This window comes from Phoxinus phoxinus (genome assembly GCF_949152265.1).
Source record: "Phoxinus phoxinus genome assembly, chromosome: 5".
Lineage (NCBI taxonomy): Eukaryota > Metazoa > Chordata > Actinopteri > Cypriniformes > Leuciscidae > Phoxinus > Phoxinus phoxinus.
In genome coordinates this window covers 1,730,571-1,845,570 of record NC_136880.1, presented here as the reverse complement: position 1 = coordinate 1,845,570, position 115,000 = coordinate 1,730,571, and the positions used below count along the sequence as shown (strand labels likewise).

General features: G+C 41.6%; 3 protein-coding genes across 11 annotated transcripts in view; 1 reads left to right on the top strand and 2 right to left on the bottom strand.

The window, feature by feature from the left end:
• ssx2ipa (synovial sarcoma, X breakpoint 2 interacting protein a) overlaps positions 1-19,510 on the top strand; it is a 34,393-nt gene extending 14,883 nt beyond the window's left edge. For 3 of the 8 annotated variants that reach the window (XM_079611743.1, XM_079611744.1, XM_079611748.1), the window contains 10 exons: positions 4,829-4,939; positions 5,960-6,095; positions 7,502-7,577; positions 7,673-7,844; positions 11,867-12,014; positions 14,326-14,462; positions 16,245-16,415; positions 16,972-17,089; positions 17,258-17,408; positions 18,809-19,472. In XM_079611743.1, the coding sequence (XP_079467869.1) occupies positions 4,829-4,939; positions 5,960-6,095; positions 7,502-7,577; positions 7,673-7,844; positions 11,867-12,014; positions 14,326-14,462; positions 16,245-16,415; positions 16,972-17,089; positions 17,258-17,408; positions 18,809-18,908 (1,320 nt within the window). In that variant the 3' untranslated portion in view covers positions 18,909-19,472. Of the gene's footprint in view, positions 1-4,828; positions 4,940-5,959; positions 6,096-7,501; positions 7,578-7,672; positions 7,845-11,866; positions 12,015-14,325; positions 14,463-16,241; positions 16,416-16,971; positions 17,409-18,808 lie in introns of those variants that run through there. The other 5 variants (XM_079611741.1, XM_079611742.1, XM_079611747.1 and 2 more) reach the window with 3 other exon arrangements.
• Positions 19,511-22,011: 2,501 nt separating this feature from the next.
• Positions 22,012-32,392, bottom strand: tubb2 (tubulin, beta 2A class IIa). Its single transcript, XM_079614406.1, has 7 exons — positions 32,330-32,392; positions 31,096-31,305; positions 30,760-30,985; positions 29,813-30,117; positions 29,268-29,376; positions 28,650-28,760; positions 22,012-23,553 (listed from the first exon to the last, which is right to left on the bottom strand). The coding sequence occupies exons 4-7, from the start codon at positions 29,867-29,869 to the stop codon at positions 22,481-22,483; spliced, it is 1,350 nt and encodes a 449-aa protein (XP_079470532.1). The 5' UTR covers positions 29,870-30,117; positions 30,760-30,985; positions 31,096-31,305; positions 32,330-32,392; the 3' UTR covers positions 22,012-22,480.
• Positions 32,393-33,893: 1,501 nt separating this feature from the next.
• Positions 33,894-95,543, bottom strand: LOC306998021 (solute carrier family 22 member 23). Of its 2 annotated transcripts, XM_079611739.1 has the most exons (11): positions 95,394-95,543; positions 94,601-95,214; positions 70,447-70,550; positions 67,677-67,831; positions 49,145-49,313; positions 48,127-48,254; positions 44,485-44,587; positions 43,667-43,905; positions 41,794-41,826; positions 40,857-40,980; positions 33,894-38,614 (listed from the first exon to the last, which is right to left on the bottom strand). In XM_079611739.1, exons 2-11 carry the CDS (start codon positions 95,030-95,032, stop codon positions 37,285-37,287), a joined length of 2,817 nt encoding a protein of 938 aa, XP_079467865.1. In that variant the 5' UTR covers positions 95,033-95,214; positions 95,394-95,543; the 3' UTR covers positions 33,894-37,284. The 2 variants fall into 2 exon arrangements, with proteins under 2 accessions (XP_079467865.1, XP_079467864.1); XM_079611738.1 differs by lacking the exon at positions 95,394-95,543 and having other exon boundaries at positions 94,601-95,382.
• Between the last annotated feature and the right edge of the window lie 19,457 nt (positions 95,544-115,000).

Here is a 115,000-nt window from a genome sequence, read left to right as displayed (position 1 = left end):
TTTTAGAATTTCAAAACAGTAAAAAAATAAAAATGAAAGGACAAATTAAATATAGCATTTTTTGTGTAAATCTATGTGTATATTTTTTGTTTTTATTAGTGCCCTTTATAAAAAATAACAATATATGACATTTTAATGTGTTTCTTTGTATACAGTCCTTGAAAATGTCATAAGGTAAAACAAAGTGATTTTTAGAAATAAATTAAATTTGATATTCATGACACAGTTAAATACAACCATGAATGTAATAGTTGATCTGTAAGTATTCTATAACAAGTTGCAAAATGTAAACACCTACACCACAAATACTAAATATTTTGTTTTTTTAACAACTTCAGCATGTCATCTATGGACATTTGTTCTATTTTTTTAAAAGAAATTAGTCAAAAATGCCTTGATGTTATATATATATGTATATCATACTAGCTCTCCTCCATTATTTTCATGAACCATGTAAACAAACAAAGTATTTATTTTTATTTATTTTAAAATGCAATGTTTTACCATATGACATATTTTGTTTTACCGTATGACATAGTACAATTTCAATGTTTCATTGCATTTTTAATGTAATAAATACATGTAGGCCAATTCAAAATGATTCCAAAGAAACACAAGGCATCTCAAGTGAACCTTTTATTAACAGTAGAATATATTTACCAACACATGAATATTTCTTTTAGTCAACTCAACTCTCTTTCAGTACAAGGAACACATAGGACGTGCTATATGTAATACATGACAATATCATTCAGATTTACAACAGTGAGATAACTTGTGAAAAAATCTGTTTTTAACATTTAGTTTAAAAAGAACAGTAAGGGTTCATGGAGTTTGCCCAGCCAATCCACATGTGCTTTGTGGATTTGGAGAAGGCATTCGACTGTGTCCCTCGAGGCGGCCTGTGGAGGGTGCTCCGGGAGTATGGGGTCCGGGGTCCTTTGCTAAGGGCTGTCCAGTCCCTGTACGACCGAAGCAGGAGCTTGGTTCGCATTGCCGGCAGTAAGTCAGACTTCTTCCCGGTGCATGTTGGACTCCGGCAGGGCTGCCCTATGTCGCCGGTTCTGTTCATAATATTTATGGACAGAGTTTCTAGGCGCAGCCAGGGGCCGGAGGGTGTCGGGTTCGGGGACCACACAATGTCGTCTCTGCTCTTTGCGGATGATGTTGACGTGTTGGCCCCATCAGACCAGGAACTCCAGCATGCACTGGGACGGTGTGCAGCCGAGTGTGAAGCGGCTGGGGTGAAAATCAGCACCTCCAAATCCGAGGCCATGGTCCTCAGTCGGAAAAAGGTGGCTTGCCTACTTCAGGTTGGTGGAGAGTTCCTGCCTCAAGTGGAGGAGTTCAAGTATCTTGGGTTATTGTTCACGAGTGAGGGAAGGATGGAACGGGAGATTGACAGACGGATCGGTGCAGCTTCTGCAGTAATGCGGTCGGTGTACCGGTCTGTCGTCTCGATTTACCGGTCAATCTACGTTCCTACTCTCACCTATGGTCATGAGCTGTGGGTCATGACCGAAAGGACAAGATCCCGGACACAGGCGGCCGAAATGAGCTTTCTCCACAGGTTGGCTGGGCGATCCCTCAGAGATCGGGTGAGGAGCTCGGTCACTCGGGAGAAGCTCAGAGTAGAGCCGCTGCTCCTCCACATCGAGAGGGGTCAGCTGAGGTGGCTCGAGGATCTGTTCCCACCGGGAGGAGACCCCGGGGAAGACCTAGGACACGCTGGAGAGACTATGTCATCATATACTCTCACAGTTATACCTTTCCCTCCTCTTGGCTAGGTTCTCCTCTCTAGATGCAGGATCTGCCCTTAGCTTTGCACGGAAATGTGCACCCCTCTCCTTACTAGAAAGAGACATCTGTAATAATGTGAAAAAATGCTTAAAATAGGCAGAAATATATTATATATGTTCATATTAATTCATATTAGTTGTACAAACTATATATGTGATATAACAATTAAGAAATAACTAAATAATTCAGTTAAATGCTCTGTGTCATATGGTATAACAACATGTCATACGGTAAAATCGTTTGTCTGTATGACATTTTTTGTTTGCCCTTATGACAGTTTCATGCTTTGTCATTTATAACAGGCAGTTGCTTGGCCACCTCCTTCCACCTTTACCATTAACCTTGACTTTTAAACTTTATATTTCACCTGTAAATCAATATTTTTTCACATTTTAAATGTATTAAACCCTTTTTTGACGTTTGACCATATGACACCCAAATCTGTGACACATGGCAACACTTGGAAAAGGTGAAATTACCTCAAATGTAGGAGCAAAATCTTAAACTTACCTTCAACTTGGCTGGTCTTCAGGGGGTCCTCTGAGTGATGTCATCCAATGTCACATGACTTAAGTCATTAATATTCAGTTCCAAAATGGCTTCTAAACTTTGTTTTACCGTATGACATAGAGAAAATGTGTCTTTGCGGAACAATTTGTTTTAGATACTAATGACATTTCTTAAAGGTCTATCTTACTGATACTTTAATATGCTTTTCTTAAGACTTGAAAAAATATGCCAAATGAAAAATTGTATCATTTTGAATTTTTTTAAATAATTTTAAATGCAATTGTCTTAAATAACTTTAAGTGAATTCCGTTTGACCGTATGACATTTGACCACATTAATAGTCTAAAAGTTACCTATTTTCGAAATGTTCACACAATTATGAACAGTGAGGAGGACAAATGATGTGAGATTAAAACATATATATAATTTTAAACCTATTTTATATAAATATACAATATTTATTGCTCCTGGAAGTGTAAATCAGTGCGGCACGTCACTGACCCACACACACACTCCAGTGACCTCGAGCACCTGCAGCACAGCCACTGCCGCCTCAAAGTACTGCGCTTACTGACACACACTCACACACACACACACACACTCATGCACACACACACTCCAGTGACCTCGAGCACCTGCAGCACAGCCACTGCCGCCTCAAAGTACTGCGCTTACTCACACACACACACACACTCTCACACACACACATACTCACTCGCTCACACTCACTCGCTCACTGACTCACTCGCTCGTGTACTCGCTCACACTCACTCGCACACGCTCGCTCGCGTTCACTCTCACTCACTCGCACACTCACTCACTCACTGACGCACACACTCGCACGCTCGCTCGCGTTCACTCTCACTCACTCGCTCACTCACTCGCTCACTGACTCACTCGCTCGCGTACTCGCTCACACTCACTCGCACACAGTCGCTCGCGTTCACTCTCACTCACTCGCACACTTACTCGCACACTCACTCGCTCACTGACTCGCTCGCGTACTCGCTCGCGTACTCGCTCACACTCACTCGCACACGCTCGCTCGCGTTCACTCACTCACTCGCTCGCACGCTCGCACACTCACTCGCACACTCACTCGCACACTCACTCGCACACTCACTCGCACACTCACTCGCTCACTCACTCGCTCGCGTGCTCGCTCGCGTACTCGCTCACTCACTCGCACACGCTCACTCGCGTTCACTCTCACTCACTCGCACGCACACTCGCTCACTCACTCGCTCACTGACTCGCTCGCGTACTCGCTCACACTCACTCTCACACGCTCGTTAGCGTTCACTCTCACTCACTCGCACACTCACTCGCACACTCACTCGCACACTCTCGCACACTCACTCGCACACTCACTCGCACACTCACTCGCTCGCGTACTCGCTCACACTCACTCACACTCACTCGCACACGCTCGCTCGCGTTCATTCTCACTCACTCACTCACGCTCGCTCACTCACTCGCTCACTGACTCACTCGCTCGCGTACTCGCTCACACTCACTCGCACACGCTCGCTCGCGTTCACTCTCACTCACTCGCACACTCACTCGCACACTCACTCGCACTCACTCACTCACGCTCGCTCACTCACTCGCTCACTGACTCACTCGCTCGCGTACTCGCTCACACTCACTCGCACACGCTCGCTCGCGTTCACTCACTCACTCGCACACTCACTCGCACTCACTCACGCTCGCTCACTCACTCGCTCACTGACTCACTCGCTCGCGTACTCGCTCACACTCACTCGCGTTCACTCTCACTCACTCGCACACTCACTCGCTCACGCTTGCTCACTCGCTCACTGACTCGCTCGCGTACTCGCTCACACTCACTCGCACACTCACTCGCTCGCTCGCGTTCACACTCACTCACTCACTCACTCACTCTCTCACACACACACGCTCCCTCACACACACGCTCCCACACACACACACACTATTGCTGTGCTTTACAGGCCTGGAGAAGTCACTTCACTCAGATCTTTTGTTTCTATTGTTTCATTCATTTTTATGATATTGCTGCTCTTTAAAATATTTAATATGCAAGATATTGTGAAGTTTTATCAATATTTTGAATTGGCTTTTATTTGTATTAGTTTATTTAAATATTGCTAGTTTTGTTTTCAGTTAATAATTGTAATGCTTCAACTTAAACTAAATGAAAATTAGAAATGGTGCCTTGGCAATAAACAGTTTTTCAAATAATATTTGTATTATATTTCAACTATTTAAATCAACACAAATGTTTTCATAGTCTGAGTTGTAGTTTTTTTATTTATTTTTTGCAGTAGCTGAACACATTTACATGTACACATTTGATATCTGAGATGTAGTGCTGAGTTTAATGATTTACTCATCCAGCATAGGAGAGTTCAGAGTGAAGGAGGAGGGAACGGTTGTGATGTACAATCCTTAATGGTTCTTAAACGCGAGGAGCCTGCTCCTAATATCTGCTGTGTGTGTGTGTGTGTGTGTGTGTGTGTGTGTGTGTGTGTGTCAGGATCAGCTGGAGCACACGAGGAGAGAGAACTCCGGCCTGCATGAGGGTGAGCGACAGCTGCAGTTGAAGATCAAAACCCTGCAGAACTGCCTGAAGTCTGAGAAGGAGGAAGTAAGACATGCTCATGCTCACACACGACTGACCATCACGTTCACCGTTTTTTCCACAACGTTCCCAGAACTCATTTGTTTGACCTTCCTAAGGCTGACAAAGTTAGAGTGGATAAAGTGTGTTTTAAACACTGTTCCTGAACATGAAGACCCCAGTGTGTATGCACACATGTGGAGAACGGCTCGTTTTCTGTTGCTTTTGTTAGACCTGCTTAGGAAAATTAGCCATGGTTTGTGATCGATTACTGTTTGTATTAAATGGAAAATGGACTGCATTTATATAGCGCTTTCACAGACCCAATGGCCACCAAAGCGCTTTACAATATTGCCTCACATTCACCCATTCACTCACTCATACACCGATGGCGGTGTCAGCCATGCAAGGCGATCCAGCTCGTCGGGAGCAGCTGGGGTTAGGTGTCTTGCTCATGGACACCTCGACACTTGGTCCAGTGGAACCGGGGATTGAACCACCAACCTTCTGGTTTGTAGACAATCTACATGAACCACTGAGCCACTGTCGCCCCCATTAGTATTACCTTTGCTATCCACCATTTAATGACAAAAACTCGTCCTGTGAAATCCGTGCTTGGAGTCCGTCCTGGACGATCCTCTTGTTCGCTAACATTGTCAGGGTCTGAATCAGGCTTGCACTGGTTTGAAATCGAAGCCATCATTAATATCTACACTAGGACGAACTTGCTGTTATGAAGGGGCGGGGCATGTCATGCGAAGCGCTGCCAATCACAGCACCTTTCATATTTCAGGAGGAGGGGCTTCAAACGACTGGGAGAGAAGAGCTGTAATCATGTCAAACGTGTTGTAGTTAAAGAGACCTCTGTAAATGCTGGCATTGCTTAACCGGTGTTAGTTGGGGTGTATTCTAGTCTTTTGTTTATAAAGTATGTTTTTTGCTGCTGTTTGTTTTTTTGTCTGTTCATTCGTTTGAAAACTCTTAGACTTACTGTGTGCATCACAATCATGCCTCAGTGCTAGTGTGTGTGTGTGATAATGTGTGCAGGTGCAGAAACTGCAGAGCATCATCTCTAGTCGAGCCACACAGTACAACCACGATGCCAAGCGTAAAGAGCGGGAGAGCTCCAAACTGAAGGAGCGCCTCAACCAGCTGCTCGTGGACAAGAGGGACAAGAAACTCGGTGAGCACCAGGCTTTCTCTTATGTGGAAAAGAAAAAATGTAATGCAAGTAAGTAGTTAAAACTTTACAATAACATGGGAGATACAGTATAGACAGATTTGGGACAAAAAGAGATATTTTCAACAGAAAATAATTTTATTTGAAAATTGCCTATTTTTAGAACAAACCTTGTCTTATATTCGGGTATATACGGTACCTGGCATCGTGGACTGCAATTATGTTGGACTCTGTTTTTCTGGATAAAGCATCTGTAGTGTGGGCTCCAGACTAACATGCACTGTGTGAATTAATTATTTTTCAAAGGCGTTCTAAATAGAACTCTAGGGTTCTTGAGTCAATTTTAAAGAACCCTTTATGTGTAAAAGGTGCTATATAAAGAGGAACAGGAGTGTGTGTGAACAGAAGTGCCTGAGCTTGTGTTTTGGGTTCAGCTGCGTTGCTGTGACATTGTGGAAAATAGAATAATAGAAACAAAATGTATTATCCTTTTTACCCGTTATCAATCTAAATTAATCGACTGTGAAATATAAGAGACTTTGAGATGTTACTGGAACGTTACAAATTTAGTTTTTATTTCAATTTTGTTTTTCTTTATTTAAATTTTGTTTTTATTTAAATCTACCCTACTTTGTCAGTGAGACAAATATTATTAGACTACCTTATTAAAAATATAGTGAACAGGTATGTGTGCGTGAGTGTGTGTTCTCACTAGTGCAGTGTCCGTTCTCAGAACATATAAGCTCTGCTCGCGTGAGGCGCGCCGCTTCCCGCTCGCGCTGTTCTGTAGTTTATTAAAAGTTTATTTATTCTGAACGTGTCGCGTCTCACGTGTCTATATTGCACCAAATACCACACTGCACTCCCTTGTGAAGTCGTTTGGATGAACGGTTCTCGAAGTAATCAAAATGCAAACGGACAGACAGACACATAGAGATTCCTGCCTTTATTAGAGAGAAGGATGTGTTCAGCCTCCTCTCTCAGAAGCTTCGAATACTCGATGTTCATTACTACCGAAGCTTCGAATACTCGATGTTCATTACTACCGAAGCTTCGAAGCTCAACAAATGGCATTCGGACCAGCCCTTATATGAACACACCGTTGACCTTCCCTGTTAACCAGCCTTAGATCATGCCACCGAACCGGCCCTACATCTGCCTGGGTCCTCCTCAACAGCAGCACAAGTGATGTGGTGATAATATCAGCACACTAACTACGCTGTTCCACACTATTTATGCAAGTACATCATAAAGGCGCCTAATATAAAGTGTGACACAGATTTAAAAACAATAATACTAATAATAATTGACAGCCAAAAAAAAAAAGTAAATAATCCACAATATCCAGGAGGAGTTGAACCGTGCATGCAAGGTTATAACATCGGTCTTCTCTGTCCTCATGTGTTCAGCCATTGAAGTGTCCAACTATGTGGGAAGGTCCGATGGCAGGAGAGGCCTTTGGAAGACGGGCAAGATGGAGGCCAGGTAACCCGTGTGTGTGTGTGTGTGTGTGTGTGTGTGTGTGTGTGTGTGTGGTCTCTTCCACTGCATGCGTGTGACGCGTGTGCTGTCGTCCTCAGGCACGAGGGCGAGATGTACCGGGCTCTGCTGAGTGATTACGAGGCGCGGCAGAGGTCCCTGATGCTGGAGAACGCGGAGCTGAAGAAGGTGCTGCAGCTCATGAAGAAGGACATGATGGCCATCCTCAGTCCCCAGAGGCTCTGCGTGGAGGCGGAGGACAGCCTGGAGCAGGTCTGCGCTCCGCTCCTCATCTCTATATGAGCAGTCTGCTGCTTACGCCTGCAAGTGACATGTCTCCGCAGCAAGCAGTCTGGACTTTACAAATATCAGCCATCATATCGTTATAGACCATTTTGCAAGATGTAAACACTGGTCCAGAAACACTTCCTGTTTCAGTTTGTAACTGGTTTCTTTATTTCACATGCAAAGAAAACATCTTAAAGTTGTTTGTTTAACTTTTTGATTCAGTTTTATATGTTCTGTTGGTTGTATTTTATCCCAACGTTTATGTAGTGTTAAAAAAATGAAACGGGAAGTTATTCTGGACCAGTGTTGTTTACATCTTGCAAAATGATCTATACTCAAGGTTTCTTCCACAACTGAACAACCTCTTGGCTTTTTAAGCATTGGTTTTAGACTATTGTACATTAAACAACTGTCAACTATTGACAAGATAAAAGTAAATAATGCATTCAAGTATTTCTGAGTTAAATATATTTAAAGGGACACTAAGTATCTTTTTAGGTATTTTATTATCTAAAATCAATATTTTTATTCATAAATATGTCCTCAATGGTGTACAAATACATCGGCCAATTATCTGACTTATCCTTATAAATGAAGAATTAATTATCTTTATATACATGGCACGGGTAGGTCCACGGAGGCTTCCATGTAGTTCCGCCATCTTGCTAAACTATAATAGCAGAGAGGGACCAAAAGTACTAAGCCAACGCGTTTTCGTTCAGAGCCAGCCGAAACCAGCAGAAGCGCAGGTGCAGAGCAGCGAGAGGCGCTTGAAACTGCACCGGCAAGTTTAAAAGTCTGGATTGCATTGTTATTATGGACCATACATATGCCGCGCCACAGGAGAAGAAAACATCGTCGCCAAAAAAGTCAAAAATAGAACGTAAAATGCGTGTGATTTCCCCCTTTCTGGTCAATGTTTCCCTGCCTCTGCTTATTATCCTCCCCTCAAAGTGATCATAGAGCTACTACATAGTGGCGAGGCGGATCACAAAACTTATCACGGATCCGTGGTTTGATTAAAGTCAATTTTATTTTAAATGATTACTCACTCACTCTTGAGCGTCTGGCGCGAGTGATTTCAATGTAAAGACGCGTTTATGCGCGTCTAGAGGTCCTGCGGCGCGGTGTTTAGCGCGGCGCGGTCGACGCGAGCCTCATTCTACTCCAGTTTGCGCGAATGAGGCGAATTGCTCTCACAGATAATGTCTTTTCTATCATTTCACTGTAGCTCAGCATCGCGATGTAAAGTTAACGTTATTGCATGATCACAGTTCATATGTGTGGGGAAAGATAAGCTATTAGAGTAAAAATATTTCGTTAGGCTACTTCAGTTAATAAGAAAAAAGATTTTACAATTCCTGCACATGCAGTGATGAAGTTCATGTTCTCATGATTTATTTTTATGAATAACAATGTTTCAAAACACCCCCCCTCGACGAAGTGCTATTAGAAGACATCCTGTCAAAGCTTTTTGGTACATATCGCCTGCCGTAGATGCAATGCGCATTTGAAAAAGCGAGGCGTTGGAAAGCAAAATTAGTTTGGATGCAAAATATTAATTCACCACTAGATGGGAGTAATTCCTACTTAGTGTCCCTTTAAAGGGTTAGTTCACCCAAAAATGAAAATAATGTCATTAATGACTCCCCCTCATGTCGCTCTAAGCCCGTAAGACCTCCGTTCATCTTCGGAACACAGTTTGAGATATTTTAGATTTAGTCCGAGAGCTTTCTGTCCGTCCATTGAAGCTGTATATACAGTATACTGTCCATGTCCATAAAGGTAATAAAAACATCATCAAAGTAGTCCATGTGACATCAGTGGGTTAGTTAGAAGTTTTTGAAGCATCGAAAATACTTTTTGGTCCAAAAATAACACAAAATAAGACTTTATTCAGCATTATATTCTCTCCCGAGTCTGTTGTGAATCTGCGTTCAGGACTCCGCAGTGACGCTGCTGACGTAAGACGCTGATGACGTGTTATCTGGTGCGCCCGAGCTTTGTTTACAGTCTGAGGGAGACGCACGCTATATTCAAGCTATTCTACATTGTTTGCGTGGATATCATTTTTTTTAATGGTGCGTAAATGTGCATGTCGCGGATGAGACACTTTTACAGCGTGCGTTTCCCTCAGTCTATAAACGAAGCTTGGGCGCACCAGATAACACGTCATCAGCGTCTTACGCCATCAGCGTAACTGTGAAGGATTGACAACAGACCTGGGATCTTTGATCACCAAGTTCAAATTTTTCCTTGAAAAAATGTCTTCATGTCTTAAATATCTTGAATGTAACTCGACACCCTTGCCTCATCTAGTATGTGCGGTTCTATGAATATGCAAATGAGCCCCGCCTCCACTCACTCACTCAGAGATCCACTGGTTGATGACCACACGTTGATCTGATTGGTTACAAGGTAGTGTGTGACGTCAAAAACACCAGCGATTTCACACCGTGTGTTTGAGACTGTCTTTGGTTCACTGCAGTTTTAAGCAGAAAATACTCAGCAATGCTGTCCACTTATGAACTTACACATGGTGTGTGTTAAAGCAGATTAATAACACCACATAAACTACATTAAAAGCTGGATTTACACCACAGGGGGACTTACATGTATATATATATATATACATATATATATATATATATATATATATATATATATATATATATATATATATATATATATATATATACATGTGTGTGTGTGTATAGGTGGGAAACAATGTTCTCACTCCAAACCCATACGCTTTGATTCATCTTCAATACACAACAATATTTTTTATGAAATCAGAGTTTTCTGTCCCTCCATTAAAAGTCGGTTACCCACAAACCATTGGCACTTAAAAACACATTGAATATGGTAATTAGAAGCTCAAGTGTTTGTGTGTGTGAACCAACGAGGTTTGCTCTGGCGTTTCACACAGTCACGTTTGAGCTTCTCCAAGAACCAATGATGTTCATTCTCAAGTCTAGACAATCACAGTTGAGCTTTCTTTTCCATAGTTAATGTGCTCTGTGCCTGTGGTGAACATTAAAATAAAAAAAACCCTGAATTCTTTTCATTATACAAATGCAAATGTGTCTTTATGACTTGAATCAGGGCTATTATTGTCCTCTTAAACTGTTAAAAACATTTGTTAAATGAAACAAAGCGGAGTTAAAATAAAAATGTTGAAAAAAATAAATGTAACTAATATAAAATATAAGTGTGTGTGTATATATATATATATTTGCAGTAAAATGAATTACAATAAGGTTTTATTTGTTAACATTAGTTAATCTTCGTTAATAAAAATCCAGCTGTTCATTGTAGTTCACAGTGCATTAACTAATGTTAACAAATGCCGCTTTTGATTTAAATTAGTAAATGTTGATTTGTTAACATTAGTTAATGCACTGTGAACTACAATGAACAGCTGGATTTTTATTAACGAAGATTAACTAATACAGTAATAAATGTATTTGACTAGTTAATGGATGTACTGTCATGAACTAACAATGTTAACAAATCAACATTTACTATTATTTAAATCAAAAGTTGTAAGTTATCATTAACTAAGATTAATAAATGCTGTAGAATTATCGTTCATTCTTAGTTCATGTTAACCAATGAAGCCTTATTGTAAAGTGTTGAAATAAGTTAGTTGAAGCCCTGAAATTAAAATTGACATGAAAATTAAACCTAAAATGGCAATATTGCAAAGCAAAAACTAATAAAATGACAAAATCACATAAGGCAATTAGTAAACTTAACATGAAAACTAGAAATATAAAAATAAAAGCTAAAATTAATAAAACTATAATGAAAGAAAGAACGCTGATTGGATTAAACGGCTCGATTCATACCGTATGGATCAGTTTGTACTTCATGAACTTTTTGTTTTGGTTTCCTGGACTTCAATGGAGGCACAAGAGCTTTCCAGGTGTGGTGAAGATGAAGCTGAACGCAGGTCTGGAAGGGCATGTGTGTGAGTGATGGCCTGTGTGTGTGTGTGTCCTCAGGCTGTGTCTGAGGGCGAGGAGGACGCCGCTGACTCGAGTCGAGAGACGCTGGAGCAGTCGTGTGAGCAGGCGCGCGAGCAGCTCACCAACAGCATCCGCCTGCAGTGGAGGAAGCTCAAGAGCCACATGGAGAGACTCGACAGCCAAGGTACCGTCGGCCTCAGCCGTCCTGTGGAGCCGTTCTCACGAAGCGGTTCCGCATCCAAAAAGTTCAGATGTTTGTAAAAAAGTGTATCGTTATATATATATAAGCAATACTTATATTTAAGTGTAATCCAGCATTCACCGGTGTGCAGTGCAGCTTGGGACAGGCTCGGCTGCGAGTGATTCGCTCTTCGTGTCCCAGGGAAAGAGTGATGCCGTTTTAGGAGCCTTCGTCGTGCCGCGATCGGCCTTCAAAGCATGCGGCGTCTGAGTTTAGGACCCGCAATACACTCATGTATATTTGAGCCGGAGTCAAATCAACATTTGCAACCACAGCGATGCCTCTGAGGACAAATACTGGGCACTGGCGTAGTCTGTGAAAGGAGATTAACACACAGAGTTCTTGGTCAATTGCTCGGGCACGTTATTGGAAATGAAACCATTAGAAATGCATGGCTGAAGTTTATCTTTGGGAAGCGTATTCCCAGTTTTCCGAGGTGCAGTTTGTCCACATCCAGGGACAGATCATCTTCAGGACAGCAGTGGCACTCTTGTGATTGGTGTTGTAGAGCACACCTCCTTGATCTACACACACACACACACACACACACACACACACACACGTGTAGAGGAACGTCACGACGCCACGGACGGGGAGATTTCAAATCCTGGCCCTTCAGAAGGGTGGAGGGCAACTTGTGTTAGCAGTGTTCATATTGTTACCTATTAAAAGCATTTCTGGAAAACAATAAAACATAAATATTAGTTGAAAAGCTTAGCGTACTGTACCTTCTGGCCCTCTAGCGCAGTGTTCAAGTGGCGGGCGGCTTGGTTCCATCCGGACATGATTGCGCCATTTTACGGTTTATGGTAATGATCTTTCAGAGCCATATCTATAATATTTGTTCTAGAGCTAAAAGTGTTTGGTTCAAGCCCTGTACTTTCTCCTGATAAAGGTTAACGCGCCGCATTAAGAGCTGCAGACGGCACGGGTATATTAAAGCGGACTCACGGCGAGATGCTTTCACTAAACACGGCACCAGAGTGCAGCCGATACTATATTTGATCTGTCATACAGATGACAAGTTAATGTGTGGCGTCTTTAGATGTTTGTTTTTTCAAAACATGTTTGTTAGATGTTTGCAAGGCCTTCTATATGCCAAACACAAGTGTGTCTAAATAAAAAATATTTCCTTGAAGTTTTGGTAAAGATTCTTAGACATCACTGTTTTAGCCCAAGACTCTCGTCTTTAATGACTATTCTGTTTAGGGCTTTTTTCTTGTACGAAGTGCTACGGCTGCCTCGATGGAGATGTTAGACCGGACCTCCTGAAGCTGTAATGATACCCCTGCTCTAGTGTGTAAAGCTGCAGGCGATTCTGGCTGTGCTGCGGCTCGGTGACTGCGGAGGAATATAGTTCTCTTGCTGCTCATAAATCATTCACTTCTGGAGAGATATAAGCGGTTTAGATGAAAGGATCTCGAGCTGACGAGCTGAAGACGTTACTGTAGCTTTACACATTAACAGACTCGACACTTCCTTGAGAATAACTCCAGCTCAACAGCCATACTGACCTGACCTTCAGAACAGATCCTGCTTTACAGTGACTCTGTTAGAGACACACATCTGTTCAGTAACACACACTCTCCTGTTGAGTAATACACACCATCATCTCCACGTCACTTTACAACACTTCAAACCCTCAGTTCTCCATCTCCTGAAGACAAGCTGACGTGGAGCACACACACACACACACACACCAGACACGCGTCAAAGCACCCGCAGCAACTTTACTGTATTTGTGGATATGACGAGACACGCGCAAGACAGACATATTCTATGTACGCAAGTGACCCATGTACACAATTTCCCGCCAAAACCGTCCTGAAATATAAACGCTTGTAATAGACTTACTATAGTGAATCCTGACACACACATTGTGGAAGAAGGATTGATGACTTTTGAACAGTTACGTAGTATACGGACTCCATCTCTCTGAGGTCAAATGATAGGTGTGTGTGAGAGTAGTTTAAGAACTACTGTGCTTTTCTCTTTACTCGTGTGAGCCGAAGACTGCGGTTGGGTGGATCACAGAAGACTGTGTGCTTTTCTAGTGTCAGGAGAGCGCATTATAGACTCACAGACATGGATTATTCACCTAACAATCTTCGTTTGTGTGTACCTGAAGAAAGCAGGTTTTACACATGTGGGACGGCATGACGGAGTAGATGAGATGTTTTGGGTGTTTAAAAACTGGTGAATCTGAGAACATGTTCCTCAGTAATGAGTGAGCACACGTGTGCTTGTGCTGCAGCGTCACTGGTGGCGTGTCCGGAGCGTGAGGCCGAGGAGCTGGTGTCCAGGAAGGCTCATGAGGAGGAGGTGCAGAGGATCCGACTGGAGCTGCAGCAGTGCAAAGAGTTCATCCACATACAGCAGCAGCTTCTGCAGGTGAGCGGTGTCTGCACCTCTAACACTAGTGCAAGTGCTTACCTGAGCTAAACCTTTCTTCACCGCTGTTATTAAACAGAACGTGCGCAGAACATATTAACATCATCTAAACGTCGATCGTACGGCGTCAGGATGGTAATTGAGCTGTTTAGATTTGAGTTTTGGATCGGCAAACTACGCGACTGCTCTCGATCTGCTTTATAGTGGAGCGTAGCATGAGTCCACACTTCAGCTCTGTGGCGTGAGCCGTTTAATTCTCTCTTCTTTTATTGGAGGTAACGAGTGCGCAGAGTTTGCGATTGCTAACATTAGTCGTGTGCACCCTCGCCCAACGATAAAGTTAGACCCAAAGGCTTTTTTTTTCTCGAACCCGGCTAGACCCGATTGTTAATTAAACGCCTGAAACAATGTAAAGTTGGCATATTTTAAAGGGCACCTATTATGACATTTAAAATGTTCCTAATGTTGTTCAGGGAGTCCCCAACAACAGTTTTACATGCATGCAATGACAAAAAACACTTTTGTTGTCGTATAATATGCATTTATTTTTACCTGATTTGCTCACCGACTCCCAAATGAATCGTTCAACGACTCGTTTTTCCAAACCCCTCCTTTGCGCGACGCTAATCTGCGATTGGTCAGATGACCCAGCAGTGTTTACAGAGATAATACTTATTGTTTAACACGGAGTACAATGATGCTTTTATCAATTAAATCGTGTTATAATAATGATTATAGTCCACTGCTTTGTAGTTTGTAGTAAAAAACTAAAAATAAGATAAATAATTTAATGTTATGTTAGCGAGCATAGCCCAGAGTTCATATTGTAAAAGCACAATCAGTCTTTGTTTGCGTTAGCCCGATGCATAAACATAACGTTTTTACAAATAAAAAAATGCAGTTACGTTACTACGAGGTATTACTCTATCATATAAGACAACTCCGAAAACAACGACCAACACTTCACATATCTCAATTATTGTCATTGAAGACCTAGAAGCTAAACGGTGCTTACACAACAAACAAAATAATTATTAAGCATGCTACATAAAAGCAACAATTATTAATAACACTTACAGGTTGTGATACGGAGGAGGAAGCTGATGCAAATACACTTGGAACTGAACCTTCCTTCAATATCAGCCAGCTCGCGAATCCAAGTTTGATTGCATTTAAGTTGGTAAAGCAATCGTCTTCAAAATGGCGCGAACAAAGCACAAGGCTCGGACTACACTTCTGTGGTATAGTTGTATATATGAATTGTAGCCACTTAGTCTTCAAATGCTGACTTCACTTGAGCCGCACTTCAGAACACAGCGTCTCGTCGCCATGATGTTTTCCCTGCTGGCCTTGGAGCGCAATAAGTGGGCGTATCGTATTCAAATAACTTGACAAGTTGACGTCATCTAGTCAGAGAAAAAGCTTCGGTCTTCTAACGATTCATAAAAATGACTCCGAGTCGACTCTTACTTTTGAAAGACAATAACTTTATATACGGTGCACTTTCATATTTCAAACTTTGCCGGATGTTTTTGTTCACTTAGATCTATGTTACACACTACATGAAAGGTAAATTTCAAAATTCCATAATAGGTGCCCTTTAAAATAATCCGGGTCTCCTCAGGTCATGCGCTAAAAGCACTGTTATTTTAAATGACTTGAGGTTACTAATATCAGACCCGACCTGACCATAAGCTGGGCTAAAACCTGGATCCCAGTGTGTGTTTGCTCTTGCCTGAGATGTGTGGTTGTGATGGCGGTGTGTGTGTGTGTGTACAGCAGCAGCTGAGCGTGCCATGTGACGAGGAGACCGCCGCTCTGCTGAACGACTGCTACACGCTGGAGGAGAAGGAGCGGCTCAAAGAGGAATGGAGGCTCTTCAGCGAGCAGAAAAGAAACTTCGAGCGAGAGAGGAGGAATTTCACTGAAGCTGCTATTCGCCTGGGACACGAGGTACTGAAGAAAGAGTTAACTTAATACAGTTAAACATTAAAGAGATGAATTTTCCTTTATCTTTTGACAGATCAGAGGTCATTGTGCTATTAAAAACATACTGTGTTTCAGAACTCAAGAGTTATTTAATGCAGAAAATGACTTGTATTGAAACCATTTTCCATTGGCTTCTATTGTGTAATAGTGATAAACCATATATTTCCTCATATTCTCCATTGTTGCGGCTCCTCTCTTCCCAGTCTGTCAGTAACGCTCTGTTCACTTCCTGTCTCTGAAGCCCCTCCTTCCGAAAAGCACACTGTGCTCTGATTGGTCGGCTGGAGCAGTGTGTTGTGATTGCTCGAGCGCTTTGTGTGTGTTTGGGAAATGTCCCGCAGCTTACCATAACCGCCAGTTTAACACACTACTAACTAACTCAACCAGGCCCCGCCCCTTTATTCTGCATATTAATTATTATAATGAGGTTGAAGCAGAGTAGGTCCTCTGATTAAATTGCACTTCTAGCTGTTTTTAGTCAAAGCAGGGTTAACCTTCTTGCTGTGTGTTCCCTCTGTAGAGGAAATGCTTTGAGGAGGATCGAGCTGGGTGGCTGAAGACCCAGTTTCTGAACATGACTCCATTTGTAGACCGTAAGAGACCAGCGTTGCCTGAGCCTCACAGTGCTTCATCAGTCAGTGAGTATCTCCCGACAGAGTCTTCTGTGTCCTCTGCGCTGATGAACAACTGATGGATTGTGGGAATGACCTACGGCTTCACATGCGCTGCTTTTCTGCTTGTGAAGCTCCTCATATACTTTGTAGTCAGTTCCTCGAGTTCCTTCATTTGAATCCACGTGTCTTTAGGTGCTGAACCTGAGGCCAAACAGCAGTCCACTCCCCCGCTCCAGCCCAAGCCCCGGTCCTACAGCGCGTTCTCCACCCCTACATCTGTGCCGCTGAAGATGCCCTCCACCGCGGACCTGTACCGCACGCTGCAGCTCGCTCCAGACAGCAGGTACTCGTGCGCCCGGACACCTATTCTGCACAATACACTAGAATAAAATGCTTTGTTTTGTTTAAAAGCAGACGCTCTGTTCCTTCTCGAGTTATTCATACAAACATATTCTGAAGGCCATGAAAATTTGGTAAATATGATCAGAAACGCGGCCGCTGGCGACTTAAAACTGATGGAGAAAGAGTTCAGTAGTTCTAATAACACTTTTTAATTCTGGTGCACATGACTTTCACGTGTAGAAAGTTGTCCTTGACTTCGTCTTGTGGGTTCAGCTCCTGAACAAGAAGAATGATGGGACACGCTTGGCCTCAAATACCGCTCTGAAGTGATATGAGAGTGTGTGTGTTAAAGGATTAGTTCACTTTAAAAAAACTTTTGCTGATAATTTACTCACCCCGATGTCATCCAAGATGTCCATGTCTTTCTTTCTTCAGTGGAAAAGAAATGAAGGTTTTTGATGAACACATTTCTCCATATAATGGACGTCAATGGGCCCCAAACGGGTCAAGGTCCAGATGACAGTGTCAGCGCCGCTTCAACGGGCTTTAAACGACACCAGATGATGAATACGGGTCTTATCTAGCGAAACCATCGTCATTTCAAGAATAAATAAGAAAGTTAAAGTTTTATAAGCACAAGCGCTCGCCTTGCTCTGTTCTGTGATGCGCGTTCGTGACGTCACGTGATACGCAGTTACGGTGTAAAGGTCACGCTTCTGTGAAAAGTCAAACATTTCTGTCCTGACGAAAATGTTCTTTTAGGCTTTTTAATATTCCAACACCAGGATACACACACGAGATGGGCATTTTAACCGATAAACTGACACACACACATGTGAATATGTGTGTATGGTCCTCCTTCCGCTCATCTGTAAACACTGACTCGTCAAGCGTGACCTTTTCAACGTAACTGCGTATTACGTGACGTCACGAACGCGCATCACAGAACAGAGCAAGGCGAGCGCTTGTGCTTATAAAACTTAAACTTTTTTATTTATGTTTGAAATGACGATGGTTTCGCTAGATAAGACCCGTATTCATCGTCTGGTGTCGTTTAAAGCCCGTTGAAGCGGCGCTGACACTGTCATCTGGACATTGAACCGTTTGGTCCCCAGTGAAGTCCATTATATGGAGAAATGTGTTCATCAAAAACCTTCATTTCTTTTCCACTGAAGAAAGAAAGACACGGACATCTTGATGACATCAGGGTGAGTAAATTATCAGCAAAAGCTTTTTTAAAAGTGAACTAATCCTTTAAGAGGACCGCGCTTTGGCATTTTCACACCCGAGACACACTTACTTCCTAACGCATGCTCTCTAGTGTGTGAACCGGGACAGGACCAAATGATGGCTTTGGAGAACAAGTATCCACTGAGTCCACATGTGTTGTGTGTCCCGCAGAGGCCACGGGAAGAGCGCTGAGATGAAGTCGCGTCTGCGCAGTGGCTCTACGGATTGCAGCGTCATCTCACTGGTCCGAGATGAGCACGGCCCCGTCTGACGACTGAACACACACGCCACCGGACTCGGCTCTAGGCTTCAATAAAGCAGATGTGTGCTCAGCTGGATCAAATTGATCTCCGAGACAATCATTACCACTTCTGAATCTCATAATGATAAACATGTACAGTGGCCAATGTGTGTTTTGTATTGTAGAAATAATAACAATAATTTAAGACTGCAGCAGACTGTGTGAGGTTTGTGCGGGCTGTGAATGTGTCATTAGTTCATAAAGCACTTTTAAGAGGAGCACTGTTTAATGTAGCTTTTAAATATTAATATAAATGGATATTGATTTGCCATCATATTGTTGCTAAAACACTCGTCTTGGGCTGGATTTCACATCTAGAATTGCTCAGTTTTCTACTTTTATCATAATTGAGTGACGGTAAGTACTATGCATTAATTGCTATTGAAATGGGTTTTTAGTTAAAAATTTTTCCACTTGAATGCTGAATATTTATATTGAGAAAATCAAGAATGTCTTCGGTAGAGTTTAAAATCCATGTTTACACATTTGAAGACTGATTTCTTCACTTCAATGCAATAAAGTTTGAAAGAGATGAAAAATATCTTTGTGTTTTTGAAGTTAGCATGAAATGGATATTGTCTGTTGTTTTTACTGGTCTTACAAGACGACACTGCAGTCGAGCCAATCACATTCAGATCTGCCTTCATTCGGGTGTACAGCGCTCACTTTTCCCAATCCTGTCAACCGGTCGAAATGCTGAAATGCACTACACAACTTTTAAAATCGGGACAGACTTTAAAACACTAGCGACTTTGGCAATGGTAACCGCTAATGATAAAAGAGACGGATTAGAACATAAACAGGAATGTGTCTCTCTCATTGTCATGCATCTTAATACTAGATGTAAACCGGGCCTAAGTGAACACACTCCTGCAGAAGCATGTGCCTTGTTGCTAGGAGATGCATAACTTATGAAAACAATAGTTATGTCCATATTCAGAGGCTGCGTCCTTCGAAGGCTGCATGCGTCACAGTGGCATGATGAAGACTGGCCCGATTCAAAGCTGCTTTAAATGCATCCTTTGTTTCCGGGCCAAGAAGGACAGAAGGAGTGGATGCTTTACAGAGCAGACTGTCCCAAGATTCACCGTGAGCTGGTGATGACAGCTTTGGGTTTTTTAGAGGAAATGCCAATTACACTTTTCGAAAGTATTGGGTTTTCAACTTAAGATCTAATGATCCAAATGTGAAAAAATACTGTTTAAAATGGTTACTTTTTTTAGTTCGTCTTACTGAAATTTTATAGAACTTCATTAGAGATTATACTCTTATGTGCATAAATGGACCAAGATAAACAAACCCTGCTTTGTGTTACTGGCGCTCGTCAGCTGTCACGACAATAGCAATCCTCCATAGGCTGGACCCAATTCTCGGTTTACCTTTGTGCAGCTTCAATTGGTACACAGCTAACTTCCTGTTCACATATTCATGGACCATACCCGATCTGTGCCACATGAGAGGAATAAGTGCGAGTTGGGTCACTTATTTTCTTCTAAAACTGGCCAAAATCTGCAGAATGGCTCTACCTTCGACTCCTCCATAATGTAAATGGGGCAAAAAATCTGGGTGAAAGTCATAGTGTATTTTAATACTCACCTTTATCACTTGGAAATTTTATAATATGGTGGTAAAGTTTCATTTTGACCAAAACTGTTACTTTGTTCCAGTAAAAAGGGAAACTCATAACTAGTTGAATGTATAAAGGTGTGTGTGGGTATTAAGAGAGCTTTCCCATTAACCTCCCCCCTTTTGCCATCGGTCAACACACTGGTAGTTCTGCATATTAAGCTAGAATTGACCCTACGCAGGGAGCTTGATTGACAGGTGATCTGACCAATCATACTTCGCCATCCACCATTTTGTCGGACAAAGCAGTCAGGAGAGTTATTTGAGAGGATTTGAGCTTGAGAAGTGGAGTGTACTGACATCTTTCCGCGGTTAAAACAACATTCCTTCTGATGTTCATTCATGTTTATTTGATGCTATAAATGAACTAGAAGGAAGAGATGATCGGTTCACGAGCAGCTTTAACTGAGGCAGCGATCTGACACACACATTAAAGAGCCACAAAACAGTATTTATTGTTTACATTTCTTTTTAAAAATGACCAAATTTGAAAGGTGAGACTTTGTTTAATGTTTAATATCAAAAGTAACCGAAAAGTAAGCTGCTCTGTGTCTGTCAGTGTGTTGTCAGTCTCCTCTCTGCTCCGCGATGTGTTTAACACTGCGTGAGAACATGGTGTGAGAGCGGCGGAGCTTGTCGACATAGCAACAGTAACTAAGGGGGGCAGGTCTTTGCGAACGGTCAATTGAAGAATTTTTTTTTAACAAACTTCATCTTGGACCTGAACCTGGTTAAAGAAAATTTAAGCATAAATACAAAGTTTTGTCATGAGACTCTAGATGGTGCAGTCAATCACGTCATTCTCTATAGGGCACAGCTGATTGGTTCTCCTGTATCAGTAGCCAATGAGCTCGCAGCTCAACCTTCACATACTGCAATGTTGCAGTGTGCTTTCAGAAACCTTCCTCCTTCCCCAGCTCCACCTGTATCTGCTACGGGTAATTCATGTACGCTATATTGTACAGCAGCAGCATGTCTTGCTCACAGTAGACATGTGTAAGTATTGGCACTAGCAGCTCTATTCCGCCAAGACCAAACATTTTCATTGTCAATCCCATTACCATGCCAAGCACTCAAAGAGTTGTCGTGCCATAACTAAGGGTTTTCTTAGCTTAAGACAGTGGTGTCCAATCCTGCTCCTGAAGGTCCACCTTCCTGCAAAGTTTAGTTCTAGCCCCAAACAAGTACACCTGAACCAGCGAATCAAGGTGTGCTGGATCTCTAGAAACTTCCAGGCAGGTGAGTCGGAGCTAAACTTTGCCGGAAACTAAGTACCTAGAGTAGCAGGACTGGACACCCCTTGTTGTGACAGTTTTTTTCTGTGTAAACCGGTAAAATCATTCTTCCATAAATTGAGTTGAATTTGTTATGTTGGAGTTTCACAAATGAGAAGCAATGAATGAATGTGTAATCTTGAATCGAACCATTTTTGACAAGAGACTGAGTAATTTTTATTAGTGACCACTTTATTTTTTTTAACATGGCAACTGCAGTTTGAAGCATATGTTACAAAACATATTGTAAGTTTACCTAAGATGGACTGATCGCTGTTCACTGAATGACCGTTCACTCGAATCTTTTCTGAACATCAATTAAACACAATAGCACCTTTTGAATTATGTTGTTGCGGCACTGTTTGCATTGCTATGGACATTTTTTAGATAAACTAGATGCAAAGGTTTTCAAAACTACATGGTAAACCACATGGCTGTCAGCTGTTTGGAGAGGGTGCTCACCGCAGAGCCAATGGGTGGACTCTGGACATAATGGGTGGAGCTTGAAGGTCCAGCCACACCCTAACCCTATCCCTAAACTTAATTCGGTTAAGCTCCACAGAGGTGAAGCCGGACGAGATCAAGATCCACCCATTACTGGACGTCATCTGGTCTGCAGCGAGCATCGCTTCGGGAGCTGACTCAATGGCGAGCGTCTTCCTCCTCTTCGAGATCGTCCTCCTCATACTCGCCCACTTCATCCGCAGTGGCGTCTTGGTACTGCTGGTACTCGGAGACCAGGTCGTTCATGTTGCTCTCGGCCTCTGTGAACTCCATCTCGTCCATTCCCTCGCCAGTGTACCAGTGCAGGAAAGCCTTGCGTCTGAACATGGCGGTGAACTGCTCCGAAATCCTGCGGAACAGCTCTTGAATGGCCGTGCTGTTGCCGATGAATGTGGCGGACATTTTGAGCCCGCGTGGTGGGATGTCGCAGACTGCGGTCTTGACGTTGTTGGGGATCCATTCCACGAAGTAGCTACTGTTCTTGTTCTGAACGCTCAGCATCTGCTCGTCCACCTCCTTCATGGACATGCGTCCACGGAAGATGGCGGCGACGGTGAGGTAGCGTCCGTGGCGCGGGTCGCAGGCCGCCATCATGTTCTTGGCGTCGAACATCTGCTGCGTGAGCTCTGGCACTGAAAGGGCACGATACTGCTGGCTTCCACGACTTGTCAGAGGAGCGAATCCAGGCATGAAGAAGTGGAGGCGAGGGAAGGGCACCATGTTGACGGCCAGTTTGCGCAGGTCGGCGTTAAGTTGACCGGGGAATCGCAGGCAAGTGGTGACTCCGCTCATGGTCGCAGAAACAAGGTGGTTCAGGTCGCCGTAAGTAGGAGTGGTGAGTTTAAGAGTGCGAAAGCAAATATCGTAGAGCGCTTCGTTGTCAATGCAGAAGGTCTCGTCAGTGTTCTCCACCAGTTGATGCACAGAGAGTGTCGCGTTGTAGGGCTCCACCACTGTGTCGGACACTTTGGGTGAAGGCATGACGCTGAAAGTGTTCATGATCCGGTCGGGATACTCCTCACGGATCTTGCTGATGAGGAGAGTGCCCATGCCGGAGCCGGTGCCCCCCCCCAGGGAGTGTGTGAGCTGGAAGCCCTGCAGGCAATCGCAGTTCTCCGACTCCTTCCTCACCACGTCCAGCACCGAGTCCACCAACTCCGCTCCCTCTGTGTAGTGGCCTTTGGCCCAGTTGTTCCCAGCTCCGCTTTGACCTGAAAGAAAGCCCACGTGTCGCAGTTTGAACTTGATAAAATCAATAACACTGACTCCAACTATTGAGTTAAAGGGTCATCATTTACTCAACCCTCGTGTTGTTCTAAAACTGAATGACTTTTCCCTATGTGGAACACAAAATATTCTACAGAGTACTGTTTTTTCAGTATGGGAATGAGGTTGGGTTGTTGAGCTATGACAAGAACAGCACCATAAAAGTAGTCCATTTAAAGGTGGGGTAAGCCGTTTTTTAAAAATATGCTGTTTGGAAGTTAGTCGGACCGACACAACAACAAATGTGTGTCAGCATTGGGCGGAGGAGAGAGTACGATCAAGAGGGAGATTTGATGAAAGACTGCAGAAATAGAGATGAGACACAATACAAAAGAGAAAAGCTCAGAAGAAATCACTGGAAAATGAAGGGTTATGACTGGGCAAGAGCTTTAGTGTTAATATTTGAAAAGCTTTCTAGCGCTGGAGAGAGCCAAGGGGGTGTTTAACGCCATTGTTAGTGCCCTTGACTTGCATGCAGGGGGATCGGGGCTTTGGATTGGAGAGGGGAGTTTTAGAGGCGGAGAAATGAAGAACGGGGTGTGTTTGTTTGGGTTGATTTTAAATATCAATATTGTTCAACAGCGTTTTTGAAATACCGCTTACTCCACCTTTAAAGGGTCATCATTTACTCACCCTCATGTTGTTCTAAAGCTGAATGACTTTTACCTCTGTGGTACACAAAATATTCCACAGAGCACTGTTTTTCATTTTGGGTATGTGGTTGGGTTGTTGAGCTATGACAAGAAGCGCCCCATAAAAGTAGTCCATAAAGTATATAGTCCATATACTTTTGCCACTTTCCTGCAGAGCTTTGGTCCAGCCCAACTCACCTGACCAAGCTAATCAAGGTCATCAGGATTACCAGAAAGCTACAGACAGAGTTTGATCAGGGTTTGAGCTAAACCCTGCAGGAAAGTGAACCGCGTTGAGAACCCCTAAAGTTGAGAACCCCTGCCATACAACATGATAAAAATGTGTGAAGAATAGATGGAAATGTATGTCACTATTTAGGGTATGTTTACATGACAACGATATGCTTAAAATGTTGACGTTTTTTTCTTTGAGTTTTCCACGTACAGACGACACGCTTGTCGAAATGATCCCCATTCACAAAACGTAAACGACTAAAAACACTGTATTCTGCTGCCAGGCCAGTAGATGGCGATGAAACACTGTATAGACTGAAAACATATGCATGCGCATGATGTCATCGTCTTCAGAGATTCACGTTTTTGTCGTTTACACAGAGACCGTTTTCAAAAACTTGCACTTTGAAACCCGTTATCAAAAGTTTGTTTTCTCAGGCTCCCAAAACACTGTTGTTGTGTAAACGAATGGCCAAAACGCATAAAAAGTTTTACGTTTTTACGTTTACCCCTTAGATCACAGTTTTCCCCTTTATATACCAGTTTAACATCAGCATAACACAGAAGGTGCAATAGTCTTTTCTTCCCAATCCGCTCATCAAGTCTGACATCATGTGTCACCGTTTCGGGGTCCAAATACTCGATCAGATGCCAAAAGCAAACAACAAACGGTACTAATAAAAACTTATGATGTGCTGTAAATCTAGCAAATCATGATCCTAACCTTTAGCTTCATACCGAAATCCCAGGCCAGACAGTGATTCATATTTTATTGTTAAATATTAGTGTTCGGGATGCCGTGAGCTTAAGAGTTTATAAAAGCTTAAAGGGACACTTCACCCATTTGCATTAAGCATTGTATTGTTAGAAAACCAGTCATATATTATAATGGTCGTGTTTTTTTACCTTTATTTTTCCCTGTGTTTCACTTCCTGCTTATAATGACGTAAAAAAAAAATATTTTGCGTCATTATAAGCAGGAAGTCACATTTCATTGAATAGTGTATGAGACTACAAACACTAGCTCCTCATTATTCCAGGGGGTGGGACCCACTCACCCTACAAGCCTATTACAGATCAGGGGGAGGGACCCACTCACCCTACACTACAGGCCTATTGCAGATCAGGGGGAGGGACCCACTCACCCTACAGGCCTATTACAGATCAGGGGGAGGGACCCACTCACCCTACAGGCCTATTACAGATCAGGGGGAGGGACCCACTCACCCTACAGGCCTATTACAGATCAGGGGGAGGGACCCACTCACCCTACAGGCCTATTACAGATCAGGGGGAGGGACCCACTCACCCTACAGGCCTATTACAGATCAGGGGGAGGGACCCACTCACCCTACAGGCCTATTACAGATCAGGGGGTGGGGGACCCACTCACCCTACAGGCCTATTACAGATCAGGGGGTGGGACCCACTCACCCTACAGGCCTATTACAGATCAGGGGGAGGGACCCACTCACCCTACAGGCCTATTACAGATCAGGGGGAGGGACCCACTCACCCTACAGGCCTATTGCAGATCAGGGGGCGGGACCCACTCACCCTACAGGCCTATTACAGATCAGGGGGAGGGACCCACTCACCCTACAGGCCTATTACAGATCAGGGGGAGGGACCCACTCACCCTACAGGCCTATTACAGATCAGGGGGTGGGACCCACTCACCCTACAGGCCTATTACAGATCAGGGGGAGGGACCCACTCACCCTACAGGCCTATTACAGATCAGGGGGAGGGATCGACTCACCCTACAGGCCTATTACAGATCAGGGGGAGGGATCCACTCACCCTACAGGCCTATTACAGATCAGGGGGTGGGACCCACTCACCCTACAGGCCTATTACAGATCAGGGGGAGGGACCCACTCACCCTACAGGCCTATTACAGATCAGGGGGAGGGACCCACTCACCCTACAGGCCTATTACAGATCAGGGGGAGGGACCCACTCACCCTACAGGCCTATTACAGATCAGGGGGAGGGACCCACTCACCCTACAGGCCTCACCCTACAGGCCTATTACAGATCAGAGGGAGGGACCCACTCACCCTACAGGCCTATTACAGATCAGGGGGTGGGACCCACTCACCCTACAGGCCTATTACAGATCAGGGGGAGGGACCCACTCACCCTACAGGCCTATTACAGATCAGGGGGAGGGACCCACTCACCCTACAGGCCTATTACAGATCAGGGGGTGGGACTAAACTTACCGAAACTAAAATAAATATCCGTCATCTTGTTTGGAAGCTATCAAGCTAAGCTAGCAAGCGCTTATGGAGTCCGATGGGAATTTACGAGAATGGCTGAAGGAACTACACATGATATGGAAGAAGAGGATTTTGAAAGTCTGTTGCTGGAAACAGATGTTCGTGGCTTTCTGTACGAGCCGCAATATAGCGAAGAGCAGCTGATGGAGGAACAGGAGGCGCCGGCACAGAAGACCTGTCGCGGACGAGAAGCCCGGACCGGCTCGAGCTGGGGCGGACTGGTGCCTGTGCGCATGCGGACAGAGATAGAGTCCGTCTGCTGCAAAGAATTTCAACGATGCCAATTTCTCCTGGACGAAATCTCTGAATCAGACGAGGACAAGGACGGACACGAGGACACGGACGTTTGTGTTGTGAACCATAATAGATCCACACCGCATATGTTCTGACTGAACATCCCGGTACCATGCCATAATTCACCATTTCGAAAGAAACACAAACGAGGAGCAATTCACTAATGAGTCCAACTAACTTTAATGTTTGTGTGAAATTAATGTCAAGCTCTGGTGGTTAGCTAGCTTTGTAGACGGAAGAGTGATTTCTCTGATAGGCGGATACCTCAGACGCGCCGTTCTGGTTTAGTGGGAGTGGCTTGCGGAGCTTTGCAATGTGGTGCATTGTGGGAGTTGTTGTCTTTCATACAAACGCGCCCTAAAGTTACTTTCTGTCTTTTCTCGGTCAAGAAGGCACCAGATTCGAAAATTATTTTACATTTCGACTACATGACCCACTTTCAATAAAGATTAATGTTCCCACGGGTGAAATGCTCCTTTAACTCAAATATGTAATACATACGACTGTTGAGATGGTATTCTCACTTGAAACGAGTGGAGGTTTGGACCCGGAAACGGTATTACTTATGTCACGACTTAACAAATGGATTGTGACGTATATCGATTGAAATGCTTCTGGAACAAGAACAAATGTGGGCGGGGCTGAACGATGGTTGTGGTTTGCTATTGGTGGATCTCATGTGAGTGACAGGTTGCCCCGCCCTCGTCATCAGAGAAGAGAAGAGATGTAATTTTTTACCATCCTCTCCATCTTACACACAGGTGAGCGAGTAAAGGCCCTGTTATACTAGCGCTGTTTTATTTTGGGCTGAGGGGTACAAGAATGCTGATGCTGGGCAAATGCTGCCCACGCTGCCGGATTTGGGCAAATTTCTTCAGTTTCAGGAATCAGAATTTCGTTTATGTTTGCAACCACATTCAGCAATAAAGCAGCTGTTCAGTGCGTTCATGTTCTCGTAGAAGCTGAAAAGATTTACGTCTAAAGAGAGGGAGGAGCCTGGAGCCCCGCCCATGTGTTACGCAATCACGGACCAACTGCATGCAGTTCGAAGTTTTTTAACGCAGGCGGTTTCAATCCACCGAAAGAAACCCCAAAAGGACTTCGTTTTGCCCTGATTTAGTTTGAAATGACGTCATTAATTCTGCTTGAAGGGTATTTTAAGCCTTTCAAAGTATACTTAATTGATATTGCACGTGGATGGGTGAATTCAGTTAATGCGCACTGCCTAGTGGTCCTTTAATCACCAGCATCTGCAGTTGTCTGCGTGGACAGAAAAAACATGCTGATGGCAGCAAAATATAACTTTTTGGTTATGCATGCGCAGTATATTTGAATCGAATGACTGTGGGTTGAGAAGTATGGCAGAGGAATAACAAGCACACTTTAGCCTGTTTCTAGAGCTTTAGAATTGCATTGGCTGATTTTATGGTGCCTCTGGAGCTCAACATCTTCAGTCACAATTTATTTGTGTTAGCCTATGTAAAAAAAAAAGAAAGAAACCTGGATTCTGTAGAATATTTAAAAATAAAGCACCAATTTAGATTCAATTTACAATTTAGATTCTAAAAGTTGAAATCAAATATGTGATAAACATACCAAACACAAAATTATCTGGCCTGAAGATTTGTCCAAATGGGCCAGAGCGGACCGAGTCCATGGTGCCAGGCTCCAGGTCCACCAGGATGGCACGAGGGACATATTTGTTTCCTGTGAAATAATCAAATAGGCTTGGTGTAAACATACAAAGACAAAAATAATCCAACCTAAAACCAAGATCCAGAGCTTCTATTCAAATGAGTGAAAATCAATATACAATAGGTGCATTAAAATCATTCTTTTTTATAAATGAATTTCACATAATGCATAATTGATTACACTGATCTCAGGCCTGTCTCGTAAATGCTGAGCCTGGTAAAGCGCAGCGTCATCCATCTTCATACCCTGCTCCACCCTTTTATTGACATCAGCATCTACTCTTCTCTCCAGAAACACAAAGACTCGTCTGGCTGCGGCTAAATGACTGTGCTAATGCCCCACACTCTTTAAATAACGCAATCTGACGTGCGATGTAAAATCTGTAATGTAGCCTACAGTAGGAGATCAGACGGGCCTCAGAAACAGTCAATAACTGACAGCTGCAGGGGACCAGAGAATATGACCATCTGGACCCCGTGACCCAAACAATACATAGCAAAAAGCAGATCTCTGACTTACCAGACGCCTCATTGTAATAAACACTTATCCTCTCCAGCTGCAGTTCACTGTCACCTTGATAACTGCCAGTGGGATCAATGCCGTGTTCATCACTGATCACCTCCCAGAACTGGAACGCAGGGATGAGAAGGCAGGTTTAGTGCTGTGATGTGAGCACACTAATGGTGATAAAGCAGGTTTAGTGCTGTGATATGAGCACACTAGTGATGATAAAGCAGGTTTAGTGCTGTGATATGAGCACACTAGTGATGATAAAGTAGGTATAATGCTGTGATATGAGCACACTAATGGTGATAAAGCAGGTTTAGTGGTGAATAGATGTGGCGTTGTGAATGACGCACACTGCGGTTCCCAGCACAGAGCCACTGAGGGTCTGCTACCACACCCATCCAGGACACATGATGCCACTAAACACAATCACCTTCGGGCTGTTCATGCGCATAGCAAAGTGAGCACTTTTCTTTTCCTTCCATCTTTTGCAATAGAGGCGAAAATAATAGTTTACGAAAAACGTAGAGATATAAACACACAGGCTACAATCTTACCTTGGCACCGATCTGGTTGCCGCACTGGCCGGCCTGGATATGAACGATCTCCCTCATGCTGCTCAGCTGTGTGTGTGATGCTGGAAGGATGCGGTGTGTGTGTCACTGCAGCTGATGCGACTCTGAGATCTTCTTCACACTCGGCTCCAGCTCACTCGCTCTCAGCCAATCACGAGCCGCGGGTTTGATGCAGTGGAAGTGCTGCAGCAGCGCGTGCGCGTGCGCGTGTCACTCCTACCCGGTGACGCGCGTTCGACTCGAGCGTTCCAAATGCTGAGTCAACGCTTACGACAGAACGCACGCGCCTGTCACATAATATTCAATTAGTTAATTACTAAACAAGTTGTAATCCTAGTTTTGTTTCGAGTCAACACTCTAAACGAATATGTATTTGTTTACTCCCAATTCTTTCCTGCAGAGGGCAGCGAGACTCTACGGCCACTCCTGTAGATCCAGACACTCAATACACATCACATAAACACTGAATCACAATAATAGCATGTACATGTTGCTTAGCCACGCGGAGGCCAGCTTATTGAAACCACTGAGCACAGTTTTAAATCGATTGCTCTAAATAGTTATTTTACTAAAAATCAATGGGTATGCTTATGTAGGCTATAGTGTTCAATAGCATTTTGTGATTAAAAAAAAAGGAAATTATAAACATGGAATAAATGTATAAAATAAAACTATTTTGTGATGGTTACTATGGTGAATAAATAGTGTTATTCCCTGACCGCAATATGGAGTCGGCCCACATCTGGAATGTGTGGGATCCACGTGTGCCAGATGTGGACCGGATCTGGGCCGACTCTGTGCTGTGTGGGGTTTTACACAAAGTTTCCAACATGATTAACATGACTCTGTGTAAATGGTTTCTTGCAGTGATGATGATGATGATGATGATGATGATGAAGATGACAGTGCACAGAACACTATAAACTCACACATGATCACTGTTCTGGTCAGATCATGCGTATGTCCTCATGATATATGTCTGAGTTGGGCAGCTGAAGGTCTGAAGCTAGCGATGTATCATGCTTTACAGATGACGATACTCCCACACACACAGTAATGTCGGCCCACATCTGGTGTGTGTTGAATCTGGGCCGACACTGTTGCTGTCTGGGACTGGATTTCGTGGGGCGGATGATAGACTGGCACTTGTTGGCGCTTGTAACGCCAAGGTCAAGGGTTCGATTCCCAGGGAAAGAAAGAATTGTTAAGAATGTAAATGTGTACTTAAAAAAATGCAATGTAAGTCGCTTTGGTAAATGACTCACTTTCTAGTACTGCATATTTCTGATCCCTTTCAGAACTACAACTGTGAAACTTTGCTTGACCTCAATGAATTGAGAAAACACATTTTCCGTGATCCTTTGACACTTGTTATTGTCCTCTAAACAGGGATGGGCCGTGTTCAGTGTTCCTCTTTATCCGGCTGTGATCTCCTGTATCGACTCGTTCAGGCGCGCCGAGCCAGCGCTCATGAGCTGTGCAGGACACATAGCATAAGATAATCAGTCTTGATAGCTAATGGGTTGTTGGTTTTATCAACTAGCCAGTCAAATGTGTTTAAAGCGGCGGTTGATTATGATTTGACTTTTCTAGCTTTAGTTAGTGTGTAATGTTGCTGTTTGATCATAAACAACATCCTCAAAGTTACAACGCTCAGAGTTCAAAGCAAAGGAAGATATTTGCTTTTAAACTGGTAGGAACAACATTTCTCACAACATAAACCCCGCCCCCTGAACACGATTTATAGATTAGCCTATCATGACAGAATATGCTAATCAGTGACTAGAAGATAACTACACATAATCTACATAAATTCATCAACTAACCATTCAGAAATGTCCTGTTGTTTCTACATGTTGTCACTTCTTCTTGAGTCTCTCTATTGTTCTGACTCTGGTTTAAACATAAAAGATTCAAAGTTTTTTTAAATTTTCGGTGCATGTGTGTGTGAGGTGAAAGGAAACGAGCTCTTGAAGCTCCGCCCCCTGTGCCGGGAGCAGCGGCTCATTTGCATTTAAAGGGACAGACACAAAACGGTGCGTTTTTGCTCACCCTCAAAAAGTGACACTTTAACATGCTATATAAAAATATCTGTGGGGTATTTGAGCTAAAACTTCACATACACACTCTGGGGACATCAGAGATTTATTTACATTTTGTGAAAGGGAATTATACCGCCCCTTTAAACATTCCCACTGCTTGCTTTCTGGGTGATATGACGATATATTTGTGGAATTAAAGGAGAACTCCGGTGCAAAATGAACCTTTGGTCTAATTACACATTGTTACCTAGTCAACCGTTATCTGAGATTTGTTTTCATGATCATCGACTGTAAATAGTTTTATCTTTAAAAACAGTTTAGCCTATAAAGCTAGTATAACGCTAGTAACGTATATGGGGCATAGAGTAATGATGACAAATAAAAATCGCTTGTTAATACCACTAACAAGGCTCAAAATAGCCCCACACTAACACGGTAGCATAATGAGGGTCCTTACCTTCAAACCGAAGCATTGAGAACTTTGACAGTGTCCAGACAGTTTAATAAGAAGATATTTTATACATACAGTCAACCTCACGTATACAAGAAGAAGCCATCTTTGAAAAACAGACTCTATCAATCGATCTACGAACAGCCGATCCAAATGCGCTGAACTGTGTAGAATCTCATATGGTCCAGCGCATTTGGATCGGTGGTTCGTAGATCGATTGATAGAGTCTGTTTTTCAAAGATGGCTTCTTCTTGTATACGTGAAGTTGACTGTATGTATAAAATATCTTCTTATTAAACTGTCTGGACACTGTCAAAGTTCTCAATGCTTCGGTTTGAAGGTAGGGACCCTCATTATGCTGCCGTGTTAGTGTGGGGCTATTTTAAACCTTGTTAGTGGTATTAACAAGCCATTTTTATTTGTCATTACTCTATGCCCAATATACTAGCGTTATATTAGTTTTATAGGCTAAACTGTTTTTAGAGATAAAACTATTTACATTCGATAATCATGAAAACAAATCTCAGATAACGGTTGACTAGGTAACAATGTGTAATTAGACCAAAGGTTCATTTTGCACCGGAGTTCTCCTTTAATATAATTTTGTGGTTTATATAACGCGTATGCATATCCATGCAGCTTTGAGTGCTTTTAGTAATTGACACATTAGCGCGATAAATAAACATGAACGAACGAGTAATAAAGAACGGGACATGCTTGATGTTAAGAAGAGTTATTGAAAGTGCAATATGCCAAAAAACAGAACTTGAATGTAGTATTCGCACACTCAGACACTGGTTTAATGTATAAATAGATAAACAATTATGTGAAAATCTGAGTATTCATGTGAATATAGCCAGTTTATGTCTTGAGTGATGTAAAGCATCGGGCGAATAGGATGTGCAACAGTGTATTGGATCCGAGCGTTCGCTCTTAAAGTGACAGTAGCCTCATAAACCTGCTGCTGTCTGTCATTAATGTTGATCAAACAACAAAACTCAAAGAGAAAATCATTCACTGCTCTAGACTGAATAACTTTAATAGCGTTAATAAATATTTAATAGCGTTTATAAATAGCGAAAATAATTTATTTTCCTATTGCTTATCATTTGTTTCTTTGTATTTATTTTATTACTGACTGTTTACTTGTCTTCAATAGTTGCTTGAGAAGGTTTTACTTACATTAGTTAGCCTAGTATTCGTGTTTTTCAGTGGTATCGAAACTGGTATTGAGAATATAGTCTCCAAAATGTTGGTATCGTACACCATGTTCCTATATATATAAAAAAAGACTATATCATGATATTTTTGTTACTGTGAAACTCACTCGGTTTCCCTACTATTTTGTATTTTTATTTAAAATACATTTTCATGTATTTATGCCCGCCTCTGCGAATGAGCATTCATTGCATTTGTTGCTAAATAAATAAAATAATAATGTAACACTGTCTGTTAAAAACTGAGATCCGCTGCCGGATTATTCTGGATTACAGGGTCTGTCTATAAGAGATTTCTGTAAACTATTTGATCAGCCAACATATTTACACATCCATCAGTAATTAAATAAATAAATATCTCAACAAATATATTTTATTCATTAAAGTATATTACGACACATACAACTTTATATACAAGTGCATTATGTATGTTAAAAAAATGTACATGAAACCCAAAACAATCAATTAGTTGACATTCATCTCTTGCCTGAGCTCGGGAGCGGAGCGTACATTCCCAGGCCATACCTGTATTAAACACCTTGTCAATGAGGTATATTCTCAAGATAGCACAAATTTAGAATTTGGAAGAGTTTACATTGGCAAGATAAAATTCAGTTTTCTAGGTGGAACCGAGTCACAGATGAGACGACAGATCTGGTGTGCGGACATGTTTTGGCTTTACCACAATTAGTTCTTATAAAATCTGAAAGAGGTTACATAAAAATATACTAACTGTAAAAGAGGTAAATATGTAGTGGTTGATCCACCCGAGACTGGAACATAGTGTCGGCCCAGATCCGGCACACAGGGATCCCACACGGCCCAGACGTGAGCCGACACTGTTGCCGTCTGGGACCAATGTGGAGAATACAGTTCCTCAGCAATTTAGCTTTAAACACTGCGCTATTTATTCCCATTGACAGCCGACCCTCACATGCTATGCGCACAAGACTTGAAAACAAGTTGTGTCCCAGTTCAGAGGCTGCGTCCTTCAAAGGCTGCATTACACATCCTTCTTTCCCTGGGCCGCGGAGGAATGCAATCTTTATAATATACATAAATGGACCAAGGTTAACATACATCGATGGGATATTACATCGGCAGCCGTCACAGAAGTTAGGCGACAAGAACAAGCCTCTGTAGACGGGACCGTCCCACAACAGCGCTCGGTCCGATCTCCACGGCCTTCGAAGGATGCAGCCTTTGAATTGAGAATATTAAGAATATTGTTCTTATTGCTGTGATTTCTGTATGTATAATGGGTCTCGAACAATAAGCTTTCTTAAGTGTAGTCATAGTATTAGATTTGAACTATGACACAGTATATAACATGTTCAATCAGAGCTGTGTAGCGTGTAGGAACATCTGTTTGTGATCCGATTTGACCCTCTTGAAAAACTCATAATGTCTAGTGGAGTGTCAAATAATGAGTGGAGGAACAGATGAACTTAATGCTAAGTTTGGTTTAATAGAGGTCAAAAAAGTAAATGAACAAGTACTTCTAGCTACACAAGATCAGTTTCATGTGTCATTGAATTGTGTGTTAATCTACAGTCTTGAACACTGAGAACACAAGTATGCACTATAGCAGACAGTAGATTCAAGTCTTCAGGTGAGTTTTCTCTTTTAGATCAACTACTGTCATGGCAAAGCAACACTTGCTCAGAGAGTTAGATTTTTAAGTTTGAAGCTACCTGAATAACATTGTACAACATAACACATAATGTTAATAACATTGTACAACATAATACATGTGGCTTAATGGCACAAGCATTGAAGGTAACTCTATTGCTCTCAAGTATTGAGGTGTTCTCATGCACTGACCAAACGGTCCCTTCAGTATTTGCACGCTTACATAAAGTCTTTATCTCACAAATTTCTTGGCTAGGTTCATTGAATGACTGAATGGTCCGGACTTTTACTTTTAAAAACAAGAGTCTTTGAGATTCGCCCAAAAGTGTTTGAGGCAAACCAACGTCACGCTAACAAGTCAGATCGGAAATGGAAAAGTGTAATATTTCATATCAAATGTAACAATCCTGAATAGCTAAACAGGAATACAGTAGTGAAAGCTAAAGGAGGTCACCAGATAGAGGAAGGCCATGGTATATTTGATAAGAAAATGCCCGTCCTTGGAATAACAAAACACAAAAGACAAAGTAACAAATAATCAAAAACTGTTTTTAAAGGTTTTACATACTGTAGGGCCATAATACTTTTATAGAAGATTAAAAAAAACAAATTGTTAGCTGGATTGATTAAAAATATCCCACAATCATTGGAAAAATCCAAGTTATCCAAAGTAATGTTGCATTTTGTGCAAAGTACAGGTTTAGATCCATATCTCTTAATTAAATTTTCTTCAAGTAGTTTTATCCTTGATCACGGCCAACTGGTGCCAAACTTATAAATAAGCATGATACAACATTTAAGGGGACAATTTCAGACATCAAAAAATTAATATTTAATATTAATGCTCTTTACTGTGATTAAGGATACAACACATAAAAAATAAAAATAAAGATATTTGAAATGATTTAAACTCATATGGGTCGCATATTGTAAAGACATTATTGCTGTGAGTATAAAGTGACCACAAATGAAAGATGACAATTGTACACATTCCTCAAAATTCATATTTGTTCTCATTACTTTGAAATCATTCATTGAAAGTTTCATTTTAGATGTTCACATGCTTTTTTTGTCATTGTGAACGATAAAGTGCCACATACACATTTACACAGACATGGTAACAAAATACCAATGGGCGTACACTCATTGATACAGACAACATAACCTTTTTTTTTTTTTAAGTAAAGCAGTCAGTACCACTGTACATCAGTACCACAATAGCATAAATTACAAAACTTTTTCACATTCACAATAAGTCTGTTGCATACACTTGATTGAGTGTATCGTGGGTCGCTTAGACACTGTTACACAGCCATGAAGTATCATCTGTATTCCTCAAAATATTTTTCCCCCACCAGAATCAGCGATTTGCTCAACCAGAACATATTAGCTTCACAAATCATACCACACGTATACCATTGAGCAATCTCTGTGCAAGTATCTATTTTACAACAGGTTTGAAAATATGCGTATGGTTCGTCACATATACTTCCTGAACATGAACTGCTTATTTGACACCTAATTTATAGGAGGTATTTGCCGTTCACTTCAGGACAACATCGGCAAACATTCCCAGCGTTAAATATACACTGTTGGGTTTTTGAGAAATTTCCCTTTGATACTGGACCTCACAGATGCTGTATTCCCAACTAAATATAGCAACTTCATTCCAGTCAATTAATTACAGAACATAACTCACATTTGATCCTAAAAGTTAATTACTATCAATCAAGCAGATATGAGTAAGCCTAACCACTAGACTACATGGAATTCCAGAGTAACTCAAGTAAGAACTTGACACTATTGTCCTTAGCGTTTTTAATAATAGAAGCTCAATGATAACGCATGGACTTTTGGATCTAGCTGCCCAAAAAAAAAGCAGATACTGTCACCACAGTAAGAAGGCTTGGAAACCAAGGGAGAGTAAATAACCCTTTGCGCATGGTCGTTCCCTTTCAGTCAAATCCTTTTAAACCTTCTCCTTGTTTCGCCATTCTCGGGTCATGGCTGCTGGAAAATAACAATACTTCTAACCATGCCTCCCCATGGCAAGAACTGCTTCAGTAAGAATAATAAGGCTGCCCATCAAGCCATGTGGAGCGAGTCTGTCCGTCATGAAGACGTCTCGCCACTGGTTTCCGTGATGTTCAAGTCAGCGTCTGTAGGAATACCTGAGTCGATGGGCGAGGAAACGCTCAAGTCCACCATGAGCGGGTGGCCAGGTTCTGTAACAGAGTCCGTGCTTGTGGCACGAGGTGTGGTTGAATCCACAGTGGCATGAAGAGTAGTGCCATTACCTAACGACTCCAGTGGAGCTGGTGAAGGGGGTCCAGATCCTATGGAGTTCATCGCAGGCGGAGCAACTAAGTGTAACAAGGGAATGGCAGAATCTATGGGTGAAGAAGCTGGGATGCCATTAACTTGACCAGACGGGTCTAGTACTGGTGATAATGAGAGTTGTGTAGGGGTAGGGACTAAAATATCAGAGACTAGATTAACAGGAGAGTCTATTGAGGAAGAGGGAGGAATGTCATTTAAAGACTGATTGGGTGATTGTCCGGTGGATGTAGGTGATGGATCAGACAGGTTAATTGCGCAGAGAGGAATGGCGTTGTCTAATGGGGAGGACACTGTCGGGTGGACACTAGAGTCGCTGACAAGCGGTGGTGAAGAAGAAGGACCTGGCGAGCCCAATTCAACTTGGATGCTGCAATCATTAGCCCCTGGTAATGGAGACTCTGAAGCAAGAGGAATAGCTTTATCTACAAATGAAGGAGTTTGGATTTTGGTCGATAAGGGAGAGGCATGATTGTTAAACAAAGGGGAGTCCACAGTGGAAGAGGACAGAAGAGTTAGGACAACATCAGGAGGGGATTCTGTTTTAGACAAGTGAATAGTAATTGGTGTAGAGGAGTTAGGGATAGCGGCGAGGAGAGGATCCTCGGCAGATGTCTCCGGAGTGGTTGCAGCTTTGGGATACTCCTCAATGGTTTGCTTGAGCTCTTGGGCAGAAGTCAAGGTCTTCATGCTGAATATCTCTACCTGACCCGTGATTGGCTGGACAGGGGCATCAGTATCGATGGCGGATGAGGCAGTGGAGTCCATAGTGGAAATAGCAGTGGCGGCTGCTTCGTGGAGAGGCGTGTCGCTGACCCTTGCGTACTCGCGGCTGTCGGACTTGGCCAGTAGAAGGTGTTGCTCGCCTGGCTTGCGAGGTGGCAGTAGCGGTTGGCGTGTGTAACTTTCAGCATCCGCTAATGTTTCAGGCAGGGGCTGGTTGCGAGTCTCTGGCAGCAGCAAGATGCAAATGATGCAGATAAGAGTGCAGCAGGCGAAAATGATATGATGCAGAAAATAGCCTTTCTGGTTATGCAGCTCCATGATGGGGGCTGTCAGCATGCCGAAACCAGCGCTGGCCAGGACGAGGCCCAGCCCGCCGCCCCTATACAGCACACAAAAGCACACGGTTAGGGGGATATACACCTTAGTTTACCGTAAGATTGGGTGCGGTCATTTGCAAATTGAATGTGTCTGGCTTCCAGTGAATGTGTCTGGCTTCCTTTTTACATCATCTCATAAATGCTTGTCATGCTGCTTCATATTGCAAACGGGTATTTCTTGGCATATTATTTTAACTCTTTCCCTGCCAGCATTTTTAAAACAAGTTGCCAGTCACCACCAGCATTTCTGATCATTTTCACAAAACTTTCATGGCCCTCGGAATACTTAGTTGAGCAAGCGATATATATTAAAAGAAAAAACAGGGGGGGGGGGGGGGGGGGATATTCTAGTGATTGCGCTGTGTCTTCATTCATTCCTTTTTTTTAAGCAACGCTTGAATATGGGTACGTTTCATAAAAAAAGCAACATTTTGAACAAAAAGCTGAGAAAATTGCGTTTTTGGCAAATGCTAAGTCTGGATGTGATTCAGAATAATGATCAAAACATAGATTGAGTCCATCAACACCCCCAAAGCTTCACACTCGTTTCCTTTTCATGGGATCAACATTTCCTTCGGTAACACTAGGGATAGGGTTGGGTATCATTTAAATTTTAGCGATTCCAATTCTGCTTATCGAATCCGGTTCTTATCGATTCTTGTTTCCGATTCCAATATTTTTTGGTGGAAAAAAAGGGCAAATACTTGATGAATAAATATGTTTTATTCTTTTATTCTTGCCCATTTTAAGCAATGACCAAAAAAATGGTTAAAGTGAAAGGAGTCTCTTCAAATAAAAATTGTTTAATAGAATAATTTATTCAAGACGACTCGAGAAATTCATTCAAAAAGAGTGAATCATCCATTAATTGAACAGGTATTTATGAATGAGACACTGAAGTAATTTGTTTTAAACGTGTTTGAATGAATGATTCAGTTTTTTTTTAAATGGACTAGAACATGTTATTCTGTGTAGTTGTCTGATGTATGTAATCGTGATCGGCATTTTAAACAAAACAAAAACCATTTTAATCCAAATAGATTCTCAGTTTATCCTGAATTACGGGCCGTTCACATATCGCGTCTAAAAACGCGTGGGAAATGCGGCTGTCGTTGCTATGCAACCATGAACTGCACTCTCCATGATGACGAGGAAGTATCAGCAAAAGATTAATTGATTCCTAGCCTTGCATTAGCATATATTTATGGAGATGAGAAATAAAAACCTGCCCTGTGCAGCTCTGACCAGCTGTTCGGCCGAGCATTCGACGTTGTCACGGAATGGTCGTTTGGTTTCTGTCACATGACCTGCATGACCTTCTGAAAAGTTGAGATGTTTTCATCTCGCAGAGGCATAGGCATGCCTGGAAAAGCAGCGCGTCTACATTTGAAATAACGAGTTTGCACGCGCAAAAAACGCGGTATGTGAACGGCCCCAAAGTCAGGAATCGATAAGCGGAATCGAAATGCGTGAGTCGTATCGAATCCCCGGTTTTTGGACATTTGTTACCGGTTCTCGATACCCAACCCTAGTTAGGGAGTTTTGATTTATATGCTGTTGAATGTCTGATGATTGCGTTATAATTTACTTCTATCGCTTGTTTATGCTTCTGCTTCTTCTGTTTTGATCTGGAGGTACTGTGTTCTTTCAGATGATGCATAATAGCGCCCCCTACCGTATAACAGCGGAAAAACATATTGGCGGAAAATTCCATGAAGGGCAGGGAAAGAGTTAATGTATTGTTGTAATTATAAACACTGGTTTGTTGCGCAAATAGTTTCACAGTTTACTGCACTGTTATTCTTGTAGTTATTTCCCTATAGCGGCTAATGAATCAGAAGTATCGCACATTCACAGAAAGCTGCTTACTTCTGCTTTGCACAACAAGGTGGATAAAGCAGAGTAAATGTAAGTATCACCATGTGTAAAATGGAGTATCACCACATACTATATACACAATAATTAATATAGATACATGGCCTGCTTAAATAAATGAAATAAAATGATGCACAAACAGTATATGGGCCCCATTAAAATCAAAGATATTTATCAAAACACTGGACCCTAAACATCAAAGGGTTTTTATGCCTTATCAGATTTGACCACAAAAGTGTTTTCTAACATAACTGGAATTAAATACCCATAAAAATCAATGGGGGAAATACTAATTATTACTAACCAGGAAGGTCTAAACAAGAAAGACTTCCCCATAATCCTGCAAGTGGGCCATGTGGCCGGGCTTACCTAATCACAGTCGGGGTGATTTCAGCACAAAAGAAGATGCTTAGGTTGCTGACAGCGTGGGAGGAGAACATGCCAATCATGGAGAACGCCACAGAAAAGTTGTACTTCAGCGTATCTGTGCTCTCTGTGGGGATCCAGAGAGAAGAGCAAGAGGATGAGTCATTTATTGGTTTTTCCTCAACAAAGAAACATCACATATGCATCTTAATATAATGATGTAAAACTCATGAAAAAAAAAGTGTTTTCAACAAATATGCATTTAAGGACATCTAGGATACGTTGATAACCTTTTGCCCACTTCTTAGCGTAGAGCACCATCATCTGTTTTTACGTTTGAAGGCTTTCTTGCAAATTATTTCCAGTTTAAACCTGTGATTATCTTAGATTAAAGTTCAGCTTTAGTTCTTTGTCAGCCTCACATTCTCCTCAAGTGCTTTCTGCTACAGTCAGGTATATTTAAAAAACACTTTCTTGCCTTTGTTTATTATCAAAAAGTGTGTTCTGGAAACTTTAATCGTGCCTCTACATTGCTTTGACTGATGTACTCAAGCTTTTTGACAGCGGCGGAGACAAAACATGCCTGGAAATATCTGTCAGACTGTGGTTAATGGACTATGTTTACATGCACACCAAAATAACATGTTTTTAAAAGCCGTTTAAAGATGATGTGGGATTTTTTTGCGGTTATGTATAATTGTCCTGACATAAATCTGTACACAAAGTAAAAAATAAAAAATAAAGAACCTTTTCTGTTATTTAACATTTAGCAATATTGTTTAAAATTAGAAGATATTTAAAGAAAATGTTAAATTTTAATGAGAAAAACAAGATTTATTTTATTGTTATCTTGCTCCTCATATTAAACTGGCATAGGTGATCATGTAAAATAGAGCAATTACGAGGAAACTGCATAGATAGCATTGTGTTTATACTTTACCGATATTCAGATGAACACTGTACTTCCCGAACACTTCATCATCACGGACGGAGCACATGCAGGGGATACACAAGAACAACACATGTCAGACTTGTGTTTCGCAGCTCATGGCTAGTAATGACAGTATACATTAAAGATATGCAGTTGTGCTTGTAAAATGTAGTACGCTTCAAATTCCCCCCAAAATAATCTGTGGAGTTAAAAGCTTTTGTTTTGAGCTTCTGATGTATTCACAATGTTTACATGCACAGCAGAAAGCCAGTAATAGACGTGTGTGTTAATGATGCACTCTTAACCTGCTTATCCTGTACATGCGGTTCCAGCACAGAGCGGCTAAAGCTCTGTTACTGTAGCGTTACTGTAGTTGTTGGTGTTTTCAACACACATGCACGATCTGGAGCTTATACAAGGCCTCGGAAACACTCTTAAAGGGATAGGTCACCCAAAAATGTTTTCAATTAGCCCATGATTTACTCACCCTGAAGCCATCCTAGGTGTATATGACTTTCTTCTTTCAGACGAACACAATCAGAGTTATGTTAAAACATTTCCTGACTCTTCCAAGCTTTATAATGGCAGTGAATGAAGTCCATAAAAGTGCATCTGTCCATCATAAAAGTGCTCCACAGGCTCTGAGGGGTTAATAAAGGCCTTCTGAAGTGAAGCCATGCGTTCATGTAAGAAAAATATCCATATTTATAACTTTATCGACTAAAATAACTAGCTTCCGGCAGACGGCCGTACACATCGATTTACAGCGACAGACTAACCCTTGACCCGACGCACGACGTAATGACGAACGCGGAAGTGCAGAGGATAGAGCACGAATTAGAGTCTAAAAGGAGAACTTCTAAAGAGAGATGTGGGAGGAGCTTGAGCCCTGTGTGTTTGAACCGCGAGAGGCGTCTCAGCTTACGCTACTCCCACATCTATAACACACATGCGTCACTGGTTACTCTTCTGGAGTAAGTCGACTTGCGTAGGCCGTCTGCCGGAAGCTAGTTATTTTAGTCGATTAAGTTTTAAATATGGATATTTTTCTTACATGAACGCATGGCTTCACTTCAGAAGGCCTTTATTAACCCCTCAGAGCCTGTGGAGCACTTTTATGATGGACAGATGCACTTTTATGATGGATAGATGCACTTTTATGATGGATAGATGCACTTTTATTATGGACAGATGCACTTTTATGATGGATAGATGCACTTTTATGATGGATAGATGCACTTTTATGATGGATAGATGCACTTTTATTATGGACAGATGCACTTTTATGATGGATAGATGCACTTTTATGATGGATAGATGCACTTTTATTATGGACAGATGCACTTTTATGACGGATAGATGCACTTTTATGATGGATAGATGCACTTTTATGATGGATAGATGCACTTTTATTATGGACAGATGCACTTTTATGATGGATAGATGCACTTTTATGATGGATAGATGCACTTTTATGATGGATAGATGCACTTTTATGATGGATAGATGCACTTTTATGGACTTCAAAACAGAAACAGCCATTATAAATCTTGGAAGAGCCAGGACATTATTTAATATAACTCTAATTGTGTTCGTCTGACAGAAGAGTGTCATATACACCTAGGATGGCTTCAGGGTGAGTAAATCCCTTTAATGGGTGAACTATCCCTTTAATCTCTTCAATGGCATAAGAAAAATGGCGTTTGCTTTGTGTTTACATGAAGGCTCAGAGCGTTGCTTTCTGCATGTGTGTGTAAATGTAGTCACTGTTTCCCATGACGGTGTTTCTTTATGCTTGGGTTAATGTTGCCCTAACAGGGTCGGGCAGTGATTGTAGTGTGTGTGTGTGTGTGTGTGTGTGTGTGTGTGTGTGTTCTCTCACGGTTTAGCAGGCCCAGCTGAAGGAGAGATGCCAGGGCTGTGATGATCATGAACATGAGGAGTCCTCCACGCCGGCCCATCACGCCCACCGCAGGGCAAAGCGACACGCACGAAGCCACCGCGATGCCCGCCATGGTGTAGTAGTGGGCATAGAAGTTATGAAACATGCTCGTCTCGTTCGGGTCGTCCTGGTCCATCATGCTGCGTGCAAAGCAGTGGTGTATGCCGTAACCCGTCAGTCTGAGAGGGGACAGACACAGAGGCTTAGTTCTGTCCTCAGTTACTCACATCGTTCCAAACCTGGACGACTTCCGTTCATCCTCGAAGCACAAACTAATATACTTATAATGAAATCTGAGAGGTTTCTGTCCCTTCCAGGAAACTTTGAAGATCCAAAAAGGCTTAATAATCAATCCAAGTCGTGTGAAGAACAAACATGATGAACCGATTACATTTAGGCTTTTATTTACATACAAACAATAATCGGCACTCATACATAGAGCATGTCACATCGTGATTCATATGCGTTTATTTTACAGCAGCTTCATGACCTTTTTGGATCTTCTGAGTTTTGGTTAACTGGACCGTCAATGGAGGAACAGAAATGTATCAGATTTCATCAAAAATATCTTGATTTGTGTTCTGAAGATGAACGGGTTTGGAACGACATGAGGATGAGTAAAGGACTATATATGAATATTTTGGGTGAACTAGCACTTTAATAGCAGCAGAATGTTTTTAATAATTAATAATCATCATATTTCACACGTCTAGATGTGTAAATGGACACCGGTTGGTGCATAATAAAAGTGTATTTACGAGTTGACGCAGAGCACGACTATATTCTTCCACAGGTTCCTTGTGCCAACCATCTTCACAATGCAGGTCTTCTTGGATTGCTTCGGCAGCGCTCGGTTCAGCTCTGGAAGTAGAGAAGAAGACGTGTGTTCTTCTAATGATCCAATCACATACACATTTAAATTCACTGAACAAATGGGATTATATTGCTGTTCTATTTTGACAAGGAATCTGTTTTCTGAAACTTCACATTTTGGAGGAGAAAGATTTTAGCAGTGCATAATACATCATATCATGAAAGATCAGACACACTTATATCACTGTGTGTGTGTGTGTATGTGTGTGTGTGTGTGTGTGTGTGTGTGTGTGTGTGTGTGTGTGTGTGTGTGTGTGTGTATAAAGTTGGATATATATTATATCCAACTTCATCCACAGAAATATACGATATAGAAAATCTCAACTCCCTGATTTATTTCATTGCAAAATGTAAACTATATTAACGGCGTAGTTAAATCTGGATATAGAAGAACAGTATGTCCAATTTTATCAGCATACATCAGTAAACTTACGCAAGGTTATATATAATATATAGCATAACTCTTTATTGCTTATACCGTCGCAGAATATAAACTATATCACCCAGCTTTAATCTGCTAAATGCAACCGTAGACATGAAGAGGTTAAGATATTATACACACGAACATGCTTTTCTATAAAGCTGCTTTGAAACAATGTTTATTGTGAAAAGTGCGATACAAATAAATTTGACTGGACTTTAGAAATCCTATGCAGGACAACAGTGACATTTCTCCGTATAACACGAACTCCACTCAAATACAGAACATCACAGCACATGGACAGTCTTACAGTAGACCTGAAGCAGAAGTGATATGACCGTGAACATGCATGAAGGCAGTAAGTAGGACATGTTGTGATGTAATGCTGTGTTTTGGTAGTCACAGATAATCTCCGTGGCTTCTCGAGTGTTTACACTGTCAGCAGCCGCAGCACAAACACAACTTGCAATGTTGACTTTATATTGTGCAAGCCACTTTCACCTGTGCAGACTGACGGAGACTGAGGCCTGGAGGAATGCAGAAACCGGATAGAAGTCCGGTTAGCCAAACCGGTTTTGTGTTCCACAGAAGAAAGCCATACCGGTTTTGAACAAGGTGAATAAATAATGGCAATAAAATAATTCTTTAGGACATTTAAAAGCACTCTGAAACGGTCGAGCCGAGTTTGGTCATAGCCAGAACACTTTGGGCCGCAGATAACTGGTGAGATTGAGCATCACACAAACTTAGCCATGAACATCGTTCTGAGCCATGATCCCATACAGTAATGCCTTTTCATCAGCAAATTCTTCAGTCCCTCAATGTTCCTCTAAGTTTTTACCCTTCCAAAATTATGTATAAAATAATAGCTATTTATTGCAAAAAAGGCCATCCGCTCATTTTCCTGTTTCGGGAACATAAGACATAAAATGGTCTTTATAAAACGGAAAGTTCTGGTCCTTGATTCTGATTGGTTGAGCCACGTTTGAAGTTGTAAATAAATTACTCTGCAAACATACACCTGTGACCTCATTACATCAGTACCACTTTATACAGTATTATAATTATTATAACTGCTTAATAAAAGCAATCATTGCTTTATTTTGATCTTTCTTTGTAAAATATTAGAAAATTGTGTATTAAAATTAAATATTAGGTCAACAACTTAGTTATTGTTAGTATCCACTATCGGTCGATTAATCGACTATCCGCCAGCGTGGTCCAACCTAGTTATCGATATCTGTAAAATCCACTATCGGTCGATTAATCGGCTATCCGCCAGCGTGGTCCAACCTAGTTATCGATATCTGTAAAATCCACTATCGGTCGATTAATCGTCTATCCGCCAGCGTGGTCCAACCTAGTTATCGATATCTATAAAATCCACTATCGGTCGATTAATCGTCTATCCGCCAGCGTGGTCCAACCTAGTTATCGATATCTGTAAAATCCACTATCGGTCGATTAATCGGCTATCCGCCAGCGTGGTCCAACCTAGTTATCGATATCTGTAAAATCCACTATCGGTCGATTAATCGTCTATCCGCCAGCGTGGTCCAACCTAGTTATCGATATCTGTAAAATCCACTATCGGTCGATTAATCGTCTATCCGCCAGCGTGGTCCAACCTAGTTATCGATATCTATAAAATCCACTATCGGTCGATTAATCGTCTATCCGCCAGCGTGGTCCAACCTAGTTATCGATATCTGTAAAATCCACTATCGGTCGATTAATCGACTATCCGCCAGCGTGGTCCAACCTAGTTATCGATATCTGTAAAATCCACTATCAGTCGATTAATCGTCTATCCGCCAGCGTGGTCCAACCTAGTTATCGATATCTGTAAAATCCACTATCGGTCGATTAATCAACTATCCGCCAGCGTGGTCCAACCTAGTTATCGATATCTGTAAAATCCACTATCGGTCGATTAATCGGCTATCCGCCAGCGTGGTCCAACCTAGTTATCGATATCTGTAAAATCCACTATCGGTCGATTAATCGGCTATCCGCCAGCGTGGTCCAACCTAGTTATCGATATCTGTAAAATCCACTTTCGGTCGATTAATCGTCTATCCGCCAGCGTGGTCCAACCTAGTTATCGATACCTGTAAAATCCACTATCGGTCGATTAATCGGCTATCCGCCAGCGTGGTCCAACCTAGTTATCGATACCTGTAAAATCCACTATCGGTCGATTAATCGGCTATCCGCCAGCGTGGTCCAACCTAGTTATCGATATCTGTAAAATCCACTTTCGGTCGATTAATCGTCTATCCGCCAGCGTGGTCCAACCTAGTTATCGATACCTGTAAAATCCACTATCGGTCGATTAATCGGCTATCCGCCAGCGTGGTCCAACCTAGTTATCGATATCTGTAAAATCCACTATCGGTCGATTAATCAACTATCCGCCAGCGTGGTCCAACCTAGTTATCGATATCTGTAAAATCCACTATCGGTCGATTAATCAACTATCCGCCAGCGTGGTCCAACCTAGTTATCGATATCTGTAAAATCCACTATCGGTCGATTAATCGTCTATCCGCCAGCGTGGTCCAACCTAGTTATCGATATCTGTAAAATCCACTATCGGTCGATTAATCAACTATCCGCCAGCGTGGTCCAACCTAGTTATCGGTAAAATCCACTATCGGTCGATTAATCGGTTATCGGCCAACGTGGTCCAACATATTTATCTGTAAAATCCACTATCAGTCGATCAATCGGTTATCGGCCAGCGTGGTCCAACATATCGGTAAAATCCACTATCGGTCGATTAATCGGTTATCGGCCAGCGTGGTCCAACATATCGGTAAAATCCACTATCGGTGGATTGTTTCTATGCTAACAGCGAGTTTTTTGACGTGTTAATAGCAGAATGTGGACAGTGTACTAGTGATTGTTGATTTTTCCAATTTAGTTCAGTTCGAAGTATGGATATATTTTGCAATATTTTCTTCATATTTTGCTTAGTTCAAATGTATATCTTAGCTTGAAACGTGTGGCTATTATATAATAGCAGTATAAGTTGTCTTCACTAGTTATTGAATATATTTTGCACATTATAAACACATCATCTGTATTGTCATTGGTTGTGTACCTGTCACGAGGTCCTCAGCGTCATGCTCTAGATCGATGCCGTTCTTCTTGGCGACGCGCTCCAAGATCCACTTGGAGCGGCTGTACTGCTGAGTCGCAAGCTGCCAGCGCACCGATTCTGGGAAAATCCTGGAGCATGAAGGAGATACTTTACTATATTATGATCACAACGTATTAAACTACAGGCACTAACTGAATCTAAATCTGGACTAAACACTTCATCACTGAATGAAGTAAAGAATGAAGTGTTCCATGAGTCATATGATGATAAATATCTTCTCTGGTCACACTTTACAATAAGGTCTCATTTGTTATGATGTAAAAGTTGTAAATGTAAAAGTTTTTATACAAAGAAATTGTATTCTATACAGTATGAGACGAGTCTCCAGTCATAATCATGTTTCAGTCATTTTGCTAACATGATTTAACACATTGCTAAAATATTTTATCGTGTTTCTTGAATGATTAATATTCTGCTTACATTACTTTTCTAGCCTAATTCAACACATTAAAGCATGTCTCCAACATAAATTTGCACATTGCTAACATGTTTTAACATGTTGTTAACATGATTTAGTATGTTGCTAGCATGTTACTAGCCTGATTTAACACATTGCCGTTATTGGACTGTTAAATGAATAATGTTTGATGGTTAATAGTTAATTTATACTACGACATTGGCACCTGAAAACTTTTGCTTGTGTGTGAAAAACTGACTGTCATTGTTTGAAGTACTTTAACTGTGAAGCAAAGCCCTGTTTCCAGCAGGCATTCCTCCAGACTACTAAAGGAACACTGTGTTATATAATCTAATGTGCTAATTCGGTTCTTAAGAAACCTTTCTTTTGAAACGTATCTGAAACCAATAGAGCTGCGTAATGAAGTGTGGAAACAGTAGTGCACCGATGTGTTTGCTGTGCGCTTCAGATGCTGCAGTATTGCTATAAACTTTCATTGTAAACTCAAACACAATTAAAATAAACTGAGACGTTGGCTGTAAGAACGGCAGCGGCACTCACCAGATGTAGGACAGCATGAGTAAGAGGGGGCAGATTATGACGACTTGTAAAATATGCCAATCCCGACAGAGGGCGGCCAGTCCTGGCATGAGCAGCTGACCCGCCAACACCATGAAGTTCGCCACCATAGTCATGGAGAAACGCCAACCCGGCAGACACAGCTCAATCCCTGCAGACCAAACACACACACACACCATCACATCACCACAACCCAAACTAAAGCCAGTTTAAAACCACTTCAGGCACATTGCAAATACCATTTCAACACAACATGACTTTATTTAAGCTTCTAAAGAACGTTTAAGCCACATTGACTTTTTCTGTAAAAGGTTCAAAAACACAGTTTCAGAGAGTTTTATTCACTTATGGTTAGGGATGCATGATATTTCTGCCACCATATCTGTATCGGCCGCTACATGTTCATTTGTAATTGTTACGTGGGAGTGTATTTGCTTTGTGTGTTGTTGGGGAAAATGTGTGTATTGGTCCAGTTTTCCTTGTGTGCTTTCTCTCTCATTTCTCTCTCTCACTATAATTACTCACAGGTGGAGCTACTAACGAGTGGCCTGATTGGTGACGGGAGTGATTGGCGCTGTATTTAAGTCAACTGAACCATGGATCTAGAGCTCCCCGCTCTCATGGCTTCCTCAACGGACAGATGTGTTTGTTGTTTATGCCATATGGTATATAGTGATTGTTAAAGGAGGTGTACGAGACATTTGTTGTAAACCACTACCTTTTGCTAAGTTGTGACCTATGTGAAACCCTAAACTTCATCCTAATCCTTATCTAACTGGAGGCATGGTAGGGAGGTGGGTGCCTTTTTTGATTTATTCATTTTCTCTTGGTTATCATAATTAGGGAGGGAAGCTTTTGTACTTTTTGTTTCTTATCTGATTTCTAGGGAAGTATCTTTAAACTAGTTAGCTTTGTTTTGTTATTTGTTTTGGCTTTTCCCCCCTCCTGAAGCTTTATATGCTCCTTACTGGTTTATGTCAAATAAATATACTTTTTTTATCACTTTAAAGAGTGTCTTTGGTGTCTTGAAGCCTTGGGAGTGAGAGCGGGGACTCCAGGGATCTCGTTGATCGGATCCCTGTTTATTGTTATGGATGGTTTTGCTTCTCTTTGAGTAGAGATCTAATCTAATTCGTAACAGTAATGTTATCGATATCGGCCCAATAAGAAAATTTGGACAATACATTAAAGCCGATGAATAATGCATTATTTCCATCAGATGTGCACTGTTTGCCATGATGGTTTTTAATTGCTTGAAATATGATTAGAAGGAAAATACAGTTCAGTGCAACATGTGCATCGCAAGTCTGTCATATCGGCTACATACAGTTACCATGTGAACATTATACTTGTGTGTTTGGGACGTGGCTTTTAATGGTGAGACTTTTGATTTTGTAATCAGTAAAAAAATCGGCCAATATATCGGTTACCGGCTTTGGCCAAAATGTTCATATCGATCGTCATCGTGTAAAGCCCGCCTCGACGTTTGTGATTGGTGCCTCGAGCTAGGAAAAGGTTGAAATGTTTTGAATAATAATCCTTCTATCTCATCTTTCTGTCCCAACAGTGGAATCTAGTGTGACTCCGCCTGGATCAATATATCTGGGCCAATATATCGGTTATCGGCTTTCAAATATAAAGAATTATCGTATTGGCCAAAATGTTCATATCGGTGCATCCCTAGTTATGGGACTTATAAAACACTGTAATTCTCGCATGAGCCCGATTCAAAGGCTTCTGTCCTGTCATGTGTCCACAGTGCACTCAACCGCTCATCAGTATTCATAGTGCAGGAGCACACGGCCGACAATAGGGCTGGTCTTCAGTGACAGAGCAATACTGCAATATCAAATGATGGCCAACTCACAGAACATGCATCAGCGCCTGACATGGCCAACAGCGTCTTCAGAAAACACTGCAGCACAGTGACTGCACAACCCCTCAGAAGAGCCTGGAATTTCAATGAGGAGCAACCAAAGGATTCTCTGTGCTCAAAAGAGCTGGAGCTGAAACCCTGTTCACGATGCTGACAGGGAAACCTTTCTTTCTCAGATAAACTGTAGATCACTGGATTACTACAGCATCCTCCTAACTCAGAATAGTATCATATCTGTTCAGTAACCATTGTAATTACACTTAGTATATATAACTTTTTCAAATATTAAGTCAAGTTTGTGTAATGCAACCCCAGCAGGACACTAACCCTCAAGGCTTAAGTCTAGTGAAAGCATATCTTTAAAGTCCCTCTGTGGTAAAAATCCAGCTTTTAATGTTGTTTATGTGTGTATGTGGTGTTATTAATCTGCTTTAACACACACCATGTGTAAGTTCATAAGTCGACAGCATTGCTGAGTATTTTCTGCTTAAAACTGCAGTGAACCAAAGACAGTCTCAAACACACGGTGTGAAATCGCTGGTGTTTATGACGTCACACACTACCTTGTAACCAATCAGATCAACGTGTGATCGTCAACCAGTGGATCTCTGAGTGAGTGGGTGAGTGGAGGCGGGGCTCATTTGCATATTCATAGAACCACGCATACTAGATGAGGCAAGGGTGTCGAGTTACATTCAAGGTATTCTTAAATATGTCATTTTGGTGATCGAATAGGAGTTTTAAAGGGGTCATGACATGGTTTTTTTTATTTTTTTATTATGTTCCCTTAGGTGCAATTATAGTATTACTATAGTTTTTTTTACAAAAAACTTTTAAAATGTAGTGATTTATGACCTTTTCCCACCCTGTTTCTCATCCTCTGATTCAAACAGTCTGTTTTGGGGGTGTTTCCCCTTTAAGAGTTCAGTGTTAACGCCCACTGTTATGATTGGCTAACGTCAGTGCCTATGCATCAATTATTAACGCCCCCAGCCAGAACATTTGCGGATTCGGCACAACTGTTTAATAGCGGGTGATGCATGCGAAGCGATGGCTCTTGCAATGATAAAACCTTATTATGTTTGAGCCGGAATCAGATGAGGAATCAGAGGAAAATGAAGCATCACCACAACAACGAAGACTGGATCAGCCCGTGTCCACATGGAAAGTGAAACTATTTTGAATTAATAAAAAAAAATTAACCCGAGACACTTGAAAACGGATTATTGTTGCATAATTATCCTATAGCTTCATTTGCTAACAGTTTAACATTATTTAACTAATTTCAATGACATGATAGGGTGTACCACGGACAAAAATGCATGCACAGACAGGCCATCTTTGAAGATGCAGCATTGATAAAGGCAACATTTTTAATTTTCTATCACATGTAGGCCTACTAGAAAGGCGACATATTTTCAAGATTCTCTTGTACAAATGTGTTTATATTAGCCATGGTAAAAAGTAAGTTTGCGTCGTCGTTATTGAGCCCAGAATAGTCGGCACGGACTTATCTTTGAGCAACAGTTTTCTGGCAAAGCCAAGCATCATATTGGCATTTTTTCCTCAAAACAGTCATCCTTAAATGTATAGAACACTGCCGTGACTGGGACGTCCGCAAAAAATAAAGTGCATCCATTTTGCCCTGACGACTGGATCTTTCAGCGTATTTAAAAAGTAGTTTAAAGTTTTAAATACATTACTTACAGTTTGCGTCGTCGATGTTGAGACCAGAATAGTCGGCACGGACTTATCTTTGAGCAACAGTTTTCTGGCAAAGCTCAAAACAGTCTGTTCTCAAAACAGTCATCCTTCAAATGTACAGAACAAACGCTTAAACTAACACTGCCGTGACTGAGACATCCGCAAAAAATAAAGTGCATCCATTTTCCCCTGACGACTGGATCTTTCGCAGCGTATTCACAGATGTAGTTTGTCCACAGCCAGGAACAGCACATCTGCGGCATCGTAATCTCCCTGTACACAGACCCACTCGCTGTCCGGCGACTGAACACTTGTGAGGCGCGCGGGCGCGACAACGATACGAAATGAGCGTAGTTGTCTTGCGCTTTAAGCGTAGTTATCTTGTGACGGAGGCGGTCGTATGCAAACGCTGGTACGTCACTTCGTACCGTGACGTCACTTCTTACCATGGATCCAGAACGAGCTGTATTTAGAGCTTGATTAAATAAATGATTCGTTTATAATGGGGAGGACGTCTTAAGCTATGAAACTTGCAGGACGTTTTAATGGTACAAAGACCTCTTATATACCAAAAGATCAAGGCAAATTTGGTTTCTCATGTCATGACCCCTTTAAGGTTGACTACAGGGGGACTTTAAAATATGTCAGTGTTAATGTTTTGTCTCAAGATGCACACTCTTATAAAAGCTACTTAAACGCCCTGAACTAAGGCCTAATCCTGGATTAATCTAAGCCCTGTCTGTGAAAGCAGGCCCTATTATTATTGTTTAATAATATGTCCAATGTCCGGAACTGTGCTTAGTGTTTTGAAAAGGGTTTGTTGTGCTACTTCAAACTGAGTGTAAAGCAGATAATGTGCTTGTAGTTTAGGAGATTTGGTAAGAAGATTATGTGCATGAGGGAATGTTCATTGAGCTTGCCTCAACTTTTAGTGAGGAACCAACTGTAAAACACAGTTATGGTCATCTCTATTCCCAGCGAAGGACTTCAATAACAACACTACATCTCAAATTGATGAACACAATACATAACTATCTATCCTAATTCATAAACATGGTAATGAATATAATATATAAGTACAATATAAAATTGAGGGTACGGTTCATGAAATTGTTGCTAAAATGGAAACAGTTAAAAAATGTGTGGTTTATGAACTGACAGTAGAGATTACTAAATCATGCATTCCACAGTAAAAATTATTATAATTTCAATGGAAAAAGACTATTACCATAAAATGGTACAAATTGCTTAACATAAGTTCGTTTGTCCCCCCAATACGGTGCAAAAGCAGGGTTTCATAGCCCCGCTCTATACTAAAACCTGTACTACACCTGCTTCTACATCACTCGTGTGAAGCGCTCCTTTACCTGTGGGTTAAAAGCGAGGTTTAGAACGGGGTTAAGACCAGTGAGAAAAAAACATTCTGTTCAAAACTGTAGTAATTTGCTTTGTTCTCTAGGTCCTACTGTACATACTGTAGACAGCTGCCGGCTAAAGCCCTGTTTACAGCTGTGTACAGATGTGTTTGGGTCGATCGGATCACAAGTGGACGACACTAAATACAGAAGTAAACGGGTTTAAGAGGTTTTCAGCTTGTCCACTTTCGACACTTCCAGAAGTGGTAGAAAACACATTAGACCGGATTGCTTTCGTAGTGTAAACGCTCATGTGATCGGATGTGTTCAAACAGACACTAAAGTCTTCTCTCCGCTACTGATCTAATGCGTGGACATTATGGGAACTGTCGGCTGAAGACCCAAGTTTGGTTTGAAGATGAAGAATGTATCAAGCTCAATGTTCACACACTCACAGCGTTCATAAATCATTATCCAGAAGCTACAACATGCTGTGTTTTAATGTTTTAACCACAGCGAGGAGTGCTCGACGCATGATAATTCCACTTTAAATGGTGTTATAAATAGCAGAACCATGTTCTGAGAAGATGTTTTCGTGCGAATGGCTTAACAACATAGAGGGTATAATGACAGATACTGAAGGACTCGCTCTGTGATCAACGAACCAATGGCCGGTTTGAAGAAGTCGGATCACACACACACACACACACCACAGGTGCTGTTGATGTCGTGCACGGACAGACAGTAGCCCAGTGATAACCATGTTCATGCTCGTCCCAATATTATGAAAACTCCACTGTATTTGAAGGATAGACTTTGAAGGAAATGCTAAGATATAAACCATCCGAAAATATGTTTACCTTATAAGCAAAATAGCAAAAAATTAATTAGCTTGAAGCGATTAAAAATAGCCTACTATTTGGCCAGTGGAAAAGATTGAGAATATCTCTTCTCTGAAATGCATTTTATACAATTTTATTTATTTATTCTAAAACAAGGCAAGGATACGTAATGATTTTTAGTAATGTAATATGACAGCACATAGTCAGTATTTCATTTTTTGTTTTACTAATGTCTTGTGTTAAACATGGTATCACGGAAGGGAATGCAAATGATATGCAGATGAGGATATGCATAGTAAAACGAGGCGTTGTAAGCACCATATATGGTTATTTCGGGGTTATTTAACCCGCTGACTCGAGTTTATAAAGGGAATTGTGCGCAGATGATGGTGTGAACGAGAATGTGTTTCCCTCGCCTACTTGTGATCCGCTCGACCAAAACACATCTCAATACCAGGAGTAAACAGGGCCTAAGTCAGCATCTCAACAGGAACTGAACCTCATTAATGAACCTCGTTCTCTTGCTTTTGGAAAAACCTTCATGCCTGATTTGTTAAGAAGCCTCCAGTATGGCAGCTTATTAAGTTTTGGAGAAAAAACCCGAAAGAGAGAATCTTGAGCTTCTTAACCATCTGATCCAAATCCCTCACGACATGGTCTTGATTATAATGAGTAATAATTATCAGAAGGACTGTTCTCCTGTGGAGTGCCAGCAGAGGGCGCTGTGAGGGATCTGGGTTGTTTGTATCGGTGAGGGATCTGGGTTGTTTGTCTGGGTTATTTGTCTCTGTGAGGGATCTGGGTTGTTTGTCTCCGTGAGGGAATCTGGGTTGTTTGTCTGGGTTATTTGTCTCTGTGAGGCATATGGGTTGTTTGTGTGGGTTGTTTGTCTCCATGAGGGATCTGGGTTGTTTGTTTCAGTGAGGGATCTGGGTTGTTTGTCTGGGTTGTTTGTCTCCATGAGGGATCTGGGTTGTTTGTCTGGGTTATTTGTCTCTATAAGGCATATGCGTTGTTTGTCTGGGTTGTTTGTCTCCATGAGGGATCTGGGTTGTTTGTCTGGGTTATTTGTCTCTATAAGGCATATGGGTTGTTTGTCTGGGTTGTTTGTCTCCATGAGGGATCTGGGTTGTATGTCTCCATGAGGGATCTGGGTTGTTTGTCTCTGTGAGGGATCTGGGTTGTTTGTCTGGGTTGTTTGTCTCCATGAGGGATCTGGGTTGTTTGTATCGGTGAGGGATCTGGATTGTTTGTCTCCATGAAGGATCTGTGTGTTTTGTCTCCGTGAGGGTTCTGGGTTGTTTGTCTCTGTGAGGGATCTGGGTTGTTTGTCTGGGTTATTTGTCTCCGTGAGGGATCAGGGTTGTTTGTCTCCATGAGGGATCTGGGTTGTTTGTCTCTGTGAGGGATCTGGGTTGTTTGTCTGGGTTATTTGTCTCTGTGAGGGATCTGGGTTGTTTGTCTGGGTTATTTGTCTCTGTGAGGCATATGGGTTGTTTGTGTGGGTTGTTTGTCTCCATGAGGGATCTGGGTTGTTTGTCTCTGTGAGGCATATGGGTTGTTTGTGTGGGTTGTTTGTCTCCATGAGGGATCTGGGTTGTTTGTCTCTGTGAGGCATATGGGTTGTTTGTGTGGGTTGTTTGTCTCCATGAGGGATCTGGGTTGTTTGTCTCTGTGAGGCATATGGGTTGTTTGTGTGGGTTATTTGTCTCCGTGAGGGATCTGGGTTGTTTGTCTCTGTGAGGGATCTGGGTTGTTTGTCTTAGTTATTTGTCTCTGTGAGGGATCTGGGTTGTTTGTCTGGGTTATTTGTCTCTGTAAGGCATATGGGTTGTTTGTCTGGGTTGTTTGTCTCCATGAAGGATTTGGGTTGTTTGTCTCCATGAGGGATCTGGGTTGTATGTCTCCATGAGGGATCTGGGTTGTATGTCTCCATGAGGGATCTGGGTTGTTTGTCTCTGTGAGGGATCTGGGTTGTTTGTCTCTTTGAGGGATCTGGGTTGTTTGTCTCAGTGAGGGATCTGGGTTGTTTGTCTGTATGAGGGATCTAGGTTGTATGTGTCTGTGAGGGATCTGGGTTTTTTGTCTCAGTGAGGGATCTGGGTTGTTTGTCTCGGTGAGGGATCTGGGTTGTTTGTCTCGGTGAGGGATCTGGGTTGTTTGTCTCAGTGAGGGATCTGGGTTGTTTGTCTCAGTGAGGGATCTGGGTTGTTTGTCTCAGTGAGGGATCTGGGTTGTTTGTCTCAGTGAGGGATCTGGGTTGTTTGTCTCAGTGAGGGATCTGGGTTGTTTGTCTCTGTGAGGGATCTGGGTTGTTTGTCTCTGTGAGGGATCTGGGTTGTTTGTCTCAGTGAGGGATCTGGGTTGTTTGTCTGTATGAGGGATCTAGGTTGTATGTCTCTGTGAGGGATCTGGGTTGTTTGTCTCAGTGAGGGATCTGGGTTGTTTGTCTCGGTGAGGGATCTGGGTTGTTTGTCTCGGTGAGGGATCTTGGTTGTTTGTATCGGTGAGGGATCTGGGTTGTATGTCTCAGTGAGGGATCTGGGTTGTTTGTCTCAGTGAGGGATCTGGGTTGTTTGTCTCAGTGAGGAATCTGGGTTGTTTGTCTCAGTGAGGAATCTGGGTTGTTTGTCTCAGTGAGGGATCTGGGTTGTATGTCTCCGTGAGGGATCTGGGTTGTTGTCTCTGTGAGGGATCTGGGTTGTTTGTCTCTGTGAGGGATCTGGGTTGTTTGTATCGGTGAGGGATCTGGGTTGTTTGTCTCCATGAGGGATCTGGGTTGTTTGTCTGGGTTATTTGTCTCTGTGAGGGATCTGGGTTGTTTGTCTGGGTTGTTTGTCTCCGTGAGGGAATCTGGGTTGTTTGTCTGGGTTATTTGTCTCTGTGAGGCATATGGGTTGTTTGTCTCCATGAGGGATCTGGGTTGTTTGTTTCAGTGAGGGATCTGGGTTGTTTGTCTGGGTTGTTTGGCTCCATGAGGGATCTGGGTTGTTTGTCTGGGTTATTTGTCTCTATAAGGCTTATGGGTTGTTTGTCTGGGTTGTTTGTCTCCATGAGGGATCTGGGTTGTTTGTCTCTGTGAGGGATCTGGGTTGTTTGTCTGGGTTGTTTGTCTCCATGAGGGATCTGGGTTGTTTGTCTAGGCTGTTTGTCTCAATGAGGGATCTGGGTTGTTGTATCGGTGAGGGATCTGGATTGTCTGTCTCCATGAAGGATCTGTGTGTTTTGTCTCCGTGAGGGTTCTGGGTTGTTTGTCTCTGTGAGGGATCTGGGTTGTTTGTCTGGTTTGTTTTTCTCCATGAGGGATCTGGGTTGTTTGTCTGGGTTATTTGTCTCCGTGAGGGATCTGGGTTGTTTGTCTCTGTGAGGGATCTGGGTTATTTGTCTGGGTTATTTGTCTCTGTGAGGGATCTGGGTTGTTTGTCTCCATGAGGGATCTGGGTTGTTTGTCTCTGTGAGGCATATGGGTTGTTTGTGTGGGTTGTTTGTCTCCATGAGGGATCTGGGTTGTTTGTCTCTGTGAGGCATATGGTTTGTTTGTGTGGGTTATTTGTCTCCGTGAGGGATCTGGGTTGTTTGTCTCTGTGAGGGATCTGGGTTGTTTGTCTGGGTTATTTGTCTCTGTGAGGGATCTGGGTTGTTTGTCTGGGTTATTTGTCTCTGTAAGGCATATGGGTTGTTTGTCTCCATGAAGGATTTGGGTTGTTTGTCTCCATGAGGGATCTGGGTTGTATGTCTCCATGAGGGATCTGGGTTGTTTGTCTCTGTGAGGGATCTGGGTTGTTTGTCTCAGTGAGGGATCTGGGTTCTTTGTCTGTATGAGGGATCTAGGTTGTATGTCTCTGTGAGGGATCTGGGTTTTTTGTCTCAGTGAGGGATCTGGGTTGTTTGTCTCGGTGAGGGATCTGGGTTGTTTGTCTCGGTGAGGGATCTGGGTTGTTTGTCTCGGTGAGGGATCTGGGTTGTTTGTATCGGTGAGGGATCTGGGTTGTTTGTCTCAGTGAGGGATCTGGGTTGTTTGTCTCAGTGAGGGATCTGGGTTGTTTGTCTCAGTAAGGGATCTGGGTTGTTTGTCTCAGTGAGGGATCTGGGTTGTTTGTCACTGTGAGGGATCTGGGTTGTTTGTCTCAGTGAGGGATCTGGGTTGTTTGTCTCAGTGAGGGATCTGGGTTGTTTGTCTCAGTGAGGGATCTTGGTTGTTTGTCTCAGTGAGGGATCTGGGTTGTTTGTCACTGTGAGGGATCTGGGTTGTTTGTCTCGGTGAGGGATCTGGGTTGTTTGTCTCAGTGAGGGATCTGGGTTGTTTGTCTCAGTGAGGGATCTGGGTTGTTTGTCACTGTGAGGGATATTGGTTGTTTGTCTCAGTGAGGTATATGGGTTGTTTGTCTCAGTGAGGGATCTGGGTTGTTTGTCTCAGTGAGGGATCTGGGTTGTTTGTCTCAGTGAGGGATCTGGGTTGTTTGTCTCAGTGAGGGATCTGGGTTGTTTGTCTCAGTGAGGGATCTGGGTTGTTTGTCTCAGTGAGGGATCTGGGTTGTTTGTCTCAGTGAGGGATCTAGGATGTATGTCTCAGTGAGGGATCTGGGTTGTTTGTCTCAGTGAGAGATCTGGGTTGTTTGTCTCAGTGAGGTATATGGGTTGTTTGTCTCAGTGAGGGATCTGGGTTGTTTGTCTCAGTGAGGGATCTGGGTTGTTTGTCTCAGTGAGGTATATGGGTTGTTTGTCTCAGTGAGGTATATGGGTTGTTTGTTACTGTGAGGGATATGGGTTGTTTGTCACTGTGAGGGATATGGGTTGTTTGTCTCAGTGAGGTATTTGGGTTGTTTGTCTCAGTGAGGGATATGGGTTGTTTGTCTGGCCCGAGGCTGACACTATGACCTTCCCCCGAGTCACATGAGTCACTCATGGCTTCACACCATTATGTCAAACATTCAAATACATTCCCTCCTGGCAGGACTGCTGGCTTCCTGTGTCACGGGGACTGTTCACAAGAACAGAATATGCTTTATATATGTAAATAATAAATAATATGCATCTCTTGAATTCAATGCCATGTTAATGTGAAGCAGGTGGCATCTGTGAGTTTATTTATGATTCAATGCCATATCAGCAGTGATGGCTATATTCATGGCAATCAACAGTATTTCAATTTAAAAAATAACTATGATTACAATCAATTCAAAACATTGTTTACAAAAAATTTAACAATTTTCTTAAAAAACAAACAATCAATATACAAAATCAGACATATATACCAATAGTAACAACAGCAATAATAACATTTACATATAATCTTTCAATTTAATATGTCAGAAATTCTAAAATTATTCCAAGAGATATCTTTTCAAAATGTCCATTCATATATTTTCTGAATTAAAACGTTGCAAAAAACATTTAAAAAAAGGACATTCTATTAAATATGTTTTACACTCATGAAATTCTTACACCAATCACAAACCGGTTTGTGGCATCTGTGAGTAGATTTATAATGGTTTAACAGTGTTTCTGGGTCTAGCACACATAAAGACAACGGAGAGAAACGGTTGAGAGAAATAAGTGACGCTCGTGGAGTGCAGATGGCGTTAGATTTGGTGAGCTGGGTCAAAGGTCACAGATAAACAGCTGTTGATTCAGCTCTGAAGAACACAGTCTCAGCACAACAGCTGAACTTTACTCCGCTCAGCGAACAAAACACTGACTGCACATCTTCTCCAAGATTACAAAACAGCTGAAGATTTGATAGCATGAACAAACAGAGACGGAATAAAAAACATTTTTAACAAGAAAATAAAACAAAATGCAAAGTCTTTAAGTTGGATTGGTTACAAATGTTTCATTTGTAAATTTGACCATATATCAGTTTGTTTTTATAAACGAGTCAAAAAGCAGGTTTAAATGAACATGTCTGTCATCATTTACTCATCCTCAACTTGTTCTAAACCTGTAGTTTCTTGGTCACACTTTACAATAAGGTTAATTAGTTAATGTATTAACTAATGTGAAATAACAACGAGCAATACTTTTGTTACATTATTTATTAATCTTTGTTAATAGAAATTCAGCTGTTCATTGTTTGTTCATGTTAGTTCACAGTGCATTAACTAATGTTAACAAATACAACCTTTGATATTAATAATGTATTAGTAAATGTTGAAATTAATGTTAACTATGATTAATAAATGCTGTAGAAGTATTGTTCATTATTAGTGCATGTTAACTAAGGTAGTTAAGTAATGTTGACTAATTAACCTTATTGTAAAGCGTTACCTTTCTAAAACCTTGCTGAGCCCAAAAGAAGATATTTTGAAGAATGTGTGTAACCAAACGGTTTCTAGTCTAGACTTCCATAGTATTTTTATTTTTCAAACTATGGAAGTCAATGGGGAGCCAAACCAAGAGTGTTTCCAAGAGGGGCCCATTCATTTCCAAGTAGGATTTTTAGCTTTTTCCTGGTAGTCTAGAGCCCCTTTCACACAGCGCGTTGATCCCGGGAAATTGCCAGAGTGCCTTCTGTGTGAACGCAAACACGTCCCGGGATGGATGCCGGGATTGATCCCGGTTTGGGGACCTAGTAACATTGCCGGTATCAGTCCTGGAACGCGCTCTGTGAGAACAAAAGCCGTAATCAATGCCGTAAGGTGTGTGTCGTAGTGATGCCGCTGAAGCTGGGATTGTTCGCCAGCTGTGAAGCGGTACGTGATGCTCTAGTTTATGATCGAATCAGAGAGAGAGAAAAATCGCAGCTCATAAGCAAACTTACGACGCTGGAGACATTACATGTCACGTGTCTTTACGGGTTGTGTGTGAACGCACGCTCAGAATTCAGAAAATTTACTGGCAGTGTGAATGAACCAAAATCAAACAATCCCGGGACAAATCCCGGGTCACATTATCCGTGTATTTTCCGGAATCTCTGTGTGAAAGGGGCTAAGGTTTGTGTCTAAAATGTATTTTCACTAAAGGGACATGACATGTGATTTAATCTATAGCAAAAACCAGCCTTGAAATCTGGAAGTCTTCAAAGGGACGGACACGATTATTTCACTGAGCATCAGTCTTGGCTAATCTAACCCCATAATGTGTTGTTATCTAGGCCATCTCATTATCTTAGGACACTGTATGTAGATTGAAAGGTCTCTGTCCATGTGCACACAAAGCTACTGTACATGATTAAACCACTGAACTCATTAGCTTAGGATTCCAAGGATGAGAGAAATGTAACACTTCTTTAGTGTGTTGGAAATATAGCCAGGAGTCGTCTCCTGTGATATCATGGATCATAATACATGCATAAAACTTTAATAATTCTTAGTCATTAAAAAGTTAATAAAATGGAAATCAAAATGCCCATGATATTTAAGCATATACGAGGTTACTCTTCAATAAATACAAACTGCAAGTTTCCTACCTCAAAGCTAATTCCCCAGTTTAAAATATGAGTGTTTGATTTCCAACCTTCTTAGACTCCAGGCTTTGAAATTGTCACGTTTTTTATGTGATGTCATGATTTTCCTCTATATGGCCCGTAACATGCGTATGTAAATTATGCTCATGCTCATGTTTGTCCATCTGTCACAGTTACCAGGGAATAGGAAAGGCAAGGATCTATTTACAGCAGTTTATTAACAAAACACTAAAATAAAGATAATTTAAACTGAAATGACGATGACAATAATCCAAACACCGAAACATAAATCAAAGCATGGAAGACTATAATAATCCAAAGAGGGAACAGGAGGCAATAATCCAAATAGGGAATGGAAAAGCAAAAGCTTTAAAAAAAAAAGAAAAAAAAGAAAGAAAAAAAGACAACGACCGACAACTACAGACTCAAAGGCTGCGTCCGAAACTGATAGTTGCTGCCTTCGGAGGACACATTTCAAGGTTGCGAGGCATCAAGCCACGTCCAAATGCAATGTTAGTTTCTGAGATCCCTTCATCTGATGATCTTTGAAGGCATCATAGACGTATCCTTTACTGCCTTTGATATCCCACAATCCTCTGCTTTCCATTCTGTGACAGTTGAGCTAGAACAATAAAGATGTCGTCTGAATGTTGCGGCTGGTCATAAGTTTTGTGTGTAAATGTACATTTTTGATCAACGTTTTCCACTTATGATGTCATTTCTAGTGAGAAATTACTATTGTAGTCGTTAAATATTCACTTAGTTTTCACCGAAGCTCACTCTATTTTGCTGTAGATCATTAAAACTTTACGCTGCCTCAGAAGTCTGTCTGAAATCAGTTTCGTGAGGTTCCCAACCGCTACCTGCAGAGTCATTGCCTGATAGGGCAGCGAGGCAACAAGTCACTGCCTACATTTTCAGACGCAGCCAAAAGATACCAAGGCACAAGTGAAACCAGAAACATCAATGCAACAGAATATCAAAACAAGGGTCTTCGAACACAAAACACAGGGGAAATCGGGACACCCCTACACATTTGAAGAGTGGATTCCAGACGCTCAACAACATACCAAACCTCCAGTTGGGTGGAGCCGTGGAGGTGTAACAGGGCTAGGGGTCCTCCAGGTGGAACTGGGGAAGGAAACTGGGGAAATACAGGGTACCAAGGTGAAGCCAGCAGAGCAATACCACTGGATACCACCAATGTGGAGCAGAGACCCCCACAGCACCCCACAGCACAGCAGATAGGACTGAAGAGAGTCCAAAAGTGTCCTCCATGCCGTAACAGCACATAATGTTCACTGATGGCTTCCTTAGCCATAACAGAGAGCACAGAGAGTCCAAAACAACCTCCATGGCCATGACCAGATAGGCAGAGGGTTCAGAAACTACCTCTTTGGATGTAATAGGGTCGGTAAAGAGTTCAAAGACGGTCTTCTTGGTCGTATCCAGCAGGCAGAGGTTTCTGGGGTGGGTTAATTGGCCGTGACAGGACAGGTCAAGAGTTCAGAGATGGGCTCCTTGAAATACCATTACTTACAAATGCGATTAAACAACAAATTTGTTTGTGCTGCGTGGGCAAGCGTGCTGACATGTAGCGCAGTTGTGCTTCGGGCGACCCGAGTTCGAGTCCTGGCTCGTGGACCATTCCCGATCCCGTCCCCCTCTCTCTCTCCCACCTCACTTCCTGTCTAGCTACGGTCCTATCCTAATAAAAGCTACTAATCAGTACATGGACTAACAATGTTTACTTGAGTTGAATATTAATATATTGCATGAAGACAGCGTAGTCAAGCTGAATATATGCTAGTGTAGCTTGTTTAATACTTATATAGGTACGTGATTACGTGGATACCGTGCAATGAAGTTCGCCAATTATGTTTACTTGCTGTTCGCGGCATCCAGTAACTACAGAGAGCCGGCTCATGAGTCGCTCGCACACGGTCGTCATATCATTACTAAAGGATCTTAGCGTGATTTTTACTTTTATTCCAGCTTGACATAAGCAGGCATGATTTCACCAATGCAACGCGGTCAACGGGAAGTTGGCTTCCGCTATTCGCCCCTTCCAACACTAGCTCAAACAATAAAGGAAATAATAAAGAAACCGGAAGTGATCACCTGTGCCCTGTGACAGTGAATAACCAATGAGAAATTTCAAAGAATAAATGCTCCCAAACTTGCGTTTCTGGAAGATATAATGCCCCTTGAAACATAGTATTCTAATCAGAAAGTGAAAATGAGGATGAAAATTATATATTTTTTGAAATATTTTAAAGTTTTTGGCACAAAAATGTTCTGGAAAATAAAAACCTACTATTACAAAGGCATTGTTATGAATAAATAAAAAAAGTTACTTGATGGTAGGCAAGGTTACCAAGCCATGTCTTCATGACTCACTTCATGATAGTCAAGCACTGCATCATTATTTGATCGTGGAGAGAAAACACAGAACATGTTGTTGTCCAGGACAGATCGCCCCCCGTGTGTCGCGAACCCCAGTCTCCTTTGTTAAGTTGATTCACGGCTACACTGACCTTAATTATTTCCACCTGTCCCTGTCGTCTCTCCTTTATATTCTCATCTTGTTCTCAGTTATTTGGTAAAGCGTTCCCTAAGTTGGTCCGTCCTCCAGTCAGTCTAGCCTAGTCTTGTTTCAGTCAGTCTTGTCTTGACCTGTTTTATTCTGTAGATGTAGATTGACTCTCTTAGTCCTGTCTAGTCTAGTTCTTGCCTAGATCTGTTCTGTTCTGTTCCTGTTTTGTTCTTTTTTGACAAGTCATTGTTCGATTTGCAAACATAATCATTTGCAGAAAAACAAAGCCTTTAAGACCAAGCAGAAGCCTCTGCAAGCGGGTTGCTTTGGAAGTGAATGCTGTAATCCCATTGGCTATTGCTCACCTTTCACTGTTTATACTTGATTTCAGTAAATTACTTCAAGAAAATAAGACTGATATTGGCCAACATTATCAAATGACCCTGCCTTGCTTGCACATGACAAGTTTCTAAATATTAATACAGCTAACTTAACATTGCAAAGGTATTGGTACCCTAATTTTGAAATCAAGACAACAATCGGAATCACAAAATGCTTGAAATGACCGACTCTGCACATTAAACAAATATTAACAAGTGTTGTTGAGAGAAACAGTTTTTTAGCTGTGTCCTCTGTCTACTCACCAGAGACAGTTTCTCATCTGTATCTACACAACCTTGTCCTGTCTCATGCCAGCGGCATCAGGCTCAACGGTTGGGCTTGCCAGGGAAGTCATTTGCATTGCAACAGCAATTCTCCCCTTCACATGCCACGTTTGAATAAGAATAATATACGAGCGCAGCCAGAAGGTGATTATCAGTGACAAATTAGGGTATGCTCATAACATAAAGCTATCATATGACTTCAGAAGACTGTCAAATGGACTGCTATTATATTTGATGGTGATTTGTGGACTTTGGCAGTCCCTGGTCCTTTCTGTTGTATTGAAAAGGCCAAACATGAATGTTTTACTTTGAAGAAAAGTCATTTGAGTGTTGAATGTCGTAAGGGCAAGTAATAAAAAATAGGATATTTAAAAGTAGCATGAAAAACATGGAATGCCTAAAGTTATTGCATTTCCTTGTGTGTTAGCACAGCATATCAAAATAACAATAACAGTTATGTGGTGTTGCACAGGTCACTTGCTATGCACACTGTAAAAATGATCTTCTCAAAGTTGTAAATAAAACAAATATTGCAGTATGTTTTAGTACGTTTTTTTCCACGGAAATTTTACTTTTCATTCAATGTTTTACTTTCAGTTTCTTTGTAATTATTTGTAAAATTCATTAGCAATTTCTGAGTGAATTTTCTTTTCTATACCCTTTTTATTGTATAATTTCATCCTCACCCATTAACGTCTGAAGCACGGCAATAGTCCAGGCCGGGTCTATTTTTGGGAGTGCTTTTCAAGGTAGATGGAGTTGAGCAAATTACTTTGACAAGTGAACTGAAAGGCCACCGTACCCACTTTCATCAGACAGTCAGGTGAGGCACTGGTTCAAACCCTATTACTGCAATGACAGTGTTCATCTAAAGAGGATTATCACTCATCTGAACATGTCTTCACTGTTAAGCATGCAGAAGGTCACCTTTACTCTACGCGTCATCCATCTGAATGAATATAACCACCTGAAGAGACAATCGAGTAGAGAGACCCTAATGGACCTTTGTGTCTGAGGGGAAGACCTTTATGTGAGAGCCACAAATCATATTGAGTCTAGAAAAAAGAAATCTATAAGGCCAACAGCCAAACCAACAACATATTTACTCACAATTCACTGATAACTTAGTACTAACTAATACTAACAAAGAAGAGATAACATTTCAAACAAAAGCCGTTATTGTCATTCAATAATCTCAGAGTCCATCACAGTCCAGTTCGCAAACAGCATCCTTCGCCTTTCCTCCAGAGCAACAATGACTTTCTGATGAAGGAATGAAACTCATCATACAATACAATCAGTTGAGCCTGGTCATATGACTTTCACAAAGCAGGAGCTCTTTCTCCATCCGTGCGCCCAATATCTTGTACACTTAAACACCCTGGTGCTGTTCCGTGGCTCCCAAACATTGGCCTCCATTATGAACAGTTATCAGGGTATTTGTCACAGTAGAAAAACAAAGAGACAGAGTTAATGTTATGAATGCTAAATGTTACTATACATTTGAACTATATCTGTTGTTAATGTTAATATAGCCTGGTCCTAACAGACTCTCGTACATTTCATCTGTACAGAGAGTCTGGCCTCTCTCCATTGACAAGCGTTAACTTCCTTGAAGGCGGTCCTCTGTTGAAGTTTAAAACTATTGGATCTGCCCAGAGTCACTCTGGATCTGCCATAACCAATCGCTAACGTTTGGTCGTGACGTATGACGACTCAAACTAGCGCACAACCTCAACGGCATCGTTCTCAGCCACTTCTTCTGTTCGCTGGTTGGACCGGTAATAAATATACCGGAGAAAACCCAAGAATACACCGCAATCCCAGACGTAGTTCTGAAGGAAAATTAAAATTGAGCGGAAGTACGTAGGAGGGCGGAGCCAGGCTAATGTTAATGTGCATATAATGTAGAGAAATATGTGTTTTATTGTGTATATTTAATGTGAATGTGTATATATTTTTGATTTGTTTTGTAGTTGTAAGCAATGCAAGTAATGCGCTCTGAGTGTATTGCCTTGAACAAGATTACTCCAGAGAAATGAAGAATGAAGTTGTCGCCTGAAGCCCGGCTCTTAATAAAGCAGTTTAATCTAAGATGCGTGACGGTGTTGAGTTACAGAGAGTTACTCACTCAGTGCGTACAGGGACAGTGTGATTCCTGCCAAGCAAAACCCCTCGAAGAAGCGCAGGGTGCTGAACATCGGGACGTTGACAGAGAAGGCCACGGTCATGCCGAAAACCAACATGAAGAAGACGGACAGGATCAGGACCGGGTGCCTTCCAAACCTGAGAGTTGGAAAAGGCAAAATGAAGCATTTCATCAAAAAGCCACTTTACAGAACAGTATATGCTAAGTGCAGTAAGTGGTTCAACTGGTTTCGCTTCAGGAACCAGAATTTATGTTAGATCATAGCATATGACATTAAGTGATTCAACACAGTAGCATTGTGTACAAAAGCATGCAAACATCATTAGGGAGATGCCACTCAAAAATGACAAAAATTACCCTGGTGTTGTGCTAATGTTGTATTCTGGATTGGCAACCATATTTAAATGCAGGACTGTGAAATTCATAATGTTGATGTATTACAATATTGTAATTGATATTAAACGCAAATGTTAGACGCAAATCTAAACTGTGTTGGTCTGAAGTCGCTTCATTATTCATAGGTGTGGTTTGGGCGTAACGTGAAATAAACCAATCAGAGCGTCCTCTCACATTCCCCTTAAGAGCCGGCGCGCTTGTTCCACGGCGGATTGCTATTATAACGGCGGGTTTGCCAGCGCACGCCAGGAGCGGTTCACAGCCGAGGAGACCGACGTTCTCGTCAGGGCCGTAAAACACAGAGAAGTGACATTGGGGATGATGGAGAAACACACACACATTAGCTTCGGTTAAACAGGCGTAAAATAATTTGGGTAAATGTGTAATCTAGATTTATGCCTATTTATTTCACATCTTCACGGACACAACAATGATTTCCCTCGTGTGTTAATATGTTTCCTCGTAATAATGTATGATTAGCAAAAATGAAAATTGTTGCATATGTTTAGATTAGAGAATCAAAGTGTGTGTGTTGTTCACATGCTACATAATGGCCAAGCATGCGCCCTTAAAATATCCTCTTAAATGCCTTAGATTACTCATTGCTGCAGTTAGTCTGATGCTTGCACAACTTATTGTTCTTTGTGCTTGGCCAATAATTGTAGCTTGCAGCTATATCTACTTTTTTTATTGTGGACAGATTGTTTTTCCTCTATAAAAAAAACATTTCCTTATGCAGTTATTGATTTGTCTTCTTCAAATTAACATTGCTTGGGAAAAAATCATATACTATATTGCAAATACACAAGTTGTAAGGAAAGTTAAGACACTGTTAGAATATTTGGTCCCATGTTGACAGCACTGACGGTGGGACAATGCACCGTATGTCTACCGGCACAATGAAATTGACTGTGAACATGAAGTCACAAAAATGCAGCAAATACGCTTGCACACTTTTAAAATGAGAAACATTTTAAACCAATCAAGCATTTCTCCGAGACTATAAAATCAGCTCTTTAATATGAGCTCCAGTAGTTATCAGTAGCAGTTTCAAAACCACAGCTAAAACATTTTTTTAAATAAAAATGTCAATAAAATATTGGAACTATTTCTATTTAGCTATTTTATTTTCATATTTGAACATAAAAACATATTATGCTAGATCTATTTTGACATATAAGATGTTTCCCCGTCCATTCTTATAGTTATTACTGTCAATCATTGTGATTTGGGAATCAGTCCTGCATTTAAATATCTTTGTCACTCCCAACACTTTGCAGTATGTACTTGACAACATGAAAAATAAAACTTTTACTCAAATTACGAATGGTTTATAAGCAGAAGGAGTGCAAAGAGAGCTCTCTTTATAAACACTGAGCAATCAGTTCGGGTGACTGTAAATCACTGTGCTTCGCGTCAGCACTTTTGGCTTCATATATCGCTCAGATGTAAATAAAACTGTGTGACACAACGGGGAAGGATCACTGTGAGAGGGAATGGAGAAGGGAAAACTGTTCTAAAATCAAATCAAATGAATACATTAAATATCTCTTTCACACTTATTAAAGTAATTATCAACATTATAATTGTACTTCTGGTTACTCTATCTACTGTACCCCTATCATGTTTGGGATACAGTGTTATAATAAAGAGAAGTTACTCTTTAATGCATTAATATCTGAAAGAAAAGGAGTTTTGATTCATAAATATAAGGCTGTGTTTACACGGAAACGATCTGAAGAGAAAAAGCAAAAGTGGCGTTGCGTTATCACTTTTTATTCTGCGGTTAGACGAGCGTTATGGGGCGTTATGGGGGGGAGCTGTGTAAATATGGTGACGCAACAGTGTGTGTGATTGGATGTAGTGTGCACTCCAGGCGGCTAGGTGGCGATGTGGAGCACTGAGAGTGAAAGAGACACTGACACAGTTTGTCATGTTTAATACGGTAAAACCGCTGCTTTAACCCTCGCTGCTCTTCACGTGTCGCTCAAAAATGACAGAATTTTTTATTTTATTTTTGTCAATGAAATTAATGCTATATTTTAGTTTGATAATGTTTTGTTATGTTCCTGTACTGGCGCATGCCTGTGACGTAAACGCGTACGCGACGCCATCACTGTCTAGCAGACTTTTGCGTTTTTACCGTTTTTACCCTTTAGACGGGAACGCGATGGTGGAGCGTTTTTAAGATTTCCACTCTGGAGGGGGGTTTCACTTTTTGGCATTTTTTAGCCCCAAAAATGCCGTCGCCGTGTAAACGAAAGACACATCCGATAAAATATTTTTACGTTTTCACCCGCGAGCGTTCTCGTGTAAACAGGGCCTAAGAAAGTAAGACATTTTTAGACATACTCACCAATCTGCCAAAACTCCCAACACCAAGTATCCAAAGATGGAGCCCACCAACAGGGAAAACTTGGCAATGTGAACGATCCAGGCGGAGTCGCACACTAGATCCCACTGTTGGGTCAGAAAAATGGGTTATTAGTCAAAACATTTCAACCTTTTCTCTCACCAGAGGAAGAAACATAATTATTAAAATCTGACATTACTGTTAACAGTTTGGTGGCTCTAATTAGTTTTTCTAAAGCACCATTTTTTTAGGGATGCATCGATATGAACATTTTTGGTCGATACCCGATAACTGATATTTATCTGATATATTGGCCGATAAATCTAAATTACATTTTTTATGTAATTTTTGAGAGCCTGATTACAAAAACAAAGGTCTCAGCATTAAAAGCCATGTCCCAAAAACACAATAATAATGTTCTCATTATAACTTTATGTAGCCGATATGACAGACTTGTGCTGCACTTGTTGCACTGAACTGAGTTTTCCTTTTTTTAAGTGAATCAAATCATATTTCAAGCAATTCAAAACCATCATGTTGAACAGTGCGTATCTGAAGCGTCTCTGCTGGAGGAAATAATACATTATTTATCAGCTTTAATATATCGGCCAAATTTTCTTATTGAGCCGATATCGATAACATTAAAAATGATCATATATCGGCTGATACCGATATGATGGCAGATATATCGTGCATATCTATTTTTTTGTTGTTGGTTTGTTTGTTTTTGTTTTTAATGAATAATCAACATGACTGTACTTAACTCAGAATACTTTATTTAGCAAGAACAGGTGGTATACTTACAGACCATACAAACACATGCAGACATTGAAATGTGTGTGTCACCCATAACGAACCCAACAGGAAGTGTTTGATGGGGAGATACCAAGATAAAGTGAGTATTTGGCCCGTCATGTGATTTCAACATAGCAGCCACTAAAATGTAGTAATGTAAAACTAATATTTTTCATAGACAAATGTGAGGCCAGATTTGCTAGCATGATGCTAAGGGTTGTCGGTTTATTTGTTTGTTAGTTGTTTTTCTCTCACCTTTGCATTATAGTATTTCATGTCTGTTTCAAACCTGCAAAGCCTGACATATGAAATAACAGCCAGAAAAAAATAATAATAATAATTGTGAGATAAAAAAAAAAGTTGCATGTGTTTTATGTTTTGTATTATATTTGATACATTAGGCTTGAATGGCTCATATAGTATGATATAGTGAGAATATGAAGCTCAAACTCCAGGAGGAAAAAACACCTCGGGTGTATTTGGTGCAGATGCTGATATTTATACGGCCAAAAAGTTGAAAGTCTGATGCTTGTAATGCAAATCAATGAGATATGTATAACACTATAACTGATACTTGCATACAATGCATGTAAATATCAATATCTGCCCACAATATGTCTAGGGCTGTGAAACGATTAATCGAATCCAAAATAAAACTTTGTGTTTACATAATAAATGTGCGTGTGCTGTGTATAATTATTTTGTATATATAAATACACACACATGCTTGTATATATTTAAGAAATATTTGCATGTAAATTCTGTACATAGATTTATATATAATTTATATTATATATAAATATTTTATACATAAATAACATATTTTATTTAAATGTGTGTGCATTTATATATACAAATTAATTATACACAGTACATTTATTATGTGTAAACAAACTTTTATTTTGGATGCGATTAATCGTTTCACAGCCCTAAGTAATATGATAAAATGCTTATTTTATGATGTAAGCTCTGTAGTTTTAAAACATATAATGCAATACAGTGATGATTGAGAGATGGAGAAATAAACCTTCCTCAAAAGCCTGATACTCATATTTGATACTCATGAGTTTTCTAATAAATGATGTCTGTATAATCAATTAAAATGAAGCTGCTTCAGTCCAGTGAGTGTTCATCTTGAAATATTACTAACAGTCAAAGTTATTCTTGTTTACATTTGAAAAATCATTCAAATGATATCATATCACAATATATTTTTCACCACAGTTTTACCTAATTATATAAATATTATGTTTTACTGGCTAAAACCGTCTGAACGATGAGTCGGAGGACAGAATGGAGTGTGTGTGACAGGTTTATCAGTGAAGTTTTGATCATGTTGATCCTTTAGAGGCCTTATAGGATTAACGACACGCAGACACATCACATGAACACTCACAGAACAGATGAAATAAAATAACCTTTAACACCATTTCCCCTTTTTTTCTGAAAACCAAAGGCCAAAGAAAAAAGGCCAAAGCCTGTAGAATCCGCACGGTTTGCACTTTGATATGTTGCACAAATGCTCTATAATGCTGAGCAAAGCGGGACACAACTCATATCACAGTTTCTAGAGGAACAAAAGTGGCTCGGCTGGCTGAAGTGTGTTTAATCAGAGCTCCGCGGACACAAAGAGAAAGCACTCTCCGCTATTGTGTGACGGCCGAGCCACGCCCGGCACATGCTTCAGGATTACACCGCACTCACACACATTACTCATACGGTTGCATTGTCTTCTCCTGTTGGGCTGCTTTGTCATGCCTGAGTTCTAGTTCATAGTTTGTTTCCATGGTTTCTGATTAGTTTCACACATGTTCCCCGTTTATCTGAAGCGTTTCTATGGCAACACCTAAATGAGGTCAGGTGGTACAAGTAGGAGCTCTCAGAACATTCCCAGTTTACAAGTTGTGTCACGAGTTCTATGAGGACGTGAACGCTAGTGGAGATGTTGATGACAGTCATGAACTGAACACTGAACAACAGTGAACATTTAACGTTTGCTGTGTTGATTAAAGTCTCTTTGTATCGAGCGTTCTGTTTTCATTTAAACTACTCGCAACCATAACTGTCATCCAGAATACGTCATGTGTAGTGTTTTTTATTATTATTAATCTTTATGTATTTTGTAGTGACTAAAACAGATTTTTTTTGGGATTGCATTCAGATAGAAGTGTAATTTACTTTAATAATACTATTAATTAAAATGCTTGTACAATACAATACATTGTATGGCTTAAAATTATAGATTATTTTATGGCAAAAATCATGAGGATATTAAGATCATGTTCCATGAAGATATTTAGTAAATGTCCTTCCATAAATATATAAAACATGTATTTTTGTGAGTGAATGCAGCACAATCGTGAACATAAATGCACAACTTTAAAGCAGATTTTCTCAATGTTTAGATTTTTTTGCTCCTCAGATTCCAGATTTACAATAGTTGTGTCTCGACCAAATATTGTCCTATCCTAACACACCACACATCAATGGAGAGATTATTTATTCAGCTGTCAGATGATGTATACATCTCAATTTAAAAAAAACGACCCATGTGACTGGTTTTGTGGTCCAGGGTCACATTTAACTATAAACTATTTTGTCTAAAAATTGCCATTGCATGAAAAATAGCTAGTCATAATTTTGTTAAAATCTGCTACTCAAATAATTGGTTACAAAATATTTAAACTTTTTTCAATTAGCAAAAAGATTCAATAGTTAGTTCCCAAAAACTTGGTAATCCCGACCTTCCAGCATTTAAAGCCTGTCAAACGTTTGGAAATATTACAAATGTGCTTTATATTTTTGATATAAGTCTCTTCTGTGCTACTAATGCTGCATTTATTTGATAAAAATACAGTAAAACCGGTTAAATATTTGTGTAATTTAAAACTGCTGTTTTCTATGTGAATATACAGTAAAGTGTAATTTATTCCTGTGATCAAAGCTGAGTTTGATCCTTCAGTCACATGAGTCACATGATCCTTCAGAAATCAGTATAATATGAGGATCTGATGATCAAGAAACATTTGATTATTATCAATGTTGAAAACAGTTGTGCTGCTGCTTCATATTTGTGTCGCAACAATGATACCATTCAAACATTTGGGGTAAGAGAGAAAACAATACCTTTATTCATCAGACGCATTCAATTGTGTCAGTGAAGACATTTATAATGTTACAAAAGATTTCTATTTAATCAAATGCTTTAATAAATGCTGTTCATTGAAACTATTCACCAAATAATCCCGAAAAAATGTTAAGCAGCAAAAACTCTTTTCAACTTTGTGTGTGTGTGTGTGTGTGTGTGTGTGTGTGTGTGTGTGTGTGTGTGTGTGTGTGTGTGTGTGTGTGTGTGTGTGTGTGTGTGTATTATATGCTATATGTATATTATTTTCTCTCCTTTTTCTGTTTACATGGTAATTATCTTCTTTGTTTATCTCATACTTTAAACTAATAAAAAACAAAGTTACAAAAAATGTGGACATTCCATAAAATTGTCACTCAAATAGTAACATTAGTGAATGATGATCCTTTCGTTCCATTTATTAGATTTTTGCACAAACTGTAGTGTTGACTGAATTGATTGACATTAACAAGTCGTCCATATTTCAACAGGTTTTGTAAGAAAATGAACCAATGGTTTTTTCCCCATATTAGTGGAAAGTCCTGCTTATGGTTTTACAGTAGTGAATATACGCATGTAACTGCAGTCGTGATCATATTTAGACAGAAACTACACTGCAAACATTAATCTCAACACATATTCCTTTTTAGCATGGGCTTTTTTGAGTTTTACTTACTTCCAAAAGTTGAGTTTTGGTATTCTGTCAATTCAAACACATTGGATCAATTGGATAAAATGAATTAAGGTTAGAGTTAAATATATAAAAGATGCTGTTTTTTACAGTACAGGTGCCATGGTAGAAATAAAGGGAAGTAATAAGATCTGTTTTACATAAATGCACAAATATAACTTCTCAAAACCGGGTAACTCTTCAAACTAATGTGTGTGTGTTGAGAAGAGAAGGAGTCAGAGAGTGAGAGGATGTTATGATAATAATAATGTAAGTATATGCTTGTATACCTCTCCTCAGAGTTTCTCACACACAGATTAATGGATCGGGGAGAAGGGAAGATAGCAGAACACATCGAGCGCCAGTGAGGAAATGACAGAGATTGCCGCATAGTTTCTGCCCGGCAACAGACCGGTGTGAGCGCCACCACACAGAAGCACAGGCCGCCCTCGCTCCCATGCATTTATGAGTTTATGATTCAAAGGAAAGAAGCATGAGAGTGAGAGACAGAGGCAGTGAGACTCTCAGATGTAGAGCGACTGAACGGTTCAGACTGTAGGAATGGTCAATGCTCCAGGGCTTCTGGCTCTTTTTGTGCCACAAATATGTAGTGCAACTGGATATTTAAGGAATTTTGTGCAGGCACACTTAATAAAGAAGTGCAGCGTTTTACCCAATTTCGAGCAAATGAAAAACTGAAAACCAGCATTGCAGGACTTTTGACCCACCGGTTTCCTCTGGTCTAAAGAGGGCCGACTGAGACTTGAGGAGGTCAGAGGTTATCTGAGGTCAGAGGTTATCGCAGTTTCATTTCCCGAACAGACACTGTTAAGACATTTAAAACTATTTTCTCAGTCATAGAGCAATTTAAAAAAAAAAACATTCCCAATAATCTGTTATACGTCTGATAACTGAACAGCAGAACTATAGGCCTGTCACGATCATGACATTTGCACTGTTGATTACTTATCACACTTATAATTGAGATTATATTTAAGTTTTTTAAAAGTATTTATATTTTTATTCAACTTTAATCTTGGTAATTATAACATAATATAATATACAAGATAATTTCATATGAAAAACCTTTAACTGTCTTTGTGTACTTTAATGTAGAGTTTATGTTTATAAAATATTTTAACAAGATTTTTGGCATTACGTGAATGTTTGAATGTGAATTATAAACTTCTGCATTTGCCACGAACTGACCCACCTCAGAAGCTGTGCTCAGGACAGAAGTGTGCACACTCTCTTTTGTGTCTGTTAGTTTTCAGGCTCGACTAGAACAGGTTTTCCTGCTTGAATGTTGATTATTTCCTCATATTCTCCATTGTTGCGGCTCCTCTCTTCCCAGTCTGTCAGTAACGCTCTGTTCACTTCCTTCTGAAAAGCTCACTGTGCTCTGATTGGTCGGCTGGAGCAGTGTGTTGTGATTGGTCGAGCACTTCGAGTGTTTGGGAAATGTCCCGCTCTTACAATAACCGCCAGTTTAACACACTACTAACTAACTCAACCAGGCCCCGCCCCTTTATTCTGCATATGAATTATTATAATGAGGAATATTGTGACGTGTTTGTTCCTGGAAGAAACTCAAGACTACAATGGAGGCGTTTCAGGAGTTCAGAAACACTGACGCTGATATAGAGAAGAACTGGAGCTTTACATGATCACACAGCAACACTACACACTGAACACAGATGAACATGAAGAACAGCAGAACAGCTTCTCTTTAAAGTCCATGTGCTCATTAAAGTCTATGCTCATTTCAAGGACTGCAAGAATACATTTATCAATTTATAAATTAATTAATCTGATTAATTTCTAATTATACGTAAAAAATATGAGGAAGGGAAATAACGTACATAGAAGGAATGAAGGAGATGATGAGAAGATGTGAAATGAGAACTTGATCTTAATAGATAAAAATATATGCGGGCAAAGATTTCCTTTGGGAACATTTGCATCAATATATTGCAATATGTTCCTGCAATACTCAGCACATCACAAAATGTTTAAAATCGCAATGACATCGTTATCGTGGATTAAGTATCATGATAATATCGTATCGTGGCTCAAGTATCACGATAATATCGTATCGTTGCTCAAGTATCACGATAATATCGTATAGTGGCTCAAGTATCACGATAATATCGTATCGTGGCTCAAGTATCAAGATAATATCGTATCGTGGCTCAAGTATCACGATAATATCGTATCGTGGCTCAAGTATCAAGATAATATCGTATCGTGGCTCAAGTGTCACGATAATATCGTATCGTGGCTCAAGTATCAAGATAATATCGCATCGTGGCTCAAGTATCACGATAATATCGCATCGTGGCTCAAGTATCACGATAATATCGTATCGTGGCTCAAGTATCACGATAATATTGTATCGTGGCTCAAGTATCAAGATAATATCGTATCGTGGCTCAAGTATCACGATAATATCGTATCGTGGCTCAAGTATCACGATAATATCGCATAGTGGCTCAAGTATCGCGATAATATCGTATCGTGGCTCAATCCTCACGATAATATCGTATCGTGGCTCAATCCTCACGATAATATCGTATCGTGGCTCAAGTGTCACGATAATATCGTATTATGGCTCAAGTGTCACGATAATATCGTATCGTGGCTCAATCCTCACGATAATATCGTATCGTGGCTCAAGTGTCACAATAATATCGTATCGTGGCTCAAGTGTCACGATAATATCGTATCGTGGCTCAAGTATCAAGAAAATATCGTATCGTGGCTCAAGTATCAAGATAATATCGTATCATGGCTCAAGTGTCACGATAATATCGTATCATAGCTCAAGTGTCACGATAATATCGTATCGTGGCTCAAGTATCATGATAATATCGTATCGTGGCTCAAGTGTCACGATAATATCGTATCGTGGCTTAAGTGTCACGATAATATCGTATTATGGCTCAAGTGTCACGATAATATCGTATCGTGGCTCAAGTATCGTGATAATATCGTATCGTGGCTCAAGTGTCACGATAATATCGTATCGTGGCTCAAGTGTCATGATAATATCGTATCGTGGCTCAAGTATCATGATAATATCGTATCGTGGCTCAAGTGTCACGATAATATCGTATCGTGGCTCAAGTGTCATGATAATATCGTATCGTGGGTCATGATAATATCGTATCGTGGCTCAAGTCTCATGATAATATTGTATCGTGGCTCAAGTGTCACGATAATATCGTATCGTGGCTCAAGTGTCACGATAATATCGTATCGTGGCTCAAGTGTCACGATAATATCGTATCGTGGCTCAAGTGTCATGATAATATCGTATCGTGGCTCAAGTGTCAGGATAATATCGTATCGTGGCTCAAGTGTCATGATAATATCGTATCGTGGCTCAAGTGTCATGATAATATCGTATCGTGGCTCAAGTGTCAGGATAATATCGTATCGTGGCTCAAGTGTCACGATAATATCGTATCGTGGCTCAAGTGTCATGATAATATCGTATCGTGGCTCAAGTGTCATGATAATATCGTATCGTGGGTCATGATAATATCGTATCGTGGCTCAAGTATCATGATAATATCGTATCGTGGCTCAAGTATCATGATAATATCGTATCGTGGCTCAAGTATCATGATAATATCGTATCGTGGCTCAAGTGTCATGATAATATCGTATCGTGGCTCAAGTGTCATGATAATATCGTATCGTGGCTCAAGTGTCATGATAATATCGTATCGTGGCTCAAGTGTCATGATAATATCGTATCGTGGCTCAAGTGTCACGATAATATCGTATCGTGGCTCAAGTATCGTGATAATATCGTATCGTGGCTCAAGTGTCATGATAATATCGTATCGTGGCTCAAGTGTCATGATAATATCGTATCGTGGCTCAAGTATCGTGATAATATCGTATCGTGGCTCAAGTATCGTGATAATATCGTATCGTGGCTCAAGTATCGTGATAATATCGTATCGTGGCTCAAGTATCGTGATAATATCGTATCGTGGCTCAAGTATCATGATAATATCGTATCGTGGCTCAAGTATCATGATAATATCGTATCGTGGCTCAAGTATCATGATAATATCGTATCGTGGCTCAAGTATCACGATAATATCGTATCGTGGCTCAAGTGTCATGATAATATCGTATCGTGGCTCAAGTGTCATGATAATATCGTATCGTGGCTCAAGTGTCATGATAATATCATATCGTGGCTCAAGTGTCATGATAATATCGTATCGTGGCTCAAGTGTCATGATAATATCGTATCGTGGCTCAAGTGTCATGATCATATCGTATCGTGGCTCAAGTGTCATGATAATATCGTATCGTGGCTCAAGTGTCATGATAATATCGTATCGTGGCTCAAGTGTCATGATAATATCGTATCGTGGCTCAAGTGTCATGATAATATCGTATCGTGTGGCCTCTGGTTATTCCCAACCCTAAAGTCCATACAATGTTTTTTGCACTTGCAGCAAAAAAAAAAAAAAAAAAAAAAAAACCAGCATCTCCAACTGTTAAGATAAAATGTCTTTTTAACCCTAAATAAAGACACACACACACACACAGGAAGGGAACATAAAATTTCTTCATAAAACATAAAAAATCATGAGAAACGTGAGAATAATTTTTAAAGACTAAAGGTAGGGACACACCAAACCAACGCCAAAGAACTAGAGCTGATGAAAGCCGACTAGAGCCAAACGGTTTTGATAAACACACTGATAAAACTACGTCGACTGACGCTCAAAAACGTCCCGATGTTGCCCGATCGACAGCTTGGTGTGTCCCAGGCCTAAGATAAGGGGATCATTCAGGGCCGTGGCTTGTTGCACTGCATGTGGGATTGGGAATGTGCTCTCTTGTTATCCATAGTCCTGTCTTCAAGAGAGAAAGACAGAGAAAGAGCAATGAGAGAGAGAGAGAGAGAGAGAGAGAGAGAGAGAGAGAGAGAGAGAGAGAGAGAGAGAGAGAGAGAAAGAGAGAGCGAGAGAGAGAGCGAGAGAGAGAGAGAGAGAGAGAGAAAGGGAGGATTGTGTTTGCTGGTGTTGGTCAAAAGGGGCTTATTGTTTTTAGCCTGTGAAGATGTGTTACTGTCATAGTGCAATGAGAACAATGACAAACCAAACATTGTATTTAGAGGGATTAATAACTGTAAACATGCAAATAAATCATAGTCAACTGGAGTCGATTCTATTCACAGATGTGTCAGACATACAGTCAGTAGAAAAAAGAATCATCAACAAAAGCAATGATCAAAATAGTAATCATTCCTCTATGAGGATAACATGCTTGTGTGAGGAAGCATCACGGTCTCTCCATGCACTACAGTATGTCTTCACTCTTCAGCAAATACACAAGCGCATGAAGTACAAAACTAAAATACCTATTTGTAGAATTTCTCTCTTTTTAGACTACAGTATGGCACAAGAAAAATAAAATCCAACTTTTTGATAAAGTGGTATTTTAAGACGCATTTTGTTATCCATACACTGTCATTTATTCCGCTACGGTCAGTTTGAGTCCAGCTCATAAGTCTGAATACAATCTGTGAATATGCATGTTGCGTTTCAGACTAAAAGATCAAGTCACACCAACTGATAAAGGATCAGTGAGTTGATCTGAACAGCTGGGTAAATAAAGTGTGTGTGTGTGTGTGTGTGGGTGGACAGCACAGCACAGGACGGGACGCATGTGTGTGAGCGGGTCTCTGCAGAAAAGCTCAGGTTTCCGTGTCCATCACTAGCTCAAAACAACAGGACAGCTGGTTCATCAGAGGCTTTAAACCCTCAGAAACCGGTGAACAACACACACCGTCATCTGATCATCTTTCATCTGCACATTTATAGTATGTTAATGCCTGTTGTGTGTAACAACTACAGTAAGTTTAGTTTTTTCTATGACTACTATCAATAGCCACATGTTTTTACGTTGATTTTGGGGTGAAAAAAAAAGCGCTGTATGGAAACACCAAGAGGCGCATGAATTCAACCCTCAGACGGTCTTCGGTCATTTATGACCGGAAAATTTTCTGTTTTGAATTTCTAAAAATCACAGCTTCATCGGAATGTTATGAAACTTGGTGACTTTTATGGCATTAGGTATGTGAATACAAAAAAAAATTGAGGTCATGATCCGAGCATGTTAAGTGGTCGTGAAAAAAATAGTCACACTTGTGGTCTTCGGTCAAAAATGACCGACCCATAGGAAATGAATGGGAAATTTACAAAAATTCAAAAATTCTCCGCATTTTTGTGTGTACAATCCACAAATCGGACACAATCCTAAAAAAAAGTACACCGCAGGAAAGGGGGGAAACTCTACAACATCAAGAGTGCAAAACAGACACACCCACCCACACACACACACATACAAACACACTTTTAGACACATACACATCAATAAATTCAGATTACAAAAAATATGTTTTGAATTTTTAAAAATCACAGCTTCATCGGAATGTTACGAAACTTGGTGACGTTTATGGCATCATGTATGTGAACACACAAAAAAATTGAGGTCATGATCCGAGCATGTTAAGTGGTCATAAAAAAAATAGTTACACTTGTGGTCTTTGGTCAAAAATGACCCCCATAGGAAATGAATGGGAAATTGACAAAAACACAAAAATTCACCAAACATTTTTTTTTTACATTTTTTTTAAGTACACAGCATTAAAGGGGTGACACTCTAAAACATCTAGAGGAAAAAAAAAAAAAAAAAAAAATATATATATTTTTCATAATTTTTTTTATATATATTAAAAAAATATATATTTATATTAAACATCATTATATCACTAAGCCATGATGACATATTAGGTGGATTGTGTGATTTCCACTCTAGGATAATTTTTCTAGGCTTTCTAACACAATGTTTAGGTTTGACTAATCATAATGCAAAAACTAACACTTTAAATCACTATTTCTAAAAAAAAAATATATAAAACTTGATAAGAAATAGTTTTTGAGATTGTTTAAATATATATTCAAATCCACAAAAAAAAAAAAAAAAGTAAATGTGTCCATTAAACAGCTGGGGAAGTCACATGCCTCTCCATAGAGTGCTGTTTATGCCATCTAGTGGTTACAACATGGTTCTACGCTTTCTCTCCATACTCTCACCAGATGGCGCTAATCTGCTTCAACCATTTTTTTTTGAAGGCCTAGACTCTATATTAAACTAAAATACTGCATTAAAAAAAAAAAAAAAAAATTAAAAAATGTGTATTATTTTCAATGGCAAAAATAGACCATAAATATTGCATAAATATTAATAAATTCAATCAAATTCTCTCAAAATACAAAATTAAAAAGAAAAAATATTATAGAACAAAAATAAATTGCATTGGTTTTACTGGGATGGAGGAAATTTAATTTTTAGGTGTCCGGTCACTTCTGACCGGGAAGGCCCAGGAGGTGACTCCGAAACGAAGACCGTCTGAGGGTTTAAAAAGTGCATAAAAAGCACAATTGAGGCAGATATTTTTGTATCTGATAAGACATGCACATGCACACGATATAAATGGATGTGATTGGATAACTGGCCTAACCAATGGCATCGCAGCATCATTTCAGCGTCTTCCTAGATCTTGAATAACTCTTTAGTGTAGCACAATCTGGGATTGCCTTATTGGTGAACGAAAATGAATCTGTGCCGTATATCTGGAACACAATACGGCAGTTAGGATCGCAACTATAGCCGTGTTTCAATCCAACTATTTTTAGGCGCATTTTGGGATATTTCATAAAAAACGCTGGATGGTAATGCAAAAATATAAAAAAATGCTCATAAAAAACATATGTGCTCACTTGAAATGGATAATTTTTTAAATCTGATAATATATGCGCATAAACTACGATGGAGACATATTAATCGAATAAATCCCTCGATGTGCAACTAAAACCTCAGGTGACTTTGCCTCATCAGAGGCTGTGATTGGATAACTGGAGTAACCAGTGGACCAATGGCGTCGCAGCGTCTCAAACGTTGGTTTGGTGTTTCTGAAACGCCGGAGTCAAAGTGTGTGTTCAGAATGATGTGGTGTAATTCCCTCCAGAAGCGTCTCACACACGAGTGTGTTCCCGAACGCAAGAGAACATGACAGCGTTTACTGTGTTTCTCTGACGCGACGACACACACTCGTTTATGATGGAGGAGGAAAGAGATCGAAGAGTTTATTACTGATATTTTACCCCAATTCCCAGGAAGTCACGATTTTGTTCTCTTGAACACATGGGACGGAAACAATGCTTTATTCGCAAATGTTTTACGCCATATACTAACTTTGCGCTTAAATTAAATTCACAACTTTAACACTATTCAGAATGACCACTTCATAAGTTGTGCTGGTCTCGGCTACTCACACACACTTTCAATGAGGGGGGAAATCCCAGACTCCGCATAAATAACCAATTAAACTGCATGTAGGAAGAACAGGCGGACTGCAGATATAAACTCGATGGGTAATGATTAACATATTAAGCCATATTTGCTTATATGACAGCGCAGTGTCTATGACATCATCAGTACAATATGCATCATCAAAACAATTTCAACCCACTGCAGAGTTTCGCACATGTATAGCATTATTCACGTTTTCTTCAAAAACTGTTCAAATCTAGTTTGCAATACTGTTTTAAATTAGTCATTTTGATATTCCAGAAATTTCCAAAGTAAAGTGTTAGGCTTAATGTACTATATGCTATATACAGTCAAACCAAAATGTATTCATGATCAGCTCAAAGTGTCTGAATAATTTTTGTTCCCAAATTGTTATACATTGTACTGGTAGTCACTGTATGAAGAATTATGGGGTATAATATATCAGTTTACTTTATTTTGCTCTCCTCACAGAGTCCTGCACACACTAGTAAACAAATATCACAAATTATATATGGTGTCTGCATAATTTTTGGTTTGACTGTACACTAGGAATATGGATGCACAATATATCACATCGGCCAATAAATGTGCTTTTTAAATGTTCTGTATCTTACATTGTCATATTTAGGCCAATAAATGACAGCCAACTGAACATGTGACTCCATTATGTCTAGTTGACCGACATGCAGTTAATATCCATGACACAGGCACTTCCACTCGACATTGATGAAGGAGACTCACCCAGCAGGCATTACTGGTGTGTAGATGTGTAGGTGTGTGTGTGTAGATGTGTAGATGTGTAAGGTCATGTAAGTTTAGCATGAGTTGTTTTTGCAGCTTAAGGCTGTACACCACGACTTTTGCCCTGATTTCTGCAGTCAGTGCTAGTTGCTGCGAGGCAGAGTCCATCTGCAGATATCGGCCAGTTGGAGTTCACTCACTCACTCACACACACACACACGCACACGCACAACCACACACACACACACACACACACACACACACACACACACACTCGCTCGCTCACACACCTCACTCACTCGCACACTCACTCACTCACTCACTCACTCACTCACTTGCACAATCACTCACTCGCATTCACTCAATCACTCACTCACTCGCTCACTCACTCAATCGCTCGCTCGCTCATTCGCACGCTCACTCGCACGCTCACTCGCACGCTCACTCGCTCGCTCTCACTCACTCACACTCAATCACTCGCTAAATCACACACTCACTCTCACTTGCTCCCACTCACTCAATCACTCGCTCGCACGCTCACTCGCTCGCACACTCTCCCTCGCTCAATCACTCACTCACTCGCTCAATCACTCACTCTCACTTGCTCCCGCTCACTCACTCACACTCAATCACTCACTCGCTAAATCACACACTCACTCTCACTTGCTCCCGCTCACTCACTCACACTCAATCACTCACTCGCTAAATCACACACTCACTCTCACTTGCTCCCACTCACTTGCTCCCACTCACTCACTCAATCACTCGCTCGCACGCTCACTCGCTCACACACTCACTCATTCGCTCAATCACTCACTCACTCGCTCAATCACTCGTTCGCACAATCACTCTCACCCGCTCACTTGCTCACTCGCTCAATCACTCGTTCGCTCGCTCGCTCAATCACTCACTCTCACTTGCTCCCGCTCACTCACTCACTCGCTCAATCACTCACTCACTCGCTCAATCACTCTCACTCGCTCAATCACTCACTCGCTCGCTCAATCACTCACTCGCTCAATCACTCACTCACTCGCTCAATCACTCACTCACTCGCTCACTCACTCGCTCAATCACTCACTCACTCGCTCAATCACTCACTCACTCGCTCAATCACTCACTCACTCGCTCAATCACTCACTCACTCGCTCAATCACTCACTCACTCGCTCAATCACTCACTCACTCACTCACTCACTCGCTCAATCACTCACTCAATCGCTCAATCACTCACTCACTCGCTCAATCACTCAAACACACACACACACACTCTCACTCAAACATGTAAAAGCACTCACTAGTAAAAGCATAATGTAAGGATTAGTCCTCAAGTGTCCTCTGCTGCCTGAAGTTGATAATCTAATACACTCTAGACGTAATTTAATCAAAAGCTGCCGATCCAATAGGAAATCACTGACAGCATCTTCACTTCTATCATCCAAACAACTTTTTACATTTAATATTCTTGATTGCACAATCATTCCTAGGCCTTGACTTATGGATGGCTTGAAAGTTGTTATACAGAATAAAATGATTATTTTCATGAAATAGGAGGTTTTATTTAGAGCAGTGTGTTTATCCTACATCGATAAAGACAGCGAGTTAAAGAAGCTCCAGCAGCAAATCAGCTTCACCACAACACATTCTAGCAGTTTCATTCATCAGTTTTATCCTATATACTCTCTTATCACTGAATCCAAACCCTTCAGGCCTGATCCTGCACACAGAACCAGTGAGAGTTCCTCCAGCTCTGCTTCTCCCAGTGATGAGGATCACTACAGCCATCAGAACCAGTGAGAGATCCTCCAGCTCTGCTTCTCCCAGTAATGATGATCACTACAGCCATCAGAACCAGTGAGAGTTCCTCCAGCTCTGCTTCTCCCAGTGATGAGGATCACCACAGCCATCAGAACCAGTGAGTTCCTCCAGCTCTGCTTCTCCCAGTAATGAGGATCACTACAGCCATCAGAACCAGTGAGTTCCTCCAGCTCTGCTTCTCCCAGTGATGATGAGGATCACTACAGTCATCAGAACCAGTGAGAGATCCTCCAGCTCTGCTTCTCCCAGTGATGAGGATCATTACAGCCATCAGAACCAGTGAGAGTTCCTCTAGCTCTGCTTCTCCCAGTAATGATGATCACTACAGCCATCAGAACCAGTGAGAGTTCCTCCAGCTCTGCTTCTCCCAGTGATGAGGATCACCACAGCCATCAGAACCAGTGAGTTCCTCCAGCTCTGCTTCTCCCAGTGATGATGAGGATCACTTCAGCCATCAGAACCAGTGAGAGTTCCTCCAGCTCTGCTTCTCCCAGTAATGAGGATCACTACAGCCATCAGAACCAGTGAGAGTTCCTCCAGCTCTGCTTCTCCCAGTGATGATGAGGATCACTACAGCCATCAGAACCAGTGAGAGTTCCTCCAGCTCTGCTTCTCCCAGTGATGAGGATCACCACAGCCATCAGAACCAGTGAGTTCCTCCAGCTCTGCTTCTCCCAGTGATGATGAGGATCACTTCAGCCATCAGAACCAGTGAGAGTTCCTCCAGCTCTGCTTCTCCCAGTAATGAGGATCACTACAGTCATCAGAACCAGTGAGAGATCCTCCAGCTCTGCTTCTCCCAGTAATGATGATCACTACAGCCATCAGAACCAGTGAGAGTTCCTCCAGCTCTGCTTCTCCCAGTGATGAGGATCACTACAGCCATCAGAACCAGTGAGAGATCCTCCAGCTCTGCTTCTCCCAGTAATGATGATCACTACAGCCATCAGAACCAGTGAGAGTTCCTCCAGCTCTGCTTCTCCCAGTGATGAGGATCATTACAGCCATCAGAACCAGTGAGAGTTCCTCCAGCTCTGCTTCTCCCAGTGATGAGGATCACCACAGCCATAAGAACCAGTGAGAGTTCCTCCAGCTCTGCTTCTCCCAGTGATGAGGATCACCACAGCCATCAGAACCAGTGAGAGTTCATCCAGCTCTGCTTCTCCCAGTGATGAGGATCACCACAGCCATCAGAACCAGTGAGTTCCTCCAGCTCTGCTTCTCCCAGTGATGAGGATCACTACAGCCATCAGAACCAGTGAGTTCCTCCAGCTCTGCTTCTCCCAGTGATGAGGATCATTACAGCCATCAGAACCAGTGAGAGTTCCTCTAGCTCTGCTTCTCCCAGTGATGAGGACCACTACAGCCATCAGAACCAGTGAGAGTTCCTCCAGCTCTGCTTCTCCCAGTGATGATGAGGATGTTCTCCTGTTCACCTCATCTCATTAAAGTCGAAGCCCTCGGGCCTCAGATGGAATTAGAAATCACAATCTGCGGTTTGTCCCGATGGAGATCACAGAACAAGAACAAGCACTATTTTCAGGGACTTTTCCCTCCTGCCCGCCTCAGTCAGAGGGAATCTCTCCTTCACACGCCAGAAGATATCAATCATATCAGTTATTTCAATAATTCATTTTGATGAAACACCTCTGTATCAGGGTTCTCTTTCAAACAGGATTGCGTTATGTTAAACTGACTTCAAACGGTTACAGTTTTCATGTTGAGAGAGAGAGTGTGTGTGTGTGTGTGTGTGTGTGTGTGTGTGTGTGTGTGTGTGTGTGTGTGTGTGTGTGTGTGTGTGTGTGTGTGTGTGTGTGTGTGTGTGTGTGTCGAGTAGCTCAATCAAATATAGAAAACAGGATTTCCATTTCCCATCATGCTCTGTATAGGACTGGATAGGGAGAGCAAATGTTTGAAGTAAAGTGTATTTTATTTTATGAATCTTTAGTCAGATGAGAAAATAGACAGGCTTGTTGCTCTATGAAGTTATTTACAAGATTTTCTGTTACATTGGAGTTTTTAGAGGATGTTCAGTGTGGTGAAGTGTGTCGAGTGCGTGTTTGGGTCGAGGATTTAATCGAATAAAAGCAACTACTATGGGAACACCGTGGATGTAACCTGTACCATCTTCTGCTTACCAGCACTTAACACGAGTAAAGGAAAGAAAAAACTTTATTCATGTAGGATGAACTCAACTAAATGGACGGGTCCAAATAACCTGATTCAATCAAGTTCATCCGACATGAAGTATTTGAGTAGAGATAACATGTGTCAACTGTGTTGAGCCGCTGTCCATGATTAAATCAAGTTATTTTTGTGCATATCTTTTTTTCTATTCTCTATGACGCATTCCTCCTTTCCTCCTAAACATTGCAAAACCGATCATTCCTCTGTGGATTCGCTCGCAGGTTTTGGACCATTATCATTCCTCACAGCTGGAGCGATCTTCTTCTCACTCGATGTGAAACTGTTACACAACTACTCTAAATCAGTCTCATCTGCGTGGAGCGGAGACTCCCAGTAAACCTGCTTCTCCTTGGGGATGTGCCAAGATCCACTGGGAGTTTAATGTTGTGCTTTTAATTACAGTGCATTTACAGGGAAACGCTGTTATCACATAGCTGAGAAATGCACGTTGAGGGTTATGAGAGTGCCGATAGCGTGCTGGATTTACTGCTTTTCCAGTCAGCATGGAGTCTTATTTCATAATTGATCTCATTGAGTTCTTTGAGACTTTGTAAAGCATCTTGTACTCTGTTCTTGGTGCAGGCTTATTGTTGTTAACTAAACCTATTAAAAACAATATATTAACATAATATTACATACAGTGGGTGTAGAAATACATATTGCTGTGGTGTTTTTTGCAGCATGGTATATTGCATTATCCTGAATGAAAATCCTTTAATTTCAGAAGGCACGATCCTTCTTTTTATCCCATAGCAGAAAGTGGTCAGTTATAAAGTCCACATATCTTGCAGAAGTCACTTTGAGACCCTAAAGGGACCTTCCATCTCACTTCCCAATATCCCAGCCCACATGTTGGAAAGTGGTGGACATTCACAAACCCATCATCTACACCATCCATTGCAGCACAGCATTCGTCAGTCAATAAAACTATTCATGCATTCATGCATTTCTGCGCACACTGTAGGGCTTTCTCTTGGTGAGCTTTGGTTTTATTTAACTAAATTATGCCAAACGAATGTCTAATTATTACAACACTGAAATTAAAAGCCTGTACGAATACTAGAAACCATGAAATAATGGAAATAATTGGGAATCAAGTAACAAACAGTACATTTCATTTATCTATTATACCTTTTATTGTTATGGTCCAGAAATTCACGTTTTTCATCAGTGTGTGACGTTCTATTTTTTAATTGATGTCATTACGTTGCTGTCTTGCCACCAGCCAATCGCCTCGTTGTTGATTGTGGTTTCGAATATCGATATATCCGACCTTTCCAATGAACAAGAACTCGCAGTAATCTCAGACACCTTAATCACACTCACTAACCTAACCCTAACCCTAACCCCGTTTTAATCAAATCCGCAAATTCATTTGAAGAACCAAATTAGCCAGAGATCAATTATGATTAGAAGATCTGGCATCTGTTAAATCATCTCAGATGTATTACGTGAGGTACGGATAACTGTTATCTGAACAGACATGAGAAATAAAACATCAAAAACTTTCTTTGAAAAACTTAAATCTGAATGTTTTCTTGAAAGTCGCTTGCATAATAATTTGGAGCACAGTGTAGTGTGTCACAATATCGAATAGATGTTTTTGTGGTTACATTATTGATGATATTGTAAAGTTTCGTACTAGATGTACAAGTGAGAGAACAGAACAGGCAAATGGGAGGACACTATATGAATATGACTTCATGTGAAAAATAAACTGTCCATCGGTAGTTTGGGACACTTTGGGCAAGACATTTCCAAGACCTGTCAAGTGATTATTACAACGAAACTGTGTGTGCAGTCAAAACCACAAACACACACACACCTCGAAGCCAACCTGACTCAACTGAACAAATATTGATCATTCGGGTATTTGAGAGCGTCACCCTTATGACAGGAGCTCAAATGCTCAAGGAAATAACCGAAGCTATTGCATCACTTATGCAAAACATGGTGTCTGCTGCGTACAGCGCCAGAGAAGTCCGCTTCAAAACGACACAAACACTCAACAGAAGATACCGATTGCCATCATACACTCATTTTTTTGCCAGTTGCTATCCCATTAGAAATGAAAAGTGTATGTTGAATTATAGCTAAAGCAGGTGCAATACTACAAAACATGGAAAACATGAAAGAATTAAGCATGTAAGCATTAAACTATTTTCTCAGTATAGTTGTATATGCTTGTATATGTGTTATGTAATGCGAATATGCACAGGTTTATTTATGTCTCATGACTTCAGAACTGGTCAGTGGAGGAGACGGGACTGAATATGTATTTGCTAAAAAAAAAGTTCTTCTGGCATAAATGTAGCTTTGTTTTAGAGGTTTTAGAGTCTGTGACGTTCTCCGGTTCGGACTTTGTAAGGAGCAGAAAGTGTCTATTAATACAGAAAACGGCTCAAATATACTGAAGAGTTGCTCTGTACAAGATTACATTAGATTATTGTAAATGAGGAACAAACCCAGTGTCTATGTTTACACAGTTCTCAAATGTATTGAATTTGTTGTACTACTTGTTTTATTTTTTAAAACAGGAAATGAGATCCATAAAGATTTAAATAAGACCTATTATGCCCTTTCTAAAAGTCCTGTTCTCAGGCTCTACTAGAACAGGTTTTCCTGCTTGAATGTTGATTATCTTCCTCATATTCTCCATTGTTGCGGCTCCTCTCTTCCCAGTCTGTCAGTAACGCTCGGTTCACTTCCTGTCTCTATGAAGCCCCTCCTTCTGAAAGGCACACTGTGCTCTGATTGGTCGGCTGGAGCAGTGTGTTGTGATTGGTCGAGCGCTTCGAGTGTGTTTGGGAAAGTCCCGTCCCTTACCATAACCGCCAGTTTAACACACTACTAACTAACTCAACCAGGCCCCGCCCCTTTATTCTGCGCATTAATTATTATAATGAGGAATATTGTGACGTGTTCGTTCCCGGAAGAAACTCGAGACTACAGTGGAGGCGTTTCAGGAGTTCAGGAACACTGACACTGAAGACAGATGAAGATGGAGAACAGCAGAATAGTGTTACCGTTTCCCCGATGGTTGGCAGAAAAAGATGACGTTAGGAAGAAGGCAGAACTTCAGCTTGTACATGAAACACTCATGACCGCGGCTGACGGGGTGCTGCACAGGTGCTGGAGAACAGAGGTGCTCTCGGCTGACCGTATGACACCGATGCACAAGCTGGGTTCAGCTGATACCCAGAGAAGTTTGAGCAAACTCTGGTTTTCGGGCTCAAGAAGGTGGATTGGTTTTTAGCGGGTTTAATGACCATGGTAACTTACGCTACACGGCTAACCTTTCCCGCAAACCCTAGCTGGACCAATCAGCTGTGAGTAAAGTGACATGTGCAATAAAGCCCCGCCCCCTGCGTCTCTCGCTACAAATTACAGCCGCGTAGAGTGGACAAACTGTAGAGATCAAATACAATGCATTTATTCAATTTATTTACATTTATGTAGAGATAGAATTGCCCATCTTTTGCTGCTAATTATATATTACATTAATATTATATGAATTGTAATTTTGTCTAATTCCCCGTCATGCGCTGATATACTCAGATATTTCCGCTGAGCAGCCGTGTGTGTTCCTGCCTTGTGGAAGGCCTTTAATTTCATGATCTTTGTCATAACGATCTCTAATCTTCAGAAGAGAAGTGTATCAACCCGACGCTCTCCAGGTGCCCTGTGATTGGCTGTTCACTGATGATGTCACACTTTCAGCTTCGGAGCTACTCACAAACTCTGGATCAGACCCGAGAGCGTTCATACCGAGCTTTGTGAGCATGTTTAATCTGATCTAACCCGGCGAGAGCGTTCATACCGAGCTTTGTGAACATGTTTAATCTGATCTAACCCGGCGAGAGCGTTCATACCGAGCTTTGTGAACATGTTTAATCTGATCTAACCCGGCGAGAGCGTTCATACCGAGCTTTGTGAACATGTTTAATCTGATCTAACCCGGCGAGAGCGTTCATACCGAGCTTTGTGAACATGTTTATTCTGATCTAACCCGGCGAGAGCGTTCATACCGAGCTTTGTGAACATGTTTAATCTGATCTAACCCGGCGAGAGCGTTCATACCGAGCTTTGTGAACATGTTTAATCTGATCTAACCCGGCGAGAGCGTTCATACCGAGCTTTGTGAACATGTTTAATCTGATCTAACCCGGCGAGAGCGTTCATACCGAGCTTTGTGAACATGTTTAATCTGATCTAACCCGGCGAGAGCGTTCATACCGAGCTTTGTGAACATGTTTAATCTGATCTAACCCGGCGAGAGCGTTCATACCGAGCTTTGTGAACATGTTTAATCTGATCTAACCCGGCGAGAGCGTTCATACCGAGCTTTGTGAACATGTTTAATCTGATCTAACCCGGTTGGATTTCCTCAGCTCGGCATCGGGTCACTTCAGGAGTTCACAGACGCCCTCAGCGAATCCTGTCAGCGTGTCCAAGCCGAAGCAATCCTTCATTACTGAACACACACAACCGGCTGTGCAGGATGAGGACACTGACTACAACACACACACGTATGCACTAAATCAGTTAAACTACGGATACGGCAACATTCCTGACACCCAACAATACTAATACTGTCATCACTTACTCGCCCTCGTGTCGTTTTCAGACTTTCAGCACATACAGATATTCTTAATATCCTCTCATCATTTCTGTCCATCCATTCAAAGTCTAGGTAATAATCAATAGCTTTAAAAAGTAAAGTACATAACGGCCATATGATAAAGTAATCCACATTAACCAAGTGGTTCAATCTGTGGTCAAGTGGTCTTCTGTAGAGATGCGGTCAGTTCATATAACTATCAGTTTATCAGTTCATATAACTATCAGTTTATAATAACTATCAGTTTATCAGTTCATATAACTATCAGTTTATCAGTTTATATTAACTATCAGTTTATCAGTTTATAATAACTATCAGTTTATAATAACTATCAGTTTATCAGTTTATAATAACTATCAGTTTATCAGTTTATAATAACTATCAGTTATTTCTAGTGTTGGGCAACGATTAATCGCATCCAAAATAAAAGTTTGTGTTTACATAATATAGGTGTGTGCACTGTGTATAATTATTTTGTACATATAAATACACACATATGCATAGCCTACTGTAAATAGCCTAAATATATACATAATTTATATTATATACATATACATAACACATTTATCTTAAATATATGCATGGTTGTGTATTTATACAAAATAATATACACAGTACACACATATTTTATGTAAACACAACTTTTATTTTGGATGCGATGAATCGTTGCCCAACACTAGATCGATACGTTTATATGACTATCATATATTAATTCACACTTGATTCATAAAGCGCATCAAATACAGTGAACAGAAGCTCAAACATGCATGAGGTGTTTCTCATGTGACCCGATAACATTAGAGCCAATCAGACAGCATTTCCTTCCTATATAGCACATAAATGTCACCTCAAGTTCATATCTCATGTCAAATCATGTTTTGATGACACAAACCAAAACAAGACTGACTGTCCAATATCTCTCACTCAGTTTCAGAGTTCAGGATAAAGAAACCAAATGCTGAATTCACATCACAGCATGTGTTCAAGAAGCCATAACTGAACATATGGATCACAGTTTAATAAACAATGTCTCACTTTGACAGGCATGCCAACCGGCTACTGGTAAACTGATGCTTCTGTGCCAGTTTGCTGATTCACGACCGCGCACAGCTTATCTACTTTATTCACATTTGAGAAAACAACTTAGTTTCTGACACTGACACAACTAATCTAAAATGGCTGCATACCCAGAATTACTCGCACTTAATCTGCCATCGTGATACGAGCATCCAGCCAGAGAATCTCCAGAAAAAGATGCAGATTATCTTCATAATGTGACACTAATATGATAAACTTAGAGCCCATGGTGGCTTTCTCTTATCTCAGAAGGCTACTGTGTAATCCGTAGGGTTTGTTGACCCACATTCCTCATTGCACAACACACACTGACCGGCTAATGGAGGCCGAAGGGCAGGACAGCACTGGCTAAAGGGTGCTGGTGGTTTATGTGGTGGTTATGTCATCTGGTCAGCATGAGGGAACCCGGTGACATGACACCCCGTGACGGCTGTTCATGCAGATTACTCATATTCATCTCTGTCAGCAATGCCATTCTCACCCTGTAGCCTAGTGTGTGTGTGTGTGTGTGTGTGTGTGTGTGTGTGTGTGTGTGTGTGTGTGTGTGTGTGTGTGTGTGTGTGTACAGAGAGCTGTAAGGCACGCTTTGTAAACAAACTCACCTTTACACATGCTCTCATGTGGGTCCTCTTATCATGAAAATCGCACATTAACGCCATGTTTCTACATCTGAACCTCAGGCCTGCGTTAATATCGCTGTTCTACACCTGTGTTCAACACACGCGCACTCTTACCTTGGTCACCACATTCCTCTCCAGTCCATTTTCCAGGTTATTCCCCGAGTGCTCACAGATGCACGGCGCGTTGGTGCCGCTGCTATCATTACTGCCGCCGGTGAGCATCTCGTGCGGCGCGACAGTGGTCGCGAGCGCGTTGTTGTTGGACTGCACTCGCGCGCACGGTGTGTTCGGCTGAGGCTGAGGCTGAGCCAGGAGAAAATTGTCCGAAAACTGGCTGAAGCCGATGAAAATGGCCGGGATCCATGTTAAAACGATCAGCTGTTTCTGATACTTCCCGAATCCGCCCACGCTAGGCAGGACGCGGGCGTCGATCTGCGAGAGTAAGCCGGGCGCGTTGCTGGTTTCGGGGGTGACGAAGCCGTTCTCCGGTGGATGAGGCTCGATGTCCGTCAGCTGTTGAGACACGGCCATCACCGTCTCACACATACTGCGGCAAACACACACACTCCCCGCGTTCACACTGATCAAACGCACGGAGAGCTTCGCGTGCGGTGCTCGGGGAGTGGTTTGCGTGTCTTCACCCGTTCACAGAGCGTCACGGACTGATCGCGATCAATCAATAGAGTAAAGTCACCGGCTTGGCCCACTGTCTGTCTCCAAACGCGTTCCTATAGTCGAGAAGAAAAACAACAACACCAGTGTTCAAGGACAGCGATTCAATTCCGTGTCCATTTCCAGCATTCACACACTCACAGCCACAGGTAACACACCTGTACAGACACACACACACACACACAGACCCGCTGCGCGTGACATTACACTGAGACACGCGTCATGATCCACTCACGCGCTCAGGAATCTCTCTTCTGACGCGAGTGTTTTCACGCGTTCCGTCGCGTTCCCTCGCGCTCTCCGGTGATGATCCGAGCGATGGCGGATCTCAGATCAACACCCCCGTCAACACGCACTCACTGCTGGCATTGATTAAAACTGTGTGTGTGTGTGTGTGTGTGTGCTCAACTTCGGGTTCTACATGAGTAGCCTGTAATAGCTACTTTTGTTTTTAGAGAAAACATTATGTTTTAAACATTACATTATATTTTAAAGAACCAAGCAATTAATGCTCTTTAATAAATATTTTAGTGCGAGGGTGATACTGCTGGTTTCATTATGCAGTAATTGCTGCTCTCTACTGGCCAAACTGGTTGCAGGACTATTTAAATGACAATACACAAGTTTGATCAGTTAAATCTAGTGTTAAACAAGACCGTGTGTGTGTGTGTGTGTGTGTGTGTGTGTGTGTGTGTGTGTGTGTGTGTGTGTGTCTATAGTTAAGTCACCTTTATTTATACCACTTTTAACACAATATTGTTAACGTAACAAATATTGTTTGGGCTTTACAGCAGCTCTAGAATAAAGTTATTGTCCAGCTAAAATTATATACTGTATACAGTGTGTGTGTGTGTGTGTGTGTGTGTGTGTGTGTGTGTGTGTGTGTGTGTGCTTTTTTTTAACCCGAAACTGTTTTAATATTTGTGGATTAGCATAATTTAAATGAGCCTGCCATCTAGTGGTGACAGTATATTAGTGTTACAGGATTTGTTTTTTATTTTAAAAAAAATAGATTTGAAGTGAACATTTAAATGTGGAAATGTGGAAAGGCAGTATTGGGACTCTTATTACACTTTATTCACCGATTGAAAGACACTTGACATAAAAAAAATCCTCAATTAATCATTTTAAACATGAAAAGAATGATCCAGAGAGATGTAGCCTAGTCTAGGATTATAGCCTACTTGACTTTTGGGATCGGGATGTCAAAATCAGGAAGCGTATTATTAGCTTGCTAGTTTGTTTGATTGGATGTAGTCCTCTGGGCAGTTGTGCTTTTCGCACTGATATCAGCCCTGCTTCTGTTGTGTTTGCGGTCAGTGTGTGAATGTTCACCTCCGACACACCCTTTCATTAAAGTCCTCAGCCTTCGATCCCAGCCGTGAGTCACACACACACACTCGTGTGATATAAAGCAGTTTTCTCAACAACACAAACACTGTAGCGGAGGCTGTTGCTATGTATCGCACAGGTTCTTACAAATGCGACGTCTCAGTAATAATAATGTTTTATTTAAACATCCAAAGTAAAAGCTGTTTTTTTTGTAACCAGATTAAAACAAAAAAAACACCTTGATATTAAGACAAATGCTTTCACGACAGAGACTGGTTTTTGTTCCCAGGACAGGGGTTTTGCAGGCTGTGTATTAAATATAATATTATACTTTTAGGTTACATTTTATTTCGATAGTCAAATTTAGACATTCTACTAACTATAAGTAACTTTGCAACTACATGTCAAATAACTCATTCATTTGCATCTACATGTTAACTAACTCCTTCAATATCAACATGTAAACTTACTCTCATTAATTTGCAACTACATGTAAACTAACTCTAATTAACTTGCAACTGCATGCCAGCAGACTCTCAGTAGAGTATTAGTAGTTAGGTTAGGGTTAGTACAATAAGTTGACATGTAAATAAGTAACTTGTAGTAGAAGAATGTCTATTGTGGATCATCAAAGAAAGTGTTCCCTACTTTTACTGTTGTATTACAATATCTGTTGGATAAATAATGGCTTGATATTTTGTGTTACCTTTACCATGTGCCGTTTCAGGAATTGTTTAGTTTAAATATGTGATTACGTAACTAATAACGGTTAACATTTTGTAGAAAAACTGTTAAATAGGGGATATAATTAGCTTTTTAATGGCAGGAACCCAGAAGTCGATGGGTCTTAAAGGAGTTTTCCTCCGCTTTTGTCTTGTGTGATTGCGATATCCACTAGTGAAGAGGTGAACGTGGGCTAGTCTTTGGTCGTGTGGTTGATGAAATCATTATGTGTGTGTCATCTTCTGAGGTTTATCTGATGAGTTAGCAGCTGCTGGGAAGTTTTGCTGTCAGTCACCGAATGGTTTATCCAAATGTTTCATTGGCATGGTGCCTAGATGCACTCTGTACTTTGACCTTTTCAAGTTCTGCTTGGATACACAAAGTCACACTTGCTTGCAAAGAAATCGCATTCCTCCTTCAGTCATCCGTCTCTAGAGAAATACAAGGTTTAAATGAATCAAAACCCATCCAGAAGGAGAGTTTCCGCCAGCAGAGTTCCCTGCCAAGGGTGTGTCAGAAGACTGTGAGTAATGTGCTGTCATGAAAAGCCTTGCGCACTGAAAGAAAACACAACAAGTGGCAACAGAGCCGCTGTAGACATGAGGGTGAGCGGCCACACCTGTGTCGCTCTAGAGACGCACTGGGAACGCTGGGAGAGGCGTTGGCTCACCTTCATCACCCAGCCCTCCTCGTCATGTATGACACTTACGTTCTGCTGAGTGGTTACTGTATGAACATGTGTCTGGATAACACAGAGCTAAAGGCTCGATTCAGGCCCAGAAACACATTGTTAAAGATAAGCAACTTTCTTTCGCACACCGTTTATCAAACACCCCTTTTGCCTGAGAAATATCACTGGCACATGTAAGATTGCTAAAGATTGTGTGGTTGAAGTAGGCTATGCAAAACGCTGAAAGGTTGACTGAAATCGTGTTAACCCTCGCGGGTTAGGGGTGGTAACACTACACCTTTCATTCCATTAGCCTCTTGACATGCCAAGTGCCTCGCCTAGACAGCAGACGATAATGTCACCGGAGATAATCTCGACAAGTCCTGGGAGAAGTGAAATAAGTGCACTCAGAATGGATAGTGCTCACTTGTGGAAGTGGATCAACCGGCTGCTGTGTGAGTATAATAATTTGGGTAAATGTGTAATCTAGATTTATGCCTATTTTTTTCACATCCTCATGGAAACAACAATGATTTCCCTCGTGTGTTAATATGTTTCTTTGTAATAATGTATGATTTGCAAAAATGAAAACTGCTGCGTCTGTTTAGATGAGAGAATCAAAGTGTGTGTGTTGTTCACACGCTACATAATGGCCAAGCACGCGCCCTTAAAATAGCATATGACTAACGCGCGGCGCCGCTGTCTTTAGACTGGGTTTCTCCTGGTCAGTGGCGGAGTTGTTTTCTGAAACTGCAGAATATCACCAGGGAACGTTTGCGCCGGAACACACTCCTCTTTACACTGACGTGCGACGTGCACAACGTTACGACGTGCGTCTGTGGAGGGAAAAGTCCGCTGTGCGCGGGTGCAAAATAGGAATGATACATGCGTCGGTGTACAAAGTCAATTGTGCTGGGTGCAAGATAGGGCCCCTTGTGTTTAGGAAGTAATTCACACATAAAACATGATATCCTGTTATTTATTGGGGACTAAATTGATTCACACCAGTGTTTACCATCCACAGACCGATGGGCTAGTTGAGTGGTTCAATCAGACCTTGAAGAACATGATCTGTAAGCTCAATAACAAGGTTGAAAAATCAAAACATCTTTGATCTGCGAGCAAAACCCCACACCTATACAATAAGGGTGCTCAATTAAAGGATTTGTTCACTTCAGAATAAAAATTTCTTGATAATTAACTCTTCTCCACGTCATCCAAGATGTTCATGTCTTTCTTTCTTCAGTGGAAAAGAATTGAAGGTTTGTGAGGAACACACTCCAGGGTGTTTCTCCATATAGTGACTTCAATGGTCCAACGGGTTGAAGGTCAATGTCAATGTCAATGTCACATTTATTTATATAGCACATTTCCAAGGCCAGGGCCTACCAAAGTACTTCACAGTAAAATACACAAAAATATTAGTCACAGACTGATACAATAAAAACAATGAAATAACAAAATACTAAGAATAAAGGTACACATAGAATACAACATTCATCAAGGCGGCTCCCCTGTGCCAAAAGCTACTTCAAACAAATGAGTCTTCAGCAATGATTTAAAAGTGGACAGGCTACTAGCAGTCCGCACAGCTACAGGCAGTGAGAGTGGGAGCTGCCACTGAGAAGGCTCGATCACCACTGGATCTCAGTTTCGATCTAGGAACCTCCAGGACCATCAGATTGGCTGAACGGAGGTCTCTGGAGGGCCTATGCAACCTGACAAGGTCTGTAAGGTACTCTGGGGCTAGCCCATTGATACACTTAAAAACAAATAAAATAACCTTAAAATCAATCCGATACTTTACTGGAAGCCAGTGAAGCAATGCGAGCACTGGAGTAATGTGCTCCCGCTTCTTCCTCCCGCTTAAAAGACGAGCTGCTGCATTCTGTACAAGCTGCAGACGATAGAGCTAAGACTTCCCAATGCCTGTATACAAGGAGTTACAGTAATCCAGACGAGAGGTAATAAAAACATGAATAACTTTTTTAGGTCAGCCTGTCTCAGATACAGTTTGACTTTAGCTATATCAGTCTAAGCTGAAAAAAGCTAGCCTTAACCACAGCACTGACCTGCTTATCCAGTTTAAAAGCACTGTCAACAATCACTCCAAGATTCCTGGCATGGGATCTTAAGTGAGGTGCTAGTTAGCCAAGGGAGCTGGTAAGAACCTGAACCAACTCTGGACGACCAAACAAGACAACCTCCGTTTTATTCTCATTAAGTTTTAAAAAGTTTAGGTCCATCCATGTCTTAATATCGCTCATGCAGTTTATCACGGCCTGCAAATATTCTTTAGCTGGAACCTTTAGCGGTAGATACACCTGCACATCATCAGCGAAGCAGTGGAAGGAGATGCCATGCTTCCTGAAAATGGATCCCAATGGTAGCATATACAGGGTGAATAGGAGTGGACCCAGAACTGACCCCTGCGGTACCCCACAGGTAAGAGGGGCCACTGAGGAGGAAAACTGTCCCATTTGTACAGAAATTGATCTGTCTGTTAAATACGACTCAAACCACATTTCGTAAATGTGCAACTATCTCATTCAGTTCAGAGAGAGAGACCGGTTCAAAGCTGTCAAAGACTGTAGAGGAGCTGAGGGGACCCGAGCAGACCGAGAGAGTGGGATTCTAATAGCAGAGATCTTATCTGTAAAAAACTGCAGAAAAGCCTCACACAAGCTAGAAGAAGGCTCCATACAAACAACATCACCAGAGTTCACCAGTGAATCAAATACATTAAAAAGAACCTGAGGCTTATGAGCATTTTTTGACACAAGTGAGGAGAAATATTCAGTTTTTGCAGTTTTTACAGCCTGCTGATAATTAATAAGACTGTCCTGAAGGAGTTCCCTAGAAACGTGAAGATTATCCTTTTTCTATTTTCTCTCCGCTGTCTACATGTGTGCCTGAGCTCATTCAGCCAGGGCTCCTTCTGTGGCTTTATGCGCTTTAAAGTCATGGGTGCAATCGAATCTAAAATCTTAGTACAGAGAGAATCAAACATTGCTATGCATTCATCCACACTGCGGTCATTAAGATCATCCAGAAAGTATAAAAAAGAGTCTTTAAAAATTTCACAAAACAACTGTTGAGTTCCAGAATTAAGAATAAATAGAATAAAGTCACAACAAGGATCACGGCTTACGTCACTTCAGAGATCCTACTGGCGGTGCGGATGCAACCAGGAAGGAAACCATTAGTTCTCGGGGAACACCCTGCACTACGCTGTGAAAGCCCCTATCAGTGGTTGTGCCACACTGCAGTGAGACAGCAGAGGGGACTCCTCTTCTCCATCTCCACAGCCTTGGACATTAATCCCTGCTGAACTCCGGGAGCCGGGAGGTCCTTGTAGTCTTGACATTCAGATAAAGGGACCTTGCGAAGGTTTGAAGTCGCTGCAGAAGATCATGGAGTTGTTCAATTCTTTATCTTAGAATAATGTTGCACAACTGTGGTTCGTCCTGTCTGACCAGCCATGCTTATGGCAAACCCCAACTCTCAATGCACCTCTGAAGTAACAACAGGCCTATATGCAATCAGTTTTCTTTCTTCTGGCTGTCACAATCATAAAAAGCAGCGCAAGGGCTGTCACTTGTGCATTATAAGTACATTGCACGGGTGCACATAATGATTTTGCTTGAGTAAACAACATAATTAAATAAATATTTAATATTACAAAGTAAAGGCAGCTAAACTACAACAGACACTGTAAGTGTTTTCCAGTTTTTAGTTCCAGTTCACACATACTAATACACATACTCAAAGATAGTGCTGTTTTGTTTTTTATCCAGAAACTTTGAAAGTATAGCCAGTGATATAGTAAATGCTGAAGTGTTGTGATATAGTAAATGCTGAAGTGTTGTATATAGTAAATGCTGAAGTGTTGTGATATAGTAAATGCTGAAGTGTTGTATATAGTAAATGCTGAAGTGTTGTGATATAGTAAATGCTGAAGTGTTGTGATATAGTAAATGCTGAAGTGTTGTGATATAGTAAATGCTGAAGTGTTGTGATATAGTAAATGCTGAAGTGTTGTGATATAGTAAATGCTGAAGTGTTGTGATATAGTAAATGCTGAAGTGTTGTATATAGTAAATGCTGAAGTGTTGTATATAGTAAATGCTGAAGTGTTGTGATATAGTAAATGCTGAAGTGTTGTATATAGTAAATGCTGAAGTGTTGTGATATAGTAAATGCTGAAGTGTTGTATATAGTAAATGCTGAAGTGTTGTATATAGTAAATGCTGAAGTGTTGTATATAGTAAATGCTGAAGTGTTGTGATATAGTAAATGCTGAAGTGTTGTGATATAGTAAATGCTGAAGTGTTGTATATAGTAAATGCTGAAGTGTTGTATATAGTAAATGCTGAAGTGTTGTGATATAGTAAATGCTGAAGTGTTGTGATATAGTAAATGCTGAAGTGTTGTATATAGTAAATGCTGAAGTGTTGTATATAGTAAATGCTGAAGTGTTGTATATAGTAAATGCTGAAGTGTTGTGATATAGTAAATGCTGAAGTGTTGTGATATAGTAAATGCTGAAGTGTTGTGATATAGTAAATGCTGAAGTGTTGTGATATAGTAAATGCTGAAGTGTTGTGATATAGTAAATGCTGAAGTGTTGTATATAGTAAATGCTGAAGTGTTGTATATAGTAAATGCTGAAGTGTTGTATATAGTAAATGCTGAAGTGTTGTGATATAGTAAATGCTGAAGTGTTGTATATAGTAAATGCTGAAGTGTTGTGATATAGTAAATGCTGAAGTGTTGTGATATAGTAAATGCTGAAGTGTTGTATATAGTAAATGCTGAAGTGTTGTGATATAGTAAATGCTGAAGTGTTGTATATAGTAAATGCTGAAGTGTTGTGATATAGTAAATGCTGAAGTGTTGTATATAGTAAATGCTGAAGTGTTGTGATATATTAAATGCTGAAGTGTTGTGATATAGTAAATGCTGAAGTGTTGTATATAGTAAATGCTGAAGTGTTGTATATAGTAAATGCTGAAGTGTTGTGATATAGTAAATGCTGAAGTGTTGTGATATAGTAAATGCTGAAGTGTTGTATATAGTAAATGCTGAAGTGTTGTGATATAGTAAATGCTGAAGTGTTGTATATATTAAATGCTGAAGTGTTGTGATATAGTAAATGCTGAAGTGTTGTGATATAGTAAATGCTGAAGTGTTGTGATTTACTAAATGCTGAAGTGTTGTATATAGTAAATGCTGAAGTGTTGTGATATAGTAAATGCTGAAGTGTTGTGATTTACTAAATGCTGAAGTGTTGTATATAGTAAATGCTGAAGTGTTGTGATATAGTAAATGCTGAAGTGTTGTGATATAGTAAATGCTGAAGTGTTGTGATATATTAAATGCTGAAGTGTTGTATATAGTAAATGCTGAAGTGTTGTGATATAGTAAATGCTGAAGTGTTGTGATTTACTAAATGCTGAAGTGTTGTATATAGTAAATGCTGAAGTGTTGTGATATAGTAAATGCTGAAGTGTTGTATATAGTAAATGCTGAAGTGTTGTTATATAGTAAATGCTGAAGTGTTGTGATATAGTAAATGCTGAAGTGTTGTATATAGTAAATGCTGAAGTGTTGTATATAGTAAATGCTGAAGTGTTGTGATATAGTAAATGCTGAAGTGTTGTGATATAGTAAATGCTGAAGTGTTGTATATAGTAAATGCTGAAGTGTTGTGATATAGTAAATGCTGAAGTGTTGTATATATTAAATGCTGAAGTGTTGTGATATAGTAAATGCTGAAGTGTTGTATATAGTAAATGCTGAAGTGTTGTGATATAGTAAATGCTGAAGTGTTGTGATATAGTAAATGCTGAAGTGTTGTATATAGTAAATGCTGAAGTGTTGTGATATAGTAAATGCTGAAGTGTTGTATATAGTAAATGCTGAAGTGTTGTGATATAGTAAATGCTGAAGTGTTGTATATAGTAAATGCTGAAGTGTTGTGATATAGTAAATGCTGAAGTGTTGTGATATAGTAAATGCTGAAGTGTTGTATATAGTAAATGCTGAAGTGTTGTGATATAGTAAATGCTGAAGTGTTGTGATATAGTAAATGCTGAAGTGTTGTGATATAGTAAATGCTGAAGTGTTGTGATTTACTAAATGCTGAAGTGTTGTATATAGTAAATGCTGAAGTGTTGTGATATAGTAAATGCTGAAGTGTTGTGATTTACTAAATGCTGAAGTGTTGTATATAGTAAATGCTGAAGTGTTGTGATATAGTAAATGCTGAAGTGTTGTGATATAGTAAATGCTGAAGTGTTGTGATATATTAAATGCTGAAGTGTTGTATATAGTAAATGCTGAAGTGTTGTGATATAGTAAATGCTGAAGTGTTGTGATTTACTAAATGCTGAAGTGTTGTATATAGTAAATGCTGAAGTGTTGTGATATAGTAAATGCTGAAGTGTTGTGATATAGTAAATGCTGAAGTGTTGTGATATAGTAAATGCTGAAGTGTTGTATATAGTAAATGCTGAAGTGTTGTGATTTACTAAATGCTGAAGTGTTGTATATAGTAAATGCTGAAGTGTTGTGATATAGTAAATGCTGAAGTGTTGTATATAGTAAATGCTGAAGTGTTGTGATATAGTAAATGCTGAAGTGTTGTATATAGTAAATGCTGAAGTGTTGTGATATAGTAAATGCTGAAGTGTTGTATATAGTAAATGCTGAAGTGTTGTGATATAGTAAATGCTGAAGTGTTGTATATAGTAAATGCTGAAGTGTTGTGATATAGTAAATGCTGAAGTGTTGTATATAGTAAATGCTGAAGTGTTGTGATATAGTAAATGCTGAAGTGTTGTGATATAGTAAATGCTGAAGTGTTGTGATATAGTAAATGCTGAAGTGTTGTATATAGTAAATGCTGAAGTGTTGTGATATAGTAAATGCTGAAGTGTTGTATATAGTAAATGCTGAAGTGTTGTGATATAGTAAATGCTGAAGTGTTGTGATATAGTAACTGCTGAAGTGTTGTGTGTGGGGCTTGGGTGGTGTTCTTTTCTCGAGTTTAGTGTGTACAGTATGTGAAGCTTGTCTCAGTCATCACAGTTATAGTAGAGGCAAGTTTGTTCATGTGTAGGCTCTTTCCAGAAGTGCAACTATTAACTGTATTGAAAGAAATGAAATCACAAAATTATTAAGGGCTTGACAGGTGTGTCTGTAGGTGTGTGCCGCTCTTGTTAAATACGATTAAGAGAAACACTATGTTCCCAGCCAGAGACAAGCATCAATAGGTGTATAGGTTAGCTCGTTTTGTTTTAGGAAGTTTATTGAAGCATTAAACTAAACATTAGTCAAGAATTAAACAAAAAACAGGACCTTCTCAGAGGGGTAAAAATAGGTCAGTAAAAACTAAATAAGAAAATAAATCAGAACTAAACCTGATCTCTCTGTGGTCTCTTATCTTGATTTAGTCGTAGAACGCTCTCTGACAAACACATGTTTGCTCTCCACGCACACCAATGTGTTGCTGATTGATCTGTGGACATCTGTGACTAGCAGAGCTGTGTATTATCAGCTAACTATTACTTTAGGTATATTAAATTCAGTTTCGGGTCCAAGTCTGTGAGAATATCATCTCAACAGACATTTAACTCATTTATAGTGCACCTTTAAGCTAATCTTTTTAAAAACTCACAGTTTATACTACAGTCTCATAGCCTGGTCCTAACAGACTCTCGCACATTTCATTTGTACAGAGAGTCTGGCCTCTCTCCATTGACAAGCGTTAACTTCCTTGAAGGCAAATACTCTGTTGAAGTTTAAAACTATTGGATCTGCCCAGAGTCACTCTGGATCTGGCATAACCAATCGCTAACGTTTGGTTGTTACGTATGACGACTCAAACTAGCGCACGACGTCATCGTTCTCAGCCACTCCCTCTGTTCGCTGGTTGGACCGGTAATAAATTTATCGGATAAAACGTACTCGGTTACTAACGTAACCTCGGTTCTCTCTAGGAGAGGGAACGAGTACTGCGTCGATTAGCGACGCTACGGGAAAGATATTTCTTTGTCGAGATTGAAGCCTAAAAATTAATCCTTAATTTTGTAATATGTAAAACGCTTTTCTGTAGCATACAACCCTAGGCGGAGCAATATCGCTCGCCCATTGGCTGCCCTGCCAGAAAAGCACAGCCTATGCGAGGCCAGTGACGCTGACCAATGAGGGTGCTTCGCGCCCTTCTGCGTCATCTCCCGCCGAAACAGGCGTGGCCTAGGTCTATAAATACCAAGCATAGCTGCTTCCACTCCGATTTTCGTCACAGAAGCGACACAGCGTGGGCACGCACGGCATGAGACGCAGTACTCGTTCCCTCTCCTAGAGAGAACCGAGGTTACGTTAGTAACCGAGTACGTTCTCTTACGTAGAGTTCTCTCCTACTGCGTCGATTAGCGACGCTACGGGAACCCCTGTAAGACGCCGTGCGTGTTCTTGGACCGACACAGACACCCAAGGGCGCGCGCACGCGCCCTGGCATGCCAGAGCCTACACCAAGAGTATATAGGGAGAGCGGCTAGAATAGCATCATCCCTTTATAATAGGGCCCCTAAGGGCATAATAACATATATATGTAAATATAGATATATATGGGGGGGGTAATAGCATGCTCATGGGACACATTGTCAGTGAGTGATGCTTAAACATTTTAGTGACCTGGGCCGCCGTGCGGGGCAGGAACACTATACCTGGTCTTAGACCGAGAGCAGTTTAGCCTGCAACGCAGGAACCTCTAGGTTATAGAACCTTATAAATGTAGACGGGGAGGCCCAGCCTGCCGCCATACAAATATCTTGCAACGAGATTCCGCTATACCAAGCCCACGAAGAGGCCATGCCTCTCGTAGAATGTGCTCTAATGCCCAGGGGGCATTCCAAACCTCTAGATGCGTAGGCTAGCGCAATGGCATCCACTACCCATCGAGATAGGCTCTGTTTCGTCGCAGCACGTCCTTTAGAGCGCCCACTGAACGAAACGAAGAGCTGCTCCGTCTGTCGAAAAACAGCGGAGCGGGACACGTAAGCTCTTAATGCCCTGACCGGGCAAAGGAAGCTATTTCCGTCCTCAGAGGCCGGCAGAGCCGACAGGGAGATGACCTGAGCCCTGAACGGTGTGTTGAGGGACTTAGGTACATACCCATGCCTCGGTTTCAACACGACTATAGAGTCGTTGGGCCCGAACTCCATACAAGAGGCTCTTACTGAGAGCGCTTGCAGATCCCCCATACGCTTCACTGAAGCGAGAGCCAAAAGAAACATGGTCTTGAGAGACAGATGTTTCATGTCAACTGAGTGAATAGGCTCGAAAGGGGCCCCTTTCATAGCGTTTAACACTGTAGAAAGGTCCCAAACGGGGACTGAAGGAGGCCTTGGAGGATTTAACCTTCTGGCTCCTCTAAGGAAACGTACCACCAGGTCGTTTCTGCCCAGTGCATGGCCAAGCGTCGGATTGACGAACGCTGATATGGCTGCCACATAGACTTTGAGCGTGGATGGGGTCCTACCCTTATCCAACAGCTCCTGCAGGAAGGAGAGAACCTCCGTTTCACCGCACTGAAGAGGTGATAGACCTTGGTCTGAACACCAGTCAGAGAACACCGACCATTTGGAAGCGTAGAGCCGTCTAGTAGACGGGGCCCTAGCCTGCTCGATCGTGTCTAACACTCCTCTTGGGAGGTTAGCGGGTACCCGTTTATGGCCCACACATGAAGGGACCATAGCTCTGGGTGAGGATGCAAAATCGAGCCCCTGGCCTGCGAGAGAAGGTCCCTCCTCACTGGGATCGGCCACGGAGCAGTACTCTTGAGCTGCATCAAGACTGGGAGCCAGGGTTGATTCGTCCAGTATGGTGCGACAAGAAGCACTGAGCATCCGCTTTTCCTGATTCGCTCGAGCACTTGGGGCAGGAGCGAGACAGGGGGAAAAGCATAGAGCGGACGGCGGGGCCAGACTTTGGCCAGCGCGTTCGTGCTCTTTGAAAAGAATTCTGGGCAGTGAGCGTTTTCCTGGTTTGCAAACAGGTCTATCTCCGCTCTGCCGAACTTTTTCCACAGCAGACGCACTGTCTGTGTGTGTAGGGACCATTCTCCTGTCGGAACATTGTTCCGTGAGAGTCTGTCTGGTCCTACATTCAGGCGACCAGGCACATGGATCGCTCTCAGCGAGCGCAGGTTGTGCTGGGCCCATACCAGTATGCGTTCCGTCAACCTGTAAAGGTTTCGGGATCTCACGCCACCCTGGCGGTTTATATAGGCTACTACCGACGTGTTGTCCGAACGGACTAGGACGTGGTGTCCCTTTATCCGAGGACAGAAGCGCCTCAGCGCTAAGTCCACTGCCATCATTTCTAGGCAGTTTATGTGCGGTAGTTCGACTCGTTCTGCCCATTGGCCAAAGAACGGTCTGCCTTCGAGCAGTGCTCCCCAGCCTGAGGTGGACGCGTCCGTGGACACCACCTTCAGGCTCGAAGAAGTCCCCAGGCTTACACCTGACCGGTACCAGTCTGACGCTCTCCATGGTGTCAGGGCTGAAACGCATTCCTGATTGACCTTGAGGCGATAACGACCGTGAACCCATGCTCGGCGCGGTACACGCGCTTTTAGCCAGAACTGCAGTGGGCGCATGCGCAGCAGGCCCAACTGTAGAGCTGTCGATGCTGCGGCCATGAGGCCTAGCATTTTCTGAAATCTCTTGAGCGGCACTATGTGGCCGCTGCGGAAGGATTTCGCCATCCGCAGGGAATTTCGCCTGCGTTGTGATGACAGTCGAGCTGTCATAGACAGCGAGTTCAGCTCCAGTCCTAAAAAGGAGATCCTTTGACTGGGAAACAGTGAACTTTTCTCCCAATTGACTCTCAGACCTAAGCACTCGAGGTGATCGAGAATTAGGGTCTTGTGGCGGATGAGTTCTGAAGGTGATTGAGCTAGAATCAGCCAATCGTCCAAATAATTCAGAATTCGAATGCCGCGGAGTCTCAGGGGTGCCAGCGCCGCGTCCATGCACACTGTAAATGTACGAGGTGCTAGAGACAGGCCGAATGGCAGGACTGTGTACTGATATGCCTGGCCCTCGAAGGCGAATCTCAAAAATCGCCTGTGACGTGACGCAATTTGTATGTGAAAATACGCGTCTTTCAGATCTATTGCCAAAAACCAGTCTCCTCGGCGAACCTGCGCGAGGATAGCTCTGGTCGTGAGCATTCTGAACTTTCGCTTTGTCAGCGCTTTGTTCAGATGCCTGAGATCTAAAATGGGTCTGAGACCCCCGTCTTTTTTCGGTACCAGAAAATATCTGCTGTACAGACCCCCTTCGCTCTGAGCTTGAGATAAAGGCTCTATGGCCCCTTTGCTCAATAGCTTCGCTATTTCGGCTCGAAGTAGATGTACTACTTCTGTTTTCACCGTAGTTTCGACTTTCTCCGTGAAACGGGGAGGGCGTCGATGAAACTGTAGCGAATAGCCTCTTTTTATAGTCTCTAGCACCCATTCTGAGACCTCGGGAAGTCTTTCCCATGCATCTGCACGTGTGACTAGGGGTTGAATGTAATCTGGGCCCTGGTCGCGAAATGGCGGCGACACGAGAGCAACCGTGTGCTGTAACATGGACGCCGTGGCGTCTGAGGCGGGGGACATGTTTAACACAGTATGCGTCCCGCGCGCGCTCGACTCTCTGAGTTGAGAGAGAGCACGCGGGGCGAGCCCTACGGGGCTCGTTATGTTTGTGAATAAACGTGGGCGCTTGGTAGCGGGCACATTTATAACACCGGGGACACTGTGTTTGTGAACTGACTGACCGTTCGTTAGTTTCGTTTTTACAGAAACCGCGGAACGTGCAGTGGTGTGTAGTGGTTGTGGGCACTGGATAGTGGGCACGCTCACTACATGTAAAGCACAATCGGCATGAGCCGATTTTATGTGTGCAAACCCTGTGTTGAACGGGGCTGTGCTTGTGTGAATGAATGGGCACTGGGTGGGCATTGCAGTTACACACATTACACCATCGGCCTTGGCCGGAACACCAGAAATTAAACTCTTTTTTAGATTTATCTGGGTCGCCGTGAAAACGGCGTTTGTGTGCAGGCAAACGGGCTTTATGGCCGGTTTGTTGGCTGCTAAATACACTGGTACAAACACGGAACTTAGGGCTGTACAAGCGAAAATCTTTGGTGGAAGTCCGGCCGCAGCGGGACCCGAACACCGTCTTTTTCCTAGCAGGGCTAGGATGGCGCCGAGGCCTCGGGCTTGAGTGAAATCTTGGGCCGAGGACCACGCGGTGGCGGGCGGCGTCCGGCGGAGCGAGACCGTGGTCTCTCTCGGGCCTGTTGCTGCTGGGCCGGTGCGGCGGGCGCGGGGCGCTGCTGAGTTCGGGCAGGCGGCTGTTTAGGGCGGCCTGTTACGGAACTGGAGCGCTTTGGCAGGAAATGTCTCATGGCCTGCGAAGTCTTCTGTACCTCGGCGAATCGGTCCGCGAAGTCCTTCACGGAGGATCCGAAGAGGCCAGTCGGTGAAATGGGAGCGTCGAGGAACGCAGAGCGCTCCGACTCCGCCATTTCAGAGAGAGTCAGCCATAAATGTCGCAGCGCGGTCTCCAGAGAGGAAGCGGCCATCCAGCCGGTTGAGTGCAGGTTGTTCGGGCGTCGACCACTCGAGGCCGAGGCTCGACACGGCCTGTGTGAGCAGACGCATCAGCTCTGCTTCGATGCTGATCTTCCCTCCTCGACGTTCCGGAACGGCGGGGGAGGGGAGGTCCACAGAGCTCGCCCATCCCTCGCTCTCCGAAGCGAGAAGCGAACAGCAGTCGTCATCCCCCTCTGATACAGCTTGCTGGTCGTCCTCCATAACGGACAAAGCGGCGTGCTGCGGCTGTTGTCCGTCGGTGAGCGACTCAAGCGAAACGTTGAGAGGAGCTAGCGGCGGTGGCGAGCTCCTCGTGGAGGGAGGTTCCGGGACCCGCTGAGCGCGGCGCTTCTTACGGCGCGGCGCTACAGGGGGCGGTTGAGCAGCTTCGGCGAAAGATGCAAGGCGAGTCCGCAGAGTCGCGATTGGCATCATGTCGCAGTGATGGCAGCCGCCATCACCGAGAGCGATAGCTGCATGTTCCTCGCCCAAGCAGGAAACACATAGTTCGTGGTGGTCCCCGTCGATGAGCGCGGCTCGGCAGGAGCCGCAGGAAACGCGAGACATCTTTAAAAAGACACTCGTTGCTCTTTTGTGAGGAAAAAATGTGTGACGCGGTAGGCGAACACACACACAAAACACACACAAAACTGAAAAGGATATTCCACGCCGGAGAAGCGCAGCAGGGAACGGCGGCTGAAGGCGGCGATGACCAGCAGCTTCAGGTAAGGGCTCGTCCTGCTGAGGTGCTGTATCAGACGGCTGTGGTGGCTCGAATCCGGTCCTACGATGCGTGTAGCTTCGTGAAGTAAAGAAAATCGGAGTGGAAGCAGCTATGCTTGGTATTTATAGACCTAGGCCACGCCTGTTTCGGCGGGAGATGACGCAGAAGGGCGCGAAGCACCCTCATTGGTCAGCGTCACTGGCCTCGCATAGGCTGTGCTTTTCTGGCGGAGCAGCCAATGGGCGAGCGATATTGCTCCGCCTAGGGTTGTATGCTACAGAAAAGCGTTTTACATATTACAAAATTAAGGATTAATTTTTAGGCTTCAATCTCGACAAAGAAATATCTTTCCCGTAGCGTCGCTAATCGACGCAGTAGGAGAGAACTCTACGTAAGAGAACCCAAGAATACACCACAATCCCAGACGTAGTTCTGAAGGAAAATTTAAATTGAGCGGAAGTACGTAGGAGGCTAACAGTCTCCTGGCTCACAGTGACAATGATATTTTAAAGGAATCCTTGATTATGATTTCACTTTTCTAACTCTAGTTAGTGTGTAGGCTAATGTTGCTGTTCGAGCATAAACAACATCTGCAAAGTTACAACATTTTCTTTTACAGAAATCGCTTTTTAAGGACTACAACAAGATTTTTCCCGGGTTGGTGACATCACAAACCCTAAAATTTACATAACCCCGCCCCCGGGAACACACAACGAGGGGTGCGAGGACATGTTGGGCTGCTTTAGAGAAGAGGAAGCGTTGTTGTCGCTGTTTTTTACAGGTGGAAAAAGTTTGTTCTAAGACTGACAAACTTAGAGAGGGTAAAATTTTATTTTTAACACTTTTCCTGAAGATTATATCCTTAATGTTTGTCTGTGCACTTCACATTTTATGGAAAACACAGAACAGCTTCCAGAAGAGAATACAATGTAGGCTATATATTTATGGATCACAACTTGTTAAGTTAACAAGTTCCCATTATAATCTTTAGTTGCTATGATAGGCATGATATAAAGGTGGGGCAAAGCTTTGCCTCCGCTAGCCTGCTAACTAACTTTACCGTATTGATGTAGTGTTTTCTGGAGCTTTTGTAAGACTGTTCACCACCCCTTAGGAAAGTTATCCATGATTTTGTGATCGATTACTGTTTGTATTACAATAGTTTTCCGACAAATATGATTAAATGGTGGATAACATAGTATCTACAAGAAAATGACAAAAAAAAAAACACACCACTCTGAAATGTCCTGAGAAATCCGTGCTTGAAATCCGTTCTGCACGATCCTCTTGTCCATTAACATTGTCAGGGTCTGAATCGGGCTCGAAATCGTCTAAAATTTACACCGTCGTCATTAATATTTACATCTGAGTAGAACTCGCGGTTATGATGGGGCGGGACATTTCCCGAACGTGAGCTAAAGTGCACACTGGGCCAGCTGACCAATCACAGCACATTTAATGTTTCAGAAGGAGGGGCTTCCTCGAAAACAACGAGTTCAACCAGACTACTATGTAAAAAATAAAGTGTTTTTTGAACAATCAATCATGAAAACATATTCTAGTACACCCCAAACACAAAATCAAGACTTTGTAAAAGGCATAATAGACCCCTTTAATGATTCAGAAAACATGAATTTGGCCAACTGAGATTTCAGTATGAAGATTTAGGATCATACATTTTGTACTATATTTGCATTGTTTGTTGTTTTCTTTTAGGATCTGTTAGATAGTTTGAGCCTGGAAAAGATGGCGCACGACGTCATACATAACAACGATGTTAAATTGATTAAAACCAGCTAAATACAGCATGCACAGTACAGGTTAAATGCAGAGGTCCTGCAGAGCTGAGCTCCAGCTTGCCTCAACACACCTGCCTGGAAGTTCCTAGTATCCTATTAAGACATTGATTAACTGGTTCGGGAGTGGTTAATTAGGGCTGGAGCTGAACTCTGCAGGAGCAGGATTGGACACCCCTGGGTTAAACAATAATGGGCCCAGGACTGAGCCTTGGGGGACACCGCGAGATGACACATGATGCCTGAAAGGTGTGTATCCTCCATACATAGCTGTCCTTGTAGGGCCGAAATAAGAGAAACACAACACAACAAAATGTTCTTATCTATGTGTTTAATCTTGCCTCGAGCAGAACCTATTCTGGAAAAAAGATTGAAATTCAAATGTGACATACACAAGAAAACACACCCACAACATTACAAAACATAGCAGAATTATTAGATCATTTCTAATAAACATACCTTGTTGCCTTAAAATTTTGAGTTGGTTGTAATTAAAAATTTGAGTTAATACAATGAAGAAGAATGGTTTAATAAACAGAAACTCAAAATAGTATGTTATCTTCACACATTAGTTATCGAAGTTGATTTGACAAAAGATAAAAAGTTGTGATAACAATTGTTTTTTACAGTGGGGCATCATAGTACATAACGCCTATATTGTCCACGAATGATTAACAGGTTGTTGGTCATTTCTTGAGAGAGGTTGGACTGGACCTAAGTTTCAAAGGGAAACTGATTTGTTGAGAGTCAAGAATTTGAAAAGAGGGTTTAATTTAAATTTTAAATTGTAACTGGAGATGTGCACCTGATAAACGGGTGTGGAAATAAACTAAACTGGTCGGTTGAGATACGTTTGTGTAAGATCCTTGCGGTGTTGCAAAATGCTAGAATGTTATGTTAAAAATTCATATTGCAAATGGTAACGCTAGTATTGCGTACAAGCTATGTTGCAATTAAGTTTGGTTAATTTTAAATGCTTACATAAGCAACACAATTATGACTCATTTTTAATCTATCAGATTCAAGATCTGTTCTTACTTTCCACACTAATGTTAAATTAATGCAATATGTCAACCAAGCTAATGGACAATTAAACATTTTTTGTATTACAGTGCACTTCACTTTTTTTTCCAAGACGAGAAGCAGACAACAAGAACCTGACGAACCTCCCTGTTCTCAGGTCACAGAGGAGTGTAAAGGGTGTGTGAGGCTGGTGTGTTCCTGTGGAAAACACACACAGGCGAAAGTCCTCCGCAGACTGACTGACTGTGTGTGTGTGTGTGTGTGTGTGTGTGTGTGTGTGAGTCAGACAGGGCGTGGTTTCTTCTGTATCACTGCGATCACTTGTCATTTTCTCTTTTCTTTTCAACTTAATTTTTAACTAATGTAAGATGCGCATGCTCACAATTTGACTGATGATATGGGATACCACGGATATATTGTGCTCTGTGTTATAGACCTAATGTAAGCTGAGGGGGAAATGCAGTAGGCTAGTACTTCTTCAGCTTTTGATAGAAAGTTATTTTAAAAACAAATTGCATTCTTATTAACAAAGTTGGCTGAAGTTGAAAAAAAAACTATTTTTAATTTGTCCGTAGGCCTACAGAGAATTCCGTGGGAAAGTGGGGGGGATTATTCGGGAAGCCGCACCTCTTCACGGGTGTGTGTGTGTGTGTGTGTGCAGGACAGGTGTGGTCTAAAGGAAAACCGGAACTATCCAGCGCGCAGCGTCCATTACCGCCGCAGTCACCGCCGCGCAGAGACGCGCGAGAGCAGGACAGCAGGACTTTATCACTCTCACCGCGCTCAGTTTCGCTGCTTCAGCTTCTGCAGAGACATGAGTCTGTCCGGGTCCCAGACCAGGCTCCACCAGATGGGCCGCAGGTCCAACTCCAGGCCCGACCTCTCGATGGGCTACAGTTTACCGCGGGGCGACGGG

Excerpts from the sequence above, each read along its gene's own strand:
- tubb2 (XM_079614406.1), bottom strand. The coding sequence starts at position 29,869 with ATGAGGGAGATCGTTCATATCCAGGCCGGCCAGTGCGGCAACCAGATC. Across the intron at positions 28,761-29,267 it reads TTATTACAATGAGGCGTCTG|GAAACAAATATGTCCCTCGT; the intron begins GTAAGTCAGAGA and ends ATTATTTCACAG. Across the intron at positions 23,554-28,649 it reads GCCAGATAATTTTGTGTTTG|GTCAAAGCGGAGCTGGGAAC; the intron begins GTATGTTTATCA and ends GCTTTCTTTCAG.
- LOC306998021 (XM_079611739.1), bottom strand. The coding sequence starts at position 95,032 with ATGTGTGAGACGGTGATGGCCGTGTCTCAACAGCTGACGGACATCGAG. Across the intron at positions 43,906-44,484 it reads GTCGTGCTCTGCGTCAACTC|ACTGACGGGTTACGGCATAC; the intron begins GTAAATACACTT and ends GTCCCCTCTCAG. Across the intron at positions 41,827-43,666 it reads TCAGCTGGGCCTGCTAAACC|TGTTCGGGAAGTACAGTGTT; the intron begins GTGAGAGAACAC and ends GTGATGATGAAG.